Source organism: Chenopodium album, chromosome 27, assembly GCF_948465745.1.
Source record: "Chenopodium album chromosome 27, dcCheAlbu1.1, whole genome shotgun sequence".
Taxonomy (NCBI): domain Eukaryota; kingdom Viridiplantae; phylum Streptophyta; class Magnoliopsida; order Caryophyllales; family Amaranthaceae; genus Chenopodium; species Chenopodium album.
The window spans coordinates 27,468,497-27,601,438 of record NC_137860.1 but is presented as its reverse complement, the minus strand read 5'-3'; the positions used below and the strand labels follow the sequence as shown (position 1 = coordinate 27,601,438).

Here is a 132,942-nt window from a genome sequence, read left to right as displayed (position 1 = left end):
GAAAATGACATTTTTGCCATTAATGAAAAGAATGAAAGAATAATTTTAGTAAGGGTATTTTTGTAAAATTGTTATTTATTCCCTGTATATTCCCACTCAGGCACCCACTATCCAAACAAGGTATTGGCATATTTTCATGTATTTCCATCAATTAATTCTCAATTCCATTCTCACCTTTTAATCCCCAAACTCCCATTCCCACAATCCAAACGCCCCGTAAAGGGCATGTGTAAAAAAAAAAAAATAACTAAAATAAAAAAAATTCTCTAGGTAATCTTGTTCTTATTCTCATAAATGTGCTAATAATTGCTTAATTATAAAAGTAGTTAATAAGCCTGAGTCTTGCCGTACAACAATAATGAAAGATAATTGTAACTTGTAAGATACTCCGTAACTTTTAATTGATAAGACATCAATAGGATTTGATCATTATGATCCACAAATCAAAACCATCTAAAAAAAAGATAGCGTATAATTCTATTGAAACCACCTACGTACGGAGTATTAATTTTTCTTAATTAGAAACTAATAAAGGTTAGTTAAGCTACCCAAATGGGGAAATCACCTATTAATGCTAAAGACCACGTAACATTGTCCTCTTTTCTGACCATACAAAAATCTGACTAGAGTATTGGCAATGACAAAAATGTAGATTGTGTTGTTTCTGGTTGTTTCAATCTTGTGTGGACGTGGACGCCATAGTCGTTGCTCGATTTGAGAGGATGAAGATGCAGATGTCGTAGTCATAGTCGTCGATCAGATGTAATGACTAGCGGATGCGGGTGCATAGGGTCATGAATGTTGCTTGCGGGGCTGGCTGGTGAGCTTACAATTACAATTTAGGCATGTGGGTGTACATAAATAAATTTTTAGTACCAGTCTTTACTGGCATAATTTGATTCTAAAAGAGCATTGTTGGTTACAATTTTTATTAGTTTGCATTTACACAAATTATTACATCAGGCTAGCCATACCGTGTGACCCGTCATCATAGAGGTTATTTCAATATTATAGGGGGTTACTTAGTGAGTGTTAAAAGAGTTACTTCGTCAGTGTTATAGGGTTACTCTGTAAAATTTACTTTCTCCATTCCCCTAATGTTGCAACACTTACTATTTTAAGAAGTTTCACAAATATTGCAATTTGCAACATTTCAGTATTTGTACATTTTTTTTTCTTCTCTCTCATTACATGAGTCCCTATCTTTATTCTTCTTTATTTCTATCCTCTTTTTAAAATCCGAGTTCAACTCCCATGCTGAAAAATTGGGAGAACGGAATTTTAGAGATTGAAATAACAAAAGATATGCAAATGAAATAGAAAAAAAAAAAAAAAAAAAAAAAATCATACATCACTCTTAATTAAATCTAGTAAAATAAAACAGGAACTCATTTGGATTTCCAACAAGATACTCTGTATTGGTATGGACAAAAGAGCCAAAAGATTGCTATTGATCTGTCAACCCCTTAAATAATGGGTGATGGACCATTTTACATGGAATGAATTCAATATGCCATCTATTTTCTTTATGAATACTCAAAACTGGAAATCAGTCTAAAATGTCTGTGGTTTATGTTACAAAACTATCTTCATTAATTTCATTCTTGAATCTACATACACGGTTTCTAAACCTCCTTGCTTTTACAGTTTTTGAAATTTTGTTTTCTAATTCCCGGCAGTCTGAAGAAACTGAGAAACTGAAAGTAAGGTATTCTATAATTCGTCGTTAGCAGGATGATCTTCAGCTTTGACATTTTTCTTGATAAATGCTCCCAAATCCTTCAAACTGGATTTCGGCTGCAGTTTGATCTGTATTGAGAGATAGAAAATCAGTCAAAAATAGAATTGGGTAAACATTATGGGAATAATAAGATGAAGGTATTCGATGTTTACTGGATTAGATTTATCAGCTGCTGGATAAAACAGGAGAGCTGGGTAGTCAGTGACCTGCAATACATTTTTTCATATTAATCCAAAATGTTTATTTCCATCCAAGTGTACAAACCTACAATATGACATAATGTGCTTATTGATGCATATTTAAGTATCAGTTCATCACAAAAATAAAATGGTAAATATGAATCTATAAAATATTGGCAATATTGATAGAAATTCAGTTTTACTTGATTCGCTAACTTATTTGTAACTTCAATAAATTAGACCAATAATGTACCACTTTCATACATAACTCACTTGAATCTTACAGGGTTCACTATTAGCAAGGTTCAATATTAATGATCAGATGTCGTAGAAACAATCCCAAACAAGGTGATCTAGATAAGGGTAATTCCATCCTATATTGTTTTCCCTCTTTTTTTAGGTTGCCCAAAATGATCTTATTTCTATTATCTCTTTTTCAAACTATCTTTATTTCCTACAATGTATCTTCATAACCTTTTTATGACAAAACTGTCCTAGTTTTCTCCGAAAAACTATGACCAGAATAAAAAGAAAATTTCACAGAGAACATTTTTTTTTTTATTCATGGATAACAGTATTATACTATTATGTATAGGGAATTTTTTCTTCAATGGGAAAAATTTTATAAAGATTAAAATTAATAATAATCATGCATTGTTCTACTTTCCTTAATTCCCGTGAAAAATCCACAATAAGCTAAACAATATGGGATAAAGGGAATATCACATTGCATTTAATTAGATTTAGAAAGTATTTCTATGTTAAATATTATTCGCTTTGTCCTATAATGAGTATTGGATTTTTTTTTTAAATGTGAATTTTTCACGGGAATCAAGGAAAATGAAACATTGCATAACAATCAGTAATAATTTTTATAAAAATATGGTCCCTTGAATAAAACATTGTTCCGCATAGATGAATAATTTATTCAATGTCGACACTATTTTTTCGAAATAAGAACAAATTTGTAATTTTTAGGTAAAGATGAGTTAAAAATTAGAAGAGAATGATCAATTCGGAAAACCCTTAAAAAAACAGGAAAAAAATAGGGGAGATAGAGGGAGCATCTCTTATAATGCCTCAAATCCTCAATATCATTACGTACTTAATTAGTTATTTCTACCCAGTGCCCAACTACTTCTTTATGTTTATTAATAGACTGCCCTCACACTTATAGCATTGATAAGTGGTAATGAAAATGATGGAATGAGCCGATTGCTAGTGGAAAGGCAAGGTCATGTCTTTATTGATATTTACATGAAAGATCCTTCTATATGTCCATGGCCATGGATCGTCATATTCCTTTGCTTTTGTTTTTTGAAACAACATATTCCTTTGCTTAGTATGTGTTTCTTATCATTGTTTTTTATTACCATTTACATCTTTGAGGGCATGCTTGACATTGGGGTAATGAAGACGAGATAAAGAGAATGAAGATGGGTTAAGGTGGTGGTAAAAAGTGATGACGTAGTACATTAACCTAAAAGGGATTGGGTTGGTGGGTAGCTATAACCCTCAAAAGCAGGATAATAATACCCCCATTCTCCACCTTATACAGTCACTACCTCATCCTATCACCTCCATCTCCATCCACTCTCATTCTCTTTAATATTTATCTATTACCCTTAAAAATACTACTCCCATTCACAGCATGCCCTAAGTGATAATAAGTGGTTATGAAAAAGAAAAGACTATCAGAAAGCCATTAGTATGGACATCGACACAGATCATTATCCGAGCAAAAGCCCACCTATTTCATTACAATTCCTCTATCTAACCTTTTATCAAATGAGAATGAAAAGTGGCTCAATGATTCAAATCCATACAATATAGCAGCAATGTTTGCAAAAAGTCTTCAGCTCTTTCCCAGTCCAATCATTTAAATATACACATAATACTAAAGGAATAAAGTCCCATTATATATATAGATATGCCTCAAAAGCCAAAATATATTGAACAATAAAGGGATGAGATATAATATAAAAACAAAAAAGATATATAAGCACAAAAAAGGCTAAGCAGATGAACAAACCCATAATATTCCATAAAGTTAAGTAATAACTTGACCAAAAAGGTAGCTTATACATCAATCATGATGATGTCAGTAAGCTATTGAACTAGATAATGAATCCAAAACAGCTACTACATTCTTACAAAATTAATTTAAACACTACATAATAGATATCCCCTCAATTTCAAATTAATGGTTACACTTTTACACTTTACCTTTTTCCATTTTGAGACAAGTGTCCCATACCTTTTTTTAGTCATTTCCTTGCTCATTCTATACATATCATAGCTCTTTTAGGTCCACTACTTATTTTATTTTTTTTACTATTGTTTTCTTACAAAGTTACAAGTTTCCACTGAAGTGTTACCATTGATTTAAAAGGGAGAGAGTAATTAGCAGGATATTTCAGGTAAGAAGCTTGCTAAAATAGGAAGCTTATTTATTTATTAATTTGAAAGAGGAAGCAGATTTATTAGTACTTGACAATTGTTTGGCACCCTCAACCAGAAATAAGAATAAAGAAAGGAAAAATCAAGCCAAATGTTTGGCAAGGTGAGTTCTCATATAAAGCTAGCTAAAGCAATGAACTGTGCACAGCAATATTAACACATTCAATTAGGTTAACAACTTTTAACTACCATTCTTATGAGACAAAATAGTGAGTGCTAGCTATGAGAACAACCATAAGTACTTCCTATATGAGACAGAATAGTAAGTGATAGCTATGGGAACAAGCATAGATACTTCTTAGAATACAAGATGTCGGTAACACACATAAGTCATATGATACATACAAGAAAATGCTTCAAAATCATACTGGATTATTGTAACTCAAATTCTATCATGATAGGCCAATAGAAGCTATTGCATTAAAACCCTCAATAACAAAGACAAAAACAAACAAAAAAATTAGAGAGAGAGAGAGAGATAATAAAGGTGCCAAATGGTTATTTTCACTATTCTGTTATCCCTTGGTCACAATGTTTTCCTTTTTTTTCATTTTTTTATAAGCTGCGGTATTGAGAATTTAACTTGTTACTGTTTTCTGGAAATCAATTTCAAATCTTTGTTTCATTAAACTCCCACACAAAGATTATTGTCTCAAAATGCACTTACGCTAATGCCAAAGGAACTCAAATATGTCTGTAGCAGGAAAATGAGGTATATATCTTCTCCATTATCATGCAGACATGTACAGAACATTAGCATATTCCTTAAATTCATGCTACTGACCTGAAGTTTTGGATGCTCATTTACAGAAGCATCTATCTTTGCAAATAACAGATTTTTCAATCCTTTGAAATGTTTCGCCAACTTCTCTACTTGCTTGCTTGCAGCATCACAAGTCATGCACCATGGTGTGTAGACCTTAATGGTTTAAAAGAAAATCAAAACAAATGAATTAAATTATTTTTTAAAAAAAAATCATGTGAGCAGAACCAAAATATTGTGAAGACTATCTTTCACAGATTTATCTTTATCTACATTTGTTATCTTATTCAAAAGATATTCAAAACAGAGAAGGGGAAATAATAGAAAAATTCGAAATTGGATGATAGACAGTGAGAAGAAAACACAGATGCCAAAGGAAAACTGAAAAGAAATCCTATAGAATTCTACTGTACAACTCTTAGGTTGTAAACATGTGTTTTTTTTTTGTTTTTTGTTTTTTTTTATTTTTTTTTATTTTGGAAGGTTGTAAACATGTTATTTTATGCTACAGAAAACATCAAAATTTTAAAAATCTCCATGTGACGCACAACACTAAATGCATAAAGTGAAATGAGAGGGTAAAGAGAAGAAACAAAAGGAAGGACATAAAATCGCAGGGGCGCAGATGGTATGAGCACTAACCTCAAGAAAAATATTCTTGGAACTACTCAAAACCAGGTCATCAAATGTCTTTCCCACTACAACGTGGACGCTAGCATTTTCCTGTAATTATTAAACACAACTTGTAAACAAAGCAGCCAATAGATAAGTTGTTTTCCTATGAATTATTAGGGGTTTCTACAAGAAAGACTTACCATTCAAGCATCTCTAGAAAACATTCATTATAATAAGATCTATTGATGCAACTTATTTAAAACAGGTTTTGCTAACAACATTTGAAGTACATAAGTTAGATACAAAATATACCACCATAACTGATGTTTTTAAAAATAGGGGGATCACCGAGAAAATTGCAACTATCCAAGTATCGACTTCAGTTGAATGTTGCAATATTTAACCTAATAATAGTGCAATACTGCAGACAAACAATTAAGATCCTTTTCTTCTTAAATATATAAAAGAGAGTGTTCTCAAATGAAGTAATTCATGTAGCATAATAAAACAAGTTGTCCTTCTCGAACAACCTCTAGCCGGGTAAATTAATTATACATCATAAAAGATTTAGATTCACCATCCTGCTAGATTTGATCATCCTTAATAGTCAGAGTATCACAAAATGTAAAGAGCTGAAATAACCAAGATAAAAAGGATGTGAAAAAACTCACATTATCAGGTATAGGCTGTGACTTATAATACATTGGAACAGTCCCATCCAATAGTCCAGAGCAGAACTCCTACATCATGCCAGAAAAGAAATTATATGCCAATCTACACAAACTGTCTGGGGAGTAGATACTTATAGCAAATAAAGATTATACTTACTTCTAGTTTGCTCGGAGTAGGTTCTGATTCCAACAGATACTTTGTGCTAATCTTGCTATCAAAAGCAGCAACCTATCAGTAACAAAGGACAGTTATGATCGAGTAAGAATGACATAATCAGGTAAACAATAGACAAGGCAATACGTATCTAACTTGAGTATAAGTCACAACGAACAAACAACAAAAAACTTACAACAGTCTTCTGAGAATCTTCTAGTCCAAGCAGAGTCAGGAAAGGTTTTGCTAGGTTCTCCTCAGTAATGTCCACATATATGAACATTATCTGCATTAATGAAGTCCAACAAATTAAATAATTGTTTAAAATAAGAGGTTAAAGATGGCAGAGAAAATGAAATGTTACCTTTGACTTAAATTTCTTGGCAACTTCTTGAAGATGCACCAGAAGGGACTTAAACTCATCAGACTCTGCAAACACGTAAACCTACAATTCATTTTTATAGGCATTAGAGACTTGCTTGATATATGGTTTGATAATTAATGTGCAGAGTTCGATAACACCAAATTAACAAGATACAAATGTCTGAATTCAGGAAACCAACTGGAAAAAATGAAGCTAAGCAGAATTTGGGCAATCTTAGAGTTACTCATACTTTTTAAAAGGTAGGGAAGCATTTGAATTTAGCTTCTAGCTTGTCACAGCTTGGCACCTCAGCGCATCAGATATAAGTTAGATTCATGTACTCGTTTTTCCTTTAGTTGATGAAAAACTAAAATCCCTTCCTGAACTGAACATGTTTCCAGCAAGAATCAAACTACAATTAACTCCTTATAGGGGTCATGCTTGAAAAATTTGCACATAGATGGAAAAGGACTCAGGAAGTGAACTAGGTTGTAGCAATCCTTCTCGAGTTTCTATTTCTTCTAATAAGTTGATTCAAGAATAGAAGGAATAGGAAGATGAGTAATTCAAAACTACAATTAACTCCTTAATAGGGGTCATGCTTGAAAATTTGCACATGGATGAAAAAGGACTCAGGAAGTGAACTAGGTTGTAGCAATCCTTCTCGAGTTTCTATTTCTTCCAATAAGTTGATTCAAGAATAGAAGGAATAGGAAGATGAGTAAATCTAAACTATAATTAACTCCTTAATAGGGGTCATGCTTGAAAATTTGCACATGGATGAAAACGGACTCAGGAAGTGAACTAGGTTGTAGCAATCCTTCTCGAGTTTCTATTTCTTCCAATAAGTTGATTCAAGAATAGAAGGAATAGGAAGATGAGTAATTCTAAACTATATATTTCTGCCTTTGAAAAGGGCTTAAAGAAACCTAACATATAAGTCAATAAATAAATAAAAATAAAAAATCATAGTGATCACACTGTTGTAACTGTATACATGATTTTCATAACTCTGAGAACAATGGATAACAGTTGAAATTTCAGGATGCAAACATATGAAATTGAAAAGATGCAACATGACAAGCATGGTAAACATAAAATAAAAGTGTAACAAGAAACCTGGTATTTAATTTTGCTTGAGTAGACTTTAACAGAATTCAACTCAGTTAGAGTTGTAATTAATGGAAACTTGTTGTGTTCCAAAAACTGCAATATATTGTCCATCTCTAGGGGCTCTTCTGCAGAGGCAAACATTATTACATACAACAGAATGATAGTAGTACTAAAGAAAAAGGTAAAAGAAAAAAGAGACTGGACAAGCCTTTTGCAAGCAATTGCCTAAAAATGATCAAGATCAAATAAAATAAGCTAGGTTGGGGTTTTGGAGGCTCCTTATTAATCGACTCTAAAATTATATATTAGATTAATTAAGTATGCAATTCTAATTTTGACTATTAATAATTTTCCCCTAAACCTAATACCAAAAATTATACTAATCAACTTTTTACACCTTTTTTTTTCCCCGAATGAACGAAATATGCATGTATTCAGATATAGACAGATATGTTAAGATAAAACATCAATGACAAAAGGCAGTACATACCAAATCTAGTATATCTTTCTGGTTCACTCTTGACTAGACCGATAAAAGGTTTTGTGATCTTGGTATCAGGGAAAAGATATTTTGCAACCTCATCAAATTTAGTTTCAACAAACTGAATTTCATTGTCCGAAATTGCGGCTTTGATATATTCTTCATACTGAGGGCCCTGTAAATTGTAAATTATTTCACACAGATAAATTAACAGCTGCAAGAGGATTTGTGTAGAGGACTAGAGCGGAAGCAGAAATAAAATAAAGTTCACAAAAATTTAATTCAAAAATTTTCAATATGACATGCATAACAGAAAGATTGAGTAGTTAAAACTTTGAACCAGGATCTCTTCTCCACTTCTCAAGTTTGTGAAAACAACTAAAGTATACAAAAAAGTATAAAACCCCTAATGCAAACAGGTCCTTGCAAAACCCTTCACAAGAATGCAGCAGCCATAGAGCTATGCTTGGATTTATAGTCATTGCAAATTTGCGATAGACCTTTCCCTAAAGCGAAATTAATCGCATGCCACAAAGCAAACATTGAACAAACATAATTAATTTTAACTCAAGACAACTTGCCTTTTGACCTCGGCATGTAATTAAGAAGCATAATTGTACATACCCTTATTTTACGGCCGAAGATCAATCAAACCAAAAGATCAAAGACTCATCAAACTAACCCAGAAAGATCTAAATTTAATCACCTTAATAAAGATGATCAAGGAATAAAGCGTTAAACAACAGAATTTTTAGTATAGCAACTACTTGACATACATTAACGATAAATCATAGATCAAATGGCTGCATTGGGAAAATCAGGTGCAATTTTATATCATCCAAGTTCATAGGTAAAAGAACAAAAGGGAAAACAAAAACTTCATTGTAGATGATCAAACAAGTGGTAAATTCTTTATATGCGACTTTCCAAAGTCAAGATCTGTGTATATCACATTGTCGACCTTGTGTGTTTTCTAAATCATTAAAGCAGATAATTCATGTGTTTGAAGATTAGGTGTTAACATAAAATATGAGATCAATCTAATATTAAGGGCCTTATGGAAAACATAATTCTATGTTCAACAGATCTCCCATCCAACCACACTAAGAAGTCCTGAACATATCTCGAGGACTCAACCCATGTGCCATGATTTGAACCATACCACACTGTGACTTCCGTCATTAACAGTTTAACACTCTCCAATGTAGTCTAGATCTTATGGACATACTTGACTTCATGACTCCAACAACATCCATACAAGTGGTAGTTCCAACCTTGAGTACGCTTACATAAATATGAGTATTCAGCTTTTTAAGCTCACACCAATTTGCACGCATATAACAATGAGTCTATGAGCGCTTATTTGAAAGACTCCACACACCTAAACCAAGAGTCACTAGATTAATGAAACTAAGTATTCACCTAGATCATCTAACTAGATCTTCTAAAACTAGGATATTCATCATCATCCTAATTCCAAATTACAACTGAACTGTAAAAGGGAAATTAACCAGACCTAGGCACTTCCGAAACTTATTCCAAGTTGGACTTCACAACATATTGGTTTCATAAAGAACTTGTATCCAAGCATTTAGTAACGATCCTTGACAAAGTAACTGGAATCAAAAGTTGCGATATTTAACACATGAAAATTGGACACCCACACTCTTAGCTTAAGGTGCTGAACACGTTGAGAATTGGAGCTAACTCTAAGTCTGTATTAAGATATTATGCTTCTTTCATTTGTCATTGTAATGGTCTAATGAATAGCACTCATTGACTCGTCAAAACATCTAAGAGATGTAGCGCTGATGTGGCAGTAGTCAATGTGGGTCTCTTGTATGTTTTATGTTCCCAAGTGGAAGTGTGGAGCTCCACAAAAATGCCTATGCATTCAATAACAATAAGAAAAAGGAACAGACATTGTTACTTAATAGATTCTAAAGGTTTTAAGATCAGTAAAATACTCTTATTCCAAGCATTTCGGGGGAGGAACGAATACAACATAAACAGAACAAAAATCTAACACAATCCATTAAAAACAAAAGTAGGTAACTTTGTCATAGAAACATGTCCAAAAACAATAACATCGCTAGAACGATCCAATGCAAGGCCATAATTCTGAATTATCAATCCTATTCACTATATAATACTCCTTATTTATCAGAACATATCAATCATCCAATCATATCTACTATGGAGTATAATACAGCAGATCACACTACTAACTCGCAGTCTCGCACCACATTACACCATTGAAACAAAAGTTACCGACTTCCTTGTCAATCAACTGCAGTAAGCACAAAATGAACAACACCAACGCATACAAACTCGGAAAAACATATTACAGATAACACAGATTCGCCAATGCTGATGATAATACATCAAAATTCTCCGAATCAAGACTAAAACTACGTAATTGGAAAAGTTTACAGAACAGAAAATACCTCAAAATTCTCAAACAGCCCAACAACATACATACTGTACTTCTTAGCAAATGCCTCAGCTTCAGCAACTGAATTCAATCTAACAACAGGCTCGCCCGTCTTCTTCCTTGCCCAAATCAGTATTTCCTCCCTAATCAAAAACCCCATCTCAAAATTTTCAGAAAAAATCCAAATTAAAAATACCCTTAAAATTCAACTTCAACAAAAAATTAAAATTAAAATCTTACGCAGAAAATCCACCAGTATACTGCTGAGAAGTGCCATTGGTGAAAAGAAGCAGAGTAGGGTAACCCTTAATACCCAAAGACGACGCCGTTTTAGGGTACCTTTCAGCATCAAGCTTAGCCATTAAAAGGGGGGAACCCAAATCATTCAAAAAATTAGCAGATTCAGCAAATTGGGGCATCAATTCAGCACTTCTAGGGCACCAAGGGGTATAACCCAGAAGAAGAACAAACTCATTTTGGTCAATAATCTTCTGGGTATTATCATTATTCAATTCCACCACAATTCTCTGAGCTTTGCTCAATACTCTAGCTTCTGATGATGGTGATGATGAACCATGGTCGATTTCATCTTGTTCGTCAAGTGCTAGAAGTTCTTCGAACTCCGATGTGTCATCGCCGTCGTCGGCGGCGGAAGAGGTGGGGTTGTCGTCGGCGGCGGCAGAGGTGGGGTTGTCGGCGGAGGAAGAAGAGAGAAGGGGGGTTAAGAGGAGGAGGAGAAGAAGGAGAGAGAAATGGAGGGGTTTGGACATGGCGGATTTAGGAGAGAGAAAATGGGTGTGAGAAATGGAGTGAGTGTGAGTGAGATGCAGAAATTAATGGCGGAATGATTTGCGTTGATCGCGGACTGGAAATGGGAACGATGGAGATTGATTGGGAAAGAGAGGCATAATTTTGACTAGAATAAGGGATTGACTTTTTTTTTTTTCCTACAAAAAATACTCGAATACTCGATGACATATTGACCTCCTCAAATTAGCACAAAATAGTTCAATTGAATTTGTGAATTTTATGTCATGTTATCTCTTAATATCATATTAGTTGACTAATTTAACCAAAAGCATAAATTGATGATCGAATTTTATAATCGATTTATATATTTTATCGACTTTGACTATATTTTATACTTCCTATTTTTAGCTTTTCAGATCTATGATTTAATCATAACATATCAAGTCCAATTTAAGGGGCAATAAAAGGTAAATTTCATGGTTAATCAAGTCAAATAGGACAAGTTCAAATAAATGGATGAGTTTATTGAGGTATGATGTGATAGAAATTCTATTAGGATTTCAAAAGGCAACTAGGTTAGTCCATTGCAAGGTTTGTTTACAGCATTAAGAATTTTGCTCATTTAATTTGTTTGTAATATAAATATTTTAAGTTAAACATAACAAATTACGATTAATCTTATTGGACAATTTGTGCTAATAAAAATGAAAAACATGATTTTATATTCTATTTTACATGTTATACTATGTACTTTATAAAGCAACTAAAATTTAAAGGGAAATTCTAATTGGTGGCCTCAAGGATTTAAATTTTCTACGTTAAAGACGAACTTTTTTCCAACTCTTTTAAGTGGCGTTTTGAAAACTTAAGCATAGTGCCCAATTTTTTATTTTTTGGCTAACTTTTTTAATCTTTGATTAACCATCATTAATTAAAGAAAACCACCAACCAGCAGCTAGCACCTGCCGAACCACTGCCCACGTCAGACCCCCCTCCCCTGGTGTCGGTCGGCGCAGTCAGACCCCCTCCCTCGACACCGACGCCACCTCGAACACCCTCCCTTCCCCTTCCCTAACCACCGTAACCTCAGCCCCCACCAATCGAAAACCACTAAAAGTTGCCGGAAAAGTCCGGCTGCCACTCCCTGCACACTTGAAACCCTAACGTCAACTAGTACCCCCCTCTTCATACCAGCCAACACCGACGCCCTAGCCACCTTTCAAAACCCCACGACTCAAAAACTCAGAAACATTGTTCGAAACCCAACCACCAGTCCACCATCCTTGAAACCCTAACCCTAGCCCAAATTGATAAAGAGATAAATGTTTCTCACGGTGATAATTGAATTGGCGAAGATGATTATTTAATCAACGACGGAGGAGAGAGAAGAGTAAAGCAAAGAAGGCCAGGGGTGGAACGAGGGAGACGCGTACGGTGAAGAAGAGAGAAGAAGAAAGAGAAGGAGAGGAAAGAGAGGCGTCGTGGTGGAGGTGGGGGGAAAGGATAGTGGGGGTGTCGGGCTGCTAGGGAAATGAGGGGGGTAGGGTCGTCACCGGCAAGGAGAAGGTTGAGTGCCGGCGTGGGAGAGGAGGCTGGGCGTCGGCCTCTGGGCAGGGGAGAGGGGAATTGCAAAGGGAGGGGTGGTGGCTAGGAAGGGTGGTGGGGATTGAACGAAGATGAGGGATTAGTTAGTAATTTACTTAATAAAAAAAAACCATGGTTAACCACATATTTAATAAAGGTTAGCCCTAAAAAAAAAAAAAAAAAAAAAAAAAAAAAAGTGGCACTATACTTAATTATCTAAAACCATAGGGCCACACAATAGAACTCAAAAAAAGTTTGTCTTCAATGTAGAATTTTCAAATCTTTGGGGCCACCATATAGAGTTTCACACATTTAAAACATAGTTATAAGATGTATGTTAGCTATAGCTTTAGTAATTTTTCCTTCATTTATATAAAGTTATTAAAGAATTAATAAAGAGATGAAGACTCAAACTCGTACAATCAGTTTTAACAATGTAGGAGGACAAATGAGTTGTTAGGGAAAAGGCGAGACTAATTTGAAGTGACTAACAATCAATTTTTATTTTTATTTATTACGTGGGAAATTGTTTAACTAGTCAATTTAATCGTAATTTAAATATAAAATCTTTTATAAAAAGTTGAAAATGTACAATTCATCTACCTTTTTTGAGTTTCTCTTGAAAGCAAAAAAAAAAGAAAAATGTCACTAACAATTTTGGCGGAAAATATTTATATGAGAATTGAGGATCTTTTACCAAAATGGCTAATTTGACAAAAGTACTTACCAAAATGGCTAATTATAAAATATAATTCCCAAACTAGCTAAGTTTATTGATTTGAAAGGATATTATTTATTTTTTATATTCCTTTGAACCGGTTCGGTTCACTTTATGTTTTTTTTTGTTTTATTTAAAAAGCATTAGTTTTTTTTTTTTTTTAATTTTGGTTTTATTTAAATTCTAATTCCATGTTTAAAATATTTCATTAATTTGCACAATAACAATCAACATAATCAATTACATACTACTAAAAGCGAATCTAAAGACACACTTGTCAATGTATTATTAAAAAATTTCCCGCCAAAAGTACCTTCTAAAAAAATTATTGTTACTTAAGAAAAATAAAATTATATCTAAATTATGACATAATTTGTTTTACATAAAATATAAATCTTTTCCTAAAAATTTAAACTATCCATTATAAGTTTATAACTATTACATGTTTTTTAAATATTTTCTCTTGCAAGCTTTTATTTTTAATATACTCTATATTTTTTAATACTCAAGTCATTATATTAAAAAATTTATACGGAGTAATAAAATTGTCAAAAATATTTAACAACCGTGCATTGCACGGGATTTAACTTAGTATATACTATGCAGCAATATATTCTCAATTTTTAAAAAAGTTACACAACATAAACAACCACTCAAAAAAGTGATCCAAACTTCCAATCAATAAAAAAAAAATATACAACAATTTTTTTTAACACATAAAGATATAAATAAATAATGTAAGTTTGATTTATCATACACATTAAACAAAAAAATTATTCATACTAGCCGACATTAACAAAGAGTATACAATAAATAGACATGAAAAAGATGAACAATACTATAAAATCCCTTACCGTCGTATAAATTTGCGGTAGTCTTCAGTGTCGTCTTAGACATTTTTGGGGCCCTGAGCAAAAATTTAAATAGGGGCCCCTGACCCTAAACTACAAAATGTAATTTATACGTAATTTAGCAACAAAACATTTTACCCTGATTATTGGATTAATAATTTGAATTATTTAATTATTATTTTTTTACCATCGCGTATTAATTAAAATTTTGATGGCATCACAAAATTTGAAACGAGAGAGAGAAGAGGGCAATAATATAATCCTTCTATTTCATAATAATCGCAACACTAACACATATGTCAATGCACAAATTTAACTATTAATATTATTAAGAAGTATAAAATGTAAATATAATGAAAATATATAAGTTAATCCAAAAATATTTTACAAGACAACATACGTTTTTTATATATTGGTAAAAAGTATTAGCATAGTTATGGACTTATGGGTATAATTAGTGATAATAAATAAACCAAATATGTCTCATATATTTCTAGTATTTAAAAATTCATTTTATTTTGTAAAAAAAAACATAAATAAAAAATTACAATGAAGGGCCCCACTAATAGGGGGGCCCTGAGCCGTCGCTCATTGTGCTCCCCCTAATAGACGGCCCTGGTAGTCTTCATAAAACTATACTACTTGAAATTCCAAATTTTTGTGATTGATATGATCGAGATGAAAATTAGGGCTTTTTTTTTTTTAATCAAAATTAGGGTTTGCAACTCTGCAACTGTTTACATTCTTCGTAGTTTTGTATATTGCTTAAATTTTCCAACTTAAAAAAATCTTTAAGGAAATAAAAATAAAACCAAAAAAACAAAATTAAAAAATAAAAATTAAAAAATTAAAAAAGAAAGTGACCCAGACCGGTTCAAAGGAAATAAGAAATAGATAAATCCCTTCCAAGTTAATAAATTAGCTAGTTTGGGAATTAAATTTCATAATTAGCCGTTTTGGTAAATACTTATGTCAAACTAGTCATTTTAATAAAAGATCCGAGAATTGATTGGAAGCCGATACATGGACAATAATGATATAAACGGTTATTACAATAGAAGATTCAATGTTAACTTAATAAAAGCCTGCCTAAGACCTTTGGATAATAGTACAGTCTAATAAGTTCACCAACAACAGATGCACCCATATTTGATATATTTACATGACTTTCAATTTTCTTAATCAAATTATCGGGTGTATGTGTATGATAATTAATAAGTTTAAAGTTAGAAATACAAGTGATTGTCGAGTTTCATATATATAAGCTCTTATGAGTGAAAATCAAATGAACTTAGCACATTCAAACAATTTTTTTATAAACTTGTTTGAACTTATTATTAACATTTTTATGAAATTATTTTTTCAAAACTTAATTGAAAAAAGGTTGGCATAAACCGAGCATATAATTATTTAGTTGATGATAAAATCTTATTGGAGGAGAATTCTCTAATACTTTGTATAATATAGCATGTTAATATCTAGGTTGCACAAGAACAAGTATTGATGACACGGATACAGGTACGGAACGGATACGGGAAAACGCTTGTATCAAAATAAGGGACACATGTACGGGATGTTAAAATTCATACTCCGTATAATTTACTTTTCAAAAGAATTTGACTACATATTTATCATTCCGTCCTCTCATTAGATCACTTTATCATATTAACAATAAACTATATATGAAGGCACTCATCATATTATTTAACAATCACATTATTTATGGTACTTTACTTAAATTTTCTTATAAAAATAAGTTAAACAACTCATATTATAATAGGCTACAGCCCGAGACGTATTGTCGCGTGTCCCACTAGTGTCGGTGTCTGACATGGACACGACAGTTGGTTGAAGTGTCCATGTAACCTTGGTTAATATTATTGTGTTTTATTCTCTCAATAAGATAAGTTTTGAGAATTTTAGTCATACTAGTTGAGCCATCGCGCGCGATAGCCCAATAAACACGAATGGACTATTGTTATTAATTTTAATTTATAATTGATGTATTACTAATTCGATTTATTTGTAGGTTGGCTTATGGGTTTAGTTTTGAAAATTGATGTTAAATTCTTTATGCGCGTGGTAGCCCAATTAAGTAGAACCAAGTATTGATAATTTGTATTGTAAGCAAATGAGTAATAGTAGTTGCTATAGTTATTGTTCGAAAATATTGGTATTGTGAAGAAAAAAAAGGTGTTTTGTAATTAGCAAAAGCGTGGAGAAAATACAAAAGGAACTTTCAAAGCATAATATGAATATATCTAGTTAAATGAAACTATAAGTATTAAAGTTTGATAGATTGGTATTCATATAAATTGCAAAGGGAATTTTGAAATAAATCATCATAATAAATAACAATAAAAAAAATAAAATAAAAAAATAAATAAAAAAATAAATAAAACGTGTCCAGTTTTCAGTAGAATAATTATGGACCATTTTCCTCTTAATTTTTTCAAGATTTTTTAAGAGTATCAAGCATTAAGACTCAAACAAGATATCAGATCTGCATGTAATAGTGAAAGGTAAGAACAAAATTCATTTATCAAGAGTGACATTGATTGTATTCAGCCATACACAGTGCAATACTACAATGCATATACATGACAAAATGATAACTGATATTATGGGATGGTTCAAATGTTCAATACATTCGTGAATGACAATTAAACAGGTTAAGTACCTTTTCTAAGTAGCAAATAAATAGTAGTATAAATAACTGAAAGCAATAGGATACACATTTTTCTCAACTGTTCTATATATAGCATTGATAAACCAAATAGACATCGCCAAAAATCCTCATACAAAACAGTCATCCAATTAGGATGGAAATTTTGAGTCGCCTCTCAAAATCACAAGATAGAAGAGTACTCAACTACTCATACTATAATATTAGTAGGTGATTTACACAAATCCATGGGTAAGAAAATATCCAATTATTCCTGGGGGGGCAAAAAATGTAGAATAGGTAAGCAAAATTTTACCCAAAATGAGACATTTTCAACACCTGCAATAATCTACACTATTCATAAAATAAATTAATTACCAAATACGAAAATTATACAATACTCAGATGTTCATCAAACAATTCCTACAAAGTGTACATTAAATTATCTAATTAGAGCCACATTTAAGGGTATAGACAAGCAAGCACCCATGGTTCAACCTTTAAAAATGATACAAAGCTTATTCATTATTCTACACACCCCTCTACTACACGACATATTAACAAGACTTACAAGGACACATGATAAAACATTCGTATGAATTCCAAGTATAAGCCAAGCAAGCATACAACACAATTAACTTCCCACAGTACACTCATACAACATTGACTAATGAATGTCTAAGTCTAACATACATAATACCCCTAAACAGAATACAGTTACATATGATTGTATAACAGCCATTTACACCTATGCTTTCCTAAGATCACCGAAGAATTATCAAATATCTAATTGATGATTTCAGCATAACAAGAAAGCCAACAAGAATATACATGATATCCATCTTCCACAGTAAAACACCTATTATAAACACATATCAAATCTATCCTTTTATGTACAGCAAAAAAGACCAAAGAGCAAGAAGAGGACTCGGCTTATGGAAGGCGATATAACATAATTATCATCAAGGTGCGACAGGCATCATTTAGATTCTACTCATTTACATTTCCTTCTTTTACTTCTAATTCTAACTCCAACCTTTTGTTAAAAATTTTTCACTCCATTTCCTTCCACCCTCTCTCTCCCCCTCTCTCTCTTGCTCATCTAATCTAGTTTCACACTACATTCCCATCTCTCTTGCTCTCTTTCTCTCTCCCTCAACTAATCTAGTTTCTCTCTCTCCCCCCTCCCTCTCTCTCTTGCTCTCTCTTTCTCTCTCCCTCAACTAATCTAGTTTCTCTCCCCCCCTCCCTCTCTCTCTTGCTCTCTCTTTCTCTCTCCCTCAACTAATCTAGTTTCTCTCTCTCTCCCCCTCCCTCTCTCTCTTGCTCATCAAACCTAGTTTCACACTACATTCCCATCTCTCTTGCTCATCTAACCTAGTTTCACATTACATTCCCATCTCTCTTGCTCTCTCTTTCTCTCTCTCTCTCCCTCAACTAATCTAGTTTCACACTACCTTCCCATCTCTATCTCTCTCTCTCTCTCTCACACACACACACACACACACACACATCTAATCTAGTTTCACACAACCTCATCATGTTTGTCTTTCTCATGCTCATATAACACACTACATCCTCATGTTTTTCTCTATCTCTTACTCATCTAATCTAGTTTTTCACTACCTCCTCAATGTCTCTCTCTCTCTATCTATCCAACACACTACCTTCTCAATAATGTTTCTCTCTCTTTAACACACTACCTCCTCATCTCTCTCTCTCTCTCTCTCTCTCTCTCTCTCTCTATGCTAAAATAAGCAGTAAATTTCTTATTGATGAACAAAGCCCAAGGCCCAAAAAGACAATCAGTGATACTATTAAGAGATGGACTGATGGACGAAGTGGAAATATTTAGCCATGCAACCAACATCTATCACGGGGTATATGTTTGATAAGGAGTGTAGGTGGGATTGAAAAGTTTAGTACCAAATTCTCAAATTCCCATGTTTGTTAAGGGGTAAGGGAAACAGGAGGTTTCTGCTCCACCCAATCATTTCTAGTGTAATTTTGAGATAAGTAATTATCAAGGACACAAATAAAGAAAATTATGATAAAAACTAACAACAAAAAAATATTGGCAATATTAAATATAGTAGTTTGATTTAGCAATAGCATTAACTACACTCAATTCGTGTTTATTTTTAACTTTTATTTATAACTTGTGTTTCTTAAGTACACTCAAAACTTAAAATAGGTTCAGGCTTTAATTCCAAGTTCAATCTTAGCATAATCTAGCATAATGGGCATTTAATTCCAAGTTTCAAGCTTAAAAATTTCCCCCCCAAAAAAAAAGGATATCAAAAATCTCAAGCTCATCAATAGGTTCAACTTCATACTCATCGCCGATGATGTATATATCTATAGCAGTAAATTTCCTCAATTTATTATGGGTAATCTAATCCATGAGGTTTAACATGCCTTTCTGATTTTATAATTGATTTCAATAGTAGTATTTTTTCAATCCCAAGTATCTCTTTTTTAAGCCAAGAAAAATAACCCAGTTCATTCCACACATATAATCCAATTAATCTCACATTATAACCCAAATTACAGGGGAAAAAAAAAAGCAAAAAAAAAATAAAATGTACCTTAATTGAGTGAGCAGAAGGCTATGATTCTCCATAGTTTTTCCGATCCACCCCTCTGATTTCAACACAATTAATCTGACCTAACAATAAAGATAACACAAAGCGATATACCCAACATAAAAAAAAAACAAACAAACATATGAATAACCAACATTAGAGTAACCCTTCGGAAAACATTTCAGTGATATTGATAGGCCGAGAGTAACCCATTGCCCTAACTCTCCGCATTAAGAGACTATGCCATCAATTATTCTGTCCTCTAAGTTATTGGTGATTTACAAAAGTAAGAACCAAGCATATTAAAACAACAGTCCAAACCACGAGTAGAAAAAGCAACCAACAATGTAGGACAATTTATGAACCTAAGCAAAATAACATAACACATCTCTAATTATTCCGATAAAATACTCAGCATATATGGCACAACCTATAAAACAACCAGAACAAGTGCAAATGATAGCTTTCATTACAGCATAAATTTAATCAGATTTATCAAAATTATCAGTGGCAAAAAGCATGTAGGCCATCATTTGTGTTTCTACTTTTACAATCCAGCTGTTTACTTAGCTTCTATGTTAAGTGATGGGTTACCAGGGATGAAAAACCCCATATGCTGAGATCCGAGATTTTTTTTAATTCTTCTAAATTCTATCAATTTGGTATTAGAATCTGGATTGCAATTTTTGTTCATAGTTAACACACATTTACACATGGATTACCTATATTACAGAACGGTGACACTATGATGTGATAAATTTATGGAAAGAGAAATTACGAGACATTTTGTAACATACCAATAGACCATGAGTATAGCATGTCAAACCCATACATGAAAATCCTGGTTAGTAAATATGATTTTTCTGAACTTCTCCTCAGCTAGATTCTTCACCACATGCCTGCATAGGTAAAAAGTGCTGGAATGCTTTCTTTATGCTCGCATCCTCATCCTGGTTCAACAATCGTCAACAAAAAATAATAAGAATGAAGGCTATATTGTGAATTTGATATTCATGAAACATGTACATTCAAGAATTACAGTGCAAACAAGCAAAATCATTGAACACATCATTCACCTTATGATTCTTTTTTAAAGATCGAAGGCACTCTCTCATTTACGCTGCTTTTGTAATAGGCTTAACTGGCAAAATACTCTGCAAGTCGTATATAAATACATCAAAAATAATGGAAAATTCTAAATATATAGATTAACTTCACAGCTATGCCCATCTTAACAAGAATCCACCTTCTTCTCCTTAACAATGGGTTCAGAAGGTTTTGCAGCAATGGGATCTTCTGGAGGCAACCCAAGATTGCGTCTTCTTTCATCCTGTGAAACCAAGGGAAAGAAAAATGTCAGGTTACCACTGGTCCTCAATATTCAACTAAATAGATCCAATAATTTTAAGGCCAGAAACTTCAAGATGGCACTTAGAGGGGTAAACAGACAGTCCAGTAAAAAAAAAGTGTGGCAGAGATCTTTAAGCTTGAAATCTTGCAATCAGGACCTTCTTTTCTAACTAAACTAATCGTAAAGGTATACAACAAGGCGGAAAATTGTTTTCTCTCATTATCTTCTTCAAAACGCTTTGCCTCAAGAAGTTTCTTTCCAATTCGAATCCTCTCCTATAGACATTTCAAGCAATTGTTAGAAGTACAACATTGAATGATATATTTTTTTTCTTTGACAAGAACATTGAATAAATTAACTACTCGCTTTGCTAGAACTTTTATACTATGGTTTTCAAGACATAGTGAAATAACAATCAACATTTTAAAAGTTATCGAACTTAATTATATGATACTTTCCAATTTTTCTTATGAAATGCTTGACATAGCATTGAATTAACTCCGTTGAAAGAATGTACTATACAATAACCAAAACACAAATAGATAAACCAAGGCTAATAACAAATTACCATCTTATTAGATCATTAAGATCAACCACAACATACAATCCACCATCTTAAATCACAATAATTATTCACATAATCCCACAATCAATAAATGGATTGATATTTAAATTAAAGTGTGTGTGTGTTGGTTTTTTTTTTTTTTTGGGGGGGGGGGGGGGGGCTGAGATGCTCAATAACACAATCAGAGTCCAAATCACCAAATAAACAGATCAGCCAAAAATTCTATCCACTATTTTTAATCACATTGATTATTCACATAATACCGCAATTGCTTATTGAATTGATGATTGAACTAAAGTGTTTTTTTTTGGCTGAAATTGTCAATAACACACAATCAGAGTCCAAATTATCGTCTAAACACATCAGCCCAAAATTCAATCCACTATCTTAAATCACATTTATCATTCACATAATCCCACAATCACTAAGAGTTTTTTTTTTCATAAATTCTCGATAAAACACAATCAGAGTCCAAATTACCATCAAAACAGATCAGCCAAAGATTCAATCCAGACTATCATAAATCACATCAATCATTCGCATAATCCCACAATCACTAATAATACGATGCATTGTAGTCTGGACATAGACATACCTTCCAGATACATACAAACCAACATAAGATTGATGTTAAAATACTTTGACACATATACCCAAGCAACAACACCCTATGCTTTGAAAAAATTCAGCCTTTAGCAATTAGTTCCTGCTTCAAAATGTGATTAAAAAAAGGATGATTATGCTACCAATTCTTCATCAACCCCAAATATTATTGCCATTAGTTTAGTAAAGGTATACTGGGGAGAAGGAGGATAGAAAGTATGATTGAAAGGAGGATACTGATGAAGAAGCGAAGGCAAATATCTGTAATTGGTGCCATAGAATCCTTTTTTCTCATCTCAGGTCCAATTCTACAAAATAAGAAATACTCGAAGATTGGCGTCATATTTGAACTTGGAGTTTTGACACACTCTCGGTTAAGTATTGAATTGAGAAAAGAGAATCAGATCTGTTTGAATGATTGCTGCAATTTTCATGGAGGTTGAAGCTTTTTTGCGAAATACCATTTTAATAAATACATTTCCCAGAGAGCATTTAGTTCCACAAATAAATGCACTAATTAACTAAAACAAATGCGGTATATCATGATAGAGAATATCTATAGAATATTCTCATCTTAGGTTTAGGATATATTTTGTATAAGATTATCTTTGATATCTGTACATATCTTATAGTTACCTAATATGATTAGGTTTCTCATTGTAACCCTATAAATATTGATCAATGGAAATCACTCTGATTAAGGAGTTTATATTATCTGACATGGTATCACAGCTTAGGTGAGATCTTGGGATCATATATAAAAATTCTCACCCTGCCGGTGGGTTGGAAAATTAAACCCACCGGCGGGATATACACAAACTTTTTATGCTTCCGCAAACACACACATATAGATTTTTTTTTTTTTCCTTTTCTCAAAGTTTTTTTTAGAATCTTTATGTAACCTTGCGCCTCCCACCGATAGTAGCAACCGCGAAAGCCGCCTCCATCATTGGTGGCAATCGCATACTACCGCCTCCCACTACTGGCAGTAACCAAATCTGCCAACCTTCTCCATGTGCCGCACTCTATTTCCACCTCCTCATGACCAACAATGATTCTTACATTGTTCCATTGGTTTTTCTACACATAATCACATAGATTTTGTTTTGGTGGTCGTATATCAAAAGAAGGTCAACTACTTTTGCACATCTCTTTTGCTATCAAGTTGGCTCCTCTTATTGTTGCAGCACTTGGAATCTTTGTGGAGTATTGATTCTTGCTACCTGGGTTTCTCTTTTGGATTATTTTCAAGCGGTGGAATTTAATCTTATCTTGCGCTATTTTATTTGTTTTTATTCAATTGTGATTTCACGTAGTAGTATAGTGTCTTCTCCCCGATGATGGTTTGATCCCTTAGCTTCTTCTTCTCTGGATCTGCAACTTAGCCCAAGTCTGTGTGCGGCTCTTCTCCTTCTCCTTCTCCTCCGGCCTAGCAGTGCTTATCTCTACTCTATGTAGGTCGTGGCTGTTGCTTCTCATCGTCATCACCGACACATGTCTACTACTTCTCTTTTGATCATGGGTTACCATACTATCCTTACCGCTCGATGCGTGATTCAGATCCAGTCTGAGCATCCGATTTTCTCCCGCTCTGACTGCGGGGGTATGATAGAGAATATCTATAGAATATTCTCATCTTAGGTTTAGGATATATTTTGTATAAGATTATCTTTGATATCTGTACATATCTTATAGTTACCTAATATGATTAGGTTTCTCATTGTAACCCTATAAATATTGATCAATGGAAATCACTCTGATTAAGGAGTTTATATTATCTGACATATCAGATAGGTGAATTTCAGGGTAAATAACTATTACTTTCACAGGGGTTGTCACCAAAGCACCTTAAAAAGATATCTTAGACCACAAACAACCCAATTACCATACCTAAAGAGACTTCTCATCATAGACTCGCCCTCCAAAATAGCCTTGTAGCAATAGCATGCTAGCAACTCAACAACCTTCGCGTATTTTGGTAGCATATATGGATGATATTTTCTTTTGTTTTTCCATATCATTTTAAATCATCCCAGCATCCCACCATTACTATTATGTGTTACTCTAATCATCCATTTTCTATACCCATTGAATGGAATTTTCTTGCATCAATAATTGAGCATCTAGAGATTAAACCTTTGCAGCTTGGAGCTAAGATTCAATCAATAAAATGACCACCAAATCATCAGCCTTTACAATCCTTTTTCAGCCAACACATTATCAACCCAAATCGTCTCAATTATTAAATTAAATTCCATTTTCATAGTTTCATACTAACATTAAAGTATTTGATAAAAAATTCCACTATCACCGTTCTATTTTAACATTAAAGCGTTCTTCAACACATTAGCAACAAAATTGACTCAATTATCAAATTCCATTTTCATAGTTTCATCCTAACACTAAGTGTTTTACAACACAATGGCTACCAAATTATACTCAATAATCAAAATTTCATTTTCACATTTTTCGAAAAAAAAATCATTTTCATAGTTTCATCCTAACATTAAAGGATTTTGCAACACATTAACAACAAAATTTGACTCAATTATCAAAATAAATTCTTCTCCTATAGGAATATGAAGAGCGAATTTCTAACATGGAAATTTCTCGCTAAAAATAATTCAGTGATAAGAACTAATAGCTCAATAATCCACCTAAGAATGACTCTAAATTGACTATAATGACATTTAAAATAATATCCGATTAATAAGAAAAACAGATCTTACCTCGGAAGCTTCATCAATGGGGAAAGAAAGCTCACAATTAAGCTTTAATGGAGGAAAAAGGGGTGCACCGTGAAATAACATCATAAGCCAGATCTTCTTCTCCTTCTACTAACATCCTTTTTCAGCTTTCTCTTTGATCTTATTCAGCGAAAACATAATTAATTTAACCCCTCTGAAAATTAATCAGAATTTTTTTAATAGCAAAAATTACACAAAGGTGAATCTTAATCCCGACCCTTTACGATAATCCCTAGATTGAGAAGTTCAAATTCGATGATATAACAAAGAAACAAAAGTCTAACCTGCTTCAATGGAGAAGAAAGCTCAGAAGTCGCTTCAATGAAGAAGAAAGCTCGGAAGTCGCTTCAATGGAGAATCCAGAGTACACCTCTAAATGGAGGAGAAAGAAAGGGGTGCAGCGTTATGTTGGAAAATCAAAATGAAAGGGAAATGCAGTCAAACAAATGAGTGGAGGTGAGGAAATTCGGGAGAGGAAGAGGAAATTAAGTAGTTTTCTCCTTTGTTTTACAGTAGTCAACAAGGCAACAAGATAAAAAAAAAAAAAAAAAGAAAAAAAAGAAGCAAGGGTAAAAGAGTCACTACACTGTAGAATTGAAACAGTAACGTGACTTCTGGGTTTTGAAAGGGTAGTGATAACCGATCTAAAATGTTTAATGAATCTGCATCCATGAAAGAAGTTCCACCTTATCAGTGTTCTTTCCTATCCTCTTAGTGATTCAAATGAGGTCTTCATATTGTTTTTAACGAGTCTAATGACTTATCTTGCAAAAAACTAAGTTGTTCGAGTAGAATATTCATCATTTTGTCTTTCTTACAACAGTCTTTTTATACACAAACTTTTGCCCTTCTCAAATGCTCCAGTGAAACTTACCAAAATTCTTACAATATACTACGAAGTACTCTCTCTGTCCCAAAAAGAACGACCCATTTGGCCAAAACTTTGTCCCAAAAAGAATGACCCATTTGTATTAAAACACCCACCAATTTACTACAATATTTGTGCAAAATTAGCTTCCCCATATAAAAATTTGATTTTCCATGTTATTTAATTACTTTCTCTCTCTATTTTTTTACAAACCCCATGTAAATTTATCTTTCCAATATACTTTTACTTTTTTTTTACTTAACTTCCTTAATACCCGCGTAATCAACCCAAGTGGGTCGTTCTTTTTGGGACGGAGAGAGTAGTATGTAACTTTTAAGATAGGCTTTCATGCTCATCATAGTGGAATTCGATCTAAACCTATATCAATAGGCCAAATTTTAATTGCACTATTGTCACATGACAATCAAGTTCTAGAATTAAATTTATACTACTCCATAATACATTAATAATTAGTGAGAAATTTCTAATGATTAAGTGGAATTAATTAAAGGGATTCCTTAATTAAATCCCATAAGATAGTTATAGTTAGGTAAAAATAAACCAAGAAGGGTCATTGTCAGCTGAGATGTTTATGAAATAATAATAATGAAAACATTTATAGTTCTTATAGTTTCATGTGCTCATGTGCCTAATTCGATCGTGTTCACACATCTCCTTTTATTTTAATTTTATTTTTTGTGTTGTGTAAATGTCGAAGAAACGTTTCCTACAATATAATCCTACATAAGTTAAGCTGGCATCTCTAGGCCTCTACTACTGTATTGTACTTGTACTTATTGAGCCAAAATGCATAAACATGAATAAAACATGAAACATGAAATTAATTACTGTACAACTTTTCAACCATTGGAAATGTAACCACCTAGTAGACTGCAAAGTGAGAATCGTATATGAGTAGCATCCATGATCCATCATCATTCTAAATTAATTAAGGATAATACTTTGGGTAAGAAATGTGATTCTTTTGTCTATGGGGTTCCAAATTAAATCTTGCAACTAAAAGAAAGAGATTTAACTTCAGTTATTATTTTACATTTTATGACTTCATGACAGGTTTTTTTTTTTTTTTTTTTTTTTTTTTTGAATTTGTCATATATTGACAAGCACAACTTCTTTTCGGGTGCAAATAAAAGATACAATTTAAAGAGTATCTTCAATAATGGTTGTAGCTAGGAACTTGCTTGCAATATTAAATGATCCTTAACTATTTATTATTCATATATATACCCTTCAATTCAACTCCTATCTATATTGTCTAATTGTAATAAAGTATGGAATCAAGAAAAAATCTAGAGTGTTGTTTAAAATATTGTAGAGTCAAGCAACCACTTCCAACCTTGAGGAACTTTCATGTATTTTCCTTTTCTGGCTTTTAAAAAAAAAATTAAAAAAAATTGTATTTTCCTTTTCTATGTAAATTACAAGATTGAAAAAACTTAAAATATTTAGGGTCTATTCACATTTATTGAACTGAACTGAATTTAATTGAACTGAACTGATTGAAGTTAAACTGAAATAAACTGAATAGAGCTGAAATGAATATTTTATGAGAGAAGAAAATTAGGAACTGTCGAACTGAAATGAGCTGAATTGAATTGAATTGATTGGAGTTGAACTGAACTGAAGTGAAGTGAGCAGACCCTTAATTAACTTAAATGCCCAAAATATTAGTGGTAAATTTGACATTTTTTTACTTACTCAATTGCCATCTTTGTATGTGCGGGCATTATATTGTAATAGATGGTAGTTACCAATAATAATAATAATAAAAATTCATCTTACCAAATAGATCTCATTATTTATTTCATTCAAAGTATATTAACGAGGTAAGCAAGGCTGCAAGGGTAAAGGTAGTCATTGTTAAGGGCCGGCCATGCATGTGTACAAGGGGCACTAGCTAGATAGTTTCATACTAGCTAAAAGGAAAAGATTAACCTTGTTTAATACGAAGTACTAATATTTAACATTTTTCAACCTAAATTAAAATAACTTGAGTAGGATATATAGATGATGACCTGTACGAGTGTACGACTACATAATTTATATCATTATACATGAACCTAATTTAACTAAGTCATTCAACAGGTAACAACATCGATCTAAGCTAAATTTTACAAATTGATTGGATTTTAATTCGCATGAAATTTAAAGATATACTCTATATATCATGTTTCAATACTTTTTAATTGATCAAGTCAAATCAATAACGATCACAAATAGAAAATAGTAATGAATATGATCGATCCACAATTCTTTATATCTCTTATCAATTTATCATATTTTAGTCTCTTTTCCTCCAGATCAAAAAATCAACTATCTTATTTTTCGACAACCCAAAATGATGACCAATGTCTTTTAGGGCCTGTCCTCTTCAAATTGTTTCAGTTCAGTTCAGTTCAGTTCTTTAATAAAATATTCAGTTCAGTTCAGTTCAGCTTCAATAAGTTCAATTCAGCTTCTATAAGTTCAGTTCAGATCAGGCCCTTAGAAATTTTTTTTTTTTTTTTGCATAATAGGTGGCAGTCTGGTATTTATACACATTAGCTATTCATCTAAATTAAGGGTCATCAAGGAGATTACCCTACAACATAAATTTATATCCCCTACAATATCAACCCTAGTTTTCCAGCTTTATTTCCCATCTAATTTCCATAATACCGTGTGCTTTGCGTCTTTGCAACATCCACACTTCTTTTACAAATTACCCACGTGCCTTTTTATCTTCAATTAATACAACAACTTGCTACATTCTTTTAATTATATTATATAGTATTATAAAATTATACTATAAGTATAAGATATATATTCATGTTGATATTAATCTCTTAGAATCACCAAAAATCACAAACATTTTAGACCCAAAACCATCCTAAAAAAAACCATATAGTATATACCAAAATAATACAATTTCTTTACAATATGGTTTATGGTGAGCCAAAAAAGAAAATGATCATACTAGTACCATATCCAGCACAAGGGCATGTAACGCCCATGCTAAAACTAGCCTCTTCCTTATCAACCTTCGGGTTTCAACCATTAGTGGTGTTGCCGGAGTTCATACACAGGTTGATTTTCGACAAAGTCAACGCCGCCACCAAGGGTGGGATCGTATGTGTATCGATCCCAGACGGGTTGGATGATGAGAGTAAGTCACGCGATTTCTTTAATATTGAGAAGGCAATGGAGGATCACATGCCGCCTTATATGGAACGAATAATTCGTAAGAGTAATAATAATGGTGGTGATAATATAGCATGCATGGTTGTTGATCTACTAGCTTCTTGGGCTTTTGATGTTGGGACTAAATGTGGTGTTCCTGTTGCTGGGTTTTGGCCTGCGATGTTGGCTACTTATTCTTTGTTATCTTCCATTCCTGAGTTGGTTCAAAGAGGTCTCATCTCCGAGTCTGGTAAATTTTCCGTTTCTTAATAGTTACAACAATTTGACGTTTAATTTGACTATATTTGATGGTTTATATTTATGACTGTTAGACCCTGTCAATATAACTTTCAAAAGAACATTTGTTAATTAATACTTCATATTTTATAACTTAAAGTTAAATATAAATTAACGTCAAAGCGTAACTTTTAGTATTAAGAATGGAATGAAACATTAATAAACAATTGCTCCTATAAAACTAGTAGTCATGTTATTATTAGGTCTAATTTGAATTAGTAGTGTGACAAGAATTAATAATTTTGGATAAAGTTGGTAAGCTTTATGTAATCAAAGAGAATGATAAAGGTACAAGTTTCATTTTTTATGTTCTTTTTTTGTCATCTCGATCGCAATCGCGCATGCAAAAGTGTAATGGAGGTGATAGTAACGATAGAACAATGTAAAGCCACAATACATTACTTTGATCGATGTTTATCCATTAGTTTTCTTTGTCTTGATTTTGTAATTACTCTGTTGTATTTTTTTTATTAGGCCTATCTCTTAAATGTTTGTGAGCCAGAGTCCATCTTATCTCTCAAAGTTAGTAAGCTTAGAGTATTGTCACTATATAGAAGACGAAGTATACACGCGGCACCAATAATACATATAGAATAAAAAGAAACGGAAGAAGTAAATTGATGGAATGCTAAAATTGGAGAAGACTAAATATATTTTATACTCTATTTTTGCTGTCACCATGTTAATACTCCGTACAAAATAAATTTAATTATTCTGCCGTCTGTTTTCCCACGAAATTAAGGTATATTATCTACTGTAGGAAGTAAAATCTACTTATTTAAGACAAGATCTTTCCATGCATGTTGACATGTTGATCCAAATTATTTTTTAAGGAGTGCCACGTTGTAGCCACGTAGATTATAAAATATTATTATAAATTTAGTAAAAAAAAATAGGGTGATGTTAACATATATTTTTTTAAATATATATATTCTCAAGTCAATAAGTCAACTTGCTTTAGAATCCCATTATATTATTCATATTTCATATCAATTGATATTAAAAAAATATGTACATTTATCAGCCCATGTTCCTAAGTGTGTTTAAGTTGTGTTCCCTCCTCTGAATTTCATTTACAAATTACAATTTACAAATGTCCAAACTCAATGTTGTCGCTCTTGTTATATGGTACAAGTAATATTTAATTTTTGCCTGGTTACTACTTTCTCCATTTATAATATTTACACTTTATTATTAATAAGTGCATCTATAAAAATTGGTAGTTTAAACGTTAGGAAAAAAAAATTATAGTGTGAATTTTAGTTGAATTCATCTCAATAATCAATATAAAATGGTAACTATTGATAATACCTAAATGATATTGACGGTGAAAATATTTTAATTTGAGACTCTAATCATAAATGTGACATTTTAGTTGAGTTGGTTATCTAACACATAATCAAATGCACCGTGACAAGATCACGAGTTTAATCTACCCTCTATTTTCAGAGTAAAGACTTTTCTAAACAAAAGTTGTGTCTAGCACATAATGTTATATTAACATGAAATATTGTACTCGAAATTTGTAGGGTTCCCACAATTTCATGGACCAATATCATTTCGACACGATCAACCACTTCTTAATAGTGAAGATTTGCCATGGTTAATCGGAACTCAAGCAGCTAAAAAGGCAAGATTTAAGTTTTGGGCTAAAACCATGGACCGGTCCAGGTCTTTGAGGTGGATCCTTATCAACTCCTTCCTAAACGAGTCACAAAAAGTATGGGCCAAAACTCCAGAGTACGGCCCAACCACTTATTCAATAGGCCCATTGAATGAACTAAGTGAAAGCCCAACTTTTTGGGAAGTAGATGGAAGCTGTTTGGGCTGGCTTAACCAACAAGAGCCCAACTCAGTGATATACATATCATTTGGAAGTTGGGTTAGCCCAATTGGCGAAGCAAAGGTGAGAAATTTGGCATTAGCATTGGAAGAGTTAAGAAGTCCATTTGTTTGGGTTCTTGGGCCTGAATGGAGAGATGGGTTGCCCAAAGGGTACATAGAAAGAATAGGTGAACAAGGGAAGATAGTTGCATGGGCACCACAAGTTGAAGTATTGCAACATAAGGCAATTGGGTGTTATCTCACACATTGTGGATGGAATTCTACTATGGAGGCTATACAATGTAAGAAATGCCTTTTGTGTTTTCCGGTGGCCGGCGATCAATCCTTGAATTGCGAATACATCGTTAATGTGTGGAAAATCGGGGTTAGGATGAATGGGTTTAGTTTAAAGGATGTTAGTGATGGCGTTAAAAGGGTGATGGAGGATCGAGATATGAAGAAGAGAATTGAGGCTTTGAACATGAGGGTCATGGGGGAGAAGGCAAGCTTGGAAGTTAAAGATAATTTGTTGTGTTTTGTGAATGATCTTAAGAGACCGATCAATGCATTACAATTTAATTTATGAAAATTCATCATGTAAGTTTGTAAGGAAAGCTTGTGAAGTTTGTGAACCATTACCCTTTACATGTTAACTTTGTGAATAACTATCTTTAATTTTTAATTAAACGGATTACATTTTTTGTTTTGCTTCATTGTAACACTTCTTAATACAAATAGTGACCCACTTTATGATTCCAATCACCCACCATTAGCTTCCAATTGGCTTAATTCACTAATCACTCTAAATTTTTTTTTAAAAAAAAAAAAAAATTAGAAATCAACAAGTAGATATCATTAATTTTTGTGATTTGGTATATATGTATATAAATTTGAAAATTCCAAATTACTTCGTTAATTTTGTATAGCATGTACGAATACCATTTTTTTCATCTTTGGATAATGCACCTTGTCAAGGAGCGGTCAGGAAGAAAGGCTATCAAAGAACCACCAAATATACACACTACTTAATGCTCTATTCTATAATCAAGGGCGTAGACGTGTAGTCGCATTCAAATCAAATTCTAATAATTCTAGTGGTTATGATAATTAATTATGTTTGTGATAGTTATGGACTTATGGTTGTTATGGTATTATAAAATGTAAAGGATTGTGATTGACAATCTAAAGTCAAACACAATATTAACGGCTTAATCATGAGCTGTAGCTATGCCTTGATTTAAGGAATTCAATTCCATTATCATAGCTGTAAATATTCCTTTGATTTTATCTTCCTTGATTCAAGAGGTTGTAATCTTGTATTACCGTATTTAGTTAGCTCTTGTACTACTATATATACTTTGTGAATATTCAATGAGAAAAGTATCCTTCTTCCATCACTCTCTATATAAAATAGCTATACTTTCTCTGTTTTTTTAATGATTTTTTCACAAACCATATCACATCTCCATGACCATTAAAAGGGTTTACAAGCAGTATCTTTTTTTATTCATTTGCCAATCATATGAAAAAAAATCACAAATTAAATAAATTGTAATCTAAATTAGAAAGAAAAGAAATGCAAATTAAAAGATAACTTTTGCATACACAAGACATCTAGCTAGTTTTATCTACAAGTATCATCACTACATACACTTCCCAAAACTATGGCAAAATGACAACTCTTGCACTACCCAAAATTAAGCATAAGATCAAACATATGAGCAAGTATTCTTCCTAAATTTGATAGTCTTGGTGCTTAGATAATCGACTGTAATGTTACAGGATACGTGCAAACGATGCTTCGTTCTCACTAACTTCCCTACGACGTATCCTCGAGAATGGATCTCCGTTTCTAGAATGAACGGAACCTGGCCACCATGCTCATTAGAGACATCTACACTTGATCCAGCTCCATACAACGGTACCTTGTCGCCGTATACTATAATTGAAGTAGTCCTTCGACTGTTTCTTGGCTGATAGTGTTTCACTAACTGTAATTTTGCACAATTTTATTAATCAGTTACTATATATGAATTGTGATTGTCATGAACACATGTATTATTATAATTGTCGCCTTTTCTAAATAATAGGCTACATTTCTTTATAATGTCGTGATAAATTTGAATTTACTATAATAACTGGTAAAAATTAGTACTGCTATATGTAGAAACAGAATACTAACCTGACCAGTAGCAACTGTAATCTCCGAATAGAGAAGAGCAATGGGAGTTGAGCTAACATGGATGCCGAAAAATGTAGCAGGATTATGTATGCTTAGTTTAAGTGAGCCATTGAATGACATTACTTTTGTAGGTACACCGGAGAAATCCGTAGCCTCCGATACAGAGAAGTAGTGTACTGCTAAGCTCTGCCAACAAATCAAGCCAATTTCAGTACAATTACAAACAACTACATCAAAAGTGTTGTAATCTGAATTTATTAAGGTCTAATCTGGCCAAATTCAGGATTGTGTATGCTTAATTCGTTTTAACATGAATTGTACACTAAACAAATATAAATTCTTACTAATTAAGTATATTGAACATTAATTTTACGTATAGTGACCATGGTCTTAGCAAAACTTGACTATGACTAAAATCAATATCAATTGTAATGTTACTATCACAATCTCCTTTTACTTGCTTTATTTGATTAAATTTGTGATAGTTTATGAGTTACAATGAGGCGAGTTACAATGAGACTACAAATGTTTATAAAATGTTTGTTGCAGTATTATTAATTGACACTTGAACATATGTTTAAAATAATGATTCTTTTTCTTTTTATTTGAATTTGAATATTATAATGAGTTTATCACACTTTTCCCCTGTTTTCTTGTGCCAAAAAGGAGTATAATGATTGGCTATAGATTTACTTCATTTATAACACAATCTCCTGGCACTTAATCTAATAATGAGATTTAATTACATAAGTTAAATGAAGAAATTAATAAAAGCAACATAAAACCACGATATCCTAAGTTCCTAACCGCTCTTAACGACCATGTTTAAGTTATTTTGAATAACTAATTATCCTTTTACATGTTTAATCTCCTTTCAAAAACCGTGTTTCGAAAGAATGTGTTTTGAAACAACAATGTTGATGTTTAAAGGTTTTGATGATGAGGAACTTAAACTACAGCAAACTCATCTCATAAAGGTTTTTCAAGTGTTTGTTTAGTTTAGGTGAATTGATCTTGGAAATGGAAGAAGTAACTGATGCTAAGAAGACTTGAAGGAGTTCTTTATCAAGAAAGTTATTCACAATAGAAGAAGAGTTCCCTCACAGGAACTGAGTTTCCTAACAGGAACGTTCCTTAACAGGAACTTGAAGATAGCTGACTAAGATCATTGGAGGAACTTAGTAAGCGTGGAGCCCAAGTAAACCTACCAGAACAAGAGCGCAGCGCAGCAATGTTTTAGTTAATATTTTATCTTCTAGATTCATTGTTAAATATGTTAAGTAGGATATGCATGAAGTTTATTAGAGGCGTGACAAGTTAGCTTGGCAAATAAATTAAAATCGGAAAAGATAAAAGATAGAAATCGAAAAAGATTTTCTTTAAATGTTTATTTCTTAAAATCAGTTTGTTAAAAAGATATTATGCTTTTTAACTTAATATTTCTATCTTATTTTTTTGAAAAGATTTTCTTCAATAGATTTACTTAAAAACCGTGTTTTAAGATAAGTTAAGTTTAACTTATTTATCTTTATGAAAACCTACTTTCTATACGAGCAATGCTTGTATAAATAGTAGAGAACAAAAAGGAGTTAAGGTTTTGTGAGTTTATGCGTGAAGAATTACAGAGCTTTAATTGTGTAAGTTTGCCAAGCTTATAATCTTGTCATATTAGTTTCGGGTTTCATGCATAGCTTGCCTATCATATACTAGGTGTTAATTCTTGTATTTAGTTTGGGTTATTTGGGTGAAAGTGTTTTTGTTATCATTGCATACAGAGAGAGCTTCTGGTGAGAAGGGGAAGATCTGTACTTAGGGAGTACTAGGAGTCTAAGTGTGGGACTTAGACTGGGTAGAACAGTGTACTGTTCTGTAGCAAGTTCATTTAGGAACTTGTGAATAGAGGCTTCATTATAATAGGTTGTAACTTGGTGTTTGCCCTATTATAGTGGAAGTATTTGTGTTTGAAATCCTTAAGGTAGGGTCGAGGTTTTACTTCTAGTTGGGCACTACAAGGTTTCCTCGTAAAATCCTGTGTGCATTGCAAGTTTCTATTTTATTCTGTTTTACATTTGCAAAGTAGTCATTAGAAACTCATCTACAATTCACCCCCCTCTTGTAGAGTTCATCTCAACTAACAAACAAGAAACTCAATAGTTTAAACTAAAAGTCTACCAAATACGTAGATAACCATCTTATAATTACTTAATTAGTCAACAACCTAATAAAGTATATAGAACCAAAATTAAGCTAGTGGATGATATTGAGATTAACAAATTAACAAAAACAAATTAAATTAACATATTACTTGTCAATTTATGAGCAAGACAATTAGTAGTAAAAGACAAGAAAATAAATTACCTTCAAACTGACTTGAGTTTTAAAAGGTCTACTAGCACCCCAAATGATCAAGCAAAACAAAGTAAACAACACAACAAAGCTAAAAACCCCAATTAAGGCTTGAACCCTTCTTGACAACCCTTTCTCATCAACACCATCATAGTTACCTTCTTCAAGAATTACATTACATTCAGGCCAACCTTTCTCATTCCTCCTTCGGCTTCCTTTTCGGCCCGAGGAAGACCGAAACACACCCGAAAACCGGCTTGCGGATGAGTTCCTTGAATGCCTACCCATGGAAGGATGTGAAGGGGACTCCATAGGACTATTGTACATAGGAGTTGCTTGTAATGATGCTGACTTGTTATCTCCATCATGTGAGTCTCTTGATGGACTTTGTACATAGTATATTGGCCTTTTTGGTGATCTTGAAGGTGATGATGTTGCTGAACTTGTTAAATCTGACTCTGATTTTGTGTGTATCATCTTTGTATTTTGGAGAAATAATGATTTGGGAGGTGCTTATAAAAAAGCAGGGGAATTTAATATAGGAGGGAGGAAGTTTTTATTTTTGGTGGAGTGAGGGACCAATAACAAGTGAAGTAAGTGTTGCTAGTAGCGTTTTATATGCTCTCTTTATCATAGCCATTCGCACATGATTTTACGAAAGTAAAAAATTAGAAAGGAAAAAAAAGGATAAGTGGCTATGTGGCCCAACTTATGAAAAAAAGTTAAGAGATAATTTGTTAATCAGTAATTAGAGAACGTATATTATTTGGACAACTCTATATAGAAAAACTGCGAGTAAATTGAGACGAAGAAAATAGAGTCATTAAAAAAATATAGATTAAAGGGTGGCAAATAGAAAAATACGAAGTATATATGCTTTAGTAGGTGACAAAAGAAACAACAGTATAAGAAGTGAGGACTAGACTATACCTCAAAATTACTACCACTATATATAGTGCAACTGCCTTTAACTTGTGTGGATATGTTCGATTGTAGGGCTAGAAGTGTCGGCAACCGACGAATTTCTACCAAATTATGATAGAGATCGAATTAGAATCTCTTTTACAAAAATTTGACAATGCAAGGTTATGTTGAATTATTAGAGAGATTATAATTAGCATGTCATTGTGATGGGGATTTCCATATACCTTAGTTTTCGAAACTCCACAGTTTTTTTAGGTTAGGTGGCATGAATGGCACGAGATATGACATAATTTTATTGCTGGTTGGTATATAATGTCTATTCGTTTTGTAATGTCGAGTTAGATCTATTTGCGTACTTGAGCAAGATTAGCACAGTCTCATCTTAAGACTTTAATCCATTGTCACATCAACTTTTTAGATTAAATTTAATTTTTTTTCTAATTTATAATTATGTTAAAACTCCTTAAGACTCGATAAAATTTATCTCTTCAATCGCTCAGACTCAATTTTGTACATATAAATAAAATTATTAAAGTTTTTCAAAAATAAAAAAAAAAATTAATTGAGTGTTAAATTGAGTCTGAAGTTGAGTCTTGAATTTTCAAGACTCCACTTTAGATTTATTAAAACCAAACTTCATAAATACTTAAAAATAATAAAGCCTCGTCTTAAGACCGCAAAATTAGAAAATGATGATGTTATCTAGAATCTTAAGACTTAGGGCTGATCTTGCTCAATAATTGATAAACACTAGTTAAACTCTCCGATCTCTATAATCTAAAGAAGACAACACCTAATAATAACCTTTTATGTTGGAATTTACACCCCAATAATTTCAAATATTGTAACCTGGAATATTGTGAGTTATAAAATGAATACAAAATTGGTGAACTATCCCTATTGTTACATCACCATTGTAATTGATTAGGGTGTAGGAGTACGTATATTTATAATGCAATAAGGAACACAAATTATTTTGTCAATATGTCTCCATTGTGTATTATATTTTTTATTTTGTGAAAAATTAAATAATTTTAAGGTGCAAATCATCAAATGGTATTGACGTTTATAGTTCATGTCTTTAGCGGTTTAACTTTTAAGGTTATGATAAATACTACAAATATATAAAACAAGTTAAACAACCCATGATTGATATATATCATTATATCGTGGATAAATGAACGAAAGCTTACCAATTGTATCATTGTATGATTAGGACGATATGAATGCGATTAAGCAAACTTAGATAAATAATGAAATCTTTATGAAAGTAATTGATGAAAACTTATGATAATGATATGAATTGGACTCTACTTCCTCAAGATTTCAATTTTTTTCAACATTAATCTATTTTATGGAGCCTCAAAATTGAGAAACATTGAAACTTGAATTATCTTGAGTCTTGAAGGTCATACCTTAATTTAAATGAAAAATAATACTTACTATGTTCGTTGTTACATTTGGAATTTGACATTATTAATTACTTCGTAATTTTAAGGTAAGAATAAGAGGTTCATTTAAGGGGAGACTGGGAGAGCGAGCTAAGAAAAGTAGAAAACCCCTTAGATAAGCTCCATCAGACTTCAGCTTTAAATATGAATTCGAGATAATGACCGTCTGAGCAATACTACTATTCTACCACCTTAATCTTTAACGATATACAAAATTTATGTAACCCCTTTTTTATGATAAGAATAAAGTAGGAAGTACTTCGTATTATAAAGAATGGAAGAACTAGATGACTACTCCAAAATAGTGGACTGTAAAGCAAGAAAGCACTTCAAGACTTCCTTACCTACCAAAGTACCAATAATAGAAATGAAGAAATGAGTACAAAACCAAAAGAAAAGTGAATACGACAAAGTGTTAATACACTTTTAATTATAATAGCCAGCCAATAATGTTGGCCCACATCAGATTAAGACTAAACACCTTTCGTTGCCAAATTGTTAGTGGTAGTTACTATTACAGTTACCCGTTTACCCCATTTCATGGGCCGACAGCATAGCCCAAATACACGGTGGTCACCCTTAAATGGGCCTGCAGACTGCAGTTTAATATTGGGCTTAGGTTGGGCCTAATTCCATAATAATTTGAAAGGACTTTGTCTTCCATTCATTCATTGGTGTGCTATTATTGTGGGTTATACGCTATATAGTCTAGACTTGTAATTATGCTATATTCTATTATTGTTCATATGTTTGGTTTTAAACACATTTCATTAAGCATATTTGTCAATATATGATTTTTATAATTACTTTGTAGTATATTTAACATCAATAAAAGAAAGTTGAACAAAGATTGTATTAGTAAAAAAAAAAAATATATATATATATATATAGTACATTGAGACGAATCTAACAAGATTACACATGAATATGTTAAGTCTCAAATATAAATCACAAACTGAAGCCAAAGTGAGTTATGTAAATGGTATATTTGAGGTTATTGTTACTTATCTTATTAGTATATTAAAAGGGCATATTTGAGGTTATTGTTAATTATCTTATTAATTAGTATATTCAATCAAGCAAAATGAACTCATTATCCGAGTCTAGTTTGACTACTAATTTCATAGTAAGGGACCTCCATTGGAAAACTTTGTTTCCTATCTTGTGTTTTGAAATTTGGAAAGCTAGAAAAGAACTTGTTTTTCAAAACGAACCCTTCCCTTCCCCCCAAACCATTATCCATCTTGCTTCCTCTCAAGCTTGGAACTTTAGGCTAGCTAAAGGGTGCCGATACCTCTACTCCAATCCAGTCTATCTATATGTAGATCATCCACCCCCCTCATTGCAACATGCTCATGTTGACGCCTCATTTGTCAAAATTGGGGAACCAACAACTATTTTAGGGATTTTTAGGGACAGGGTACGTACTAGGTACATTGGTTTCTACCAGCGAGTCTATGCGAAGTCATCACTTATGGCGGAACTGATGGCAATAAGGGAGGGCTTGAAAATTTTGAAGCAACAACAACTACAATATACCATCTTATATTTTGATTGTGCTAGCCAATGTTGTTGAGAAGGTACAAGATCATGACTTTGTTCTTAACATATGTATATCAATGTGGTGAATGCTTGTAGGGAGCAATGGTAGCCGGATATGGAGATACGATTTATATATGTAGGAAGACATTGGAACAAGCTAGCTGATCTGATTTGACATGATTGTCACGCTTAACATGTTTAGATTATGAAATGAATGTAACTAAGACACACCCCGTTCCCCCAAGTTATTGTATGGACCTTTATTTAGAGTATTGTATTATATTAGGCTTTGTAATGATGGATTATTATGCTAATTAAGTGCCTTTTTCAGCAAAAAAAAAAAAAAAAACTCTTACAAATCTAATGGGCACAATTATTCATCATTTATGTAAGTTTTAAATTTGATTTGAAACTAAGGCTTAATTCCCTATCAGTATATAATGTATATATAACTTTATGCTGATCTCATGTATAAATCTTTGTAACACCATTTTCATCAACCATCTAGTCTAAACATTCAATGAAATATTCAGTCAAACTAGTCAATGTAATTTAATACTCATTAACAACTAATTACCAAATAATGATGACTTTTTTCTTTAGGCTATTCTAATTTTTCTTACCCTACTTTCATAAATGTCATCTTTATCTTACAGTATTACACATCAACCACTTGAACACTCATAAAACTAGGAGTAAAATGGCCGGTGTTAAATACCATACATAAATAGTTTAAAGAACGAACGACGTAGTAATTTCCCGGAATCCAATGCATAAAGATAACAACATAACCTTCATGCAACTTTAAGGAAATGCATGTGGCCTATCTTAACATCAGACAATGTAACTTTAATACTACAAAGCTTTGACAAAAGTGTGTTAAGTTTGTGGATTCCTCTTGCTTTTTTTTTTGCATGAATATGCAGAGTCGTGTACACAGATCCATCCTCTTTTTTACTTTAACTTCTTCCTTTATAAAAGCTTTGCTTAATGAAAGAATACAATATCATCTATAAAAATATTTATATATAGAGTAAAAAGCAACAATAAGAGTAATAATAATGTCATATTTAAAGAGAAGCAAGAATGGATGGAAAGTAGACATTATGTAGAGGAAAAAAGATGAGCCGTTGATAATTAAACCATTTATTTACCTGCGAAAGAAAAAGAAGTATGATTAATAATATAATTGTGAAAAGATGATTAGCACGTAAATCATTTAGTTTTGACTTATAATATGACAACTAAATTTGAATACAACTAGTGTAAATTAAAGGATTATATAGCTTACTACTTCCAGCGAAAACTCGGCAAATGAAAGTGAGAAATATGATGACAATCACAATGGCAGCTAGTAGTCCAATTACCAGTGCAAAATTCTTCACTCCCCTATTTTGGTCGTTGGATCCTCCTAGAAAGAAAAGGAAAATAAACATAAAATAAGTCAAAGTTATAAAAGTAATGTTAAAATGACATGGATCCTAGTCATTTGTCACCACAAAGAAATTAATCAAAGTCTAAATTAAAACATAACAAATTAACAATATAACATTACATGTATACGAAATACAATATGGTGTATCTTTACTGATTATATTAGTGTTATTGATTGTATTAGGTTAATTATGGTCCAAGCGTCCAAATTACTATGGAAATGGACATTTTCGAAAAGTAACTTCATATATACAGTTACATAGTATTTTGTTGTCGAATGACTCTTGCTTTAATTAGAGTATATTCATAACATGCATGAATTATTTTGCTAAATTAAACTTGCCTTTTTGTATTATACTTTAAACTATATACAAAGTACATTTTTAAAAGAAACATTCTTTTCTAGTGTATAGAGCCACAAATGTCAAATAATGTAGGTAGACAATACACATTACATTAAGCAATTAAGTTAATTGACATTCACTATAAGTACAACATGTATTGCCTGACATCTAAAATTATGATATATACCGAGTGTATACTTATAATAATTCGTAAGTTCATCCATTATGAAAGTAGCTAGGAAAAAAAAAATATATTGACATACTTGTTTCTCCAGGCCACTTACCTTGTTTCCTTGAGTTATCTAATTTTTAATTACGATAGCAAAACTAAACATGAGTTAAGTTAAGATAAAAGTAATAATATTATCATTAAATTTATAAATAACGTGTTATTGTCTAAATACTAGGCATTTTGTCGAGAATAAAAGTAATAAATTCGTATATGTTGCACTAACTAAAAAAAAAGAACGGAGAGAGTATAGATTAAATCATTAAAATCAAAGAATTGCTAGATAATAATTTGTGTATAGGAAAACTTACCAATACCATTATTATTGAAATATCCACGACCACCTCCAATAGTATACCTAACGTAACATTTTCCCAAATACATATCACCATTACCACTCGTTGCACATTCCGTCTTTACTTGATCAACACTCTCTTTCAAGCAATCTTGACATTGTCCTTCACTCAAGTCCCCTACACACTGCGCAATCACCGCCACATCCCTCGAACCACCGGCTCGATAAAACCCTCCTCCATTCCCCACCACCCCTTCCAACACCGCGTCACGGTTCGCAATCTTATCTTGGTTCCCCGTAGGCTGTCCACACTTTTTCATCACCACGGTCTTATCCTCGGCCCCGATGAACGTGTCGTTGTCGTACTTAACGTAGCACCCTTGGAGTTGGATGGCCCCGCCGCATGACCCGGGGCATAAGGCTCCTAGACGGCTTACCGAGTTGGCTACGCACGTGGCGCAGTCCGGCATGGAGAGGTCACCTCGGCATTGGTAGAGGCCGTAGACGACCTCGTGCATGGAGGTACCGGCGATGGCGAAGTGGTTGTAGGCCATGTAGGTGGCTGAGTTGACTAGGGAGGTGAGGAGGGAGTTGAGGTTGGAGGTGTAGGCGACGTCGGAGGAGGAGTATTTGAGTTGAGAGCAGCCGCCGTAGACGAAGGAGTTGAGGGTGGAGGAGTCGGAGGCGGTGGCGAGGGAGAGGAGGAGTATGAGAGGGAGTATTGGAAGTGAAGTTGCCATGTGATAGTAATGTAATAAGGGTTTGAGGTTAGGAGAAAAAGGGAAAGAAAATGATGTAGAGAATGAATGAAGTTGGTGTTGGAAGCTTACATGAGCATATATCACTTGCTAGGGTTAGTTGTTTTTTCTAATGTTATACTTCCAAGGTCTTTAAGGATAATGTTAGGGGTATTATTGTAAAACTATAGGGATATATGTACTTCCTAATATATAAAGTATTTAGTGTAATTATGTAGGTCGTTTTTCTGTAATTCATTATTGATAAACCACTGAAAACATAATAGGATATTAAAGTGAGATTAGTAAAATCGTAGGCATTGTAATAGAATTATGTCAGATTTCAGGGCGCATCAAATTGGAAAATTTTCTTCTTAATCTCTTTCTAATTCGATTCTGAATACCAAACTAATAATTCTCCCTATGTTAAATTTAATTTTTAATCTAAATTTCTAGCTCTACATGCACATTATTCTCTACATCATTGGATTTTTTTAGGTTCAATAGTATGATTTTAACATAAGAAAACAATTGATAACAAAAACCATCTCATTGTCTACCAAATAAAATTTGGCTTCGTTTTAATTATGATATATACTTGCACTATACATGGTATCAAGTTCACACCAATTCCAAGATTGACTTCACACTTAGCTTAATTATTAAATTGGTCTTAAGTAGTTTAAAGTCAAATCACAAACAATAAACATGGTATATGAATCGGATTTGTAACTGGGTCATAGAATTTGGGTTGTATATTCGGTCTAACTAGCTTTTACTTTTATTTTTTTTTGGTTGGTATGACTTATCATCATAATTGGACATCATATTCATACATATTCATATTAGTAGCTTTTAGGTGAAAGAGATTCGGTTTGTTCAAATAAAGCTTAAATGCTTAAGAAATAAAAGTTCTTCATTTGAATTTTTAAAAAAGCATAGGTAAAGGCTAAAGGGAGAGCACACTATAATTTATATACTCAATTCTCATTGGAAGAAACTTGAAAAAAAGATGCTTGAAGATTAAAGGATCATCTGTAGCTCACTTTATAAAAGTTTATCTAATAAGAATATTATGATTTAATTGCTGCTTTTAGTAATCTGATGAATGATACAGATTACGTGTTGGACTAGTATGTAGCAAAAGGCCCATTAGCTCATAATCTCTAGACTAGCCTTGGACAGACTCGCGTTAGATTATAAAGCTGTCAAATCGGAAATCTGGTCAAGTCATATTAGATTTGGCTTATGTTAGGTGACTTAGGTCAATGAGTTCATGCAAGTCAAATACGAAATATGAGTTAAGTTCTATATGGATCATTTCGGAAAGGGTCAAGATATTCTTGGGTTAGATAGCACTAGAATTTGGATCATCAACTCATGATGCTTTCTACATGCCCAAATAAGGTGATTGAAACTCAACAAGCTCAATTCTTACCCTCTAATTGGTGCAATAAAACGTTTAACCCCTTTCTTTGTCTCCTTCAATGAAATCATCTCTAGCTATGTTATTATGTTATATAGACACGAATGCACTTGAATGAAGACGATGACAGACAGACAATGCAGCTTAATTGCGATCAAAAGGACGAGCTTTCAAATTCCCAAAAGAATCTCGCTAGCAATGATCAACACCAACAGGGCAACATGACTAGTCTGATTACTTTGATATCACATAGCAAAATGTACAAATGACTGTACAATACATGACTTGTAGTGGAAGAAGCATATTAGAATGTGTGTATATATTAGCTTTCATGGTAATTATAAGAACTTAAAATGTCACAAATGAAGTGTTTTCCCCACTCATTACAAACTTCCAAGAGACCACCAATTGGATGTTGGTGTAGTAGTGATTGAGACTATACTTGGTAGGGAGGACCTATGTTCGATCCCCTGTAACAATAATTGGGAGGGGACTGGAACCTAACTACCCAAAACTAGAGCTGTCAATTCGGGTAAATGGTTCGGGTTTGTGTGGGTCGGGTCATCTCGGGTCGGGTCAATACGGGTTAATGTCAGGACCTATGTGGGTCGGGTGGGTTGGGTCATGCTTGAGTCGGGTCATACATCTTTTCGGGTTCGGGTCGGGTTTAGGTCGGGTCAATAAAAGGTCGGGTTACATTCGGGTCGGGTGAAAAACAAGTCGGGTTAAATTCGGGTTTTTACGGGTTTAAAAGAGTTAGGGTCGTGTTCGAGTCGGGTTCGGTTCAAGTCAATTATTTTCGGGTTATAATCAGGTCGGGTCATTATCGAGTTTGAGTCGGGTTCGGTTCAAGTCAATAATTTGCGGGTTCATAATAAAGTCGGGTCATTTCCAAGTCGGGTCATTATCGGGTTCTATTCAAGTCAATAATTTGCGGGTTATAATTAAGTCGGGTCATTCTCGGGTTCGGGTCGGGTTCGGTTCAAGTCAAAAACTTGCGGGTTATAATCGGGTCGTTTCCAAGTCGGGTCATTCTTGGGTTCAAGTCGGGTTTAGTTAATAATTTGCGGGTTACAATCAAGTTGGGTCATTTAAACTTGTCTGGTCATTCTCGAGTTCAAATTGGCAAGTCAATAATTTGCGGGTTATAATCATGTCGGGTCATTTCCAAGTCGGTCTCGGGTGTGGTTCAAGTCAAAAATTTTCGAGTTATAATTAGATCGGTCCTTTTCAAGTCTTTTTATTCTCGGGTTTTAATAATCAAGTCGGGTCATGTTTGAATTCGGGTATCAAATATTGGATTAATATGGGTTTAAGTTTGATATCAGGTCGGGTCATATTGGGTCCAGTTACATTTTTTTTATTTTTTTTAATTTATTTAAAACTCCAAATTAAATTATGTAATTTAAAACATTTTCTAAAAAAAAAATATTAAATAGACAAGTGAATAATAAAATTTGAATTCCCTTAAAAAAAATAATAATAATAAAAAAAGATAAGTAAGATGAGAAAGACCTGCTATTGTCTGGGTCTCGTGTATTTTTTATTTTTTTGTTTAAATTTTTTTTTTGGCTGCTGTCCTGTTCAGTTTTTCTTTGACGAGGATTATGTAAGAGATAAGTCAAGTAAGATGAGAAAGGCCACTTTTGTTTTATAATTGGAATCCATGTTAATAAATTGAAAAAAAGCCTAAAACTCAATAGTCAATACGGAGAACTCTTTTTATCCTAAAAATTCCTAAATCCTAAAATTCGGGTTAGTAATAGGTCGAGTTTAAATTCGGGTCGGGTCAATAACAAGTCGGGTAGAATTTGGGTCGGGTCAATAACAAGTCGGGTAGATTTCGGGTCGGGTTTAAATTCGAGTCGGGTTAGGAACGGGTCGGGTTAGTAACAGGTCGGGTTGAATTCGGATTTTGACGGGTTAAATCGGGTTTGGGTCATTCTCGGGTTCGAGTCGGGTTCGGTTCAGGTCAATAATTTACGGGTCACATTCGGGTCGGGTCCTCTCTAGGTCGGTTCATGGTCGGGTTCGGGTCTCAAATACTCGGGTCAACTCGGGTCTAGGGTTGGTTTCAGGTCGGGTTCGGGTCACCATTTTTTTCGGGTTTAGACGGGTTAGGGTTAGGGTTAGGGTTAGGGTCGGGTTATGGTCGGTATTTCGGGTCGGGTCAACTTTTGACAGCTCTACCCAAAACTGATCCCCGAATCCGAATTAGCCCAAAGGGTGAATCGGATGGAACAAAAAAAAAAAAAAAAAAAAAAAACTTCCAAGAGACCAAGAGTCTCTATATTGATGGCTGTATACTATCGGTTTGAGTGCACAAATAACTTTATTGGGCTTCTATGAATAATAAATCTCATTTGGACTCCATTTAAGTAAATGAGGTCCATAGTCAATCCTTTTGGGCTATTCATGCCAAATGTGATATAATAAAGTGAAGGGCCAACCCCAAAAGACATAACCATTAGATTTTCTTGAAAAGAATGCCAAAGTGTTGTGCACTAGAGCTTTGACACACACATCCAACTCTATCAATAGTTAAAATTACTCTACTTCAAATTTCAAAAAGCCACTAATCCCTCGAAGTGCATATTAGTTTCTAAGTAAACAGATATAAACACAAATTTTTATATGTGGCATACCACCACACCACAACATAGAGTGTGACTGATCGATTCATATAAGATTACTGACAATGCATACATAAACGACTAATGAAATTATTTTGGACAGTGCTTAAATGAGGTTACTAATTAGTTTTCGAATTCCACCACACCACGACATAGAGTGTGACTGATAATCTTGAATGGTGCTGATCTGAGGTTGAATAAAGGTGTTAGCCAGTTGATGTTTATCTGTAAGAGAAAAATTAATAAACTCCAAATCAGGTGTGTGACACACAAGTTCAGTTTCCATGGTTAATCCTAAATTAGACCATTATTAAATAATTCGTATTCTACTACTCCAACACACACCCACGTCATCATATTACATCTAATCCAAATTTGGCACGTCCAAATTTGATACTCCCAACACATTCACACATCATACTAGTAAATTTCTATCCCCATTTTTATACTTTGCTTTAATAAAAGTTTTTCCTGCTTTCTCTCAGTCACATTAATTTCAACATTAATAATACACAAGATGGCATTTTAGATTTTATACACACTACCAACCAATTTAACTTGGATACTATATTCATTTTGTTCCTTAAATTGTCAATTATAACTTTTCACTTTATTAAGAGTTGACATAATCTATCAAATTTACAAAGAGAAATTGTGAAGGTTTTTCTCACTAAAATAAATTTGAGTATGAATTAGTCGACCAAATCATATTAAAAAAAAAAAAAAAAAAAAGGTCAATCTTTAAGGAACGAAGTACTTGATAACCTTTTTCTTATGTTCAATTAGGAAAATGGTACAATAACATACTGAGTAACACACAAGGGGCAATTGTCAATCGTTATACGCCCAATAGACAAATTGAAGTGAGTACAAAACTACACCCGAGTATATATGATTAATTGTAATACGAGTACTATATACAATATTAATGAAAAATTAAAAAGTCTAATTAATGAACAGAACACTAGAGAACAGAAAGGGTACCCTCAAAGTTGGGAGGAAAAATTAATAACACCAAAATATAAGCAAAGTTTGGAATATGTGCCAGACTTCAATTATATAATCATAAATACGTAAACAAATGGATGATTTACATTTGGAAGGCTAGTGATGGGCATATCAGGCTCCCTCTGTATATAAAAAGCCAACCTCTGCTTCTGCTAACTTTCTGTATTTTACCTCATTTAGCTTTTGAAACTTGAAACTCATTTTTTTCCTAAAAAAAGAAAAAATAGTACAATTGAGTTTATCTTTTCTGGGTTTTTAAGATAAGAATCAATCAGATCATATCTCATCTGGGTTTTCTGTATTGGAAAGAAAGAGAGAAAATGTTGGAAGGTAAAGCTTTGATAGAGGATACTGATATGCCTTTGAAGATGCAGATCCAAGCTATGGCTTCTGCTTCTCATGCTCTTGATCTTTTTGATGTTTTTGACTACAAATCTATTGCTGCTCACATTAAAAAGGTATTGTACAAATAAACTCGACTCGAGTTTTTTTTTTTTTTTTTCCTACTCATGTCGAACATAGGTACATGTCAAAGTGTTGGGCTTACTCATATTACGTAGTAAACAATTTCATGGTTTGGTATAAAGAAAGTGTCAAATGCCCATTATGTCAAATCTCACACGGGTGGGGTACTTGAGGGTTTAATGAAAAGTTCGAGTAACATAATATGATTGTTTTCTGATATGGTATGTGCAAAATGTAACAGGATTTTGACAAGAAATATGGAGGAGGATGGCAATGTGTGGTGGGATCAAATTTTGGGTGTTTCTTCACACATTCAAAAGGAAGTTTCATCTACTTCACACTTGAGACACTCAAATTCCTCATCTTCAAAGGGGCTGTTTCTTCTTCTTGACTTAGATGAGTAGCAAATAGAAAAGAAAAAAAATAAAGGGGAAAAGTGCAATTAATTACCCTTCTTATGTTAGTTATTTTGTTTAATATTCTAGGCTTTGTTATTGTCATCCCACTTTCAAGTGTAACTAGGTGATTTTCAGTCTTGAGAGCAGATGCAAGGTTATTTTAGGTATTTTTCTTGCTGTGATTAAGACAATTTCATCTGCTCAGTTTCACCAGTTTGTAAATATTACTATATTAGTAGTAGTATTATCATGATGCAATACTGCATTAATATAATTAAAATCTATTACTCCCTCCGTCCCTAAATTACATTCCTCTTTGGAAATTCACACGGGAATTAAGGAGAGAACAATAAGACAAATAACAATAATTAGATAATGCAATGGGAAGTACAAAGATAGAGTAGTTATTACTCATGACATGTCATCAATCATTTGCAAAAAAAAGACCAATCACATGCTCCTAATTGAAAATTTTTAACCAATCATATTCATTGTAATTTGGCACAAGGATTATGAGTGAGATTAGGTAAGGATGAGTGAGAAAGCATTAAATATAAAACAGAAAAAGAGAGTTGATTTACTAAAAAAAACTTACCAGAAATAAAAAGGAGGAATGTAATTTCGGGACGGAGGGAGTAATATTTATTCATCCTATGGAATATTATAAAATAATTTGTCAAATTAAAATAGTCTCACTACTGCATGTCTGCATTAATTGTTTTTATGAGTATACGATAAGATTGAGATTTCTTACAAATTTAAGAAATCTAAGCGTACGGGAGTCTTCTTTTTCCAATTTGAATGGTTAATGATGATTTTAATGTATTAATGAAATTTTAAGAAATGGGAGTACTACTTTAAAATTTAAATGAATCATTCAATCGGATCGAAATTAGCTAAACTGGTTAAAATCCTAGGGTGCATTCAAGACTCAAGGGTCATGCATCTACCCTCACCATTAATTACCATCTCTAATTAGATACATTTATACCAAATATTTCCGAACATTACAAGATATTAGTACTTCATAATACGACTATCATTTTAGGACAGAGAGTGTACGGAGGTAAGTCCATAGAGCTGGAACTTTCCACCAAATTCTAATTTATAAGGAGCCAATACATGTTCTCGAACTTTATAAAACGAGCAAAAAGAAGGACCATACAATAATAATTCAACAATAATCACTACATAACCATCATTCTTTCGCATGATATGCAGTAGCTATTGACATTGACGTGCCCAAAAATTTGAATCAAGAATCACTCACTCACCCACTATACATATTGACGATTATTAAATCATGCCAATTAACTTAATTAAAGTGCTAATAATCAGTTTGGTTCAGTGCATCTTCCTAAACCCCAAAAAAGTAGGGACTGTTACCAAGTACAGTAAATTTTACATTAAATTATAAAAACACATGTGCTCTAAGATGCTAATTTATGGATAAGGTGAGCCAACTAATGTTTAGGCCTGGTCTAAAGGATGAGGTGAGCAACCTACCCATACATGCATATTCTGTGATACAGAAGATGATAAAACAGCCATTCATAGATATGGAGGTGCAGGAAATGGCCTTCAACTCACATCATCATGTCAAGGATTGTCAACTAGTTATTCCAATCCGCCTAGTCTGGCTAATTGACTAACCCTCTAGTTATTTATGTATTTCTATGCAACGAATTGGGTTAATTGCTTAACAGTTACGCAACTAACCGGGACTTGATATCAATGGTGCTCTTACTCGAGATTAACAATAGTTCACTAATTATAGGCTTTAGGACAAAACATCCACTGTTTGTTGCCTAGCATATAAATGGTTCTTCTCGGTTTCTCCATCATAAGTGCTAGATTGCTAGAATATTAGAGATTCTGAAACAGATGATAAAATTACTACTTGCATTAGTTTTAAGGGAAAGTCAAATTGCTGATAAATGGCTGGAGTTTTATTCAACTTTGAACATCCAGAATCAGATCAACAATATGTCATCTAACTATCTAAGAGGTTTATACAAGAAGCTAAATCTTAAACCAAAGGAGATTGCAAAATCAACTGTGCTATGGTAAATGATGATTGTCAAAAAAAGGCGGATCTAGTATGTATGGATGAAAATCAATGATGCCTTTCATTGCTTCAGAAAGCTCACAAATAATTCAGAGAGCAATACAGCACATCTCAGTTAAAAATCAGAGAATTACCAGAATCTCAGGCGAGCAGAGCCTTTACATAGATGCGGCGATAAAGCGGTGATATGATCCAAATTCTTCCATCCCTTCAGATAATGTTAAATAACTGGAGTCAACAATAGCTCTTTTCGGAAATGTGCCTCCAGATTTCTGATCACAAGATCAGCCATGGCCTTGCAAGTTTCAACAGTGTCACTGCCTACATGAGATAACATCACCACGTTGTCAAGCTTCAACAGTTCTTCAGGAATGTTTGGCTCATTCTCAAAAACATCAAGCCCTGCACCACCTAATCTACCCTCGAGCAGAGCAGATACAAGCTCAGCTTCAACAACATGAGCACCTCTTCCAATGTTTATGAGGATACTCTTTGAACCCAGTGCATCAATGACCTCACGGTTGATGATATGACGGGTTTCTTCAGTTAGGGAGCATGAAACAACAAGGATTTCACAGTTCGCCGCCAAGTCAATAACCCTTTCATAGTATTTGTACTGCACATTAGGTTTCTTAGACCTGGAGCAGTAACTAACTTGGCATCCAAATGCTTCTGCTCTCTTTGCAATAGCATGGCCAATCCTGCCCAATCCAAGAATTCCCACTGATTTACCAGTGAACTGGAAAGAAATAAAATGAGAAAAAGAACGAATATGAGAAAGATTATACAACTATACAAGATAGTAAAGCATATAACTATACAAGAAAGTTAACATGTTATTAAAAGTTGGCATTGCATCTTTGATATTATATACTTCTATTTTAGTAAATTTGAGCAAACATTTACAGTTTGGAAAGCAAGACAAGACAATTGAAAGTTATGATCCAGATTTTCATATAAAGGATATGATCAACAAGCTGAAGATTCAACACAGTAGGTTCGAGGACCAGTTAGATGGCTCTGATCAACTTTTGAATGAAATTGTGATCTTCTGTCAATCATACTGAAGAAAGAAAACCTACTTCCTCAATTTTGCAAAACCTTGATCTATAATATGAAGTACTTCATGTAGAACAACTGACAATTGTGATCTTCAGTCAATCATACTGAAGAAATAAAACTTCCTCAATTTTGCAAAATCTTGTTCTATAATACGAATACTTCATATTGAACAACAGACAATACTGGCTTAAAAGTGTTTCGGCAACTTAATCAAAATGACTTACCAGTCTTATGATATTGAGCAACTAATATAGCTGGCTGACTAGCTTAAAAAGGTATAACAGATGGCATAATCATCTTATTTACCATGGTATTTCTTCCACCAGATATCCAATCTTTACATTTTGGTTGCTGATGAGTGATGACATATCCTAAAGCTAATGGACCTTTATCTCCTATAATTCTTCTCCTTTAAGTAAGGATGGCAATTCTCTCTAATCGAAATGAAACACGAGTACTTGTTTCTCCTAACAGGCTGATATGTCTCTATACAAAAGCGACTCATGAGGTCAAACCTTTATCTTCATGATTCTTTCTATCCTTAATATCTTAAGATTTTATTGAACAAAATATCACAGAGAAATAAAGTACAGTTCCAACACAAAACCTTTCATAAATGTCCCAGAACAAAACTCAAATAAGACCATCAAGTCAACGACTATCTCCTAGTCCTAGTAAAGGGAGGAAGAATAATGTACATCCAAGCTTGTTCATACGATATAGAATCTGCATAAGCTTAACCTTATAGAGTCCTTCATGCAAAGACAAGAATAGATTGATCAATAATCTTTTGGACTTATGGTGATTACCAACCCAACACATTCTTCATTTGAAACAGGAACCCAAATGGACAGTACTATATCACATGAAACATTTTACGAAAATTAAACGAGTTGTCCAGGATCAATAACCAGACACATAGAACAATGGTGCGATTAGATCCCAAGTCTTCAATACCACATTACCACCTCCCAAGACTCAACCAACTTACTAATTGGCTTTCCCACATTCTCAAAAAGCTGAAACACTCAAGTAACAGCAAATGCATATAATATAATCATAAACACCACCAATCAAAAACCTAAGAATGAATCAAATAACATCAGTTAAACAAATACTCAGTAAATAAAGAATCTTTTAATAAAATTCAATTACAAGAATAAGAGAACAACCTTAGTAGACAAAGGAAAATCAGAATTCTTCCAACACCCATTTCTGACAAAAGCATCACCAACACAAACCCTTCTTAGAGTGCTCAAAATCAACCCAATGGCCAAATCAGCAACATCATCAGTAAGAACATCAGGAGTATTTGTAACCTTAATTTCTCTCTTCTTACACAAACCCAGATCAATTTTATCAAACCCAACACTGTAACTTGCGATAATCTCTAAATTGGGGAGGGATTCGATCAATTCAGCGTTGGCACCGTTTGCTGCATTGCTTACAATTGCGTGGATTGAGTTTTGTTTGAAGAATTGTGAGGTTGAAGAAGGGTTTTCCAAGATTTTGAAGAGGGTGAAGCGGGAATTAAGTTCTTGTTCTAAGTAGGAAGACATTGGGGAGGTCATTAGAACGCCTTTCTTCTCCATTTGTAAAGTAGAGATGTGAGAGAAAAGGAGTGATTATAAGACTTGCTAATAGAACTATAACTATGGTTTTTGGTCTATTTTGTTTGGTAAAATTGGTTTTGTTTGGTGTTTAGCTGGCAACGAAATTAATGACGTAAACAAGATTCAATTGGAGGTAATATAGTTGAGGTTATAAGTATCACCTCTATGACTTTATATGGTGAAAATATTTGGTAACACGTCTCGAATTGATAATTTGGTAATGTGCATTGAGAATTTGAGATTATTGCTGCATTGAGAATTGACCAACTCCCCGAATTAGGGAGAATTCTTCATCATGACATTAATAGTTACAGAGTAAGAAGAAATTCTCTGTTTGAGGCATATCCCCCTCTTTAAGTGCTTAAAATTGGCCTATTTTTATGACCCAAACTGATCTTGGGAGTAAAAAATGTTAAGCAGGGAATTCAATTTGCAATATAATACAACCGTGCTCAGTCAAACGATAAAGTGTTCATTTCCCTAACAAAAATAGTTTGCCCACAATCAGGAATCATATATTATTGGCCTACAATTACCCTGAACAATCAAACAACTGGTGTCAACAACGGTTTTCCATTGAAGTGAGCCTCCAAGTTCCCAAGAACAAGATTAGCCATGTCAGTACGAGTCTCCTCAGTCCCACTTGCAACATGAGGCAAGAGTACTACATTGTCAAGCTTGAACAACTCTTCAGGAACATGAGGTTCATTTGCAAAGACATCAAGCCCAGCCCCACCTAGCCGGCCATCAGAAAGTGCTTTTACTAGCTCTGGTTCGTCAACATGAGGGCCCCTTCCAATGTTGATCAGAACACCTTTAGGCCCCAAAGCTTCTATTACTTCACGGTTGACAATATGTCGTGTTTCTTCAGTTAAGGCACAAGCAACTACCAGTATGTTGCAATTGGAGGCAAGCTCGATGACGCTGGGATAGTAAGTATAGTTTGAATCAGCCTTCTTAGATCTTGAGTAATAAGAAATCGGACAGTCAAATGCTTCAGCTCTCTTGGCAACTGCAGCACCAATCCTACCCAAACCTATAATCCCAACCCTTTTGCCACTGAACTGGAAAGAAAAAGCAAAAAGCACAGTTAGTGCTGAAAGGAAGACTCATGGAACGAAATACAATAGAAAGTTGGCTATAGGTTTAGTCAAAAAGATGGTTGAGTACTCGGTGCATTATCAGTCCCTTATACAAAAATAGCAGCATGTAAATACCAATGAGGCAATGCATGATACAACAAAGTTCAGCATATAACATAGACTAATTGGCATATTTACTCTGTAAAGCAAGCAGCTCAATGGCAAGAACCTATTCAATACTGAATGGAGTTTGGTAGAGGAAACCAGTATTGGTAATAGATATGCCTGTAACAGGTTAAAACTAGCCTAAGATATCCAACTAGCTACAGCTTCATGGTATGGTAAACTGGTAAAGTATAGATGCAGGTTTCCAACTTCATAATCACAAGGACACATTTTGAGCATCCTCAGATAGGCAGAAATTTTTATTTTAAAAATATGGATAAAAAAGAACAACAAACAAAAAGAGGAATTTACATGGGGAAATGAAGGATCAGTATTAATTCGGACGAGCAATTTCAAGATAATATCACCAATCATATTGTTTAGTTACGCATTAAGATATTTACCACCTAACGATCTCCCGTTCATCTCCAGTCCAACATAACCAAAGCAAAGATCATCAAAAACAGCTAAAGCACAAGGAATATATTGTCAACATGATTTCCAAGCCCAAGTCCCCACCACACCCCACCCCATTTTGTGGTTCACAAAGACAGAGCCAGCTAAAGGGTCAGTGTTGATATACAGAACCCTAAACTCAACATCTATGCTTGTAACCAGCATTTTAACATCTATATGCACTCATGCATAACAGCTAATTTAAATTTAAGGTTTCTGAGCAGCAATTTTTCTGAGTTTTCAATGAGCTTCATGCTTATAGCTATGTGATCAACAATATGATGAATTAAAGATAAAGACTTGCAGTTGGGTTATGATAGCCATAGTAAACATTTAAACTTCTAATCATGCTTGGAAACTTTGTAGGAAAAAAAAAAAAAGCAGGACACCCCGACTAAAACTTTACAGGCTCTGCAACAACAACCCAGTGTAGATACTAGATACCGTAAGGTCCATAACAATGATACATGCGTATGCATTTTTCGAGTTGACGACTAATACATTTACAGTATCTTGCAAGTCAGATAAAATCACGAATAGCCAATTCAGCAGGATAAAAAGTTCTCCCCAATTCCTGAAGTAGCAAAAATTAGGTTCTTTGCTCAAATTGCACTACAAATCATTTCAACAAAACTTAACAGAATTACAAATTCATCATTACCACATGTAAAAAAACAATAAAAACAATAACTAAAAATCAAATTTGATATCAGTTTTTACTCAACTCAAATTATATCAAAGCATAACCAATTCAATATCAAAAGAGCCAAATTATACCAAAGCATAACAATTCAATGTGATACTGCTCCCTTTCTACTCAAATTACCACCCCAAACAATATAGTTAAAACCAAACTCAAAATCCACTTCGACATTAGTTCCTTTATACTCAAATTACACCAAAGCAAATCAATTCAATTTCAACACAATCACATTAATCATCAAACTACATCAAAAGCTATCAACAACGACATCAATGGACTTCAGTATTTCATCATCAAAATATAAACAATTACAAATGAAAGACAAATTTAAATTGGTTGCCATTTAACTCAAATTTAAACAAAATCAGAATCAATCAAACTTCAGATTAATAACCATATTAACCATAATCAATCAAAAAAATGAATCAAACCCAATTCCATAAAAGGGTAATCAAATAAAATCAAAATTAACATACCCTAGTAGTCAATCGAAAATCCCCTTTCTTCCACAACCCATTACGAACATAAAGATCACACTGAGGAATCCGTCGCAAAACAGCAAGCATAAGCCCAATCGCCAAATCCGCAACATCATCAGTCAAAACATCAGGGGTATTCGTAACCTTAATTCCTCTTTCTTTGCATTTACCCAGATCAATTTTATCAAGTCCGACGCTAAAACTCGACACAATCTCGAGCTTCGGCAAAGCGTCGATAAGGGCGGCGTCGGCGCCGGCGAAGGCGTTACCGACGACGGCGCGAATGGAGTTGGCGTGTTGAGAAAGGAATTGGGTTCTGTCTGGAAAGTTCGAGAAGTGGAAGAGATTGTAACGTTTGGTGAGTTCTTCTTCAAGGTAGGTGTTCATTGGGCATGCTAATAGTACTCCTATTGACTCCATTTTTGTTTCGTGATGAAAGATGATGTTGTTGATTGAGTTGAGTGTGTTTTTGTGAGAGTGTGTTTTATGGATTGTGAATGAATTTGTGTGGGATTAGTGGTTGGAAATTAGAGTTGGTTTTGGTTTGTGTCTTGTGTGATTGCTTCATTGTTTGTTGTGTTGTGTTGGGTATATAGCATTTCTTCGGGTGACACGTTCTTGAAGATTAGGGAGTCCTTGGTGATAGGAACGATTTTGGTCAAGTGGTTATGTTCGAGCGTATATATATGAGTCTCATACGAGTATGATATAACCACTTAGAGAGTGAAAGTATATACTCCCTTCGTGTTTTATTAAGTGTTACACTTATTAAATATAACTGTGTTTTAATACTTCATGGTATTTATGATGGTGTAAGAGCGCCTTTCGTATATGTAGCTTTGTGTTAAGGTAGTGCATCATTTTCGATGTTCTTGGCGCTAATACATTACATAAATGTTGTAAATTTATAATAGACGATTCAACAAATAAATATGTATGTTAAATATCAAATGATATAATAACTAATTTCATTAAAACAAAGCCTCTCTATATGTTGTAATGATTCTAATGTAGTCTTATGACTTTTGACAACCACAATTTGTTAAAAACTGTGATATGTAAAACAAAGTCTCTCTATTTATTTATTTATTTATTATTTTTTTAATACAAAGTCTCTCTATATAAGTAATGATCCTAATGTAGTCTTATAACTTCTAACTATCACAATATTTTAAGATGAACAGCGGAGATTATTTGTTTTTTAATTAACTTTTAATTAGTAATTTTAATTAAAAATATTTTTTTGATTATTTTAAATATATTTATATGTTCTAGAAATTATATATTTTCGAAATTTTGGAAATAAAAATATATATAAATTAATTAAAAAGTGTTTTTTAAATTTAAATTACTAATTAAAATAAAAAAAACAAACAATCTCAACCGTCCATTTTAAAAATTGTGATAATCAAAAAGTTATAAGACTACATTAAAATTTTCAATATGTTGACCATAAAATGGTACACACTTAAATGCATTTATAATTTTATAATTAATGTACATAATAACAATATCATCTACCATACACATAACATAATTATATAGATACACCTTATAATGTTCCCTATGAAAATGAAGAAATAGTTGTCGTATCCATTATTAATCAATCATGATGATGCCTTAGACGTGGCTGTTTGTTGGACTTTCTTGACTGTCCAAAACACTAATTAGCCAAAATAATCCAAACATTATTCTCCTTATCCTTAGATAAAACTTCCAATTTACCCTTAATCACCCCCTAATTAAATATTAACCAAATCTTAATTAAAAAATTCTCTCTTTCATGACAACTTGTAACATTTCCTCCCAAAACATGCACCCCACGTTCTTAACATCCTTTCTTTTCAAAAATAGTAAACTATCACAAAAACAATCATCCTACCAATTCTTTGCCAACCTAAACTATGCTTGAATTTTCTCTTCTTTCCTAACAATTTTTTTTTTCTTTTTTGTTACAAATTTTTTTTAAAAAAATTAAAAATTAAAAATAAACAAAAGTCAAATAAAGATTTCTTCTTCATTACAAACTTTTCTTCCTCTCTTTTTCTCCCCTCAATCTTATTATACTTCATGACACAAAAACATCCTTGTTGTTGCCATTAACAAAAAATTCTTTATTTTGTGTCATGCAAAATTTTTTGTTCCAACCACAACCACATCCATTCCATGATAGTTAACACAAATTTAGCTAGGAAGGAAATGGTGCGCGCGTCGTTGGAGCAAGAACAAGAGAATTACAAGGCAAGGCTAAACCAAATTCGTGGAATGGATAGAGAAAGTGTTGGGAATAATAGCATGAGGCGCGGCCATTCACAAAGTATGATCCTAGAGAGCTCGAGCGCAGAGGACTTGGTAGAGGATCCAAGGGGTACCAAAAGTTATGCTTCTAAGATAGAACAACCTTTGTTGATTAGCCATAGGATTGGTTCAAGCTTAGAGAAGGATCAAGGTCCTGGTCCGCGATCAAGGTTGACCGCGTATGGGGGAGGTGATAGAGATGGCCTTCAGAAAGGTAACAACATAATCCTCAACATTTTCCATATATTGTTTATGTACAACTGTTTATGCACTATTTTTACCATGTTATAGGTACATTGTAATAATTTTAAGAATTTTAATTTATGGTTTTAGATATGGAAATGATGAAGGAGAGGTTTGCCAAGTTGCTCCTAGGCGAGGATATGTCTGGTGGAGGAAAGGGTGTGTCCTCGGCTTTGGCCTTGTCCAACGCCGTCACCAATTTAGCAGGTAAGGCCTATAACAACCCGAAAATCTCTGTTTTTGGTTGTTTTTTTTCAAGAGAGGTCTATAATTGGAATAATATCAGAGGATTTGAAGTAATATCAGAGGTTGGATATATGACTTAATAAGAAATAAGTTCTCACAATACAGCTATTGCAATACATATAAGATAATTGATTTAGATTGTTTCTATTGTATGATTATTATTGCACAAGCTTAATGCACAAATCTGCATACATGAGAAAAATAAACTTTGTTATATTTTCATTTATACCTTGAAACATAGGAATATGTTAAGGTTGATGTCTTATTAAGGAATGTATCGTGGTAATTATTTAGAATAATGTCTAACTACATAGAGCACATGTCAGATGTCACGTAACATAGCGAATATTTTGTGCATTAGCACGGGCGTGCAAGGCCTGCAGGACAATATCTTGAGGCCACCACCTGCCCTGCATCACATTGAGAAAGTATATTAGAATGGTCTATTGATTAGTTTCATGATTAACTAACACAAAGTAGTACCTTGTGCATTATTATGCAGCATCTGTATTTGGAGAACAGAGGAAACTAGAGCCAATGGCCCCGGAAAACAGGTCTAGATGGAAGAAGGAAATCGATTGGCTGTTATCTGTTACCGATCATATAGTTGAATTTGTTCCTTCTCAACAAAAATCCGCGAATGGAACTAATATGGAGGCAAGTATCTTCTTATCTAGCACTTCTTTTTTGTCACATTTGTTCATACTTTAGTACAAGTTGGACTAATTGTATCATTATATATTTGTAACAGATCATGATAACAAAACAAAGAACGGATCTTCAAATGAATATCCCTGCCCTTCGAAAGCTTGATGCCATGCTAATTGTAAGTATTCAAATTAGGCTAAATTCATAGATTATTATTTCATATATACTATTGTACATGGAAGTATTTTGTTAAAACAGAATTTGAATTGTTTGTATGTATTATGAATATAGGACTGTCTAGACAATTTCAAGGACCAAAACGAATTCTATTACGTAGCTAAAGATGCTGATGATTCGGAGAAAGGGTCTAAAAGAGATGATAAATGGTGGTTACCTACAGTCAAAGTACCTACAAATGGTCTATCTGAAGTCACAAAGAAATGGCTGCAGTTTCAGAAGGATTCTGTCAACCAAGTGCTAAAGGCCGCGATGGCTATCAATGCACAAGTCTTATCAGAAATGGAAATCCCCGAAAACTACATTGAATCCCTGCCAAAGGTTTGAAATACTAAAGAACAGAATTATTTGTTTTAGAATATACAAGTTTCCTAGATTTTTGCTGGCTTTTTGCTGATAAAAATGTCGCGTTTTCTTGGTAGAATGGAAGAGCTAGCCTTGGAGATGCACTATACAAAAGCATAACAGTTGAGTATTTTGATCCTGAGCAATTTTTTACAATAATGGACTTATCATCGGAGCACAAAATTCTTGATCTCAAGAACAGAATTGAGGCTTCAGTAGTGATTTGGAGACGAAAGATGACCAACAAGGATGCCAAGTCTCCTTGGGGTTCAACCGTGAGTATAGAGAAGAGGGAACTATTTGAAGAGAGGGCGGAGACTATCTTGATTATCATCAAGCAACGATTCCCTGGAATCTCTCAATCCCAACTCGATATCAGCAAGATTCAATTTAACAAGGTAACATTTCATGCTATTCAAGGCCTCCTTTCATGTCAATTTCAGTTTATCGACCCTTATCTGAACTTATTTTTCACATTATTTACTAAGGCCTTAGAGTCAGTTTTCAGATAACTCGAAACAAGAAACCTTAACAGGTTTGTATAATGTGATGTATTTTATGTCTTTGCAGGATATTGGTCATGCACTTCTAGAGAGCTACTCAAGAATCCTAGAGAGTTTGGCACACACAGTCTTATCGCGCATAGAAGATGTGCTCTATGCAGATTCTCTAGCTCAAAACCCATCACTCGCGCAAAAGAAGAGGAATCCCTTAGCAGATATCAAGATCACTTCAACAAAATTTCCAAATGCAGATGAAGAAATAGAGAGACTTAATGCTGTAGGAACACCACCATCTATGACACTCTCGGACTTCATGGGCTGGACTATGGATAACGGCGAAGGAGACTTGAAAGCAAAGGAAGGAGCAGGAAATGAAGACATAAAAGATATAAGTGACTTAAAAGTTGGAAAACTCGCAAACATTGCAATCCCTAAGAAGGTATCCTACCTAGAGAATTTGGGAGGCTTAAGAAGTCCAACAGCGCGACATTGACAAGAGACAGTTAGATTACATTCCGAAATGATTGTAACTTCGATCTTGAGAGATATAATGGAGAGAGCGAGAGAGAAAGCACTTGTTAACAGAGCTTAATTAGAGAGATATATATGCTCAAACCACATGTAACTAATTATAGCTAAGCTAGTTTCCTCAACAATTTTAACTTCCCTTGTTTTTGTGGTTGGGGAAGCTAATGCATTGGGTTTGACAGCAAACAAATTGTTCTTTCTTCGGCGTATAAGTACTGATGATGGATGTACACAGAATCTTTAGACATAATCAGCTAATTCAGATGCTAAAGTTGTTGATCATTACTTCATTTGTCATTAAAATTTATAATTCTCAGTTTTACAACATGATTAATGCTACATATCTAACATGAGAGGGCTTAGGAGGTTACATTGTTTTCATAGCCGAAGCCAGGATTTCAAAGACAGGGTGTCGATATTATGACCACCAAAAGTAAAACAAATTAAACTCGTGCTTCTAGTGGTGTTTATGCTTACATTTTCCAATTCCCGAGAAATCATCTTTAACTTCACATTTAAGTCCCTTACAACATTTAACACCCGTGAAGTCGCCACAAAGTTGGTCCTTTTTCTTGCACAATTTTCCCTTCTTACAAACTCCACCAGCATGCGGAAAATCACCTAGGAGTATGCAATGTAGTCCTTTGCAACACTTGTATCCGGCAAGGCCTCCACAAAACTCGTTCTTCTTCTTACACTTAGGTTTTTTTGGTATACATTTTCCAATCGCGTTTTTGAAATCATCTTTACGTACACACTTCAATTTTTTGCAACATTTTGCTTCTGTTATGCCTCCACAAAAGTCGTACGCCTTCTTACATTTTGTACTTTTCGGTATACACTTTCCGATTTCATCCGGGAAATCATCTTTAGTAATGCACTTGAGTCCTTTGCAACATTTCTTTTTGGTATCACCTCCACAAAAGTCGTATGCTTGCTTACATTTCTTTGATTTAGCAGTAACTATAATGGTGAAGTTGAATAAGAAAGAAATTGAGCTAGTCAAAGGCTGTCAAACATAAAGTTTGTGAAATAAAAATCACTTGAAAAAAAATTATGTTCAATATCAAAATTCTAAACAACATCAGATAATGAAAGCTCAATCGATAATTCAATTCATTTGAAATATGAAGCAATATCCATATCGATATACAACATAATGGAGATCGGAGAATAGTCATCTCAAGAAAGAAACATGCTACCCGTGTTTTTTTTTTTTTTTTTTTTGTTTTATTCACTTTAAATCAATTTAATTTTGAAAATCCTTTTAAAGATTTTATAGTCTTATCCAAAAATATACTTGTATATACATAGCACTGTCAAAACGGTTTGACAGTTTGGTTTCGGTTCGGTTTGAAATCGGTTCGGTATTTAATCGGGTCGGTTTGGAATCGGTTTAATTGTCTCACGGGTCGGTTTTGGTTCGGTTTAAATAGTTATCGGTTCGATTCGATTTCGGTTTATTCTTAAGCGGTTTTAAATCGGTTCGGGTTGTAAACAGTCCGGGTAGTAAACGGTTCGGTGCAGACGGGTTGCGGTTTGTTAACGGTGCGGTGTAAACGGTTTTTATCCCGGTTCAAACAGTTTCGGGTTGGAAACGGTTTCGGGTTAGAAACAGTTCGGTTCTTTTTTGGTTCAGTTTATAACTGGTTTGATCCTTTTTCGGTTCAGCTTTTAACTGGTTCGGTTCTTTTTTGGTTCAGTTTATAAGTGGTTCGATTCTTCGATGGTTTAACCACTTTAACGTTATTCATATCGGTTCCATTTCAAGTTTACTAAATTACGGTTCGGGTCGGTTTTCGGTTTCAAAAAATAAATTGTTTATCGAGTTGTTTGGATTCGGGCAGTTAAATGGTTTTGATTTGAAATTTGATAGTACTTGCTAACCTTTTGCGTTCACAAGTTTTATATAAAGTCACGAATCATTTCATATTTAGGCATCATATTATAAACAAATTCTCATTGATTTTATAAATACATATTGTGTTCTGTTTCAAGTTTAGTCATACTGATCTTACTAGTTATATTCCCGTCAAAAAAAAAAGTTTGTAAACGGTTCGATTTAATTATATTCCCGTCAAAAAAAAAAATCCATTTAATTATATAAAAAAGTTTGTAAACGGTTCGAGTTAGAAGCGGTCTGGTTCATAAACAGTTCGGTTTATAACCAGTTCGGTTTACAATCAGTTCGGTTTTTAAATGGTTCGGTGCAAACGAGTAGCAGTTTGCTAACAGTTCGGTGTAAGCGGTTTTTTTGCCAGTTTAAACGGTTTCGGGTTGGAACCGGTTTCGGGTTAGATACGGTTCGGTTCTTTTTCGGTTCGGTTTTCTTTCAGTTCGGTTTATATTTGGTTCGGTTTGTTAACGGGTTCTCTTATACGGTTTAACATTATTCGGGTCGATTCGGTTTCGGGTTCACTAAAATACGGTTCGGGTCGGTTTTCGGTTTTTAATCGGTTCGGTTCTCATTTGGATCGGTCGGTTTCGAACAGTTAAACGGTTTCGGTTTGAAATTTGACAGCACTATATATATATACATATTTCATTAATTCATTATTACTTTACCTACTTTTTTTCTTACATTCACTCACTATTTTCTTACACTCACTCGTCTTTTTATATTCAAACAAAATCTAAAGTCGTGAATCTACCTTAAGTGAACGAAATTAAGGTTAAGTTGTATATTCATTTGATTGGATAGGAGTACCGTGGTGCTCCTAGATCACTCTGTCCTAGCTAACCTCTCAGGTGTACGTAATTTATCGAGCAGGCGCAATGCCCTAGTGATACATAAGAAGGAGGGTAAATTTACCTGATATGGTTAGGAAAGCCACTAGCATAATAGTGGTGATGAAAATTGTGGTGAATACTCGAGCCATTTGCAAATTATGATCGTCAGTGATAATAAGGCAAAGTATCACCAGGGTAGAATCAATTACTTGAGTACTATTAATGTATATAAGAGTTGATTATGAATTTATTAAGCTTGTATATATGTATAAAATCAAATTAAACTATATAATTGGTGCAAATAAAATTACCAGTGAGATTAAAACTATATATATAGAGTAGTATGCTATGATTTTTTTAAGTTTGACTAAATGATGAGTAGTACGTTATTGTTATGCTGATGTCTAACAATTTCATCATCTTGCGGTCACGTTCTTTATTTTGCAGTTCATCCGCTTCACAAATTTTTTACTTTGCAATTCTTTTAATTCTCTAACATTGTATTGTGATTCTGGTATTAATATAAGCTATATAACTAATAGTAGTAGATTGGTGTATGTGCTAACTAACTAGATACATCCTTCTGATATGCTTTACCCGTCTCATTTTATTTGTCTCTATTTGACGTGCATACTTTTGCTCAATGAATTGGATAGCGACTATTTTCTAAACACGGTGTTAGGTATAAAATGCTAATTAACGTAACAATAGAGCCATTTCTTCATCATATATAAGTTCGATTGCATAAAAACATAAAGACACGGGTAAAAAGAAAAGAGAATAGCTAAGGGATTATATGGTGGAAAGAATAAATTGTAGAGAAATATTAATCGGACATGATTAGAGAATGTAAACGAGTTTAATTTGCAATAACCTAGGCTTGCTTACTTTTATCACTTGCATTCAAAAGTTTAAAATCCACGCATTGCACGAATCAAATCTACTTATTTAAATTCAAAATACATCATATCACATTAACCTTGGCTTGGCTTGGCTTATATTAACATAGAAAATTAGCTAACCTAAGGAAATTGAGTAATCAAACTGACTTATAATGCACAAAGTATCACTAATTCAAGATCAATTGGCTTTTCTTTGTTTGATTTAATTTTTTCAGGTTTAGGCATTAGTGTATCTAACTGTTCCTACATTTTAAGTGGTGTTATAAGATACATTATATCATGAGTTAACTCGAATAAATTCTAAGCTTGATGACACAACACGACTAACCATATCTAATTAGTAATTATATCGTACTAATTACATGGTCCGACTCAATCTAATTAAACATTCGATTTAGCAGCTCTTATGACTTGGAATCTTGGATATTTAGCCTGTGCTTAACTCACCATACAGTATAGTTATGAGAAAATACACAATCGAAAAGCAAATATGAATCCAGAAACTGCTTTTAAAGAAAGAAGAACAAATTACTTAATACTACTAAATTTATTACATTCAACTAACTCAACAATGTTCTTGACAAATTTGTTACAAATCAACTAACTCATCAATGTTCTTGACACAAATCAAACACTACAACTGATGAAAATCAATCACAAACTGACTGACTGACACACACACTAACATGCATGATTAATTAGAAACCTCAGCATCAACCTAAAACTGAGTAATAATCATACTTATTGACACACTTAGTAATATAGTATCACTAACATACTAAAACACCTAGAATTAAAGACTGATTTTAATTTGTAGTCTGACATAAAAGAATTGATACCTAGGAAAAGTTTAGTATTGTACTAAAGAATCAAATTGAGCCTAGAATCAGTTCTTCTTGCGCAAGATCGATTTCATTTTTGACAGCTTATGACGCCAATTGGGCTTGCTTCCTCCACCTCCTCCACCTCCCTGAGTCATTTCAGGCTGCCTCTCATCTGCATCAGCTAAACCGCGGCTGCTCTCCCCAGTTCGTATGCCTTTAAAACCATCCTCTGTTAGAAACAGTGGGATTCTCAGCAACTCAGATGCTGCAGGTCTGTCATGTTGATCAGCACAACAGAAATCAATCAAACCCCTAATCTCAGTATCTGCCACTCGTTCTATTGCTTCAGGCATTATACTCCTCTGAACACGCGACTGAATCTCAACGCGATTCCTGCACTCACTGTAAATCTTTTCTCTACTCATCATCTGAAGCAGGCACATCCCGAAAGAATAAATGTCAGCCTTCTCATTATAGTCCAACAGAAATATCTCTGGTGCCATGTACTCTGGTGTACAAGCAAACTCCTGTAAATCAGCACCCTCTTCAAGCTTTATCGCGACACCAAACTCTCCTAGCTTAACCTTGCCTGTATTCCCATTAATAAAGATGTTCTCGAGGCTAACATCACGGTGCATAATCGGCGGGTTTTGGCTGTGAAGATAATCCAAAGCTGAAAGAATCTGTTTACACCATATCCTGATTGCTTGCTTATTACCAACAAGATGATATTTCAGACTGTAATCCCTCAAATTCTCTGAATTAAAAGCCTCATTAATCATATGAAATGTATTATTCAGGGTATCATCAGGCCAATAATGGTAACATTTTATTATATTTGGATGTTGTAATGACTGTAACAATTGAGGTTCATTGCAATAATCTTTGAATTTCTTCTTCTTGGTTTCTTCATCTTCTTCTGTTGAAAGTTCTAAGACTATTTTACTCCAATTGATTTTTATACCAGTAAGTTTATCAATTCCTTGATAAACTATTTTCATGGGGTGGGGGTTTGATATGCTCATATGGTACCTTTCGTATTGCCCCGTGGAATCTGCCTCCGCTATACTGCGTCGTACCATTGCTTGTGAACCCGAACCCGAAGCCGACATGGCTACTGTTGAAGGAGTGATTAACAGCAGAAGAGAAGAGAACAGAACAGAATAGAAACAGAGAGATTTCAGAGGATTTTTGGTGATGAAAGTAGTATTTCTGAAATGTTGGTGTAATAATGAAGAGTGTATGAAAAAGTGTTGAGAAATGATTTGATTTATAAGGGTGGGTTGATATTTATAAGTGTAGTTTGGTTGTTAAAGAATTCAAGATTTATCCTAACGAACTTTAATGTTCTTTGGTCTGAGAGTTTGTCATGGCAGTTACTCAGTTAGTAAAGTCGGTTATGATCAAGAAATGAAAATACCCTTTCTTGTTTTTTGTTTAATTTTTAATTTTTTGGTTTTTTTTTTTAATTATCTTTAATAAAAATAGGAAGTGGGCTGCCTTTACTAATTTGATGTGTAAAGAGAAAGAAGACAGTTAGTAATTGAAAACAAAGGAGCAGAATTAAGTGTTAATAAAAATTAGGAAATTTTGTTTTTTTACCACCTCACAAAAACACGAAAATCTCTTTTACCACCTCCCAAAAAAAATATTTTACTTTACCACCTCATAAAAAACACGAAAATAGGTTTTACCACCACTTAACGGAATAATTAACCTAAGAGAATAATTAACCTGTATTTGCGCAATTTATTGAGTATTTTACTTGTTACTGCTATATGCTTGTATACCTAAACCTAATCGTAGAACAAAAACATTAATTACTAATGTAAAACCCTAATATAATTAGTGTAGTTTTGCTTTTAAAAACAAAATTGAATTTGGTAATAGCTGATTACGAATCTTAGTATGATTTTAAATTCGTAACCATACCTAGGGTTGATGCAAATATTATTGGGGTTTTTATGGTTGTTTGGACTAGTATGTTATGAATTTGTAAGTACATTTATAACATTTTATGGAAAATTAAGGTTTTGTATAGAAAATTAGGGAGGGAATAAATAAGTGAGATTCGAATTCTGAGTTGGGTCTGTGAGATGGGTTCATGGGTTTTACTGTCTCATTGTACCTTTTGAATGTTATGGATTTTTTGCGTATTAGAAGTCCGTTTTTGAATCATTGTAGAGGAAAATGTTAGGATATGATTTCTAATTAAGATGGACAAAATACTTTTGGACTACCTCTTTGTTACATGCCTCGAGCAGATTGTGTTGGGGATTTTCTATGTGTAGAAGGAAATAGTATAGTATCCAACATTGGAAGATTGGTAACAAGGTAACATTTAGTGTATATAAATCTTCACTTGACTTTTATGTGGGTCGTCTTTCCTCTTGTCATGAACCTTTATGCATGCCTTTACATATACAATATGTAGGAATGATTGAAACTTGTTTATAGCATGACAATATAGCATAATTGTTCTTTGGTGATATTTATTTTATAGGAAACCATTTCCTTATTTAATGAAAGATGAAAATTAATATTTGTTCTGATTTGTAGGTAGTATGGATTAATATGTGTACAATTTTAACATTGTACAATTGAAACATGACATCCTAAGGACCTGATTACACAAGCAGCTTTTGTTCATTTAGATGGGAATTGTATAATCAATCGAATGGTGATAATGTTTGATAACAGTTTCATATACACATTTCATTTACACATGTTGTGTAGAAAAAGATGTACATTTACTTTGTACAAGTAACAGTAGAAGATTTTTATATTTCAATTTGAATGTGATTTCCATAGTAGATGACTTCTTTTCATTAGTATAATTAAGAACTTCTTGATGCGAAGCCATTTCTATTTTGAGCTTCAAATTTTATGAAGGCTCGGTAAGAAAAGATGCTATACACAGCATAATCCAAACTTGCTTGAATGTAAATACAATACTCTGTAAGTGTTGCTGGATGGCTCACATAATCATCAGTAGGTTGAGTTCATTGTGAATGCCTATTGAATATTGATTTACATTCCTCTTTAATTACATTAACTATGTGCAATTATCCTTAACTAAGTAACTATTGATGCTGTTGGTTTCTTCTTACTTTTGTTTGACAAAGGAAGTGTATCTTGCAAGACCATGAGTTCAAGCTCAAAATGCTTTGAGAGTTCAAAAAAGGTCAAATATGAAGAAGGGATAATTGACAGAATCAGTACTTTGCCAGATAAAATACTTGTGCATATACTTTCCTTTCTTCCAACAAAGCATGCAGTCGGCAGTAGCATTTTATCACGCAGGTGGCGGTATCTTTTCACTCTATTAACCAACTTTGATTTTGACGAGACAGTCACATTTTGTCCTGATGATCGTATTGGAAACCGTGCATTGGCTAAAGCTCTTAAACTCCAAAGCCTTGGTGTAGAGGGTCTGAAGTGGTGTAGCACTTTCAAGGATTTTGTGGATAGAGTTTTGATGCTCTTCAAGTCCACACACATCAGTAGCTTTCGCCTAAAATGTGATTTGGGATTTGACTGTTCAAATGTCAATTCATGGATACAGGTTGCTTTACATCGTGGAGTTACAGAGCTTGATATCTCAACACTTGCATATGAATCTGATGTGCTGCCATTATCTCTTTTTGTCTGTGAAACACTGGTGTCACTAAAGATAGGTGGAGAGTTTGAAATGAAATTTCCTGCATCTTGCCTTTTGCCTCATCTCAAAACTCTACAACTCCATTCTGTTACATTTTCTGAAGCCTGCTCTCTCAACAGGCTCATTTCTGGCTGTCCTGTACTTGAGGATTTAGTCCTTGCAGGCTCATGGCAGTATGTCGAAACTATCAACATTTCTTGCCCTTGGCTAACCAGTTTGACTATGGACTTCAGTGACATATTTATGTCTTGCTACCATAGAACTAGTGTTGTGCTCGATCTTCCCAATCTGCTGCATTTTAACTATGTGGATTACTTGGCAGAGAAATACTGCATAAAGAATATGAAGTCCCTCAAGGATGCTCGTATTGACATTTTGTTGGACATAGGAAATGCAGATTGGTTGACTTTCAGTGATTCAGTTTTAGGACTCATAAATGGAGTCTCTAGTGCCAGGCATCTGTACTTGGCGGGTAAATGCATGGAGGTATATAGCTCTTCTAACTCCTCATGCCTACTCGCTTTTCCCTAGCTACATTTTTTATAATGTGTAGATGTCAAATTCTAATTTCATTTTTCTTTGATGGGTGGAGGCTCTAACTAGCGGGCCTTGCTGCCAATTTAAGCTGCCAACCTTCAATAACTTGTCTTGCTTAGAACTTGGATGGAGTCGATGTATTAACTGGAGAGACGTATTGCCTGACATTCTGCATAGCTCACCTATTCTTGAGCATCTCGTCTTTCCTGAGGTTAGTGGATCTGTTTTGCAAATTCTACCAATATCTGTTTAACATTATTAGCCTCATTTCTCCTCAATCTTGTCAACACTTCAGATACTTCTAAATCGTTTACTTGATGATGACTACGAGGATAAGAAATTTTGGAGCAGACTGCGAAAATCACCCTACTGTCTTTCCACAAGCCTCAAGACTATTACTATAGACTTCTTTCATGGGTTTAATGAAGAGCTAGAGATAGTAAAGTATCTTGTCAGACATGGGAAGGTTTTGACAAAGCTGATTATATACTGGAACATTAGCTCGAAGAAAGAGTGTCAAGACCTGATGAAGTTGTTGAAGATTGGAAGATTAGCCACCAAAGAATGTGCAATTGAAGTAAGGGGATACTAATCCTTGCTGCCAACGTCTCCCTTTATCTTTTAGTTGTCTGCTGCTGAATAATGTTACGGTTTGAATGTTTGATGACTTTGATCTAATGGCCTGGTTCTGCAATCCGCATCTGTAGTGCAGCCGTGCAGGTGAGGCTGTGCAGTTAAATCTTAGTTTTAATTCCGTATTTAACATGGATTTTTGTTTATACTCGAGCAAATATGCTGTGGTTTGATACTTTGATAGCATAAGTATTGTTGAAGGAAATAAACCTTAGTTTTTGTTGTCTATCTGCAATTTATCTTTAACGGGATTTCTTAATTCATAATCCATAATTCCATACTATGCACAAGCTAAATATTAAAATTCATTTGATGTGATGGCATATTCGGCCGTTGAGCCGAGTATACTTTCAGTCGTTCAAGTAAACATTCAAGCTTTCTTATATCTTTCCCACGATTATACCGTTCATGATTATGTTTCTTTCCCATGATATAATCCATTACTATAATCACTAAGCAACTGTTCTCATTAACTGAACTCAGCTAAACTGAGCTGAGCTAAACTGAAATGAATATTTTATAAGAGAAGGAAATTAGGAGCTGAATAGAACTGAACTGAACTGATAATAAACGTATGAAAACAGGCCCTAAAACAATATTATTACAGGGAAGATATTGTTTGTTCATGATTCAATATATTCCCTCCATCCCTTTATTTTTGCCCCATTGTCATTTTTTTGGGTCAAATTTTTATCTATAAAAGGTAATATAGTCATGAGTGGTTTTGTTAGATTCGTCTTATTGTATATTTTATTAATATCACATTTTTTTTTAAATTTTACGTGTATGAAAACTAAAATACAGACGTTATAAGACGCATCTTAGAGACCATGCACAATTAAATGAGGTTAAAAAAAAAATAGGGACAGAGGGGGTATCACATATAAAACATAGCCCTACACATTCTTCTACAGTTCTACATTCTATTAAGGAAAATAAATACTTGTATATTGTTATTGTCATATAATTAATACGTAGTACTATCTATATATAATTAATACTCCGTATATAGCAATAATATTATTCGTCAACATGTTGTAAATAGAATATATAAAATAGGCTATACTCATATTTTACACGTTGAATGTTTATTCTATATTAGGAAAAAAATAATCGTAGTAAGATTCTATACATTCAAGTTTAATTATTTTTTACTTTTATACATTTTTTATTTTTTTGTGTGTAGAAACTTTTAAATTTGATTAGTCATATTGATTATTGAAAATGTCACTATCATAGTAGAATATAAAAATACTAGAATCTACTCACAAATAGTGAAATAGCACATTATAAATAAATTATCTATAAAATTCCATTAGTAATGTACCCTGTTTATTATTTTAGTATATTAAAATATATATATATATATATATATATTTATGCAAACGAGAGGCTAAGCCCCGGGAAATAAAAACAAGACAAAATAAAACTAAGGAGGAACTAAACGTGGCAAGGCCACCCCTACTACATCATCATGTAAAATACGTCCTAAAGCTATAGGAGGGAATTGAATCAACTTTATTTTGTTGTTCTGAGAAACACCTTGATTAGCAAGCCAATCTGCAGCTCTATTTGCCTCTCTATATATATGATGAACTTCAACTCTCCATTTAGGGTCTTCTAACATCTTCTTGCAGCGTCTGATTATGTGCACACCCTCCCCTTCGTTTGTAGCATCATCTTTGTTCATTGCTAAAACCACAGCTTGATTATCAATCTACACTTGCAACATTACAGCTCCCATACGCTCTGCCAATTCTATCCCATATTCCATAGCTCTAAGCTCTGCCATAAAAGCCGTACTGGTACCTAGATTCAATGAAAAAGCATACCCCAGCTTCCCAGTGCAGTCACGAAGGATGCCACCACCACCAGCAGGGCCAGGAGCACCTTTCGCTGCTTCATTTGTGTTAAGGGCTAACCAACCATAAGGGGGGGGGGGGGGGGCTTGCCACTTAATATTTACTTCTTTCCTTGGGTTGAGACTCGAGCTAGCTAATCGTGCATTCTCACCAAAAACTTTCCAGGTTTCTTCAAACCTTTCCAACAGAAATTTACTAACTTCAAGTGGTATGTTGTTTGTCTTGCCAAAAACAACATTGTTTCTCCATTTCCATATCCACCACACAGCAATAGCAAAGTATGTAGGCCAAATTTCAGGGGAGAGATCATTTCGAAATTGTACCTTAATATTACGCACAATCCATTGCTTGAGAGTTCCTTGCTTGAAATCAGTCGAATTTGTTGGCCCTCCAACGTGTCTCCAAACGTCCCTTGCAGCCCTACAATCACGCAAGACATGTAGAATAGTCTCTTCCTGACCACAGGTTTTGCACCAAGGTTCATTTGCAATACTACGCTTCACTCTATTGGCATTAGTTAAGACCCTATCATGTAACACCAGCCATAAAAAGACACACACCCTCTGTTGAACTCTTAATTTCCAAGCAAGATCCCAGCTTCCATCTTTCAACTCAGGTCGATCTTTATGAATGATGTGAAAGGCAGATTTAATTGTGAATTTGCCACTCGAGCTGCCCCCCCCCCCCAGTAAACCAAGTCACCCACATCAGGATTTGCTCTCAACACAAACGCATCAATTAATTTGAGTGAGTCCTCTGGAAGTAGATTTGCAAATAACTCCCACTTCCACCCTTCATGCTGATCCCATAAGTCCTCCACCTTAGCATCGCTTAAATGCTCAGGTATTGCTGCAATAGCTTGCTTACGCAGGGGGGTAGGAGTATCCCATTGATGGTCCCAAAAAAGAGTGGTGCTCCCATCACTGACAGCCACTCGAGCTCCCTGGTTAATAGTCTTGGCAACTTCAGAAATCCCTTTCCACACGTTTGACATACTAGCCCTTCCTTCAAACATGTTCAAGTCACAACGACCCTTACAATATTTAGCACGAAGGACCCTTGACCAGAGAGCATTAGGTTCTAACATCATACGCCACCCCAATTTAGCTAAAAAAGCATCATTGATATTTCTTGCACTACAAATGCCAATACCACCTTGTTCCTTGGGAAGTTGGAGACAATCCCATGACAAAAGATGAATTTTCCTATGGTCTTCATCCCCTCCCCATATAAATCTTCGAGTTTTTTTGTCTAACTCATCACAAATGGTTCTTGGGAGCTTGGCAGTCTGCATAGCATAGGTACTCATCGTGTTAAGGGTGGATTTTGCGAGTGTTATCCTTCCAGCTAAGGATAAATGTTTCGTTTTCCATCCAGTCAGCTTCCTATCCATCTTTTCGCATAGGTAAGCAAATGTACTTCTCGTTACTCTATTTGTAAAGGTCGGCATACCAAGGTAAGTACCCAAATCCTCTGTTCTTTCAATGTTCAAGGCTTCACTCACACATTGAGCAACATCATCAGCCATATTCCTCGAGAAATAAACCCTCGACTTTGAGTAGCTGACTTTTTGACCCGATGCACCACAAAATCTATCGAGGCAACTCTTGATTATCTTAGCTTGCTCTACACTAGCATCCGCAAATAAAATGATATCATCAGCAAAACAAAGATTAGACAATTTTGGCCCATTGCGACTAGCATATACCGGCTTCCAATTATTGCTAATAATTGACTCCTCGATAATATGATTAAGCCGCTCCATACATAGCACAGAAATATACGGGGAGAGGGGATCCCCTTGTCTTATTCCTCTCCCCGGCTTAAATACTTGGGTAGGCTCACCATTCCATAACACACGCATAGAAGATGTAGTAATACACTCCATTATTACTTCAACAAGAAGACACGGAAATCGACATTCAAGAAGCGTGTCTCGAATAAACTCCCATCTCAATCGATTGTATGCCTTTTCAAAGTCAATTTTAATCGCCATCATACCCTTGTTTCCATGCTTATTCTTCATAGTATGAATTACCTCTTGCACAATGACTATATTGTCGGTGATTTGTCTCCCGGGAACAAAACTCGTCTGAGTACAAGACGTAAGATGCGGCATCATGGGTTTAATCCTATTTACTATAGCCTTCGTTATAATTTTGTAAGCTACATTACATAGGCTTATTGGGCGAAAATGAGAGGCAAGTTCAGGGGTATCCAATTTGGGAATGAGAACGATAAATGTTTCATTCAAACGATCCGGAATGCCTTTACCATCAAGGACATCCAAGACCACCTTATAGACATTTTCAGCTACCATATCCCAGTGCTTTTGATAGAAGAGAGCTTGATAGCCATCCGGACCGGGTGCTTTAAGTTCTCCCATTTCATTGACTGCTCTTTCTACTTCACACTTTGCAAAGGGCCGAGACAGAGCATCATGATCTCGATTTGTGAAGTCTGGAAAGATTCCAAAAGGTATGTCAACAGCAGATTGCTCTTCCTCATCCGAAAATAAGTTTTTGAAGTAATTCACAATAGTTTCTTGCACTCTATCTTTCTCATAAACCTAAGGACCATCACTCGATTCCTTTATAGCTGTGATTTTATTTCGCCACCTTCTAACAATAGTACTAAGATGGAAAAAGGAAGTGTTCCTTTCTCCATCACGAATCCAATCTACTCTTGATTTTTGGTACCACAAAATTTCTTCTTGCTCAAGGACATCATCAAGTTCGTGCCGCAGCTTAGCCTCCAACTTGATTAAATCACGAGATTTTTGTTGAGCAAGACATTTTTGAACCCCTTCAATTCTAGCTTTAAGATTTCTCTTTTTCTTGAAAATATTATGGAAGGTATTTTGATTCCAATCTTGTAGATCTTGAGCAAGCTTTTCGAGAAGAGGAATCAAGGGGGCCTGTTTATTCCACTTACTCTCAATAAACTCACGTAATTTTTCATGAGTTAACCAGGCTGCCTGAAATTTAAAAGGTCGATTAACCGAACCAATTGGCGCAAAACCATTAGGGGAGATCAACACAGGGCAGTGATCTGACTGATTAGCAGGGAGGTTTTTTGCTTCAGCATTAGCAAACCTTAAACTTCATTCACTATTACAAAGGGCACGATCCAATCTAGCACTTGTTCGAGTATCCATAGACTTTCCTCGAGACCAAGTATGACATGGACCACTAAACTCAACTTCAAGTAAACACATATCCTCAACCCATTCATTAAACTTGGCAGTCCTCCTTGAGGTCTCTGGACAGCTTGAACTTCTTTCATGAGAAAACCTTGTCTCGTTGAAATCCCCTGCTAACATCCAAGGTTTGTTATGAGAGGCTGCAAAGTCCTTTAATTCACGCCAAAGATCGGCTCTTTTCATAGGGTCAGGGCTCGCATAAATAGCAGTGAAATACCAAGGTTCACACCCTACCCTTTTTATATCCATTGTAATAAACTGACCATGCTTGTGGATTGGCTCAACCGTAACTAGTTCTGGCTTCCAGAAAATCCAGATACCCCCACTAAAACCCTGAGCATCCACTCTTGTGTGACCAGAATAACCAATTACAGTAGCAATATGTTCAGCTTGCTATCCCCCCATATGGGTTTCAACAAGGGCTATAACATTAGGCTTGTTGGACCTAACAATATCTTTAAGTGCTATAACAAATGCACGACTCCCTGCCCCTTGCACGTTCCAGACCATACAAGAGATAGGCAGTGAATTTGGTGCTAAATTAGGAGTTGCATCATCCATAGAAACAGGAATAGAGGGGAGTGAACTCACATAAGCTTCTCTTAGTAATCGAAATAATCGATTAACTTCATTGGGTAGACGGAGGGTGACTACCAGTTCCAGTGGCTCTGGTATCGACTCCATCCATGTCTCGATCTGTACCTCCATAATATGGGTCAGGGGGTCTGCTATGCCCAGGTAAGCTGCTTCCATTGGCTGACCCACACACAAAATCTTGTCTGTTGGTATCTTCAGAGGAATTACATTCGATGGTGGGGGAAACATGTGATCGCTCCATTGTGCTTGCATTGTGACTAACCCTTAAAAATTCCTCTGAATTGACTTCTTGTGTTTTGTTTGTAACTTGAGCAATACTTGAATTCTCTTTCCCTATGGGTTGGCTTATTGAAGGAACTTGTGTAGTACTTTTTGTGGCTTCTACATTAGTGATAGGGGATAGTGGTAAATTATTTTTGTTATTCTGTTTGGAAGATTTTTGGAAATCTTTTTTTTGAATTTTTTGAGACTTTGAGATTTTTAATTGGTTAGCATCCATATTTCCTTGTTTATCCTTTCCATTTTGAAAGGATAAATTTTTTGGAAGATTACCAAAAAAATTCTGTGATTGGTCTGCTAAATTAACAGTTTCCACGGGAGTTTCTAATTGGCTTGCTGAACAGATTCTAGTGATATCCTCCCTTTCCTTATTTTGCTCATCCAAAGAATTATCTTTTGGCAACAAATCTTTATCAACTTCATCACCTTCCTCATTCAGTTGAGCTCCTGGAATCACGGCTGACTTCTTTGGCAACTGTTGACCTAAATTCTTAACCATATTCTGGTTGTCTTTTCCGGTCACCGGAGGTTGCTTTTCCGGCCTTACAGTTTTCTTTCTCACCGGCTTCTTGACAAGCATCCAAGATCCATAATCATCCACTTCTTCTGGCCTAGCTTTTGGTGCATTCTGTTGCTATAAAATAGTCTCATTCAATTGCTCATTAACCTTATCAACTATCATGTCTTCACTCATGAAAGTCGAAGCACACTTGTCCTCTGTATGCCCGAGCTTTCCACATTTGTAACAGAGCATTTTAATGCCATCATACTGTATTCTCCATATCTTACCCTTTAGCCAAAACTTGGCAAGCAAAGGTTTGGAGAGGTCAATCTCTACACTCAGGCGTGTAAATTGCCCCATCTCAGCATATGCTGTAGACCTGTCTACTCTTATCACATTCCCAATCTTTTCTCCAACCTTCCTTAAAAGTCCTTGTCAAAATATTCAACTGAGAGGTGGGGGATCCTAATAACCCAAGCTGTAAGAACATTAATCGAAGCTTCTTCTGGGATGAAATTAGGTGTCCATTTCCTTATTGTTAAGTACTTATCGTCTATTAACCAGGGTCCCTGAGTTAAAACATAATTGTAATCATCCTGATTATTAAATCTAGCAATGAAATACTTGCACCCAATGTCAGTAAGTATCAATTCGCCCTTTAATTGCCATTTGCATTTCAGACGCTTCATCAAACCCATATAGCCTAGACTTCCATCAAACATACGGATGTTTAAAGTGCTTCTCCAGGGTTTACGCATTGCCTTTTTCTCCTCCTTAATGAGAAGAATAACAGGGCATCGTTCACTATCTTCAATTCCATCAGGCGGTTCATCATCATCAGACACATCATCCTCATCTCCAATTTCAAACAAATTGGCAGCACCACCCTGAGGAGTCAATTGAGTATCTCGAAGCAAATCTCTGAACGATTTGACCACCGGCACCTGAACAAGATTAGGTTGCGGGGAGGATGTAGCAGCAAACATTCCTCTCAATTGAGCACCATTATCAATTTTCATTTGATTCTTGTTAGCAGAATCATCATGACCAAAAATCTCATGAGTAATCTTGCGCTTCGGTTTCTTGATTGATCTGACCAATTGGTCAATTTTTTCAGTGGAATTTGGGGGGGGAATTTTCGCCTTGCATTCTAGAGAGCTTTTTATTATTACCTTAAAATATTTATAATAGTAAAACTATCGCTCTTGATAAAAAAAAATATGGTCTGTGTTTAGACTTTAGATATTTTGCAAGGAGTATATATTGAACTTGTTTTAGTGTTTGTTAGCCCCATTACTCGTATCACATACTTTCTAGTTTCTATATTAAAAATATATATAGATATACACTATACACAATATAAACGGAGGAAGTTTTTTTTAGGGAAAAAAAAAAAAAAATAGCCCATAGTATATCAAAAATTCAAAAGGTTGAGAGTTGAGTGTTTGCATTTGCATTTGCATATGCTTAATTATGTTCATAAATCTTATGCTTGTGCGATGGAGAACTCAGTAATGTTTCTATCCTTTTTCTATAGATTTTTACTTGATTATCCATAAATTTTATGCCTTGCTTTCTTCTATTTCTTGTTTAATATTAATATTTAATCTATTGCGTGCGTTGTGCAATTTCATTTCCGTCACCAAAAAAAAAAAAAAAAAAATTGTGAAATTCTCTTTTGAAATTTTGATTGTATAACTTTGTTGAGTAGTATAGTACGAAGTATTGATTACAAATATAATTTCTTTTTATTTGTTATTATTATTATTATTTCTTAATAGTAAAGAGAAAATCCTAATTAAAGTTGAACCCTAATAGTTTATTGTTCGAGTCGAGCTAAGCTAGGCGCTAAACCAATAAAATAGTTGATTGAATGGATGGTACTCCGGATACGTCTAGACGTCTAATGTCAAGAGAAAATACAATTGGTTACCCATGTTTTCAAGGAATTTTATATGTTGACATGCTTAGAATGGGGGCGTCGAAAAAGGGGTGTAACGGAATCGAAAATAAAACGTGCATTTCATTTGAGGAGGTGCTCATTTAAAGGGTTATAGTTACTCCGTCATTCTTTTGATGACCACCACATTATTCTTCACCCGTCTATAATCTGTAAATTTACTACCTCTAATCCAAGCATGCATATTCGAGTGGATAGAAAAAATTAAGCCCATTGCTCGAGTTTTGATTAAGATCAAGGCTCTATTTGTTTTGTTGGTAAACATATTGCATAAAAATAATTTTCTTGGGTGAACATAATTTAATTTGCAGAAATTGTTAGCCTCTTTTTCCTTACACGAAGTAAGAAAAGTTATTGAGGAGGAAAATGAGAGTGCAAGAGCTACATATATTGCTACATTTTGTATAGCTAAATCGTGATTTTATCTTTCATGGTTTATTTTTATTTTCATATTTTATTTAACTTTATGTGTTTTTAAATAGTTTTTGTAATAGAAGTACCTTTGCAATTTTGCCACAAAGTTTATTTTTTAGCTTAAAAAACAATAAGTAGGATCATACATACAGTGATATAATGTTACAAATCCCTTGTAGAAGACTTTGAAAGTAGGTTGAGTATATTGCTACTTTGTTTATTTGTTAGTATCTGTTAGTTGAGTATCGAGTCATTCATTTGTTTCTTCACCTGTAATTTAGTAATTTTGATGTTGTTTTTCATCTTTGTTTTGTCTGATGAAGGAAAAATATATGCAGACCATGTCTTCATGCTCCCGATGCTTTGAAAGTTCAAAGCAAGCCAAATTATCTGAAGGGATTGACAGAATTAGCAGTTTACCAGATCAAATTCTTGAGCACATACTTTCTTTTCTTCCTACAAAGCATGCTGTCGGAACCAGTGTTTTATCACACAGATGGCGGTATCTGTTTACTCTGATAACTAACTTTGATTTCGATGAGAAACTCGTGTTTTCTTCTAGAAATTCAGTGGCTGGCTATCATGATCTGTCAGAGTCGAAATTACATAGCATGTATAAAAAATATTTAAACACATTCAAGTATTTTGTGGATCGAGTTCTGATGCTTTGCAAGCCCACACAGATCAACAAATTTCGCCTTAACTGTGTTCAGTCATATGATTCTAATCGTATTCAAAGATGGATAGAGTTTGCATTACTTAAGGGTGTTTCAGAGCTTGATGTCTGCAAATCTCAGTTCAATTCAAGTGTTACACAACAAGTTTTCGTGTGTGCAACATTGGTGGTGCTGAAGTTACATGGAAAATTCGATATGAAATTACCCGAATCTTACTTTTTGCCAAATCTGAAGTTCCTGCAACTTAAGTCTGCCAATTTCCCGAAGAACTTCCCTTTGAACAAGCTGATATCTGTCTGTCCAATGCTGGAAGATTTGGTCCTTGGAGGCAGATGGGGAAATGATGTCAAAGTTATTAACATTTCTTCTCCTACTCTGATAAATTTGACCTTGAATTTTATAACCACTACTAGTTATGACCGGCCTAGGACTGATGTTTTGCTCGATCTTCCCAATCTGCTACATTTCGATTATCAGGATATCTTGGCAATACATTACAGCATGAATTTAAATTGTCTTGTGGATGCTCGTATCAGAACAGCATTGAGGCGAAGATATGATGATGATGATGAACCTCAGCAGAATTTCAGTGATTCTATGATAGAACTGTTACAAGGAGTCTCTAGTGCCAAACATCTATACCTCTCCGGAGATTTGCAGGTAGCTCTTTAAGTTCCCGCCATTTGTTTTGGACTTTGATTTTTCTATTGATCAATGTAAATTCTTAAGTCTTAACAATCTCAACGTGTTTTGTTTGTATGTAGGCTCTAGATTGTGGTGAATATAAGCTTCCGAGCTTCAATCACCTGTCCTGCTTAGATATAGATTTGAGTAGCCCATGTGGTGGTAACTGGGAAGACTTTCCTGCTGGCTTTTCTGCACAGCTCTCCCGTGCTTGAGAATCTTGTGATTCCTGAGGTTGGAACATCTATCTCTTCTGCATAAATCATCCGATATTTCAATTGAATTTGTTTTCCTAACTTTCTTCCACTCTATCAACTTTTTAGGGACTCCCAGTCAGCTCATATATTTATGTGGACAAATGTCACGAATCGATATGCTTCTGGGATGGTTTGAAAACACCGCCTTGTTGTCTTTCTTCTCACCTTAAGACTATTACCATAGGTTCATTTCGTGCCCAGGTTTATGAAGAGCTGGGTGTAACAAAGTATTTTCTCAAGTATGGGAAAGTGCTGACAAAGCTGATATTATACTGTAAATTGAAATATGAAAAGGAGTATACAGAGTTAAAGAAGCTGTTTAAGATAGGAAGGTTAGCCTCCAAGGAATGTTCACTTGATTTGATGAATGAGTAATCTTTGCATCAGCCCTCCATCGTCGTTGAATTGGTTCTGGTTCGTCTTTTTTGTCGACAGCAGCTTCAATTAGTTCTTGCATATTGTACAGGATGCTTATTTATTTTGAACTTTTGGACAAATAGTGGATTTCTTATACTACATAGTATGATGTTGGTGGAGGTGAGCTAATTTTTCGAGTTTACTACTAGTGACTAATGATTTAAGTGTCCTATGGCTTTGACGTATGGCTTTAATCTTGTGATGTGTAGTGCCGTTTTTGCCTTGTTTAAGCTCCTATATCTATTTATGAAGTTATTATCTATGGTTTGATCTAATGCTTCTGCTAAGAACACCCTTTTGTTGAGTAGATATCGAACACAGTTATACACATTTGTGTGAGTGTCACAGGTTCGGACGCTTTGTATATTTGAGGACCTTCAAGAGGTCACAGAAGGTCCAACATATACTCCGGCCGTGAATGTTAGCCTCCAAGGTAATTTACCCGGCCGTGCATGATTTACCCGGCCTTGAAGTACAAGTAATTTACCCGGCCGTGCATGATTATGTATCTTTTCCATACACTTCTATTGTCACTGAAACATACACTGTACGTAGGCCCGTAGAAGGCCATGTGCAAGGTGCCCCTTAGCACAGGGCCCCCAATTTAAAAGGGCCCAATTTTTTTTCCAATTATTATTTAAAAAAAAATAAAAAAATAAAAAAAAACTAAAATCTTGTTTTTAACGCCAAAAGACAGCAAAGAGGAAGAAGAAGCAACACTGCAACATTCACGCATAAACGCATTCAACTTTCCCAATTCCCATTCAATCAATTCAACCTTCCATATTAATTTCTCCATGTTTCCAATTTCCTCCATAATTACATCAATCAACACTATGGAAAATTGTATTGCATATTTTCCCATTCAAGGAATTTCAACGGAAAAAAAAAAAATAAACTCAGTCAAGAAATCAATTTCAATATTCCGAATTTCTTGTAATCAAACGGTAATTATTTTTCCCTATATATGGGTTATCTTCCATTCAATCATCTTCATCTATCTATTTCCAATTGATACAATTATACTTTATACAAAATCAAAAACGAATTGAAGGGTTGAAGCAAAATTTTTTTTGCTTTTGAGGGGAATGAATTGAAGCAATTGAAGCCATTGATTTTAGGTAATTTTTTATTTTTGTTTTTAATTATTTCTGGGTTTGATAATTTCAATTGAAGCAGTTTTTATTTCATTTTTTTTTATTTTTCGGCCCTGCTGTGAATGCTTCGATTATAATGATAAATTTTTGATTTTTGATTTTAATTAATTCTGGGTTTGATAATTTCAATTGATATTGAATTGAAGCAATTTTTATTTCATTTTTTTTTTATTTTTCGGCCCTGCCTGCTGTGAATGCTTCGATTATAATGATAAATTTTTGATTTTTGATTTTAATTAATTCTGGGTTTGATAATTTCAATTGATATTGAATTGAAGCAATTTTTATTTCATTTTTTTTTTATTTTTCGGCCCTGCCTGCTGTGAATGCTTCGATTATAATGATAAATTTTTGATTTTTGATTTTAATTAATTCTGGGTTTGATAATTTCAATTGATATTGAATTGAAGCAATTTTTATTTCATTTTTTTTTTATTTTTCGGCCCTGCCTGCTGTGAATGCTTTGATTATAATGATAAATTTTTGATTTTTGATTTTAATTAATTCTGGGTTTGATAATTTCAATTGATATTGAATTGAAGCAATTTTTATTTCATTTTTTTTTTAATTTTTCGGCCCTGCTCGTGTTGCAACAGTTAATTGAAGCAATCTTCTTTCTGTGATAATTCGTGAACTCATGAAGCAATCTTCATTGTTATTTTTGATTTATTTTTTTTTAATGTCAATTGAAGCAATTTTTAATTTTTGATTTTGTTTATACTCTTCTGTATCTAACAATCTAAGCAATTTTATTTTTTGATTTTTGAAGGTCCAAATTGGTCGTATTCTTTTGAACAGAGAATCAAAGTTATCGAGTAATTCGCCAATTCGTCCAATTGAATGAAATAAAGCTTCTGCTTTCCAGGTTTTTTCAATCCATATATATGATACTGTAATTTTTGTTTTTTTTTTTTTTTGCGATTTTGAGATTATGCCTCCTAAGTATGAATCTGGGTCTCAAAAGCGTAACAAAAAGAGAAAATTAGAAGTGTTAATTAATTCTCAAAAAGGTTCTCTTGATAAATTCGTTATAATAGAACCTCAAGTTCCTCTTGTTGAGCCCGTTGATGATGTCCCTATTGAGAATAATAATGTTGATGTTGATGATATTAATAATGTTAATGTTGATGATATTAATAATGTTAATGTTGATCTTGTTAGTGATATGCCTATTGCGGAGAATGTTGATGATGTGGATAATATTTTTGATGATGTGCCTAGTGTTAATTGCAATGTTGACGATGTGCCTATTGAGAATGATAATAATGCTGAAAATATTGATGATATGCCTTCTGATAATGATAATGTTGATCACCGTGAAACTAGTTATGTGCCTAATATATATGATCCTAGAGTTTGGGATGGTCTTGATTCTAAAATGATTGATTTATTAGTGAAAAATGGTCCTAAAAGAGATAATTCTATTGTGAAAGGTCCTAAAGATAAATCTTCAAGACGATTTACGGCTAACTTGTATACTAGAGTTTTATCAAACGGTGAGAAATGTGATAGGGATTGGCTTGTTTATTCCAAAGAGCTTGATAGAGTCTATTGTTTTTGCTGTAAAATATTTAAAAAAGGGATGGGAAGAGGACAATTGACAAATGAAGGATTTTCAGATTGGGGGCATGTAGGCTTTAGACTTAAAGAGCATGAGACAAGCATAGATCATGTTAAGAATATGACTACTTGGTATGAGTTGCGTCTTAGGTTTCAAAAGAATCAAACTATTGATAAGACGGCTCAAATGCTAATTGAAAAAGAAAAAGACCATTGGAAGAAAGTAATGCAAGGAATTATTTCAATTGTCAAATTTCTTGCCAAACATAATCTAGCCTTTCGTGGTTCAAATGGGAAACTATACCAAAAAAGTAATGGTAATTTTTTGGGCTTGATTGAAATGTTGGCCGAGTTTGACCCAATCATTCAAGAACATGTCAACCGTATTACTAATAATGATATTCACTTTCATTATTTAGGTCATACAATTCAAAACGAGTTAATACTTTTGCTTAGTTCTGCAATAAAAAATGAAATCATTAGAAAGATAAAGCAAGCAAAATATTTCTCGGTAATTCTTGATTGTACTCCCCATGTTAGCCATCAAGAGCAAATGTCATTGATATTAAGATATGTGAATGTCTCTACTTATAATGTTTGCATTGAGGAATCTTTCTTAGGAAGACTTGATTGATGATTTTGCCTCAAAGAGCGTTAGAAGAATATCACTTTTCAAATAAATAGAAGATAATATAGCTTAAGTTGATATGAGCCTTGAGTTGTATTTAGTTACTATTATCAACATGAATAAAATATCCGAATTTAATTTTGCGTAATTGAATATGTCATTGTTATATGAAAGCATTTTTATTTTGCAATGTATATATAGGAAAATTGTGCATTACCAAAATTATAGATTAAAAAAAATGTATAATTTTAACATTATTAAGGGCCCCTTTTTCGATTTGGAACAGGGCCCCCAAAATCAATGCTACGGCCCTGACTGTACGAAGGACTCCATAATAATAAAAAAAGTGCTTCAATTATTTACATTAGAAATGAGTATATCAATAAAATACCAATTTGCAACAATATTTGTGCAAATCCATGTAATTTTATTACTTTCTCTCTCTATTTTTTTACAAACCCTATGTAAATTTATCTTTTCAATATAATTTTACTTTTTTTTATTTAACTTTCTTAATACCCGCGTAATCAACCCAAATGGGCCTTTTTTCGGGGACGGAGGGAGTACTACTCATTTCCAATGTAAATAATTGAAAGTACTTTATATTTAAATTAAAAATGAATATGAAAGTTAATATCAAGACAAATCCAACAAAATTTTCAATCGATAACATTTTTTCTTAGGTAAAATCACAATAAATTATCACATATACTCCCTATATTTCTTTTTAAGTACCCCATAAACACATACTCCCTCCGTCCCAAAAAGAACGACTCATTTGGCTTGATTACGCGGGTATTAAGTAAGTTAAGTAAAAAGAAGTAAAAGTATATTGGAAAGATAAATTTACATGGGGTTTGTAAAAAAATAGAGAGAGAAAGTAATAAAATAACATGGAAAATCAAATTTTTATATGGGGAAGCTAATTTTACACAAATATTGTTACAAATTGGTGGGTGTTTTAATGCAAATGAGTCATTCTTTTTGGGACAAAGTTTTGACCAAATGGGTCGTTCTTTTTGGGACGGAGGGAGTAGTAACATGATACATATGTCGATACAAAATTAAATAAACCATTTATTTAGATGATTGCAACAAATACATAAGACTATTTCTTATATATTCTCTGTATAATTCACAAACATTGGTCAAAGTAGGTCTAAAAATAATGTCAAAACTTTCAATGAAACACTTAAAAGAACAGAGAAAATAGTAAAGTGCTCCGTAATACTTAAAAAGCATAGTTATAAGATCTGACTTGATTATTATAGTAAAACAGGATTAAAAAAAAATGGAGAAAGTATTAATTATCAACTTCTGTTATTAAACGGTCCTATTAATATTCCTATATCCCACTTATTTGCAATTTTGGAATTTAAGTACTACTAGGGACTGAGAGGAGCCGTGGAGAGCAAGGAAAATGTAGAAGTTAAGTAGACTGTCCTAGAGTATATGTTTAGAGTGTAGGCTTTGACTTTAGTCTCTTAAGTCACTTTGCTGTCAGAACATGCTTGAATCTTCTGTTCATTTTACTCATAAAATAATAACAAAATGGAGTACAGTATATTAAAAGGTGGAGAGAGACTGAGTTAGAAGTGTTTTTAGCTTATGTTGTTCATCTTTTAGAAGAAAGCTACTTTGTGCTTGTGTTTATGGGAAATCCAGTAATGTTTCTTATCCTTTTTCTTTACATTTCTACTTTAATTGTCTATAAATTTATGCTTTGCTTTCTTCTGTTTCTTGTTTAATTTTATCTTTTGCATTGTACATTTCATTTCTGTCACAAAAAAATACTGGGAATATATTGTGAATTTTTTCTCTGTTGAAGTTTTGGGTGTACGTAGTATATAACTTTGTTGAGAACTTGAGATGTAGTATTGTTACAAAAATTCTTCTTTTTTTTTTTTTTTCTTTTGACCTTATTACGAAGTATTACTTATCTTACTTGGATTTTTTTTTTTTTTAATTAGGTAAGGAGAAAGACACTAACCGTTCCTCAACCCTTAGGGTTTTTTTGGTCCGGTTAGAGTGAGGGGGAGGGTACCTTTAGGGTTTTTTTGGTCCGCTTAGAGTGAGGGGAAGGGTAAAAGATCCTCACCCTTAAAGTGTCTCTAGTGGGGATTGAACCCTGGAGGGTGACAATCTTACCACTAGACCAAGCTTAGCTCGGTACTTCAGATCTTAGTCTCTAAGGTTACAATTAAAAATCTAGTGTACTATACTCCTTCCAAATAATATAATATTGCAACAAGTATGAAATTACATTTCCTAAAGCATAGTTTATAAGAGTACAAATGATACGGAGTAAAAAATTGATATAATGTAATTGTACTATATGACGAAATCAACAAGACTCTTCATGAATATACACCGTATTTATTTGAACATGTAATTCATAATATGTGGTCAAAATTGCGTCAATAGAACTAGAATGGACTCATGGAGGAAGTATCTTTAAGGGGGTGTTTGGTATGGAACTTTTAAGCCATGGAAACGGATTCAAATAACCCACTCCATTACTACTTGTTTGGTAAAGATAGAAAGTAACATATACCGTTACATGGGTGTAACAAATCCCCCCAGTTTGATTCCGCTCGTTGACCCAATGAAACAGATTCCGTTTCCTGCATTCAATAATGTTAACTTCTCTCATTGACTTCCTCTTCCAAAGCTCTTACTCACCCAATCTCTCTCTTCTGAATTAGATTTTTCAGCATGTCATTGTTCAAGATCTTGCTTCATTATTCAAGACTTGTCAAAATTGGGTAAATTAAAATCACTCAACAACTTATCATTCTCACATCTAACCCACCAAAAAAAAGAATAAAATGAAAAAGTGATCTGATTTGGGGTTGATAATTTTGATTTTTGATGGTCTGCTGAGATTTCAATCTAGTGTATTTGTGATTTTATGATCAACAAAAGAAAAAGTGATCTAGTTCTGATTTTTGATAATTTGAATTATTAAATTAGAGTAATTAAATTAGAGTTAAAAAAAAAAAAAAAGAATTTTGAGTAAATTGAAGTCTTGAAGCAATTTAGCATCTTGTGAATTGTGATAAATGTAGCCCACTAAAATTTTAATTTTGTTTAAAAAAAAAATTGTTTTTCCTTTTTTATGCCAAACAAAAGGAAATAGATTGGTTGTAATAGTTTACGTTTCCTTAGATTAACACTATATATTACCCTTTCCCCTCCTAATTTGTTTCCATTCCGTTACCTTTATTAAATTGATACCAAACACTCCCTAAATGGGAAGCAGAGAAAATGATAAACACAGTAGTTAGGAAAAAAAATTGTTTTCCATCTTATTACAAATTGATGAAAATTATTTCTCCAAAGCAAACATAGCCTATGTGTGCAGAAAATACAAAATTGCGTCAACTCCTATTTGTGTTTGTTAAAATTTAGTTTTATACTCTCATTAATCAAAATCTTTTACCGGTGGTGGACCATTGGTCCATTGTATTGTTTATGGAAGATGAATATCTATAGTCAATACAACCTTAATTAGGCTAAATTTTCGTTGTATTTGATGTAATTACAGCACTTTCATTGTCTAATTTTGCACAATTAGGCTTTCTTTAGCACCATTTGATGGATGTCATGAGAGTATGTGCTAAAGTGTCCCTTGATTACAATACTTGATATTAGGGGCGGATCTTTGACCCCCCTAAGTATTTCTGAAATTTTAATTATATTAGTAATATGATGTCTAGTATTTACCTATAAAAAGTTGTGACATATTGATTAAGTATTCTTGTTTTGAGCAAATGGTTGGAGGATCAAATTTTGTCCCCAAACTTTTTAGCCCAAGATCATCCACTTCTTGATATATTTTTTTCCATGTATTATTTCATTAAATAAACACATTATAGTAAATTTGGTTTGTGTGGAGTAGATCTTCTTCCGAGTATAAAACACATCACGGTAATTTTGGTTTGTATGGAGTAGATCCTCTTTAGGAGCTGAAGAAGTAGCTAACTACGAGTACCTAGTATGTGAAATGTGCATAACACATAGTATCAAATTTTCGTAGTCTAGATAGTAATTAGTAATAGTATTTCTATCCTTGTAAAGAAAACTTTACTTGATTAGAGTTTCATGCATACATGTACTGAAAGAGTTGGTTATTGCTTCATTTTGTACTGTACAATAAAGCCTTATAGATTATACAATCATGATTTTCTTACATGGTATAATCTATCATATTTGAGATAACTTATTGTATATTTGAATAGTATTTGTAACATCTTTTGCAGTTTTGCAAATTAGCCGCAAAGTCATCTGCATATTGAGCTTAGAAAACCATGTAGGATCATGTAGCAGATATAGTGTAATATTCTTATACATTTCTAGATTCTGTTGAGTATCGAGTTGTTCTTTGCGTGTAATTAAGTAACATTATGCAATTAAGTATACCTAAGTGATTTATCGATGCTGTTGTTTGTCTGATGAAGTAAAAGTATCTTGCAGCCCATAGATGAAGGGGTTGACAGGATCAGTGGTTTACCAGACAATATTCTTGGGCACATACTCTCTTTTCTTCCAACAAAGAATGCAGTCGGAACTAGTGTTTTATCACACAGATGGCGGTATCTTTTTACTCTAATAACCAACTTTGATTTCGATGAGAGAGACTTGTTTTCCTCTAGAGGTGGCTTTCGTTCTCAGTATTCGAATGGGTCTGGCACATTCAAGATTTTGGTGAATCGGACTCTGATGCTCTGCAAGGCCACAAAGATCAACAAATTTCACGTTAAATGTGCTAGGGATTCTGACTGCTCAAATGTTAATAGTTGGATAGAGTTTGCATTACTTAGAGGTGTTTCAGAGCTCAGTGTCTCCACACATCAGTTTGAGTCAAGTGCACTTCCACGACAACTTTTCTCCTGTGAAACACTGGTGGTGCTGAAGTTAAGTGGAAGATTCGAGTTAAAATTACATGAATCTCACATTTTGCCTCATCTGAAGTTCCTGCAACTCAAGTCAAGTTCTGTCAAATTTGCGGAGAACTGCTCTTTGAACAGGCTGATTTCTGGCTGTCCAAAGCTGGAGGACATGGTCCTTAAAGGTAGCTGGGAAGATTTCGAAACTATTCACATATCTTCTCCTACTTTGAGAAGTTTGACCTTGAATTTCATAGAAGTATTTATGGATGTCAAACATAGAACTAATGTTGTGCTTGATCTTCCCAATCTGCTTCATTTTAAGTACGTGGATTACTTGGCAAAACATTACAGCATGAATTTCAATTCTCTTGTGGATGCTCGTATTGAGATAGCATTGGGCTTAGAAACCTTCCGTGATTCTATGATAGAACTCTTACATGGAGTCTCTAGTGCTGAACATTTATACCTCGATGGAAAATGCATGGAGGTAGCTCTTTTAACTCTTTTCTTATTTGTGTTATGGTCAATGGAGATTCTTATTTATTTTCTTTGATGGGTGTATGTAGGTTCTGAGTTGTGGTGGTCAATTTAAGCTTCCAACCTTCAATAGGCTGATTTGCTTAATCTTAGGTTGGGTTGGATATGCTAACTGGAGACTTGTACTGCCTGAGTTTCTGCACAGCTCACCCGTGCTTGAGTGTCTTGTCTTTCCCTGGGTTGGTAGATTTCTTCTGCAAATATCATGCAACATAAAAAATTAAAAATGTGAATTTGTTTTGCTTAATTTTCTTCTATTCTGTCAACTTGTTTAGGGACTCCTACATCGTGCAGATGATCATGACTATGGTGACAAATACTTCTGGGGCAGATTGCGAAAACCACCTCCTTGTCTTTCCACTCACCTCAAGATTATTTTCATAGATAAATTTCATGGCGAGTTTGATGAAGAGCTGAAGATAACAAAGTATCTTCTTCGGAAGGGGAAGGTTCTAACTAAGCTGATGTTAGGCTGGAGAGAGAGATCAAAGAAAGGGTATAAGGAAATACAGATGTTGATGAAGGAAGGAAGGTTAGCCTCCGGGGAATGCTCACTTGAAGTTATAATAGACGACTAGTCTTCGCAGCCCCTCCGTTGTTGTTGGTTCGTCTATTTTTGTCAACAGCAGCTTCAATTAGTAACCAAGTGCAGGTGCTATTATGGTCTGATCTTTTGAGGTTCTTGCATCTGATGCAGTTGAACCGAGTTTCCATTAGTATGGATGCTTTTTTTGAACTTGTGGACTAAATTGTTTTTCTTATTGTATGCTGTTGGTTTTATGTACTTCTGCATCTAGCTAGAGGCGAGCCTTAGTCTTTCGAGTCTGCTGCTAACTAATGATATATTGATATGAATGCCCTTTGGCTTTCGACATATGCCTATATTCTTGTGATGATGTGAAGTTGCACAGTTTTTGCCATCTAACTAATCTCTTTATGAGTTGTTAGTCAAGCAATATACCATTTGAAAGGGTAACAAGACTTGCAAGGCTGCAAATGCAAGGTTCTAACACGAAACGGCTAAGATGTAGGAAAATTTCATATCCTTCCATAGATTATACATATAGACAACTCCTTTGAAACCTTCATGTCTAGAATTTATCAATCTGTTGGCTACTTTGCAATGACAAGAATTTTTTTTTGAAGTGTGTGCATGTTTCTGACTGACTTGAGACAATTGTTACCATTGCATCACATGTTGTGCAGTCCAAAAATCACAACATGCCCTAATATATGCCAATTCGCCTTCGCTTTGTTAGTCTTCAATACTAAAAAATGTCCAACAATGGTTTGCCAATTCCTACACTTTTACTTTGTATGAGTTTTTTTTTTTTTTTTTTGAATAAACGACGAGGATCAATTAATTAATTAAGTTAGGGAATGTTACAACACCATCATTCAAAGCTGGGACATCACCAGCAAAATTAAAGTTTTGGTTTACAAGTTCAGAGCTATGCTCTCTATCAAAAGCTACCCTACAAGCTGGAGGTGGATTATACAAAAAACAGGTTTGGTTCATCGTCTCCAGGTTGATCCTCGCATCCTTCGCCAAGCTATCAGCTACTGAGTTTGCTTCCCGTCCTTCAAAGTGCAATTCCAGAGGGTGGAGCTCCCTTACAAGGGCCCTGCAATTTGTAATCAAAACAAATGAGTTTTCAAGAGTCTGGTTACTATTAATCTCCTCAACTGCTCTTTTTGAATCAGACCAAATGTTCACTCTTTCCCATCCTCTATCTTTAACCCAATTTAAGCTATGGTATATGGCATTTAGTTCAGCATTATAGTTGTTGGGACAGTAACTTTTCCAAGTGATTCCTTCAATCCAATCACCCAAATGGTTTCTGCAGATTGCACTAATACCTGCCAGTTTAGTTGACTCCAAAAACGAGGCATCACAATTAATTTTTAGGGAGGGAAAAGGAGGAGGATACCAGGCAAGGGGGGAGGGCTTAAGACTTTCCGAGTTGGCAATTGAGAAATAGCACTCAGAAGCAGCCCATATGCACTGGTGGACTGTTTGTGTGTTGGAAGTGTTTTTTTTGTTAAAAACCCAAGCATTCCTTCGTAGCCAAATATGCCATAGGATAAAAGGGAAAAGGAAATTCCAAGGGATCTCATTGTGTGAGGGGGTGGAGATGTTGAGGTTTTGCTCAAACCAATCTTGCCACTGAGCAGCAAACTGTAATGGTGCAGGTGAGGAGATCAAGTCCCAAATTTCTTTAGCTCGTATACAAGAATGAAAAAGGTGGGAGTTTGATTCTTCATGGGTGGGGCAGAAGGAGCAGAAAGGTTGATGATTGGGTATTCTCTTGTGTAGATTAAGGTTGTTTGGTGTTCTATCCCAAGCAAGCTGCCATAGAAACATTTTTATTTTTGGGTGAATTTGGAGATGCCATAATTTCCCCCAAGTGAACAAGGGCAGCCTTTTCAATGTGTTTGTTGTGAGCTCATTTCTAGCTTTAGAAGCCAGAAACTTACCCTTGTAGCTCCAGCAAGAATAAGCATTATCAGAATTGCTATTAAGAATCACAGAGCTGAAATGCTCATACATAACATCAGTAATTTGGAAAGAGATAAGTAACTCCAGATTTGATTTGACAGAGAGTGACAGTCAGCAAGGCTTAAGGTCAAGCAGGTTGAGGGGATAGGCCCTGTAAGAATCTGTCTTAAGGACTGATGCAATAGCCACTTATCACTCCAGATGTTAATGTCTCTCCCATTGCCCACATCCCAGACTAAGCTTTTTTCAAACAAGTTCCAACCCCTGCCAATACCTTTCCAAACAAATGAACCTTTATTGAACGGAGTTGGGTATCTCTTATTATCAATATATTTTTCTCTAAGTAACAAGGCTGCCCAACCCTTTTTATTGTAAAGGTTCCAGCATTGTTTAGTTAGTGAAATAGTATTGATATGCTCATGCTTAGTGAAGCCTAACCCTCCCTCATCTTTTGAGTGACAGACATTATCCCAAGAGATCCAAGTGATTTTTTTCTTTTCATTTGATCCCCCCCCCCCCCGAAGAAATTGGAGCAAATTGAATCCAACTTTTTGCAAATGGATTGGGGAAAAGAGAGTACTTGCATGTAATATCTGGGAATGGATTGAAGGGTGGCTTGGATTAGGATAGCTCTTCCTGCTTTTGACAGCATATTGGATTTCCAGGTGGCTAATTTATCTCCTACCTTGTCTATGATGAATTGCAAGTTCTTTTTTGAGTGTTTCTTAATAGACAAGGGAAAACCCAAGTATTTTCCAAGATCGGGGGAGGAGGTTACATTGAGCTCTTGTTCAAAATCATCAATCATGCTTTGGGGAGTGTTGGGAGAGAAAACGATGGAGCTTTTGAGATCATTCATCTTTTGACCCGACAAAGAAAAGAATTTATTGAGAGTACCTAGGAGAGAGTGGAGAGTTTTTTTTTATGTTTGCCCAAAAAGGAGTACATCATCGACAAAGAGAAGGTGGGAAATTTGAGTTTTTCCTCCCCTAAATCGAAAAGGGGACCATTCTTTCAACTCACACTGTTTATGGATCATATGGGAGAGGTATTCCATACAAATTATAAACAAGTAAGGAGATAGAGGGTCCCCTTGTCTCAATCCTCTAGAAGGAGTGAAAGGGGAAGAAAGCTTCCCATTGATAAGAATGGAGGTTGAGGTTGATGAAACACAACTCATGATAAGATCAATCGAATCCAAGTCAAAATTAAAGTAGAGAAGGCAATGACGAATGAATGGCCACTCCATTCTATCATAAGCCTTTTCCAAGTCAATTTTCAAAGCAAACATACCCTTCCTTCCCTTTTTTTTCTTTTCCATTGAATGAATTATTTCCGAAGCTACAATGTAATTGATGTCTGTCCCCCTCCCTGGCAAAAAAACTGTTCTGGTTAGGGGAAATAAAGGAGTGGAGCTTGGGCCTTATCCTATTCACTAGGATTTTTGAGAGGAATTTATAGCAGGAATTGACAAGGCTTATTGGACGAAAACTAGTGATTTTTGTGGGATTTTGAATTTTGGGAATTAGGCAGATCACTGTTTTATTTATGGATGAGGGGACAGCTTTGTTAGCAAAGATAGAGGAGAGGAAATGATGACAGTCATCCTTTACAAACTCCCAGAAATGCTGGAAGAAAAGGCCATGAAAGCCATCTTCTCCTGGTGCTTTAAGGGCACCAACCGAGAAAACAGCTTCCTTGACCTCAGCAAGACAAGGAATGGCAGAACAAGAAATAGAATTAGAAGAGGTTGGGGGGTCAGGGAGATCAGGAGGGGAAGAGGAGAAAAGGGAGGAAAAATGGTGCACAATATGATCATGGATAGCAGAGGGATCGTAAATCCACTCCCCTACCTCATTTTTTAGGCAGAAAATCCTATTATTTTTTTTCTGGATTGTAGCACATAGGTGAAAGAAATTGGTGTTTCTATCCCCACTTAGAAGCCAATCCGATCTAGAACGAGCCAGCCAATACATTTCTTCCTACTCATGTAATGAGTTTAAATCATTTTGTAAAGAAAATTCCAAATCGTGGAGAAAAGTATTGGTTGGGTCATTCTCAAGCGCCCTTTGAGTCCCACTGATTCTGGTTGTTAATGATTTTATTTTCATTGCAATTGAGCCAAAATTTGTACGGGCCCAATGGGCTATTTTAACAGATAAGTTGGAGAGCTTATCCGGTAAAACCAGGTTATTCATAGTCTAGTTTTGCTTTACAAACGGATCAAAATTCGGGTCATCCAACCACATGGGTTCAAATCTGAACAGAGTCGAACCCGGAATGCTGACCCATTTTTCCAGGCCCAACAAAACTGGATTATGATTCGAAAAGAGTCTTGGGAGGTTCTGGACTACGACATCTTGAAAGGATTGAATCCACGAATTTGTAGCCCAGAATTTGTCCAAGCGCTCAAAAATTGGATTTTTTTTTCTTTTATTAAACCATGTGAATTTATGACCCGTGAAGCCCAGATCTATAAGATGACATTTATCCATGGTTTCTTTATAAGCATTCATTTGATTAATGGGGTGAGGGTTACCTCCCCATTTCTCATGGCTAAAACAGATTTCGTTAAAATCCCCACATACAACCCATGGCATATTTATGTTATCCTTTAAATTTATTAAGTCGCTCCACATTTCAAGTCATGCTTTAAAGTGGCTACTAGCATAAATAGATGAAAGGAAGAAGGGTGTTTTGTTATTTACCTGAACCACGGCATGAATCGCACGCGGTTCCTTAGAGACCACCGTGATGTTGTTCACTCCCGAGTTCCAGAGAATAATGATCCCCCCAGATAGACCCACCGGGTCGACCAACTCGAACGAATTGAAGGGTAGGTTATCAATGATCTCCTCAACACCCGATTTGTGCACCTTAGTTTCAGTGAGCACCACAATTTCCGGGTTATGGTCTTGAAGTAGCTGGCGGATATTGCGCTTGAAGCCCCTACGCGCAATACCTCTAGCATTCCACAGGAGGATCGACATTCCGCGCTTCATGAATGGTAATTTTGCTAGCTCCTTCTTGGACTCGTAAGACGCGTCGTTGTCGACTGTAATGTAGCGTCCCAGGTAGTGGCTGTATTTCTGCAGGGTGTTGACCTTGACTTTCACTCCAGACATCTGAGTGGTTGTCCCTTTCTCCGTCCCCTAAGCACATTGGAGCTGGAGCTGAGTGGCCTCGCGAACCAGGTGAAACCACTTGACGTTGTTTGTTCCTGCCACGGACTGGGCCAGTAGCCAGTCGCTTGTAATTGACATTGCCTTTCTTTCTTGCGGAAGAACGGGTTCCGGGTCGGATAGTTGTTGCAACTCTCAGGGCATCACCAACCCCGAGTAGCTCGACTGGAATTCTCTGATCCACCACCTCAACAGAATTCCCAGAGGTTCGTTCATGAGTTTCACATCCTCCAGGGAAGGGATGTGCGCCGGGATCAGAACTCTGGGATCTACGTGATCCTCCGTCTGAAGATTTTGGAACATTGGAGCTACCTTTTCCGGCTCTAAAAGAATCTGGCGGACTAGACCTGGGGTTAGAGCATTCCAACTGCCTAAAAGTCCCTGAGCAAAGAAAGTTTGAAGGTTTATCATAGTGGCTGGGGTGGTAAATTTTGGTTTGGTTCGGGTGATGATGTTCCTTTCTTGGACTGGTTTGACAATTACCGGGTTTGGCCGGAGTCGGGTTTGGATTCTCATCGGAGCTGGTTTTGGCGATACTCTGGTTCGATTGTCCATTTTCTTGGTTTTGAGTGAGAGGTTTTTTGTTTTTTTGGGAGGAGGTGTGGTAGTTTGGGTGTTTTGGTGAAGTTAAAAGGAAAGGTGAGGGGTTTAAGATTTGAAAAACGCCGGTTATGGGGGTAAGGGAGGGAGGTAAGGTGAGAAGACATTTGAGATGACTATTCGAATTTTGACGGCTTGGTTCAGAGAAGAGGTTGGGAAAAGAGAAAGAAAGATTTCTGGAAGATTTCTGAGCGGGGGTATGGGTAGTGAAGTTACAAGGGGTAGTATCCTCTTGTGGGTCCCCACTTTTTATTTCTTTTAACTGGAGAGTGTTGAACCTGTTTGTCGTATTCGACGTAGCTGGCAGTTTTGAAACCAAGAGTTGGTCCCACTCTTCGCGGGATTTTGATCCACTGGGTAATCGGCTACCCCTGTTTTTCGAGGTGACAATTTGCCACGCAGCAGCCTGTTGGCTTCCCTTTCGAGGTGACCCGCGATCTCCAGACGGAGCGGCGATGTTGTTGGTGACGGCGGTTGTAGTACCACTCACGGAAGGATCCGGCTGGAGAGATGGAGATCTTGCACTCTGTTTTGCAGGTTGTGGTATTTTGTAAACTAGCGCTTGTTTGAGCGTTCCAATCCAAATGGCCTCTTTTCGATTTGTTGTATCATCGATCAGTACCAAGATTCTAGCCGCTCTTAGACTTTTTCTTCCAGTGTTGGTATCAGCCTTGATGAACGAACCAATTGTGTTTCCAATTTTTTCAAGGACGCTTTCGGAGTGGAGTTCTACTGGTAATTCGGGTAATTCAACCCACAGGGGTATCATGTGAGACGGGGCGTTCGATGGTTTGAAACCCGGCGTCCATTTGGAGACTGAAATGTAAGTTCCATTGAGGAACCAGGGGCCAAGTTGTAAGACTCTGTCGAAGTCTTCGTGTAGCTTGAATTTGGTGATGAAAAAACCTTTCCCGATTGGGTAAGAGGATATGTTTGCTTTTGGTTTCCAAATTTTTGAAATGTTTTCAACATAAAAGTCTGTAGAGAAAGACTTTCCACATGGCTTTGAAATGATAGCTAGGTGCCAACTGTTACACAGAGAGGTGTACTCTGCTTCTTCTAAGGGAAAGAAGAAATCTTTCTCGGCATTGAAGGAAGGAGGGGGGGCAGAAGATGGATTTTAAGTTAGCATAAGGGGTATTCGCGGATTTTGTGAGGGCGGTTTTGAAGGATAGAGAGTTTTCAGGGTGGGAGACAGGTTTGATGGTTGTCGGAGGGAAGTAGATGGGAAGAAGGGTGGGAGGAGGCAGGGTTGGGGATAGGAGATTTGAGAAGGGGAGGGGTGTTAGTGGTGGCCGGAGGCTTTTGCTTGGATGGAAGGGGGGACTCTCTCTCTCTATAACTCATTCTCTCTCTAGGTGTAGTTCTTATGCTGTCTGTTCAGTGTATACTTTGTATGAGTTAATGTTAAAGATTTTAGGTGTAAAATAGTAATATGAAAGGCTTAGAAATATACACATCTTAAATCGATCATCTCTATTAAGTAGTTAACTTTGGTCGGAAAAGTGAACATAGGTCTTTGAAGTGAAAAAAAAAAGTGAAAGATTCTAAAGGTGGGGAAAAAAAAATGAGGTTCTTTTATTTTTATTTTTTTTTAAAAAAAATCATTTTATGCTTAACACATCGTTTAGAGAGTCACACTAGTAATGAGAATCGATTTCAAGATCTCTTAAAATCGGGAAGGGAGCTCTAACTACATGAGTTACCCCCTCACTCTCAATATACATACGACTATACAAGTAATATTAAAATCACTTTGTCCAAATAAATAAAATACATTAAAATCACAAATTAAAAAAGATTTTTTTTGAAACAATAATAAGCATTTGTACGGGTCAAAAGCTTTTTACTCAAAATATCACCTTTTCGGAATTCCAAAAAAGGAAACATCTTGGCCAAATTATCTCTTTCCTTCATCTTCTTCACTCAGAAGTCAGAAAGTGAGAATTCTCCGAACGAAAATGGCAACGACTTCCTATTTCTCATCACTACTACTCAATAGTGTAAAATCGAGTTCACTCCATTCAGCTCATCGGAAAAGGGTAGTTTATCCGGTTGAATGTGGTTCAATTTCGAGTCGAAATGGGCCAATTGGACTCAGAACTGGTTCCGGGTCATCAACTCAGAGATGGGCTAAGGTTGAAGACAAAGGAGAAATATTGGAGAGTAATTGTGGGTTTCTTGTAGATACTGTTGATGATGTTAATGATGATGAACAATCTCTAGTTGATCCTTCTAAACATGAGTTAATTTCTTAATTTGTTGATTTTGGTAATGTAATGCGATAAATTATTGAGATAGAAGTTGGATAATTGATGGGTTTGATGATGTTGTTTGTTTTGCGTTTTAAATTTATTTACTTAATACTTCGTAGTATTAAGTAGTTCAAATTTCGTTTTTGATTGCAATTGGAATTGTTGTTGGGAGTTATATGAAATTATTGGTAAATTGTGCGCGTAGTCTTTTGAAAATATTCATATAAAGATCAAAACAAGTACTCTTTCCATTCGGATTTAATAGTCGATTTGAAGCGAATGCGGAGAAATTTGGTATGCTGGGAGAATATGATAAAAGGGTTTGTAAATGAGGTGCTGTAATCTTGAGTTTGATCTTGATGTGTCCTAGTATAATAACATTTGTAGACCTTTGATGATTGATAGAGGGAGTTATAAAAAGACATTAAGAAAATGGGTTTGCTAGAGCATGTAGGATTAGATTGAAGGGAACGGAGGGGCATTATGTGGGGGTCACAGGATATATGATCTTGGTTTATGTAGCCGACCCCGTCCTTTTGAATATAAGGCTTTCATTTTGTTGCAATGAAGAATGTGATAAAATGACAACCATTTGGAACGTAGTGATAATTGGAAAAAGAAATTCAAGATTTGGGAGGTGAGTTTCTTTCTTTGTGCTTGACCAAGGTTACACTGGATAACATAGCAATGTACTTTTAATATTCTGATGATGTATCAGTTGGATGCATTACTCCCCTTTTTGGTGTTTATTAAAACTTTGTGACGATGATCTGTCATTTTTGGATTTGTTTTTCTTTAAACCCCCTTCATAATGGACTGAGTATATTCCCAGTAAAAGAGACTAGATCATCTTCTTCGAGTACTGAATTGTATGTAGCCTAACAATTCTTCATCAGATATAGTATTCTTTCTTGTTTCAAGTTAGATGATCATGTGGAGCACCTAGCCACCCTGTAAAGTCCCTTGAAGTGTATTCTGTATTTCTGTTCATCTTCTATACGAAGTACATCATAGTCTGACAGCTCTTCAACTGGTTCTCGAATCTAATTTTCTTGAATATATAATTCCTGGTTTCAGGTTGCAGAGATAATCCCAGAGATTCCAGAACGTGATTATGCTGGAACACCTTATGTCCCTGTTTATGTGATGTTGCCAGTAAGTTTGATTTGTCTTTATTTTATATATCTTCGAATACTTTGTGCTTCTTTCATGGCATTGCTCAACTCAATTTGTCTATTAGTCTCCCTAACCCCTAGTCCCTAGTTGCACCTGCATGTAGGCTTCTATTATTTTTATCACTTAGTCCTATCGCTTAATTTACCTCTAGTTCATACTTTCTCTTGTAACAGTTAAATACAATTGACATGAACTGTGAGCTGGTGGATCCACAAAACCTCATCGAGCAACTAAAAATCTTGAAGTCGATTAATGTTGATGGTGTTATGGTTGATTGCTGGTGGGGCATAGTTGAGGCACTTGCTCCTCAAAAATATAATTGGAGTGGTTACAAGGAACTGTTTCAAATCGTGCGTGATTTTGGACTTAAATTGCAGGTATTCTATATTTCCATGCTCTTGTTTGGTTATGTACTATGAAGGATATGTAGCCTATGATTCAAGCTTTTATTTCTAACTTTATGATACTTCCTACTGGTGCTTTTAAGACTAGTGGAATTCTAATGGCTTGTCATAGTTACACTTCACTGCTTCACAGGTCTTTAGATACATATGATTAAGCAATACTGTCTTGAGTAAAGTAATGATTTTATTTTTTAAACATTCCATCTAGTATTGATCTTGTGTAAACTATACTTGAGCTGGTTTGGCAAGCTTGTAACGAATTCGTTGCCAGGTTAAATGATGGTTGTTTGTAAAATGAAAACTCTGTCAGATCATGAAATGTCTATCTCCAAGAGATTAGGAGTAACTGTGTCATCTTCTGCTTATTTGGACTAATTTTTGGGTCAGGAATGGACTTAGAAAGTTTCCTGCATTATCATGCAACCTTACTCCTGATGAAAATAGAAAGACTAGTAATAAATGACGCACAATGAGAAATCATATCAAATCAATAGGTTTTTGACTAAGTCTAGGTTTATATATCATGGATTTGTGTTCAGATTTTTTTTACACCTTACCATGAATTTTACTTGCAGAATCTCAAATGGTTGTTCTATTATAGGTTGTTATGTCTTTCCATGCATGTGGAGGCAATGTCGGGGATGATGTGCATATTCCTCTCCCTCATTGGATCACAGAAATCGGTCAAAGTAATCCTGATATATATTTCACGGATAAAGAAGGTAGGCGCAATACTGAAAGTCTTTCTTGGGGAATAGACAAAGAGCGTGTTTTAAGAGGTCGTACAGCAGTTGAGGTATCACAATTCATGAATATTTTAAAGGCAGTTTGCTTCTGTATTTGTTCATCTCTTAGTATAATACATGCACTTTTATTTCTTTTTTTTAGGGTTTAGATGGAAAATATTTTTTTGTAATCTTTCTATAGCCCAAACTTAGTTACGATCTCATGGAAATTGCATCACACTATGTTAATTAAAATACCATAGTCTACTGTGAACTCCCTAGTTTGGATGGGTTTGTGAACCAGATTTCTGAAATTCTTCCGGGTGACATGGCAGGTTTACTATGATTACATGAGAAGCTTCCGTACGGAATTCAATGAGTTCTTTGAAGGTGGAACCATCTCTGAGATTGAGGTTGGGCTAGGTCCATGTGGGGAGCTACGTTATCCATCCTATCCTGCAAATCAGGGCTGGAAATATCCAGGCATTGGTGAATTCCAGGTAAAAACCTATCTGCATATTGTAAATAATATTCTACATAGCTGCATGCCTGCATATTGTTGAAAGTTCTCATAGATTTCAAATACTCCCCATCCCAACAGTTTCTAAATGCTTCAACTGCTGCAACACGTGCAAGGACATATAAGAAAAGAGAGAAGAAATTTAATAAATAGGATTATACATTTCATAGCGCAAAAGAAGTTGTTGTTAGGATGTTCTTAAAAAGGATAATACAAAGCATGGTATATACTGAAGAAACTTGACATGAATTAAATCTTTCCTTCTGCAGTGTTATGACAAATATCTAATGAAGAGTCTTCAGAAGGCAGCTGAAGTGAGAGGACATGTGTCTTGGGGCAGAGCACCTGATAATTCAGGATCTTATAATTCTTGGCCACACAAGACAGGTTTTTTTCGTGATGGTGGTGATTATGACAGCTATTATGGTAGATTTTTCCTTAATTGGTATTCTAAGGTTCTGATTGATCATGGAGATCGTGTACTTACCCTGGCCAACCAAGCCTTTGAAGGCTTCCCTATTGCTGCAAAGGTGAGGAAGCAATGTTTTAGGCCCTGCTTTACAGGCATTTGTGATTTCAATGTGCTATCTATAGTTGAAGGTTGGAATGTTCTTTTATTACTAAAGTCAAGACTTTTATTTGGTGCGCAGCTGTCAGGTATTCATTGGTGGTACAAAACAGCCAGTCATGCTGCTGAGCTGACTGCTGGATTCTACAATTCTTCCAATCGTGATGGCTATGCTCCGATTGCAGCAATGTTGAAGCAACATGAAGCTGCTCTTAACTTTACCTGTGTGGAATTACGCACAATGGACCAGCATGAGTCTTACCCAGAAGCACTAGCAGACCCCGAGGGGTTGGTTTGGCAGGTTAGCTCATATTAGACTTTAGTGAATCTATGATAACCTAGTGAGGTTGAGTGACCTAATGAGACCATTTTTTTTTCTTTCCTTTCCCTTTTTTCTTGATAGGAATTTATGTTTTTCCTCCATTTGAGATGATGGTGAGATCATTTATGTAATTATGGTCCGGTGCATTCTATCTCAGCCTTATAATTTCAGGCACATAAACTTAGAGATGTCTTGCGAAGCCCTACTATATTGCTACGATTCTTTCACCTCAGCCTTCGAAATCATCCCAATGTGATTGTTTGGATCCACTTTCCTGCTATTGTGTTTGACTGCAAATTTTATTATACTTTTTTTTTTTTTTTTTTTTTTAAGTTTTAGATTTTGAGAAATGTGGTTTGGCAGAAGCTCTAAACTCATATTTTGACGACTTTACTTTTGGTCATTTTGTTTCAATCCTCTAAAGCAGCAATTGTTCTCTTTCACAACGAGAAATCTTTAACATTTTAGGCATTTGTGAAATCTTTAGAGTGTACGATCACTAATAATTATTGTTTTATTTCAGGTCCTGAATGCTGCATGGGATGTGTGCATACCAGTTGCCAGTGAGAATGCTCTTACTTGTTATGACAGAGAAGGCTATAACAAAATATTGAAAAATGCTAAGCCTCATGATGATCCTGATGGAAAGCATCTATCAGCTTTCACATATCTCAGACTTAATCCCGATTTAATGGAAAATTACAACTTCATGGAGTTTGAAAGATTTGTCAAAAGAATGCATGGTACAATTACAAATTCCTTCACGCGCATTTCATCAGTAGATTCACACTCACATGCACTGATCTTCCTTTTTTTTTTTCAAATAATGTTATAATGAGAACTACCATAAAATGGAGTTTGATGTTTCAAATTTTTTTACAGGTGAATCAGTCCCAGATCTTAATTGCCCAAGGGAAACATCCTTACCTGAAAGTCCAGAAGATTCTCAGGATCCGGAGCTTGAAATCAAACTTGAAAGTGTCTAAGTGGCTATTATATAGAATAGTAAATCAATCACTGATCTTATATAGCTACACTAGTTGATTTCACCCCAAGTTGTATATCTCTATTTTTTTTATAGATCATAAACTACGTAGTTGACACTATATGACTTGCTGAAGTGCCAAACATGTATAGTGATTTGTCACATACATAGTTTTTTTTTTTAGCTTGAATCCAATCTTTATGGGACAAATTATAATCCCAATTCATTCAATTTTTACCATTACTTGAATTCCAGGAAGTCTCTCACATTGGTGGTGCTGAAGTTGCGTGGAAAATTTGAAATGAAATTACCTGAATCTCACTTTTTGCCAAATCTGAAGTTCCTGCAACTCCATTTTGCCGAGTTTCCAGAGAACTGCTCTATGAACAGGCTGATTTCTTCTCCTACTCTAAGATGTTTGACCTTGAATTTCAGAGAAAGTATTTATGGCTGCAAACATAGAACTAATGTTGTGCTCAATCTTCCCAATCTGCTTCATTTTAATTATGTGGTTACTTGGTAATACATTACAGCATGAATGTCAATATTCTTGTGGATGCTCGCATTGACATAGCGTTGGACTTTGAAAACTTAATGCGAATATCTGAGATTTTCTGTGATTCTATGGTAGAACCCTTACATGGAGTCTCTGCCAAACATTTGTACCTCTCCGGAAAGTGCATGGAGGTAGCTCTTTTAACTCCTTTCTTATTTATTCATGGTCAATGTAAATTCTTATCTATTTTCTTTGATGGGTGTATGTAGGCTCTCAATTGTGGTCAACCTAAGCTTCCAACCTTCAATAACCTGTCCTGCTTAAACCTGGATTGGACAAGATATGTTGACTGGTGACGTGTCCTGCCTGAGCTTCTGCACAGCTCGCCCGTGCTTGAGTATCTTGTCTTTCCCGGGGTTAGTGGCCTGGATTTCTTTTGCATGTATCATTTGACATTAAAATACCACTTGGTTTGCTTTTCGTTCTGTCAACTTGTTTAGGGATTTCTGCATCGTGAAGATGTTGATGATTATGATGACAGACTAGTCTTTGCAACCTCTCCATTGTCGTTGGTTTGTCTTTTTTTTGTCAACAACAGCTTCTATTGGTAACCAAGTGCAGGTGCTATTATGGTCTGATGACTCTGATCTTTTGAGGTTCTTGCATCTGATGCAGGTGAACCTGAGTTTCTATTTGTATTTATGCTTATTTTGAACTTGTGGACTAAATTGTTTTTCTTATTGTATGCTGTCGGTGTTATGAACTTCTGCATCTAGCTAGAGGCGAGCCTTAGTCTTTCGAGTCTACTGTTAATTAATGATATATTGATATGAATGTCCTATGGCTTTTTACATATGGCTTGATTCTTGTTATGTGAAGTAGAGCAGTTTTTGCCATGTTTTTGGTTCGATGCTCCTACATGAAAGGTCTGAACAATTTGTTGGAAGTTGGAGGTCTGTTATGCATTCATGTGTTAAGGAAGCTGATGCAACGCAATATCTGTTCTTTCATCAGCGCTCTGATATTGCATATACAGAAGTTTTGTAGAGAGTAGAGATATTTAGCTTATTAAAATGTTAAGTTGTTGATCATTACTTCATTTCATCATTAATAGAGGTAATTCTACTCCGAATTCAAAGGAAAGTTAAAATCAGGAAACCAGGTGCTCTTAAAATTGTACATTCAATTAAAGATACTTTTTGAGTTTTACAATATGATTAATAGTACATGAGAATAAGAGGTTCTTAGATCTTTCCACGAGGTCCGAGCTTAGGAGGTTGTTGAGGACCCCTTGTGATGGGTAGCACATCAGGAGGAGCGGTGGCACTGACGTATGTAAGCAAGGAACCACCTCCCAATATCAAAAACTTGAGCAACAATCCTCTCTTGGTGAATGGAGCTGCAAATGTCTCAAAGAATTTGCTCTGCAATAGGATGCACAAATCATTTACATACAGCCCAATGTAACCAATTCCTAGTCTTTCATGAGTTACAGTTAAAGATTTCGAGTGTAAAATAGTAATATGAAAGGCTTAGAAATGTACAAATCTTAAATCGATCATCTCTACTACTTCTAAATCCATCACAAGTATATGACAGTCCGCAGTCTCATTAAAATACAGTGTATATAACATTGAACAATATGAAAACGAGCAAAAAATCGAGTTAACATTACATTATGTGATGAACAAAAACTCTTAAACCAGCTGATAGTTATTTGAAAGATAAATTCTTAAGTCTTAACACAATCGTTGCTACCATAATCAGGATCAATGAACATCTAATATATACAAATCAGTTCATTACATCAGCATTAAGTTTTGCCTGTTCTATAGAGCAATTTGCTAGTAACTGTTGTACAATGACATAGTTCTGAACTTGATGATAACTCTAAGACTTAATAAAGTAGTACTATTTCCAATTTCCGTCTGGATTTAGTTGTCACAAAACCGGTTCAGATTACAATATCAACGTGACATATGAACATATAGTAAAAAATAATTCAGAAAGTGAAATAAACCTGAAGAGAGTTGTAAGGTGAAGGAGCATCTGATCCATAGACATCCCATTGACCAGTGGTGTTAGCTATATCTTCCAAGTCAAAGTAAACACTCTTGTCACCATACTTAGCAACCACTGCACCACTCCTGTATGTTACCACAAAAATACCATTTAACATAAAGTATTCATAATTATTATTTTTATAAAACTCCTATTATTAATTTATTACACGAATTTTTTTTATTTAGTTGTCGCGGTACTACTAGACCAAATTACACTGTCAACACGACTATTAATTCAGGACAAAGGGAGTATTTACCTGGCGTTGTTGAGCTTGAAGCTCTGGCGGGCAGGCTTGATGTGAAGCTTAGTACCGGTGATGGAACTTCCAGCAAGGCCCTTGATGGTGGTGGGCTGCACGGCAGCCAAGGTTGCTAGAGAAGCCATTAAAATTGGGTATGTATGTGTTTGTACCAAGTGAAGATTTTTCTTTTTTTCTCTCTGATTATCACTTGGCTAAAATTAGTATATAGCCAATGTTTAAGTTTTTGTGGAACATAATGAATCTAAGTTGTCCACGTGGCATTGATGATTTCCTTGGGATAGATATGAAGTCCTACCAGGTTGTGACACTTGGACTTTGAGCTGGATAAGGCTATCTAATTTGATTCTCCTTGCTTTGGTTTGTATTTTTGCTTAGGTAGGTTCTTTTAAATGAACTTATTAAAAGATTCAATTTTAAAGTTCAAAGATTTGGATATCAACAATGGTGGTTTAAACTTAAAATTAAAGTATTTTAAAGACAAGAAATTAAATCTCGTCTACATCATTGTTTGGTAGTGACTTATTAAATTTAAAGATTAATGATCATAAGTTCATAACGCATAACGGCATAAAACTAGTTAGAATTCTAGTCCTCTTCAACTGAATTTTACCACTACAATCATTTGATATATTTGCAATTTTGCATTAGACTAATACAGTAAACACATACACAACATGGCAACAATACTAAAACAAAAACTCCCAATTCATTGCATGGCCACTTTAAAATCAACAATTATTATGCTAAGCCATACTGAGTTAAATCATACGAATTGACTGGGCTTAAAATCGACAGTAATTCGACTATGCCTGAATTAAACTTATGAATTACTTGAGCATAAGATCGATGTTATTATTAAAGCTAAGCCATGAACTATACTTTTTATTGATCATCTCTTGTATACAAGTACTCTGTATGTACTGATGACTTCTTGACTTAGTGACAAAGACTGAGGAGCTATGTACAATTGTACAATAGGATAGATGTTTGGGTCTTGGTCGAATTTAAACATTTTGAAATAAAACGCGTCAGGTTGAAATATGTTCATTCGATTACTAGGTCAATACTTACCTTCCCCCCCCCCCCCCCCCACACACACACACACACATGTTGGGTATAATTTGGTCAGGTCATAAACAACTCGGAATAAATTCAATAGTGGGTTGATATGGGTTCATTGGACCTGAGGTATCAATTCAGGTGTTCGGATCGGGTTTAGTGAGGCTGGTTCAGGTCGGATAAATTTTTTAACTTTTTTTTAAAGGAATTTTTTTTAACTTAATACATGCTACGGGTTGAACACGTGTGGTTTAAACAACTCACATTTGACCAATGGGTTGGTTTAATCAGTTAGCAGATCATTCGATGAGCCATATTGGTGCATCGACTTTGCCAATAGCCCACATATTTAAACCCTCAAACCAAATACCAAATCCAGCCCACAACAAACACTTGCACTTCCTCATCCTCATCCTCATCCTCTTGTTCATCTTCATCTTCCACCCAAACAAAAAGAAAAGATGAGCTAATCCCCTCCCTCATCCTCAATCCAAATTCCCAACAATGTCTCTCACTTTCTCTCTCCTCAAACCCCCTCTCTCCTCATCCAAACCCACCACCCCATTCCTCCATGGCACCACCAAACTCTCTCTCCTCCCATCCTTCTCCTCCCTCTCTCTCTCCACCCCACCACCCTCCTCCACCACACCCTCCACCTTCCCCATTATCAAAGCCATGAGATCAATGCAAGGCAAAGTCGTCTGCGCCACCAACGACAAAACCGTCAACGTCGAAGTCACTCGTCTCGCACCCCACCCCAAGTACAAGCGTCGGGTCAGGATGAAGAAGAAGTACCAGGCCCATGACCCGGATAACAGGTTCAAAGTTGGTGATTGGGTTCAGCTTGAAAAATGTCGACCCATTAGTAAAACCAAGACTTTTCTTGCTGTTTTTCCTGAAGGTAGACAGCTTCCTGGGCCCAGGCCCAAGCCCGTTGTTGCTGATGCTGATGCTGGTTCTCCGAATGAACTTGGGATTCCTCTGGAATCTCAGGCTGTTGAAGGGGATAAGACTGTGTGAGTGAGTTTAGGGTTTGAATTTTGGGGTTTTTAGGATGTGTTTGTAAGGTATTTGATGAAATGCCTGACTGAGAATTTGGGGGGTTTTTGTTCAATTGTAATCATAACTTTTGTATGTTTTTCTACTGTCTAAATTTAATGTAAGATTTTGTTATAATTTTTGATTTTTTATTTTTACTGCAGTTTCGTTCAATATGAAATGAGTATGATACAAGTAGTATACAGTGTTTAATGAGCATCTTAAATTTTTTTTTTTTTTTTTTTTTGGTGATAATACTCTATGTTTTATGTTAATTTTGAATGCTATCTTTAAGTTAAAAACACAATTTTTATGTATACTCACTCATATATTAATAATTACCAAGAGCGAGGGATAGTTTAAGTGGTTAGAGCTTGCCTCATGATCGAAACTATATAAAATGCTATCACTCTATCAGCCTATCTTGTCCTGTGTTTCAGTTGATAAAAAATTAAGTGAATTGAACATTATAAGGACGGTTCTGTTTCGTATCCAGATTTTTGTGATCAATCCGCGTATTTGAAACTGTCAAAGCATGGTATTTTAAAAATAAAAATGCTTTGGCTTGATAACCATGTTTTTTAAGGAAAAACCAGTCAAAACTTGAAAAAATCAGATCACATTGCTATGTAAATGAAACAAAGTCAAAAGCAATACATTTTCATGTTGCAAATAATCTGATCTGATCCCATTAGTGCAGATTGAAATGGAAAAAGAAGAAGAAAAAGAATTGCTTGACGAATGCTGGGAGATGATCTTTGGTCGTCTTGAGCATGAAAGCGACCAAGAATCAATCAGTTTAGTCTGCAAGAGATTCCTGTCAATCATAAATTCCTTAAAAGTTAGCATAAAAATCCCAAAATATACAACAATCTCAACCATCTCTAGGCTGGTGCAACGATTCCCCAACCTTAAGCAGATACAGTTCAGTGACTTCCAAGGAGACCTGAATGAAGCTGTTGTTGTAATTGCACGGTCCGGATTGGACTTGGAAGAGTTGTTGGATATGGCACATGATAGATATAAACGAGCAGTTTGGTTAGAGGAGCTGGGTTCAAACATGAAGAATCTGAAAGTACTGAGGTTTGCAGGTGGAGAAGGAGATGCTGATCTTGTCAGGGTAGCAGACTCGTTCCCTCAGCTCGAGGAACTGCATATGAGGGACCGTGTTAAGGATGATGATGGTAAAATCATTGTTGCGACTGATAAAGGAATAGATTATATGTCATTGAAGCTCAAGAGATTACGCAAGATAGAGCTTTCGGATAAAATATATATTACAGATAAGTCCCTTGTTTCACTGTCAAAAAACTGTCCATTACTAGAGGAAATTGAAGTAAGTGATTGTGGTTCTGTGACAGAAGAAGGAATTTCATTCCTTGTTAACAATAGCCATAATTTGAATTCATTATACCTATCTGGATACAAGATTGAATCATTTGGTGTCAAAGGCTCTACTAATTTCCTAACCAACTTACGATCTCTAATGTTATCAAATGTTGAAATATCGGATGAGTTTCTTGTATCTATAACAGAAGCAAGAATTTCTCTTTCTCACTTGATTCTAGCCTTTTGTGAAGGCTACACGTTTAGTGGGATTTCAAGGCTCCTACAACACTCATCTCAATCTCTAAAATCTCTATCCTTGGGGGGTGTAGAATTCCTCACAGATGAGCATATAGAGTACTTGTCCTATTTTCTCCAAAACCTGACATCCATTAAGCTCTGTATGTGTTCCAATCTGTCTGAATCAGCTTTTGTTATGATCACACAAATATGCCCTCGTCTATGCCATTTTGCAATGACTGGTTCAAGCCTCGGAAGAGAAGAATACATATATGATGGCCTAATGAAGAAGAATCGTGCAATAAAGTACTTGGACCTATCATTTCATGACAACTTTAGCCCTGCAGCTCTGAAAAGGCTTCTTAACATATGTCCCGAAGTGGAGAAGCTAGATCTAAGTTATTGTTTTTTCTTACTCTATGATCAACTGAATGTTCCTGATATCCTTGAGTGCAACAGGAGCCTTGTAAGATTGGATTTGACTGGATCTGATCATGTGAAAGATTACGGAAAAGACATGGAGTTAGAGTTCTCAGTGTTAGAGGAGTTGATCGTGAGTGATTCAGGGATAAACGATAAATTTCTTACAAGGTTAGGGAAGATTAGCCCTAGATTGATTCACCTGGATCTGGAGGGTTGCAAGAGTGTGACAGAAAAAGGGGTAAAGGAAGTGGTGAAATCGTGTAAACGACTGAGATACTTGAACATAAGTTATTGTGATAAACTGGATATCAACATAATAGCATGGATACTGACAAATAGATCATCCTTGAGAAAACTGGTCAATTTAACATCATATCACAAAGACCAAGTCGACGATAACCTAAAACTCTTCCTGCAGCAAGGCTGTCTTGTCCTCACGGATCCAAACTTCTTAGAACTATGAGTTGTTTACTATGTATAAGGTATGTTGGGGACGGAGCAACAGATAAACACAATATCGAAAGAATAATAAAATACGGAACAACAAAAGAACAACACACAATATTTTACATGGAAAACCCCTTCTCAATAAGGGGAAAAACCACGGTCCGGATCTGCACGGACGAAACAACTTCACTAGCAATAATTTCGGGAGTACAATGACCACCACTACAAATACAATATTAGATACAATGTATTTTAGAATAGTCTACACTAAGTACCCTTAACATTGGTACTTATACTAATCCTAAAATACCCCTCGCACTAATATTGTGTTTGCCTCTCGTCTGTTCCTCCCTCACTACTACAGCTATTGTACACTCCTTCACATGGAGATGCACTCATTATTTATACTCTCAATTGCTAGCTACTACATCTTACTTGCTCCACTTTGGTGGTGTATCTTCCCACAAACACACTTCAACACACACGGCACATCACATATATATATACACACATATATGTGCAAAGCTTCTCACATAAGCTTTCTACCACATGCCATCCTCCTTGGCTTCTTCAACACTCCTCACCAAGCTTCTCACGTACACAAGCAACCAAGTCAACACTTGTTAAGGGCTTGTTCCCCCACATTAGACATATTATGTCTAGAGTCGTACTTACCATTTAATGGCTTCAACCACATTGGACTTTAGTCCACAAATATCTTCCAATGCAACCGTCCAAATGCAATATGCATTCATTCTTCTTCATTTTTTTTTCATTTTCTTTTTCTTTCTTACAACTACAAATATTATTACTACAATAATAATATTACTTAACTCTGATTTGGGGAGAATAACCCAACAAGGTATAGTTTGAAACTGTGTTTATCTTAATAAATAAGTACACTAGTAGATTGTACTCGCAATTTACTATGTCCATATGTTTAATTTCCGCTTTCATTGTTATGAAACTCCCATTTCTTTTATTCTGCTGTAAAAATTACCTTGCCCTGGTTTAAATTTGAGGGTAATTCTGTTGATTTTTAAGTTATAAATGCAGTTTACACAAGAACTTAAGAAGACAGTGAACTTCCAGTTGTTAGTTAAGACGTTAAGTAACCAGGTGCTTTACAATACATGTAACATTTCTAAAGGGTACAACTCTGTGAAAGAAGTAAATGAGTGAATTGCATACAATTAAAATTTAAGCAGACTTGTAGGTAACAAGTGCCAAAGTTTATGACATGTAACACAAATCTTGAGACTCGGTATCCTGAATAAAATCTTTCTCATGTGCTACTCTTGTAATGGATTTTCAGCTTTGGAATCAAGACATGAACAAATACTGATTACATAGAATGAGAGATAGTTCAAGTGGTTAGAGCCCCTCCTAGCTGATCGAAACAAGTGCTATCAATCTATCAGCCTGTCTATCACGTCATGTGTTACAGTTGATAAAAAAAATTAAGTGAACTGAACTTTCAAAGCTGAATATTTTTCGTATGCAGATTTTGGTGATCATTCCGCGTATATAAAACTATGTCAAAGCGTAGTATATTAAAAATAAAATGCACTGGCTTGATAACAATGTTTTGTAAAGAAAAACCAGTCAAAACTTGAAAAGATCATATCACATTGTTATGTAAAGGAAAGGAAACCAAGTCAAAAACAATACATTTTCATGTTGCAAATAATCTGATCTGATCCCATCAGTGCAGATTGAAATGGAAAAAGAAGAGGAAGAAAGCACAGATTTGCTTGACGAATGCTGGGAGATGATCTTTGGTCGTCTTGAGCATGAAAGAGACCAAGAATCAATCAGTTTAGTCTGCAAGAGATTCCTGTCAATCACCAATTCCTTAAAAGTTAGCATAAAAATACCAGAAAGTACAACAATCTCAACCATCTCTAGGCTGGTGCAACGATTCCCCAACCTTAAGCAGATACAGTTCAGTGACTTCAGAGAAGACCTGAATGAAGCTGTTGTTGCAATTGCACGATCAGGGTTGGACTTGGAAGAGCTGTTGGATATGGCACATGACCGGTATCAGCGAGCAGTTTGGTTAGAGGAGCTGGGTTCAAACATGAAGAATCTGAAAGTATTGAGGTTTGCAGGTGGAGAGGGAGATGCTGATCTTGTCAGAATAGCAGACTCGTTCCCTCAGCTCGAGGAACTGCATCTCAGGGACCGTTATAGGAATGATAATGGTAAAATCATTGTTGCGACTGATAAAGGGATGGATTATATGTCATTGAAGCTCAAGAGATTACGCAAGATAGTGCTTTCGGATAAATTATATGGTATTTCAGATAAGTCCCTTATTTCTCTGTCAAAAAACTGTCCATTACTAGAGCAAATTGAAGTTAGTGTTAGTGGTTTGACAGCAAAAGGAATTTCATTCTTTGTTAACAATAGCCATAATTTGAATTCATTATACCTATCTGCACATTTTAAAATTGAATCATTCGGCGTCAAAGGCTCTACTGATTTAACCAACTTACAATCTCTCATGTTAGCAAATGTTGAAGTATCGGATGAGTTTCTCGTTTCTATAATAGAAGCGCGAATTCCTATTGCTTGCTTATTTCTAGAAGATTGTGAAGGGTACACGTTTAGTGGGATCTCAAGGCTCCTAAAACACTTATCTCAATCTCTAAAATCTTTAGCCTTGGTGAGTGTTGAATTCCTCACAAATGAGCATATGGAGTACTTGTCCTCTTTTCTCGAAAACCTGACATCAATTAAGCTCCATAGTTGTTCCAATCTGTCTGATTCAGCTTTTGTTATGATTACACAAAGATGCCCTCGTCTATGCCATTTTGCAATGACTAATTCAAGCATCGGAAGAGAAGAAAACATTTATGATGGCCTAATGAAGAAGAATCGTGCAATAAAGTACTTGGACCTATCATTACATAAAAAGTTTAGCCCTACAGCTCTGAAAAGGCTTCTTAACATATGTCCCGAAGTAGAGAAGCTCAAACTAAGTTTTTGTTTCTTACCCCGTGATGAACTGAATGTTCCTGTTATCTTTGAGTGCAACTTGCACTCAAGGATATCGTGCAACTGGAGCCTTGTAAAATTGGATTTGACTATGTCTGATTGTGTGGAAGATTACGAAATAGACATGGAGTTAGAGTTCTCAGTGTTAGAGGAGTTGATCGTGAGTTATTCAGGGATAAATGATAAATTGCTTACAAAGTTAGGGAAGATCAGCCCTAGAATGATTCACCTGGATCTGGAGGGTTGCAAGAGTGTGACAGAAAAAGGAGTAAAGGAAGTGGTGAAATCGTGTAAACGACTGAGATACTTGAACATAGGTTATTGTGATAAACTGGATATCAACATAATAGCATGGATACTGACAAACAGATCATCACTAAAAAAACTGGTCTCATCAACATCATTTGATCACACATACCAAGACTACGATAACCTGAAACTCTTCCTGCAGCAAGGCTGTCTTGTCCTCAAGGGTATAAACTACTTTAAACTCGATGACCTGTTTAGTACCATGTATGAGGTATAGTTTGAAATTGTGTGTATTGTGATAAATTTTACACTAGTAGATTATTATCGTAATTTACTATGTCCAAATGTTTAATTTCCCGCTTTCATGATCAAAACATGTATGAAACTCCCATTTCATTATTCTGCTATAAAAATTACCTTGCCCTGGCTTAAATTTGAGGGTAATTCTGTTAGTTTTTAAGTTAGAAATGTAGTTTACTCAAGAAATTAACAAGACAGGAAACTTCCACTTGGTAGTTAAGTAACCAGGTGCATGCTTTACAATTCATGTAACATTTACAAGGCCTACAACTCTGTGAAAGAACTAAAATGAGAGAATTGCAGACAAGTGCTAAAGTTTATGGCATCATTGGCATGTAATGCAGATCTTGAGTCTCAGTATCCTGAATATAATCTGTCTCATGTGCTGCTCTTGTAGTGATTTTCAGCTTTGGATTCTAGACATGAACAAATATTTTCGCGCTTCATGTTAGTATTCTATCCAAATTTAAATTACCCTGATATATAGTAGACTTACAGTTGACTTTGAATGAATTGGTGGCTTTGGTGCTGTTGTCTGCAAGGTTCTTGGCATGTTCGGTTGAACTGTTCTAAGATGTCATTATTCATTAGTGATTACGGAGTAGGTGTCTCAAGAGCGGACTATTCCCCTGTGTTATGGAAAATACCAGTGTTTCTGATTATCGATATTTGGATTCTAACTGGTTCATTCTTCATTCTCCATTCTCTTATGCAAGAATGATGTCCACCCACTTTATGCATTTGTCTGTTCTGTCTTCTAATAATTTAGATTCGCTTATGTCAAGATAACCCCTTCTCAACGATAGGCGAAATCTTTGTGACCACTTTGTGCTGGGCTTAATGCACTGTTGGTGTCAAGAACAATTGGAATGTGCTTCATGAGAGGCAAGGATATAGGTTGGAATTGGAAGTATATGACTATATGTTACTCATGCATTTAATCATCTTTTAGGAACCAATAATGCTTTCTTGAACATGATGTTGCTTGTGTGTTACTGATTGCTGCTTCTGTTTTATTTTTATCTTTTGCCAAAATATGAGTAAAATGCTTCCAAAAAAAAAAAAAAAAAAAAAAAAAGGAAAAAACATATAAAGTGAGGCAAATGTCTGTAGAAAATCTAAACTGTTTTGTTAGATTATATTTTGCTTCTAATATGATGCCTCATATATTTCTCCCTTGTTCTGTACCTTGAAAAAGAGGCACAAATTCACGTTACAAGTTCGAAAGATCTATAAGAACTTGGGGAGATCAGATGGCAAAACAAATTGGACTGATACACCATAAAAGCAGAGACATCAAGGGTAAATCTATAATTTTTTACAGCTATAGATCTCTACCTAATTACAGGAAATCCGAGTATAACTCATCCATCCTCGCATTCCAAGCTTGTCTTTATTTTCCCAAGTATGCATGCTATAACTGAGCTAACTGGCTCTACGGATTCCACTGTGAGCTTCGCTGCAGGAGAGCTATTTGTGACTACTTGTAAAGCTATTGTGAGCAAAGACCCTCCTTCGGAGCTTCTCTCTTCTTGCCTAGAAGTGAGCACGAGGGGTCTTGACTCCGATCCATCTGGAAGGATTGAAAATCCAGAAGGCAAAACCGCTACATTGCCAGAGTCACAGCCTGTCATGACTGACTGCAGGCCTGAGATTTCCACAGGGGCATAGACCACCATAGATTCATAAGCATTTGTGCTGCTATCTTGGAGTACCCAGTTCGCGTTTTCCTTAGACTTCATTGTCTGACATCAAAATGCAGAGGATAGTGTCACATATATACAAAGTTCTGATATTATACCACACAGAAAATTAGAGTTACCTGAACGCTCACTGAATTGCCTCGATCCTGCCCTTTTGCTAAGTTTGCAATTGATTGTACTTGACCTCCGTTTGCCATTACATCCCACTGCATGAAATGCAATAATATTTCAGGACATTAATCGCGAAATTTTGGACAACAAATGTTGTATAGAGCGTTGAACCTCATGCCGGCGTGAGTCATCTCTTAAGAAGTCAAATAGAACACTGGGAGATACAGGAAGCCACACAGATGAGACAGCACACAGGATGACTCCAATGGGCTCACAGGGATCGTTCAAGTTCTTTCGTGATGATACTCTAACATCTTCCCCTGTTTTAGTTGTGATCTTGGTCCATGAGTTGCAAGTGGATGCTCCTAGTGCTCGGCAGAAGGTCCATGTCATTCTCTGTGCTAACTTTAGTATGCTCTTCCTCCCTGCTAATGTGCCAACACCTACAACCAGATAATGATAGATATTACTCTGCTTGCCATAATATTTGAAAATATTTCTAATTTTAGAAAGATAAATTCTTATGTACCACTTGAATCCTTGGTAGGAACATTAGTAGCCATGAAGAAAACCAGGCGTTCGCATTGAAGTTGCAGGGTAGCCATCCAATGCTTAGCACCAAAGGCAAGACCACTGTTAACTATGGTTCTGTACAAGGAGTGGACTGCACTCTTTTGGCATTCCACATGTTCTACCCAGGTAACCTAATAATCAAATTAACACATTAGTAAACTTGTGTTTTGTATAAATAGTTTGGACTATCAAAATTTTTTGAAACTAAGCATCTTTTGTATGTATGTGCACCTTGCAATGGCCATTAGATTTATCTTCTATGATGCATCCAGAAGGCCGTTTTCTACACTTTATTAGTGAAGCATCAATGTTATCTTCTAGATTGTCTATGGACACATCAACAATCGCCCACTGATCCGGACTCAGTTGTTTGCAACATCGCACAAAGTACACCTCTCTTGTGGGAACCATTGGTGTCAACATTTGCAACTCAGCATACATCTGCATAGAATGTACTAAAATAAGCTATTTTGTCTAAAACAATGTAGTGAAACCTTGCACAGAATATAATTACATGATTCTGCTTTGTTCTTTTAACCTTGAAAAGAATAGTATAATGAGTTGGTTTATATAAAGGCTAACAAGTTCCAAGTTCAGAAAAGGGCCAATATGTTCAAATATTTCATACAAGAATACTAGTTCCAATAAGGGCTAATACTTTCAGATAAGGATCGGCATAGATGAAGCCTAGACCCCCATATGCCCATATTCAACCTCGTGATACTTAAATTCAGCAAGACACTACGGCATCTAAGTCTAAATACAACAAGGTTCCAACTTCACAAATAACTTCTGTACATTTGACGAAGTCCAAGAGTGCAATCATGAGTCATCCTATATACTTAGTACTACCAACAACTGGTGCAAGTGTGCAACATGAAAATATTGTTTGATTGATATATCCAACATTACTTCAAGAGTAATTTTGCAAAAGCTAATTTCATATACTGAACAAAATGCTCTTGACTTGTTTGTTAACATCAATTATAGCTAAAATGTCAAATAAAAGGTCTTTTTGACATTAAGTTGGGTGGTAGTGATGAGAAAAAGGTTGAATCTGTTAAATTAGGGATTATTCTATGTGAGAATGATTATGTTTTTGTTGCATCCTACTTTTAGAAAAAAAGAGCACCTGAAATTTCCTCAACTACACTAAGGAGCCAAAAAATCGTACGTCCTAATCATTCGAATCACAATGCAAATTATAGTCAATGTTTAATAATGATGACTACTTACCAACTGAACTGCACCATCTCTATTGAGACCTTCACCATTGCAGATGACATCCACCAAAGCCGCCTTGGAAATCAAGCATGGGAATATCTCCTTCCATTGATTCTACGGAAAAAAAAAAAGAACATATTCATTAAGAATCGGTATCCTCTACAATAACTAGATGGTCTAGACTTCTAGTACACAAGTAACGAACACTAACAAAAGAAAACCAAATTGTTAATTTAAGTCTAGAGAGTTCATGCTAATATATAAGTTATCGTACCACATCCATGAAGCTTTGAACTAGTCTAGGAAGATCCACGAAAACAACTCTACTTTCCCTGGAGGCCTCTATCGATCTCCTAGGCTTTGCACCATCACTTGAGTTCTCGACAGAGAACTCTTTGGTATACTCATCATAGTTTAGTATTTCTCGGTCAGTCTCCACACTTTTCAACCATAATGGCTCCCCTGAAGTCGCCATCTTTTTCAGTTCTTCCAATGATTTATTTACAACATCCATGATTTTTGACTTGTCAATGCCAAAGACCCCAGTGTACAAATCTAAGGAGCTTCTACTATCTTGATCATTTGAAGTCGAACATGAAGCTGTTGGAGAGACTCTTCCTGGTGGGTATTTGCCCACCACTGCTCGAAGTTTCTCAACCTACATAACATGAAAGAGATAGAATTAAGCTTGTTTTGTTTAATTATAGAGCGAGTGAAAAGGTTTTAAGTGAAATATTATACCTCAGCTTTAAGTCTAGCATTTTCGAGTTTCAGCTGCTGCTGATCATCAGCTGTTGCAGTATTCTCTCTACTAATGGTAGCAAATCCACAGTTGGGGCAAGAAGATTTATGTGTGTTATCTCTCAAGGACCTGTTCTCCTCTTTTAGCTTTTCTAGCTCCGTTTTCAGTAAGGAATTTTCATGGCGCTCTTGTATAGCCTGATACATAAGAAGCATGGATGCAGTGTAACGTTACATACTTACATGTGTGTGTTACACGTTCCGTTCAAAATTAATAGTCATGTATGTCATCAAAGGTAAAGACAATGTAACAATTGTTTTAGTTGGATGGGTTATATTCATTAAGTAAAGATTACCTTAATTTGAGTTCGACGATTTTGAAACCAGAATTTGACTTGCCTAGGATGGAGGCCTAATTGTTTGCTAAGTTGTTGCCTTTGCTTCTCATCTGGATGTGGTGACTCTTTAAACAACCTGCATTGTTGTTTGTGCAATAATTATATGCAATGTCAAATACAACTTCAAGTAATTTGATGCAACAAAATAAATTGGAGTAAAACATTATTCTTTTGCTAAATTTAAGGGCCATTTGTATCAACTACTCCATGTCAGCTACAAAAGTGTAATTTGAATAAATAAATTGTTTTCATCTACTGATAAGTTGCAAGTGCAACCAATTTAAACATTTATAGAGTAAATTTAACCTTGAAAAATTCAAATCGGAACACCTTATTTAAAGTAGAGTAGTCTAGTAACATGATTCTTATCATAGTTGCTTGTTATGTATTGGGGAGCAAAATCGAATGGGAGTTGAAGTTGATGATATAATAATCACGGATCTACAAGTTAATTTGATGATTAGTGCAATTTGTTACATTATTTAGGTTTTGGGAGGACCTATGCAATCATAAGATGGATGTAAAGATTTGTGGGACTGGGCTAACTTGAGACACCAAAATTAGGAAAAAAGTTTGAGGTATAATAATGAGTGCACTTTAAACAATATTATCATAATTTTCACACTAAAAAGGTTGTCTGATCAATGGGACTTATGTGCAAGATGAAATTAATAAGAAAAAAAAAATTATAAAAACTCGGAAAAATATATAACCTAATTAGTTTAGAGAGCCACAAGGGCCGGAAGTGAGAATCGATCCTAGGATCTCTATAAATCAGAAAGGAAGTTCTAATCACTTGAGCTATCTCTCACTCTCAGATAGCATTATAGCCCTTATCAATGCTTTCATTAAAAATAATAATACTCCGTATATAAAAGGATGTGAAATTTTATTTGACATAAATATTACGATTACTTACTAAAGATATTATTCCCTCCGTACCATTTTAATAGGCTGGATTTTTTTTTTTTTTAATGTCCCAAAATAATACTCGTAACGCTTTTCTCAACAATTGTATTAATAAATCAATGGTAATTATGATAATTCAAAGTAAATCCCTGAAAATGATCCAGAACTAAATGTGACCTATTCAAGTACTGATAACTCGTGTAAAGCATTCAAATTCTACTGTAATAAACAGTATAGTACTCAATTGATAATGATAGTTTGATAAATTAGACTCTAATTAAAAATAAATTATTAAACCTTTTGGTAGATTAGACATTCGACTGGTATATCTGCCCAATTAATTACTGTGGTACAGCAAAAATTTAATTTCAATAGTTGTTTCTTTTTGAAAAAAAAAAAAATTTGGGCCACAATCAAAGACTAGCTAAAGTTAGATACTGGGTAAACTTTAAAATAGAATTAAGTAAAAACTTTAATCCGTATAATTTAAAATTATGACATACCCATATCGAAGAGTATTATCAAAATAATGTATACAAAAAAAAAAAAAAAAAATACATGTATATACTTCGTAATATATTTTCTAAATTAGTACAGTATAAATATCACAAGTAAAAATCGTACTACGCAATTAAAAAGATTAAGGCCTAGTTGAGTGCACATTATTTTCATTATTAAGAAAAATAAGTTCATATAAAGGTTAATAAGTTCAGTTATCTTCCCGAATATGCTAAGCATTAAGAAACATTGATTCTCCCCAATGAATTATTTCATTCCTGAATCATTCTGATGTGTACATAAGATGCAACATGATCATAAACAATTGTTAGAATCTAGATTCCGAGGAAATAGCTTTTCACGAGTGGAAGAATAAAGAGCTACCAGACAACAAAGATAAATAAAAGGTCAATAAACAAAGTGCAAGTAGAAATTTTCCAATAATCCAATTATAACTTCGACTTTTCTTTCCTTTTGTACTTCAAAATTATGAAGTACTTGAGAAATTTCCTTGATCTTTTTTTTTTTTTTTTTTTTTTTTTTTTTGACAACAGCAAAACCCTAAATTAATCATAAACTAAAGTACACACTAGAACATTAGGGGTAGAACCATATAACAACTTTCTATAATAATTTCCTTGATCGTAGTTGCATAATAATTCAATACAATAACTAACTTATAATTAAAGTTAGCTAGTGAATTACCTAATTAGCACGCAATTAGTAATTAGCTACTAGCTAGCTAGAGGCTAATCACTAGCTTAATCAAGAGTTAGAGACAAAGCATGAACGTGTACGTTTTTTAATTTGGACCACTTTTTTGTTCTTTTTTCATTCTATATTAAAAACACGTTTTTAGATAGAGAAGATCATTACAAAAATCATAATATTATTAGAAGGAAAAAATAAATTATTTATTGTTTCTTAATTACAATAAATTTAGGAGTATGTAGCTCCATTTCTTTCATGAAAATATTATTAATAAATTGAAGGTATTGAATTGAATAAAGGAAATATAAGGCTTTTTTTTATGCATTGAAGCTATAAGAACATTATGAAGAATATACTTTGTACTATTATTGTAAAAAGCTATTCATCTTGAAACAATGTTTGCCAAAATTTAATGGTGTTAAACTATATAAGAGTAAAGAGAATATTCAATTAGTGAAGTACTTTCGGATTAAATAAATTGGCTTAAAAACAAGTTAATATGTTATTGAATTTAATAGTGTTAAACTGTTGTGTCAAAAAAAAAAAAAAAAAAAAAAAAAGAGTGTTAAACTGTGAATTGAAATTCACTCCTTACTCCTACAATGCAATAAATTCCCAATATTTAGAAATTAAAACGTACGGAGTACCATATAGTACTTTAGAATAGATAGAAAATGTACTATTGGAGTATTACACTATATAATTATGTTATATACGGAGTAATAATTAATGATTATGATGAAAAAGAGTAACGTATCAACTTATTTTCTTTCCTATGGGTATAGAGAGAAGAGTCACAATGACAAATAATATTAATGTGATTTAATCTCATATTTTGAGTACTATATGCAGATATTTTAATCGATAATAGTGGTAGTTAGGAATTACATAAAAAGAGTATCATGATTCATGTTATACTACATTACTCCGTAACATTTTAATGTTTAATGTTTCTAACAAATGAACTTACTTCCAAAGGTTAGGTAAGGGGGAATAGCATTTAATTTATTGCCAAATAAAATTATTTTGAGGATATAAATTACAAAACGTGGAAAAAAATTAGGCATTACACCATTAAATTTGATGAGGAAAGGAAAAGGCTATTATGTGGGGTAGATATATATTACTGTAGTACTTATTAATTAAAGCCAACGAAAAACATTAACTACTTACTTTTTAGCAATTAATTGTGTTTTGATAAAATCTTTCATCATTATTGTTGTTATTATTTTTTTCTTGAAGGACTTATTATTTTTATTATTATTGTTAATTATTATTATTATTGAGCAGGGGCGGATCTAGGGGGGGTTCAAGGGGGTTCATTGAACCCACAGATTTTTCGGAAAAAAATTATAAGTTTTAATTTATTTTTTTTGAAAAAAAAAAAAGAAAAAAAAGGGTTAAAACTAATTTATGTGAGATATATAATCAAATGTCAAAGCCTAGCACATTGGTAAGGGAGTGATTGTTAAAGCATTGAACCTCCTCCTTAGGTCCTGGGTTCGAATCTTGCTGCCCTCATTTTATGTTTTTTTTTTTTTTTTTTTTTTTTTTTTTTTTTTTTTTGATATTTTAATTTTTTCCGAGTTCTTCCGTTCTTTGTGAGTTTGTGAGACCTCTTATTCCTCTACTCCTCTTAATTCTTAAATCTTTATTTAATGGTTAATCTCATTTTATGTTTTTATTTTTTTTTTGTAATTTTTTTTCGAGTTCTTCCGTTCTTCGTGAGTTTGTGAGACCTCTTATTCCTCTACTCCACTTAATTCTTAAATCTTTATTTAGTGGTTGATTTTATTAAAATGAGTGATAATTAGTTAATTACATACTGATTTTTTTAATTGGTTTTGATATATTGTTGAATACTTGAATTGTTCACAAAATGAATTGTAGAAACTTAGAATTTAAAATTTTTACTTGGTCTTTTAATTGATAATTAGAAGAAGTTTACATTGTTAAATTTGTGTTTATTGGGGGCTTGAGATTTTTTATTTTTATTTTTATGTGTAATATTGATTTTTTGCAATAGAAGTATAGATTTATAGAAGTAGTAATGTATTAGCACGCTTTCAAACTATGAAAATTTGTAATTAAAAAAAATGAACTTATGTATTGAATATTTAGTTAATATATGATCATCATTCTTTTTAAAATTCCGAACCCACAGTTCGGAATTCCTGGATACGCCACTGTTATTGAGTACGATTAGTCATTTCTCAACAAGTATTCACGAGAGCAAGATCAAATCAAAGATTAAAAAAGGTAGATTTTGCAGATTTTATTTTCAACACGAACATAAAAACGTCACCGGCCATGCACAGACTTACCTTAATAAATATTACGTCACTTTCACCCAACCCACCCCTCCTCGGAAAAGACAACAACGATTAACTTACTAATTAAGCGATACAACTCTCTCACAATCCTCGACCCCAAAACACGAAGAAAAAGGAAATAATTTTAACTGGGTACGGCGCATACTTTTTAACTTAATAATTGTATTAGCCGTACAAGTCTCTCACAATCCTCATTAGGGTGGAGAACTATATTAATCGACCTGATGAACATATCATACTAGATGTAACTTTCTCACAATCGTCGAAATTGATTTAAAAGGATAAAGAAAAGATATTATGAATTTTATTGAGTTTATATGTTATACGAGTTTTTATGATGATTTATGTTAGCTAACCTCAAATCATTTTAGGATTAAGGTTTTGTTATTGCTGTATTGAGTGTATACTTCGGTTTTTATTAACAATTTGTAGTGTAAACGGTTGCACTAGATATTTTATAGTTAACGACCTCCCCTAGTCAACTCGACCTCACTATTTAACAAAATTAAAAACAATAGTAGTGGTCGATCAATATAAATTTAATTATTAATTACCATAACCAAAAAAAACAATTAAAGGAGAATGAATGAACATACGCTTCCATTTCACGAATTTGTTCAGTAGTATGACGATGATATTTCTTCCTCTTCTTTTTCTTCCCTTTATCATCACCACCACCACCACCGTCGTCGTCATCGTCGTCGTCATTAGCATTAATCATAAAATCATCCTCCGACCTCGAACGAGCGGGGCCGGAGTTCTCACTACTAATCTCAACCGTATCTTCTCGCCTTCCGCCACCGCTCCCTTCTTCACCCTCCTCCACTTCCGCACTCTTCGCTTTAGCCGTAGCATCCTCTGCGCCACGGAAAATCCCAGCCTTACATCAACAGAATAAATAATATCAGAACAAAAACGTGTCAAGTAATAATACCTATATATAACTAATAATAATTTGATAATTGAAATGAAAAAAAAAGAGAGGATTATCATGATAATTACAAGGGAAAGAGAGAGAGCAGGGGAAGAGAAGAAGTCTTTAGGGAATTGGGAATTTGGGGGATTGTTAGACATATCGACGCCCATTTGCGACAAAGATGAAGAAATAATAAGCTATTTTTATTATTAATGAAGGTTTTACTAGTATTTATTTGGTGATGAAATTTGGAGAGAGAGAGAGAAAGAAGAGAGGACGTGCAGATGAAAGGGGGAAGTGGGGTCGGGTAGAGTTAAGGATATAAAAACAAAAGAAGGTTTTTAGAGAGAGAAAATGAGAGAGAGAGAGAGAATGTGGGCTGGTAGAGGTTGACTGGTAGCAATTGAGGGAGCAAGCTTTGGGATTTTAGATGAGAGAGAGAATGTGGAAGAAGGGTTGGATTTTGAGTTTATGATGTGCTAATTGTAATTTCTTTGGAGAGATTGGATATGATTATGGTATGTGTGGTAATTTGTCAAACCACCAATTATTTACACTTAAATGTGACTTATGTATATAGTCCATCCTACATTTGGGCATGGGATGGGATGGAAAATGGCGTGATTCAAGCGGAATTTAGACCTAAGATGTAAGAGGCACTCGTGGGTTAACTATGAATATTATTTCAAAATTTGACATGATAACAATGAGTCTGCCTATATGTTGTTGCATATTTTTTTGATAAATTTGTAAAACAAACTGTATAAAAATTATAAAGAGTCTGCTGATACATGTGATTGGATATATCATGACATTTGTGTCGGGTTATATATGGGCTATGTTTATAAAATTTTGGCACGCATCTAGCATGAAACGATATTTTTCCTTAGTGTAGCTTATTTCTAACATATATAGAGTAGATTTGTTACATTGAGCACTTGAGCTCCCACGGGTGGGTTTGGGGACACATCCTTCGAAATCCTAATTGTTTTAGATGACATATGCAAGTCTTCGTGTTGTCGATAAGGTTTTTAAGGGCGGTCATTCATAGAATTGTTGAATGTAGACCCCTAGTAGAATCGTCGAGACTCTATCAACATTAGGGGAAAAATTCAACCTAAATACATTAGCTTGACGATCACTCATCCAAGCGAACTTTGATTCAATCCCCTTTTGGTAGTTTGATTGCTTTGAAAGTTAGCTAGATGATGATAGTTGACCCTACTAATCCGTTCAGTTACATGATCTAAACTAAAGTATAATAATACACGTTCAAAAAATCAAATAAGAAATTTTCAAACTAAAAAAATAAAATAATTTCTGATAAAATAAAATAAATTCAAAAATTACATAAGTTCAGTGTAAATAAATTCAGACAAAAGCAGATAAATAAAATGAGCTTAGGCTAACAATTAAAACCGATGGTGTTCATGACCTTTGTATTATTATATGATTGTTTGTTTGTATATAAAAGTCATTTGTTTTAACTGTTTATGTTCTTCACTTCATATTCCCTTCGAAAAAAGAAAAAAAAAACACTGTATATTATTGAGTTCACTTCAATTTCCGGTTTATGTTGACTTGTGTCGATCGGCTTGGTTTTGTGTCCATTATTTTAGATGAAGGTGTACCAATGGATTTGGACTACTCTTGTTTTACGGAATTAATATTTGACAATTGACACAATCATGTTCCGGGAAACCATAAAATCAAGAAATAATTACGAGTATAAGATAATGTTATACGTAGTCCTTAAGACTATGGACAAAAATTTAATATCTTTCCTAATATGATACCCTGTATTAATTTAAAAATACATGATAAAATTACGCGCAAATTACTGTAATTAATGTGTATATTTTCTTTGTTTTTTCCATTTTTGGCTCCCTATATGTAATTCTTAGAGCTATGTATAGCATTTTTCATAATTATATTAGTTGATTATTAGTACTTAAAATAGTACATTAGTAAGAGAACAGAGCCTAAATATACTATGTATTACCTTTCTTTTCATGATTTTTACTTTTTTTTTTTTGGAATTATCTATTTTCTTTTTAATTTGTTCTAACATTTATTTTTATTTTTATTTTCTAATGAAATAAAGGAGCGAATTCATTGAATAAATTCATTACATTTTGCACTAATAACATCCCTTGTAAGCTACATATAAATAATTTTTAGATGTTTTTGCATTTTTTTTTTTTTTTTTGGCGGAACACAGAGTAATTTATTCATTCAAAGAAACATATCAGCCATTGCCAAAGAACCATTGATGTAAAGTTGCAAAAATACTAATAGTTTGATTGGTCTTTATAAAACAAATACGTACAACAACTTTTTCAAGTCTACAACGTACCCTATTCCGATAACCGTAATTAGAGCTAAATATTGACAAATATACCAATGACAAGAAATTAAAGTATTGCTATTATTATGAAACTGATGTAACAAAAGTTTTGAGATTATTACAAAACAAGCAAAACTGATAAATATTATTATCATTATTATTACAAGTACTATTATCATTCCTTAACTTCTTGTACATATATTGTCTTACAATCTTGCTAGTTTTACGGATGAAACCACAAGTTTTTCACAGGCAACCTTAACAAGAAAAAGGCGAAAAGCCAATCAATCGCTTTAGGCTTTAGCCGAGCCAAGCTAACAACGCCAAATAAAAGCAGCACAAAAAAGGGCCAAAAGAAAAAGAAAAAAAAAAAAAAAAAAAAAAAGAAAAAAAAAAAAAAACATCAAGTCAAAACTAAAGTCTTAAAAAAGTTTCAACTCCATTAATGCTACAAACAAGCATTCTCCAATAAGATGATTTTTTTAATTTTTTAAAATTTTAAAATACACAAATGGTGAAAATGAGACACTATGTCTTTTTGTCATTAATTGGGCTCAAAGAATCTCAAGTATTTAATGAATTTAGCTCCAAAGCTTTTCATGTGTTCCAGGGACCTGCATAACCATCATATAATGATATATGTACTACTCCAATATACATTTACCTTTATTATTAGGAAAATGATAAATATAGTCCTAAGGGCTATGTATAAGAAGCTATAAAAGGAAATACTCCGTTTTAAAGATAAATTAACATTTATTAAACCAATCTGCACATGATTTTGTCATAAATTCTTAACTTAATTCCATTTTAGAAAGTATAATTATTGTTTTTTTTTAGAAAATATCTATTGCTTATATACAGTATAAGAAGGGCTACATACAGAGTATATCATTACCCTTATTATTTTTAAGTAGTATGAATAACATGTGCATGTGCTAATACACAATATATATATTAATGTAACGCTGGAAGTTGTTTTTTTGTTCTTTTTTTTCTTTTGGGTAAAGGAAAAAAATAGAGTGCATGGATCCTGGTTGAAAGTTGAGATTACACACTAATTTGTAGATTATTATTTTTATTATTATTCAATATGGAGTAAAAATTAACTATAATTTGTAAAAATAAGTACTCGTATCAACCAGGAAAAAAAAAATCTAAATTACCTTTTTTTTTTTTTTTTTGAGGGGGTTGGTGTGTGTATATAGAGTTACAAGGGCAAGACAAGATTTGATAGCAGGTTTTAGGTACCAGCCCTTAAAACTTTAACCAAATAAGCTAATTGACATTTATATAATATAATATTTTTATCAATAATAATAATTTTTAATCAGCAATGTCAATAAATTGTTGAAATTTGTAGGACCTTAAGAAAAAATAAGGTAAGTAAATAGACCCAAAGAGATAGCCTTATACCTAATTTTGTAATTATGAAAATTTGTTTAATTAGGTTGGGGACGAATCGCATTAAATTTATCACTAACCATAAAATTTATTAGATTTAACATTACTATAATCAATACTTGTATAACTCGGATGGAGCTCCATAGTACTCTGTTTTGAATACTCCGTATAAACTACTTCCTTGATCCGTTTCTTTTTTATGTTCTTATTGTAAATATGCATGGTTGTCATTTATCAATAATGCATTTTTTTTTTAATATACTTGTCATTAATTATACATTAGTAAGAGTTGAAATACTCCCTCCGGCCCCGAATGATAGTCACTTTTGCCATTTTTAGTGACCCAAAATGTTAGTCACATTTGCTTTTTTCAAGTACCATTAATATTATTTTTTTACCAAAATTCTCTAACATTTGCATAAATATTTGTGCAAATTTAACTTTTCCATGTAAATTTTACTTTCCCATGTACTTTAATTACTTTCTCTCTCAACTTTTTTGCTACCCAATGTAAATTTACTTTTTCTATGTACTTTCTTTAATTCTCCTTAATTCCCGTGATTTTTCTTCAAAAGTGATCATTTGGGGCCGGAGGGAGTATTTATTAATTTAAGAAGAATCAAATAATATCATGGGTGACTATATTTTTTCTTATATTTTAGAACTAATATAGATGATTTTTCTAAAATTGTGAATAGTAGTAAGATTTTGAACAAAAACATTAAAAAAAAAATGGAGCATGTATGTTAAATCTTAATCCAACCTACCTAACTATGCTACTATTGTAAGCAAGTCATATTGTCACGGTCCGGGAGTTTGGGCCCCGAAACGTGCGGCGCGCTCTAGCCTTTTGGCGGCAAGAACGCTAGCCTTGAGCGGAGGAAGGGCTTGTGAGCACAAAGCAACACAAGCGGGCAATAGAATCTCAGGAGCACTCCCGTCTATCTGGGCGACGGAGTGTTGGTGGTCGGGGCTTGTGACGGCCGATACTTCAAAGCGGGCACAAGCGGGTCCGAACCACGAGTCCTTAGCGCATCAAGTTGGGTTGGAGGGGAGCTAATATGCAAGTAAGACACAATATCTATAAGGGTCTAACAACAAACAAGCATAAAAGCAAGGCAACACTTGGTAGAAGGCTTTAAGATTTCATTAATCATTCGCCCTCTAAAGAGCTTAATGTAGTACATGCATAGAATCCCTAGTGAACACTGAACTGACAGTAACACAATAATGGGACATATGGCCTAGAAAACATAAACTAAACTCTAAGAAAGCATCTAAAGGGAAACAAATACATCAAAAGGAGTTGGATTCTAACACATATGCTCAATACAATTATGTATTACCGTACAATAGTACTCCGTATATATTACTCCGTATTTTCAATTTTACAAATTATTGCTTTTTTATTTTCAATGCGGCGAATTATTGGCTACACAATGTGGTCGCTTGTAAAAGAACAAAGTAACCCCGATACCACTAGCACGCACTGAGTAACCTCAATTGATCAAGTAATAACTCCTATAGCCTCGACTAATTAACCCCTATAACATTAACGAAATAACTTTTGTAAGCGCCTGTTCACTTCAGCTTAATTTCATTTCAGTTCAATACAGCTCCAATTAGTTCAGTTCAATTCAATTCAGCCCCTAATTTCCTTCTCAAAAAATATTTATTTCAACTCTATTCAGTTCAGTTCAGTAATACATGTAAACAGGCCCTAACACTGACTGAGTATCCCCTATAACACTAACAAAGTAACCCCACGATACATATAAGAATTTGTAATATATTTTTTTGTTTTTTTTTTTTAAGTTGGTCCCACCGTCGAAAATTCAATTAGTTGCTTTTTCTCAAGTGTACTTGGTATTATTCTTCCCAAAAATTATGAACCACAAATTATATTAACAACAAACCTATAGAAATGGTTATAATAAGCCCACGAAATACATGCATGAAAAATTAGGTCTAGAGCCAATTGTTGTATTAGCAATAAATCACTATAGGGACCAGAGAAGGAATCAGACCAATCACAGAATAGAAGCAACATATAGTAGTCAAATATGTTATGGTTATAAATCTTGTACAATAAGATAAACATTTATAGGTTTGTAGGTTAATTATTTGTTCCTATATTAAAATAGTGTGAACTATGTGTGTGCCAATAATTATTTACTTAAAAACAATAATTTTGATTAGGAGTATGTGGTCCAATTTTTGAAACTCCGCCACAAGGGTGGCATCCTATTAACTAGCTATATGGAGGCCTTGACGCGGGTGCAACCACCTAGGTGCAGTGACGGTGAGGTTGTAACCACGGACGCTACCCTTGCGGTGGATTAAAAAAATGTTGGTTATATAATATTATATGTTGCCTCTTTAGGTCACTTCTTGTAAGTTTATCAGGATATTAATCCTTTTTATAGATACTCAGCTCGTAGTATGTCTTTTTGTACATCTTCTGATAATTTAGGCTTTAATTTTAAGAGAATAATTCCCTAACTTTTGCTATACTTATTAATTTTTGGGAAGAAACTTGATCAATTATATTATTATTTTCAACCCTTCAAAGAACAATGAAGTATTTTAATGAATTTTATCCAATGGACAAATTTACTAGCTAGAATTAGGAACATGAAGATGTTTACATGTTAGACAGTTAGAGTCCTTAGAGATACTTAGAGATATGAATTACTCGACAAAGTACCAATACAATGCTATAAAGAATCTTTCCTTAGTAATAGTTAGTACTTCATACTAATTGAGACTATCAATTTGGTTGTTATGAATGGTAGATAATAAGCTGTAATGATCACATGGCATATGAGCATAACAACCATGTCGAAAGTGGGAAATCCATTTTAATTGATTGATCGATCTTCTTGTTGATTAATAGTCTTCGGTCATTCCTTTTTCCTCCCATTGCTATGCAACATGTCTTCTTTTACATTTAATACGTTAAGCAAAGTAAAACAAAGATAATATATCAAATGAGATTTTGGCTTTGTGGTTAGAACTCGCGATCCGTGTACAATAGATTGTAGTTTCAAAATTCTCCATGTCTATTGGTAATTTGTATTGCTCTTGTGGCCGATTCAGACTAATTAAAACCAGTATAGAACAAAGAAAATAAAGTAAAACCATGTGCTGAACATATATATCTAGATAATTATTCACTGAGGATTGGTTTATATACACTGCTATCACACCCCCTCACATGAGAGTCCGTTTGGTTTAAAGTGTGGATGCAGCATAGATCGACCCTGTGTCATACTTCTCAGTGCTTAATATTTGACTTTAAAAGGAGGGATTGGATGACATTTGACACCGTGACTTTTGTGTCACGCTATGCAATTGTTTAAGCTGATAGTTGAAACTTATGATCGATTTATATGCTCTATTATTATTCAATATTCACCCCTTGATTTAGCTAGAAAACTTAAACAAGGTTTCGTCATTTATTTCCGGAGATAGATTTATTAATAGTGCTCTTAATTAATTAACCCAACTCACGATCAATTAGTTAATTAACTACACGGATTACAAACTTATCTCTAGTTGTCTTGTATTACAATCCTTTGACTTGTGTAAAAGGGACTTGGTGGAAAAAGTAGAAAACGACCAGAAAGACCATGAAAGAAAGAGCAAAGATTACAAACAAGAAAAGATGAAAAAAGTGAGTGACCAAAAATACATGAACTACTTTCACTAAATTGGTGTTTTCGTATAAAGTATCCAAGTGATGAAATGTGCATATGACGTCTATTTTAGTAAATCTAAAGAAATGAAACTGAGATACTTCATAGTTCATACCAGTTGTACACAATCTTTAAACCTTTTTTTCATGTCGTCACACAAGTAAAAGGATTCGTTATTGACCTTTGTATGTAAAAGGAAAAAGATAGGGCAAGAAATAAAGTTTTTGTGTAGATTTATTGCAAACTTTACTAGTTTACTTGTTCTAACATGTAAGCATTAATTAACATTACTTGTTACCTCATTAAATCAAGAGTTTGCAAAGTTTACATACCAATTAGGTCATTGATTAATTTATCATTACAAGATACTTTCTTCGTTTCTCAATACATGCAACAAGTTGACTTTTAATGATTGAATAATAATGTCATCAATTTGTTTGATGTATTAATAAACGATGGAGTAATGAACGAAGGAACGAAGTCTTTCCTTTATTTATGTCATATTGATCAAACATGCTTGCCAACGCTTATCTTGAATAGTGGCGGAGCTTGGACTAAAAAAACAAAGGGGACAAGATTTCAACCTTTAACGAACCTTTAATTTTAAATATAAATACTTAACCATTGTGACACGATTTTTTATATACATATTCAGGCAAAATATTCTTTA

The 132,942-nt window shown here is 34.4% G+C and overlaps 18 protein-coding genes and 1 pseudogene across 18 annotated transcripts; 10 read left to right on the top strand and 9 right to left on the bottom strand.

Annotated features, from left to right (window-relative positions):
- Positions 1 to 1,371: 1,371 nt before the first annotated feature.
- On the bottom strand, positions 1,372 to 11,842 carry LOC145620561 (protein disulfide isomerase-like 1-6). Its single transcript, XM_081675255.1, has 12 exons — positions 11,216 to 11,842; positions 10,989 to 11,118; positions 8,551 to 8,716; positions 8,067 to 8,185; positions 6,948 to 7,028; positions 6,780 to 6,869; positions 6,587 to 6,658; positions 6,430 to 6,498; positions 5,786 to 5,866; positions 5,165 to 5,299; positions 1,894 to 1,947; positions 1,372 to 1,809 (listed from the first exon to the last, which is right to left on the bottom strand). Exons 1-12 carry the CDS (start codon positions 11,743 to 11,745, stop codon positions 1,714 to 1,716), a joined length of 1,623 nt encoding a protein of 540 aa, XP_081531381.1. The 5' UTR covers positions 11,746 to 11,842; the 3' UTR covers positions 1,372 to 1,713.
- A 17,284-nt stretch (positions 11,843 to 29,126) lies between these two features.
- LOC145619071 (UDP-glycosyltransferase 82A1-like) lies at positions 29,127 to 32,149 on the top strand. The gene is made up of 2 exons (XM_081673670.1): positions 29,127 to 29,692; positions 31,269 to 32,149. The coding sequence occupies exons 1-2, from the start codon at positions 29,203 to 29,205 to the stop codon at positions 32,147 to 32,149; spliced, it is 1,371 nt and encodes a 456-aa protein (XP_081529796.1). The 5' UTR covers positions 29,127 to 29,202.
- Positions 32,150 to 33,112: 963 nt separating this feature from the next.
- Positions 33,113 to 36,993, bottom strand: LOC145620392 (uncharacterized). Its single transcript, XM_081675067.1, has 3 exons — positions 36,104 to 36,993; positions 33,746 to 33,931; positions 33,113 to 33,554 (listed from the first exon to the last, which is right to left on the bottom strand). Exons 1-3 carry the CDS (start codon positions 36,566 to 36,568, stop codon positions 33,273 to 33,275), a joined length of 933 nt encoding a protein of 310 aa, XP_081531193.1. The 5' UTR covers positions 36,569 to 36,993; the 3' UTR covers positions 33,113 to 33,272.
- A 3,885-nt stretch (positions 36,994 to 40,878) lies between these two features.
- LOC145621344 (plasmodesmata-located protein 7-like) lies at positions 40,879 to 43,140 on the bottom strand. Its single transcript, XM_081676078.1, has 3 exons — positions 42,327 to 43,140; positions 41,300 to 41,419; positions 40,879 to 41,162 (listed from the first exon to the last, which is right to left on the bottom strand). Exons 1-3 carry the CDS (start codon positions 43,048 to 43,050, stop codon positions 41,155 to 41,157), a joined length of 852 nt encoding a protein of 283 aa, XP_081532204.1. The 5' UTR covers positions 43,051 to 43,140; the 3' UTR covers positions 40,879 to 41,154.
- Positions 43,141 to 50,929: 7,789 nt separating this feature from the next.
- Positions 50,930 to 53,735, bottom strand: LOC145621275 (glyoxylate/hydroxypyruvate/pyruvate reductase 2KGR-like). The gene is made up of 2 exons (XM_081676021.1): positions 53,280 to 53,735; positions 50,930 to 51,784 (listed from the first exon to the last, which is right to left on the bottom strand). The coding sequence occupies exons 1-2, from the start codon at positions 53,697 to 53,699 to the stop codon at positions 51,266 to 51,268; spliced, it is 939 nt and encodes a 312-aa protein (XP_081532147.1). The 5' UTR covers positions 53,700 to 53,735; the 3' UTR covers positions 50,930 to 51,265.
- A 290-nt stretch (positions 53,736 to 54,025) lies between these two features.
- LOC145621048 (hydroxyphenylpyruvate reductase-like) lies at positions 54,026 to 57,099 on the bottom strand. The gene is made up of 2 exons (XM_081675782.1): positions 56,603 to 57,099; positions 54,026 to 54,784 (listed from the first exon to the last, which is right to left on the bottom strand). The coding sequence occupies exons 1-2, from the start codon at positions 57,023 to 57,025 to the stop codon at positions 54,266 to 54,268; spliced, it is 942 nt and encodes a 313-aa protein (XP_081531908.1). The 5' UTR covers positions 57,026 to 57,099; the 3' UTR covers positions 54,026 to 54,265.
- A 1,626-nt stretch (positions 57,100 to 58,725) lies between these two features.
- On the top strand, positions 58,726 to 61,847 carry LOC145620444 (rop guanine nucleotide exchange factor 12-like). The gene is made up of 7 exons (XM_081675122.1): positions 58,726 to 59,117; positions 59,237 to 59,353; positions 59,895 to 60,049; positions 60,144 to 60,218; positions 60,332 to 60,598; positions 60,700 to 61,020; positions 61,193 to 61,847. Exons 1-7 carry the CDS (start codon positions 58,772 to 58,774, stop codon positions 61,616 to 61,618), a joined length of 1,707 nt encoding a protein of 568 aa, XP_081531248.1. The 5' UTR covers positions 58,726 to 58,771; the 3' UTR covers positions 61,619 to 61,847.
- A 4,324-nt stretch (positions 61,848 to 66,171) lies between these two features.
- On the bottom strand, positions 66,172 to 67,221 carry LOC145619920 (putative serine/threonine-protein kinase WNK6 pseudogene; annotated as a pseudogene).
- Positions 67,222 to 69,254: 2,033 nt separating this feature from the next.
- On the top strand, positions 69,255 to 70,899 carry LOC145619919 (F-box/LRR-repeat protein At3g59190-like). The gene is made up of 3 exons (XM_081674599.1): positions 69,255 to 70,256; positions 70,363 to 70,554; positions 70,603 to 70,899. The coding sequence occupies exons 1-3, from the start codon at positions 69,255 to 69,257 to the stop codon at positions 70,897 to 70,899; spliced, it is 1,491 nt and encodes a 496-aa protein (XP_081530725.1).
- A 1,758-nt stretch (positions 70,900 to 72,657) lies between these two features.
- Positions 72,658 to 76,565, bottom strand: LOC145619917 (uncharacterized). The gene is made up of 5 exons (XM_081674598.1): positions 76,512 to 76,565; positions 75,992 to 76,397; positions 75,429 to 75,880; positions 73,505 to 75,371; positions 72,658 to 73,424 (listed from the first exon to the last, which is right to left on the bottom strand). The coding sequence occupies exons 1-5, from the start codon at positions 76,563 to 76,565 to the stop codon at positions 72,658 to 72,660; spliced, it is 3,546 nt and encodes a 1,181-aa protein (XP_081530724.1).
- A 3,532-nt stretch (positions 76,566 to 80,097) lies between these two features.
- On the top strand, positions 80,098 to 81,332 carry LOC145619916 (F-box/LRR-repeat protein At3g59200-like). Its single transcript, XM_081674597.1, has 2 exons — positions 80,098 to 81,093; positions 81,198 to 81,332. Exons 1-2 carry the CDS (start codon positions 80,098 to 80,100, stop codon positions 81,330 to 81,332), a joined length of 1,131 nt encoding a protein of 376 aa, XP_081530723.1.
- Positions 81,333 to 82,816: 1,484 nt separating this feature from the next.
- On the top strand, positions 82,817 to 85,142 carry LOC145619915 (uncharacterized). The gene has a single exon (XM_081674596.1). The coding sequence runs from the start codon at positions 83,880 to 83,882 to the stop codon at positions 85,140 to 85,142; it is 1,263 nt and encodes a 420-aa protein (XP_081530722.1). The 5' UTR covers positions 82,817 to 83,879.
- Positions 85,143 to 89,316: 4,174 nt separating this feature from the next.
- On the top strand, positions 89,317 to 90,581 carry LOC145619914 (F-box/LRR-repeat protein At3g59200-like). Its single transcript, XM_081674595.1, has 3 exons — positions 89,317 to 89,332; positions 89,496 to 89,526; positions 89,597 to 90,581. The coding sequence occupies exons 1-3, from the start codon at positions 89,317 to 89,319 to the stop codon at positions 90,579 to 90,581; spliced, it is 1,032 nt and encodes a 343-aa protein (XP_081530721.1).
- An 8,149-nt stretch (positions 90,582 to 98,730) lies between these two features.
- LOC145620430 (beta-amylase 2, chloroplastic-like) lies at positions 98,731 to 103,975 on the top strand. The gene is made up of 9 exons (XM_081675107.1): positions 98,731 to 99,072; positions 100,180 to 100,257; positions 100,452 to 100,655; positions 101,284 to 101,478; positions 101,743 to 101,907; positions 102,197 to 102,457; positions 102,578 to 102,796; positions 103,341 to 103,560; positions 103,700 to 103,975. Exons 1-9 carry the CDS (start codon positions 98,809 to 98,811, stop codon positions 103,801 to 103,803), a joined length of 1,710 nt encoding a protein of 569 aa, XP_081531233.1. The 5' UTR covers positions 98,731 to 98,808; the 3' UTR covers positions 103,804 to 103,975.
- Positions 103,976 to 105,461: 1,486 nt separating this feature from the next.
- Positions 105,462 to 106,821, bottom strand: LOC145620768 (photosystem I reaction center subunit VI, chloroplastic). The gene is made up of 3 exons (XM_081675474.1): positions 106,619 to 106,821; positions 106,319 to 106,445; positions 105,462 to 105,722 (listed from the first exon to the last, which is right to left on the bottom strand). Exons 1-3 carry the CDS (start codon positions 106,744 to 106,746, stop codon positions 105,543 to 105,545), a joined length of 435 nt encoding a protein of 144 aa, XP_081531600.1. The 5' UTR covers positions 106,747 to 106,821; the 3' UTR covers positions 105,462 to 105,542.
- Positions 106,822 to 108,056: 1,235 nt separating this feature from the next.
- LOC145620269 (small ribosomal subunit protein uS17c-like) lies at positions 108,057 to 108,859 on the top strand. The gene has a single exon (XM_081674914.1). It carries the CDS (start codon positions 108,188 to 108,190, stop codon positions 108,701 to 108,703), a length of 516 nt encoding a protein of 171 aa, XP_081531040.1. The 5' UTR covers positions 108,057 to 108,187; the 3' UTR covers positions 108,704 to 108,859.
- A 568-nt stretch (positions 108,860 to 109,427) lies between these two features.
- Positions 109,428 to 111,173, top strand: LOC145619913 (uncharacterized). Its single transcript, XM_081674594.1, has one exon. The coding sequence runs from the start codon at positions 109,428 to 109,430 to the stop codon at positions 111,171 to 111,173; it is 1,746 nt and encodes a 581-aa protein (XP_081530720.1).
- A 10-nt stretch (positions 111,174 to 111,183) lies between these two features.
- On the top strand, positions 111,184 to 115,427 carry LOC145619912 (uncharacterized). Its single transcript, XM_081674593.1, has 5 exons — positions 111,184 to 111,192; positions 112,214 to 112,327; positions 112,872 to 114,677; positions 115,051 to 115,153; positions 115,249 to 115,427. The coding sequence occupies exons 1-5, from the start codon at positions 111,184 to 111,186 to the stop codon at positions 115,425 to 115,427; spliced, it is 2,211 nt and encodes a 736-aa protein (XP_081530719.1).
- A 374-nt stretch (positions 115,428 to 115,801) lies between these two features.
- Positions 115,802 to 125,205, bottom strand: LOC145620530 (homeobox-leucine zipper protein GLABRA 2-like). Its single transcript, XM_081675218.1, has 11 exons — positions 124,910 to 125,205; positions 124,504 to 124,787; positions 119,415 to 119,532; positions 119,059 to 119,256; positions 118,592 to 118,975; positions 118,330 to 118,431; positions 117,325 to 117,534; positions 117,050 to 117,224; positions 116,692 to 116,963; positions 116,529 to 116,615; positions 115,802 to 116,451 (listed from the first exon to the last, which is right to left on the bottom strand). The coding sequence occupies exons 1-11, from the start codon at positions 124,991 to 124,993 to the stop codon at positions 116,071 to 116,073; spliced, it is 2,295 nt and encodes a 764-aa protein (XP_081531344.1). The 5' UTR covers positions 124,994 to 125,205; the 3' UTR covers positions 115,802 to 116,070.
- Between the last annotated feature and the right edge of the window lie 7,737 nt (positions 125,206 to 132,942).

What these genes read in the sequence shown, in the direction of transcription:
- LOC145619912 (XM_081674593.1), top strand. An exon ending in GGTACAACTCTGTGAAAGAA is followed by an intron (nt 112,328 to 112,871) that starts GTAAATGAGTGA and finishes CCATCAGTGCAG; the next exon opens with ATTGAAATGGAAAAAGAAGA. An exon ending in TGTTTAGTACCATGTATGAG is followed by an intron (nt 114,678 to 115,050) that starts GTATAGTTTGAA and finishes CATGTAATGCAG; the next exon opens with ATCTTGAGTCTCAGTATCCT.
- LOC145620430 (XM_081675107.1), top strand. Translation starts at nt 98,809, where the DNA reads ATGGCAACGACTTCCTATTTCTCATCACTACTACTCAATAGTGTAAAA. An exon ending in CTGTTTATGTGATGTTGCCA is followed by an intron (nt 100,258 to 100,451) that starts GTAAGTTTGATT and finishes CTCTTGTAACAG; the next exon opens with TTAAATACAATTGACATGAA. An exon ending in ATTTGTCAAAAGAATGCATG is followed by an intron (nt 103,561 to 103,699) that starts GTACAATTACAA and finishes ATTTTTTTACAG; the next exon opens with GTGAATCAGTCCCAGATCTT.
- LOC145620269 (XM_081674914.1), top strand. Translation starts at nt 108,188, where the DNA reads ATGTCTCTCACTTTCTCTCTCCTCAAACCCCCTCTCTCCTCATCCAAA.
- LOC145619913 (XM_081674594.1), top strand. Translation starts at nt 109,428, where the DNA reads ATGGAAAAAGAAGAAGAAAAAGAATTGCTTGACGAATGCTGGGAGATG.
- LOC145619916 (XM_081674597.1), top strand. Translation starts at nt 80,098, where the DNA reads ATGTCTTCATGCTCCCGATGCTTTGAAAGTTCAAAGCAAGCCAAATTA. An exon ending in ACCTCTCCGGAGATTTGCAG is followed by an intron (nt 81,094 to 81,197) that starts GTAGCTCTTTAA and finishes GTTTGTATGTAG; the next exon opens with GCTCTAGATTGTGGTGAATA.
- LOC145619919 (XM_081674599.1), top strand. Translation starts at nt 69,255, where the DNA reads ATGAGTTCAAGCTCAAAATGCTTTGAGAGTTCAAAAAAGGTCAAATAT. An exon ending in TGGCGGGTAAATGCATGGAG is followed by an intron (nt 70,257 to 70,362) that starts GTATATAGCTCT and finishes TGATGGGTGGAG; the next exon opens with GCTCTAACTAGCGGGCCTTG. An exon ending in TGCAAATTCTACCAATATCT is followed by an intron (nt 70,555 to 70,602) that starts GTTTAACATTAT and finishes TCAACACTTCAG; the next exon opens with ATACTTCTAAATCGTTTACT.
- LOC145619914 (XM_081674595.1), top strand. An exon ending in TATCGAGTTGTTCTTTGCGT is followed by an intron (nt 89,527 to 89,596) that starts GTAATTAAGTAA and finishes TGTCTGATGAAG; the next exon opens with TAAAAGTATCTTGCAGCCCA.
- LOC145620392 (XM_081675067.1), bottom strand. Translation starts at nt 36,568, where the DNA reads ATGATACACACAAAATCAGAGTCAGATTTAACAAGTTCAGCAACATCA. An exon ending in AAACTCAAGTCAGTTTGAAG is followed by an intron (nt 33,932 to 36,103) that starts GTAATTTATTTT and finishes ATTTGTTGGCAG; the next exon opens with AGCTTAGCAGTACACTACTT. An exon ending in TTACAGTTGCTACTGGTCAG is followed by an intron (nt 33,555 to 33,745) that starts GTTAGTATTCTG and finishes GCAAAATTACAG; the next exon opens with TTAGTGAAACACTATCAGCC.
- LOC145619071 (XM_081673670.1), top strand. Translation starts at nt 29,203, where the DNA reads ATGGTTTATGGTGAGCCAAAAAAGAAAATGATCATACTAGTACCATAT. An exon ending in AGGTCTCATCTCCGAGTCTG is followed by an intron (nt 29,693 to 31,268) that starts GTAAATTTTCCG and finishes CGAAATTTGTAG; the next exon opens with GGTTCCCACAATTTCATGGA.
- LOC145621048 (XM_081675782.1), bottom strand. Translation starts at nt 57,025, where the DNA reads ATGGAGTCAATAGGAGTACTATTAGCATGCCCAATGAACACCTACCTT. An exon ending in ATTTTCGATTGACTACTAGG is followed by an intron (nt 54,785 to 56,602) that starts GTATGTTAATTT and finishes TTTTCTTTCCAG; the next exon opens with TTCAGTGGCAAAAGGGTTGG.
- LOC145620530 (XM_081675218.1), bottom strand. Translation starts at nt 124,993, where the DNA reads ATGGGCGTCGATATGTCTAACAATCCCCCAAATTCCCAATTCCCTAAA. An exon ending in ATCGTCGAACTCAAATTAAG is followed by an intron (nt 119,257 to 119,414) that starts GTAATCTTTACT and finishes CTTATGTATCAG; the next exon opens with GCTATACAAGAGCGCCATGA. An exon ending in GCAATTCAGTGAGCGTTCAG is followed by an intron (nt 116,452 to 116,528) that starts GTAACTCTAATT and finishes TTTTGATGTCAG; the next exon opens with ACAATGAAGTCTAAGGAAAA.
- LOC145621344 (XM_081676078.1), bottom strand. Translation starts at nt 43,050, where the DNA reads ATGGCAACTTCACTTCCAATACTCCCTCTCATACTCCTCCTCTCCCTC. An exon ending in TTTCAATAATAATGGTATTG is followed by an intron (nt 41,420 to 42,326) that starts GTAAGTTTTCCT and finishes TTTTCTTTCTAG; the next exon opens with GAGGATCCAACGACCAAAAT.
- LOC145619917 (XM_081674598.1), bottom strand. Translation starts at nt 76,565, where the DNA reads ATGGATGATGCAACTCCTAATTTAGCACCAAATTCACTGCCTATCTCT. An exon ending in CACTGCCTATCTCTTGTATG is followed by an intron (nt 76,398 to 76,511) that starts GTCTGGAACGTG and finishes ATGGGGGGATAG; the next exon opens with CAAGCTGAACATATTGCTAC. An exon ending in ACTTGAAGTTGAGTTTAGTG is followed by an intron (nt 75,881 to 75,991) that starts GTCCATGTCATA and finishes CTAATGCTGAAG; the next exon opens with CAAAAAACCTCCCTGCTAAT.
- LOC145621275 (XM_081676021.1), bottom strand. Translation starts at nt 53,699, where the DNA reads ATGGAGAAGAAAGGCGTTCTAATGACCTCCCCAATGTCTTCCTACTTA. An exon ending in ATTTTCCTTTGTCTACTAAG is followed by an intron (nt 51,785 to 53,279) that starts GTTGTTCTCTTA and finishes ATTTCTTTCCAG; the next exon opens with TTCACTGGTAAATCAGTGGG.
- LOC145619915 (XM_081674596.1), top strand. Translation starts at nt 83,880, where the DNA reads ATGCCTCCTAAGTATGAATCTGGGTCTCAAAAGCGTAACAAAAAGAGA.
- LOC145620444 (XM_081675122.1), top strand. Translation starts at nt 58,772, where the DNA reads ATGATAGTTAACACAAATTTAGCTAGGAAGGAAATGGTGCGCGCGTCG. An exon ending in TAGAGATGGCCTTCAGAAAG is followed by an intron (nt 59,118 to 59,236) that starts GTAACAACATAA and finishes TTATGGTTTTAG; the next exon opens with ATATGGAAATGATGAAGGAG. An exon ending in AGCTTGATGCCATGCTAATT is followed by an intron (nt 60,219 to 60,331) that starts GTAAGTATTCAA and finishes TTATGAATATAG; the next exon opens with GACTGTCTAGACAATTTCAA.
- LOC145620768 (XM_081675474.1), bottom strand. Translation starts at nt 106,746, where the DNA reads ATGGCTTCTCTAGCAACCTTGGCTGCCGTGCAGCCCACCACCATCAAG. An exon ending in TTCAAGCTCAACAACGCCAG is followed by an intron (nt 106,446 to 106,618) that starts GTAAATACTCCC and finishes GGTAACATACAG; the next exon opens with GAGTGGTGCAGTGGTTGCTA. An exon ending in CACCTTACAACTCTCTTCAG is followed by an intron (nt 105,723 to 106,318) that starts GTTTATTTCACT and finishes ATCCTATTGCAG; the next exon opens with AGCAAATTCTTTGAGACATT.
- LOC145620561 (XM_081675255.1), bottom strand. Translation starts at nt 11,745, where the DNA reads ATGTCCAAACCCCTCCATTTCTCTCTCCTTCTTCTCCTCCTCCTCTTA. An exon ending in GGCTGTTTGAGAATTTTGAG is followed by an intron (nt 8,717 to 10,988) that starts GTATTTTCTGTT and finishes TACAATTTACAG; the next exon opens with GGCCCTCAGTATGAAGAATA. An exon ending in AAGATTCTCAGAAGACTGTT is followed by an intron (nt 6,659 to 6,779) that starts GTAAGTTTTTTG and finishes TGTTACTGATAG; the next exon opens with GTTGCTGCTTTTGATAGCAA.